Source organism: Helianthus annuus, chromosome 11 (genome assembly GCF_002127325.2).
Source record: "Helianthus annuus cultivar XRQ/B chromosome 11, HanXRQr2.0-SUNRISE, whole genome shotgun sequence".
Classification (NCBI taxonomy): Eukaryota; Viridiplantae; Streptophyta; class Magnoliopsida; order Asterales; family Asteraceae; genus Helianthus; species Helianthus annuus.
The window spans coordinates 87306310-87450488 of record NC_035443.2 but is presented as its reverse complement, the minus strand read 5'-3'; the positions used below and the strand labels follow the sequence as shown (position 1 = coordinate 87450488).

The following is a 144179-nucleotide window of genomic DNA, read 5'->3' as shown; positions in this document are numbered from 1 at the left end:
CTCCTGCAACTCCTGCTCAACCTGCAACTCCAAATCGAGAAAGAGCTCTGGTGACCACTACAAGTATAGCAGATACTGCCGCTTCTGGAAGTCCACAGCCGCAAGGATTAGCACAAGCACTGGTGGTGCAGCCCAACATCAACTTTGATTGGTCTTCAGAAATTGAGCGTCTGAACATATCAGCTCCAGAGAATCAAACTGCTACATCCAACATTGCTTTCATGACTTCAAGCGAACATAGCCCAAAGCCAGAGGAAGAGACTGCAGCTGATGATTTTGCATTCATGACTCAAATCCTGTCAGCACCTGTCAAAGGTCTCACGAAAGAAGAGGTAATTTCTGTTTTCTGCACTCCTGAATGTAGGGAACGAGTTGAGGCTTATAGAATTCACAACGCTGAGTTAATCGAAGACTATAATGAAATTAAACGGAAAAATTTCACTTTAACGAAAAACGAAAAACTTTTCAAAGAGAAAATCGAAGCTCAGCGTAAGGACATCGTTCAACTCAAGGACGATGTTAGTGTAGCTACGGCCCAACTCATCATAGTCAAAGAAAAACTGTGTGAGGTGACTAAAGAACTGGAGAATGTTAGGGATAAATACCAAATTAATCAGTTAAACATTAAAAAATTCGATTCCTTCAGTAAATTAGTCAAAAATCTGTGTGATCAACAATTAGCATATTCTAAAAGGAAAGGGTCGGGATTGGGTTATAATCAGACTCCTCCTCCGTACAATGATAATTACACTTATTTACCAATGACTGAGGAGGAGATGCTGAACGAAAGTAAAATGACTTATGGTTCAAATAACAACAAATCGTCTGTTCATAACAGACATGTTGAGCCACAAAAGTCTACACCATTGAATTTTGTTCCTAAAGGCACAATTGATCCTAACGTTTCATCGTCATGTGCAGATGATAGCTCTGAAGTAAAGTGTGGTGATGTTCATGGGAGTGAACCAGTCGTTATTTCAAATGTTTCTGAACCATATTTTGAACATTATTCTGAACCAACTGAGTCTGACATTGCTTTTACTAGTTCTTTGTTTGCGTCGTTTTCAGCTTATGTTTCATCTTGTGAGCCTGTTGTTTTGGGCAAAACTGATAATGTTTGTGTGGATGATTTGAACAATAAGTGTGGTGATTGTTTTTTCAGCTAATGCTTGTGATCCTAACATCTCTAATGTTTCAGCTTGTGAAAATGTTACAGGCGAGGTCCCTCAGGATGCATTCAGTGAAACCACTGAAACGACTTCTCAAGAAAATCAAGAGTATCCTGATTCTTCTTCTGAATCTGTCTCAGTGGGTGTCCCTAATGTTGAATCTAGTGGGACCCCATTGGAAACTGTGTTAACTAATGAACCTGAATCTGTGTCACAAGATCAATGCTCTGAGGAAATGGATGTTGATGAAACTTCTTCAGGCTCAGAAAAGGAACCTGAATCAGTTTCACATGACAAATGCATTGAGGAAGAGCATATTGTTGCGACTTCTTCTTGTTCGGGAAATGAACCTGAATCAGTTTCAGATGATAAATGCCTTGATAAAACGCATTTGGATGAAACTCGTACATGTTCAAATTCGGAATCAAGATTAAGTAACAATGAAAAGGATGCTGATCTAAAAGAGAAATCATTAGAAGAAAATTTGTCTAAAGAAAAACCACAAGTCAAACATGTTCAGAAAACTAAAACATCGAATCACACGAAATCAAGCAAACAAAGTCAAAATGTCAAGTATATTCAAAATGTGAAACGTCAAACATGTTTTAACTGTGGCATTGCTGGTCACATTGCCAGAAATTGTGGTAAACTCCCAAGGACACCGAATAAGAAAACATCAGGGCGAGATCAGAAGGTCACGTCTAACCGATATCACTGTTCGGAGTCCATGATGTCTGCAAGGACTAAGACGATGAAGAACAACTATCATCATAGGACTAGACCTTCTGATCAGGATTGGAATGCAGCCAAACGCTATAATCAATATCAGAATAGACAAACAAATTTTCAGCGTAATCGAAGTAGTTCTTTTGGTAACGCTTTTGAAAGTTTCAATTCTAACTGGTCAAGACAGTTTTGGAAACCTAAAGCTAACGGCATGCAATCCAATTCAATGAAATCATATCATCAAAATGTCGCCAAAAGGAATGTTTCAAAATTTCTGAATAAAGATAATTTGGTTTGGCAGAGGGTGACGTATATCGATGCACAAGGAAAACCCAGATCCACTATGGGCTGGGTTCCTAAATCTAACTAATCCCGCTAAACGTGCAGGAACAGCTGTGGAGGACTACCGTGCGCCTCTGGTACATGGATAGTGGCTGTTCCAGGCACATGACAGGAGACCTATCCCAACTGGTAAATGTCAAAGAGTTTAATGGTGGATATGTCTCATTTGCGGGAGGAGAGTCAGGCAGAATCACGTTAAAAGGAACTGTTCGAAACGGTGTCTTAAGCTTTGAAAATGTTAATTATGTTCCAGAACTGAAACACAATCTGTTAAGTATTTCGCAGATCTGTGATCGAGGGAATTCAGTTCATTTCACGAAGAAGGGATGTCATGTTCTTAAGCCTGGGATTGTAATTCCAGAAGACTGGTTCTTAATGACAGCTGAAAGAAAGGGAAATGCTTACGTCATTGATATGAACAAGAAACCGTGTGAAGAGATCACTTGTCTATTTTCAAAAATTTCAGAGCATGATGGTCTGCTGTGGCATCGTCGACTTGGGCATGTGAATATGAAAAATCTGAACCGTCTAGCTAAAGGTCAACTGGTACGTGATCTTCCAATCAAGGACTTCATGTTGGTGGAGAAATGTGTTGCTTGTGCGAAAGGGAAAGCTCATCGAAAACCTCATAAGACTAAACCAGTACCCTCGACAAAAGCTGTACTCGAACTACTTCACATGGATCTTTTTGGTCCAGTGAATGTGCTGAGTATTGGGAAGAAAGATTACTGTCTGGTAATCGTCGATGATTACTCTCGCTACACTTGGGTGTATTTTCTCAGTCACAAAAATGAAACTGCTGTCTTGGTAAAACAATTCATTACTTTGGCTGAAAATCAAGCGAGTACTAAGGTGAAGGTTATTCGATCAGACAATGGGACAGAATTCAAGAACGTTACTTTGGATACTTTCTGTATTGATAAGGGAATCGATCGTCAGTTCAGTGCGCCTCGAACTCCACAACAAAATGGAGTAGCTGAAAGAAGGAATCGTACTCTCATTGAGGCTGCACGTACTATGCTGGCTGATTCAAAGCTTCCTAGCTTCTTTTGGGCCGAGGCTGTTAGCACGACTTGTTATATCCAGAATCATGCTTTAGTAAACAAACGTCACATGAAAACACCTTATGAGATTCTGGAAGGACATAAACCTTCGGTTTCACACTTTCGTATCTTTGGTTGTCCATGTGTATTATTACTAATGGACTCCAACGGAAAGTTTGAAGTCAAAGGTGACGAATGTTACTTTGTTGGATATGCTAAAGGCTCTGCTTATAGGGTATACAACAAAGTAACTAAAAAGGTCGTCGAGTCGTGCAACATTGAATGGCTTGAAGAGAATGCTACGGACGCTAGAGTTGGTCCAGATTGGTTATACGATTATTCTGCTCTGTTTAAATCATTTAACATTTTGTCAAGTGATGTTTCAGTTGCAGGTGTGTCTATTCCCAAACAACCATTGTCGTTTGAAGATACGGAAGACGAAGAACAGATGCAAGACAACGTGAGGCATCATACCATTGATCCACCGGGAATGGTGTTTACGCAACATCCTACACCAACTCCGATGGTCAATCGATCCCCTGAGGGTGCATCAACTAGTGACTCTGCATTGTTTCCTGAACCAATTCCTGAGGACTGTGTTGTCACTTCTCCTGTAGTTCACACTACTACAGCACCTAATGAGGGGGAGTCTAGCAACACCACCACTGAAGAGGAGATTGTACCTGATTTGGCCATACCTACGAGCGTTCAACGCAATCACCCAATCGAGAATGTGATTGGTCCTGTAAATGCAGGAATTTTGACCAGGAGTCAATCAGGAACCATTAACACTTGCTTATATTCTTGTTATCTTTCTCAAATCGAACCTAAAACCATTGATATAGCTTTGCAGGAAAACGTAAGCTTGGAACTAGGTGGGTATTTCGAAACAAGCAGGATTCTGCAGGAGTCATCATTCGAAACAAAGCAAGGCTGGTGGTTCAGGGATTTAGACAAATTGAAGGACTGGATTATGATGAAGTATATGCTCCGGTTGCACGACTTGAAGCCATCCAGATCTTTTTGGCTTACGCGTCATACATGGGATTCACTGTTTATCAGATGGATGTCAAGACCGCGTTTCTCTATGGAGATGTGAAGGAAGAAATTTTTGTCGAGCAGCCGCCAGGGTTTGTGCATCCAGACCATCCTGAGTACGCTTACAAGCTAGACAAGGCGCTGTACGGGTTACACCAGGCTCCTCGAGCTTGGTATGCCACACTAACAGAGCATCTGTTGGCTCATGGGTATACACGTGGCACCATAGACCAGACTCTGTTCATCAAGAAAGTAGGACGTGATCAAATCTTGGTTCAAATCTATGTTGATGATATCATTTTCGGATCTACAAGTGAGGATCTTTGCAAGGAGTTCGAGAGAGTTATGAAGAAGAAGTTTGAAATGAGTGCTCTGGGGGAGATGACACTGTTTTTGGGTCTACAAGTCAAGCAGAGTTCGCAAGGAATTCTTATTCATCAAGGGAAGTATGTGGATGATGTGCTGGCAAAATTTAAATTCACGGACGCAAAGCCTGCTGAAACACCTATGGCAGAGAGACCACTATTGACTGAAGATGAAGAAGGAGAGTCTGTCAATCAACGTCAATATAGGTCCATGATCGGGTCATTGATGTATCTCACAGCTAGCCGTCCGGACATCATGTTTGCTGTTTGCAACTGTGCACGCTATCAGGCTAATCCTAAAACTTCTCACCTTACTGCTGTTAAAAGGATCTTTCGGTATCTTAAAGGCCGACCTCGGTTTGGCCTGTGGTATCCGAGGGATTCCAATTGACTTGTTTGCTTTCTCTGACAGCAATTTTGGAGGTACTGACAGTGACAGGAAATCTACATCTGCGGGATGCCAATTTTTGGGTGATCGGCTCATTTCTTGGCAATGTAAGAAACAACAAACAGTGGCGATATCTACAGCTGAAGCCGAGTATGTTGCTGCTTCTGCTTCTTGCTCTCAAGTGGTGTGGATGCAACATCAATTGCAGGATTATGGTTTGACTTATCTTAACACTACTATCTACTGCGATAATGATGCTGCAATACAAATTGTTCGAAATCCTGTTTTCCACTCCAAAACCAAGCACATTGATATTAAAGTTCATTTTATTCGAGACTGTTTTGATAGAGGTCTTATTACTCTTGAACAAATCGACACAGATGCAAATGCTGCCGATTTGTTCACTAAACCTGTCAGCAGCTCGAAATTCAGAGTGCTTGTGGATTTTCTAAAAATGATCCGTTTTACTGATTGAGCATGCTTTTGTTTTTCGTAGGTAAATTTGTTCATAAAGTTTTCTATTCTTAGGTAGTTTTTATTTATGCTCAAATTTAGGGGGAGAAAAATCGAAAAATACAAAAACATTAAAAAATTGAAAAATACAAAAAGAAGTACAAAAGGAAGTGTGCCTGGACTGGGAAATGAAATGAATTTTCACATTATGGTCGAGGGCTGACTCATGTAAGACCAGTATCGAAATAGTTTGACTCTAGTATGATGTGTTGGTAGGCTCTATCCTTAAGATTGGAAACATTAGCTGTTTCTGTTCAGAACTAAACCAGTACATGACATCAGAAAAGAAAATCACTTGGAATTAGCTCATGTCTATTTGAATGTCTGTATGTTTTTCCCGATACACACAATTTTGATCTGATTCTGAAATCTTATCGGAAAAAGTCGTGTACCTCCTCTGCTGCATCCAGATACATGCTGACCTGGAGGTGCTAGGCAACTACAGCTTCTGCTGCATCCAGATACATGCTGACCTAGCTGTACGTTGTCGATCTGTAGATCAATTAACACCCGAAAGAGGCCCTCAAGTGCCCAAAAGAAACCCATGAAACCTATATCAAATTGAGAAAACTCATTTGATTTGTATATTACACCATCTCTGCTTAAGATCTATTCTGTTCTCTTCTCAATCTAACCTCAGTTAAGATTTCAGAAATCTGGATTGGACTTGTGAAATATGTGGTAGGGAAGATACTTGCATGATAGAGTGTGCTGCTTATATTTCCGGGATTTGATTAGTATTTGTTTGGGTGTTCATGGTTAAAATATCAAAACATGATAAAAGGAGGTACAGGCAGTTATATGGAAAAGGTCTAGGGAGATGAGTTTAAGAGGACAAATATACTGGCAGTTGTCTAGATCATCCTGTAGTAGATCAGTGTTGATAAGTGAAGTCAAGCCCGAAACCTTGTGATTTGATTCCTAAGTATCTATGCAAATTTCCTGATTTATTTTTGTAAATAATATTTTATTATTTAATTTTGTTTTTTTTTAGGTTTTTTTTTATTTTGCAAACATTGCTCAAAAGGTTTAATGGATTGTTTTTATTAAATCAGATTTTGAAATGGGTTAAAAAATTAATTGATAAATCTGTTTTTGAGCCCATGTCCACAAGGCCCAAGTCCATAAGACATGGGCCCATGACAACAGTTGAGTATAAAAGGAGGTTACGAGTCATAACCTTGTGCACTCGCAATCAGATCATATTTTCTCTCTCAAGATTCCGGCATTCATCAACTGTTCCGACTGGTTTCCGATTGCGACTCGCAATCTTCTTCGTTAATCATCAAGGTATAATGACGTCATCATTCAAGTTTTGCAGGAGATTATGAATGTCTGATGAAGATTCCGATGAATTTTTGAAGATTCCGATGAGGATTTGAAGTTTCCGATGATGTTTCCGATGAAGTTTTGCTTCGCAATCAAAACACTTAGGACTCGAAACCAGTGGTTACGAGTCGCAACATCAAGATTGCGACTCATGGTTGCGACTCAATTTTGTTTGTTGCGACTCATGATTGCGACTCGTAATCTGCTGGTTGCGACTCATGGTTGCGACTCGAGACCTTTTGGTTGCGACTCGTGGTCTCGAGTGAACAGTAACAGTGTTTGTTTTGGTTTTTATTTTTATCACTGTTATATTCGAAAGTTGGAAACTTATTTGATTTGTGTTGTGTGCAGAAAATGGATTTAAAGTTTATATCTTCTCATAATCAAGTTGGATATTTAGCACCTCCACCAGTGAAGCACAAGCAGCTGTATACGTCGTTGATGAAAGGCCTAAATACATGCCGGATTGTTCATGCTCTTCGTGAGAATCCAGCTGTTTATGAAAGCCTTATTCGAGACTTTTGGAAGACTGCTAACATTGAAATCATTGAAGGAAAGGGAGCTATAGTTGCTGAGATTCAAGAGACGAAAGTTATAGTGACCGAGCAGATGATTAGAGATGTGTTAAGGTTTAATGATCAGGAAACAGATCCTATAGAACTTCCTGCTGGATCAGTGGAAGCAATTCTACCTCGTTTAAGTTATGAAGGAAAGTTTCCTCCCCTGGTAAAGAAGTTTGTGCATCCTTACTGGCGTCTATTACTGCACATGTTTCTTTTGTGCATGACAGAAAATAGAGGGGGAATTGATCAGTTGAATACCACACAGACTGCTGCATTGATATGTATGATTACAAACGAGCCGTTTAATTATTCTAGATATATCTTGGAAGCAATGAAGAGAAATGCAATTGGGCTTCGGAAGGATAAGTTTCTTATGTATCCAAGATTTGTGCAGATGATTTTGAATGAGCGTTATCCTGAATTGAAGAGATCTGGTAATACGATGGAGTTAAAGCCTATGGGTCCTTCATGTTTTGGTGCTCTCACTACGAAGAAAGGAACCGAGAAAAGGTTTGAAGGTTTGATTGAATTGGAGAAATTTGGTCAGTTCGCAGAGACAGAAGATATTGGTGAGAATCCAGTGATGGCACGATCTGCAACTGCACGTGCTATTGTTGCTGAAGAACATGATATTCCAAGGAGAGTTGAAGGTGAGCCTGAGCCAGAGCGTATTACAATTAACTCTGACGATGAAGGTGTTGAGATAATGTGTAACTCTGATGATGACATAGAACTTCCTCCTGAAGTTAATGCTGATGCTGTTTCTACGGTTAATCCAGTGATTACTGCTGAAAGCTTGGCTATGCTAATAAAGTCAGCAACTGACAAGATGGGAAATCCTCCTTCCGATCTGTCAGTATCAACTGAAGAGCCTGTTGAAAGCCCAAGGGATTCTGATTCTATTCCATTAAAAAGGAAAAGGAGGGATCCTAGACCTGGAATGTTTGTTGAACAAGGAAAAGATCAATCCGTAAACGTTGCTGATGATGACGAAGGTTTGTATGACTTCGACTTTGAAAAGAATGTTAGCGATACTACCACCACTGCAGAGAATTTCTTTGATTTTGACGCTGGTACTCAAGGAGATGATATAGCTACGATGGATGTTGAAGTTCAAAATGAAACTGGGCCCAATGTTGAAGTTCACAATGAAGCTGGGCCCTCTGGAATTGTTGATGCTAGACCTTCTGGAATTGTTCATGAAGAACCTGGCAGTTCTAGTGGTAAAAGGCCTGAAGAACCACTAAGAATGCCATTTGATAGTGATTCAAGTGATGAAGATGAATTTATCAGCATGAGAGACATGAAGAAACGAATGGTTGTGCTTGAGCAAGATTCGATTCATAAAGATGCAAAGATTATTCAACTTGAAGACACTATTGTAAAGAAAGATCAACAGATTGAACAACTTCAAGGAGACGTTAGCTTGTTATTCAACATTGTTTATGATTTACGAGGAAAGTTAGAAAAGAAGTTTGGGCAAGAATTTTCTGATCCAACTGATGTTGAAAACAGAAGAAAAGCTATTGCTAAGGATGATGCTGAAAGAAGTGCTGCAATGGAAAAATATTTCACAAGAGTTACAGATCCAGTTGCAGACAGAGAGAAGGCAGAAAGGTTGAAAAAGAAAAGAGAGTTAGTGATTTTGAAGAACAAGAATGCAAATCCAGATGATGAAGATGCTCATGCAACTCATCATTTAATGGATGTTGGTGAAACTCTCTATGATAAAGTTGGAAATCGTTCTGGTGTAGTTAGCTGGGGATATGATCATGATCGCAAGAGATGGTGGATCAAAAGAAAAGTTGGACCTGTCGAGTGGTACAAACGTTCAGGACAGTTTCAGTCTTTCACTAAGGTGGATTTGACAGACTTGTCTAATGCACCTTATGTGGATGATAAGCCTGGTGGTCCTGGATATGCATTCTTTGAGAGGTTGAAGAGGGAGGTAGCTAAAGGTTTTCCCTCGATGCGTACGGCAGATTCCATTGTTAGACCAGCTAAAGGGATTAGAGATCCTTACACAAACAAACGTATGAAGATTGTGCATTGGCCAGCTACAGATAAAGAGAATACAATCCCGTTAGTGAGAAAGATACCCAAAGGAGCACTGAAAACATTACACTTTTGGGCATACGATGAACGTCTTGGGCAAGCGGTGATTGTTTGTGATGGAGATGCAAGTTATTGTTTGGTAGATCAGATTGACTTGTTGAATCTTGCAGTTGAAGATCTGGAAGTGTTGGCAAGCAATCAAATCAGAGCTACAGAGAAATATGAAGAAATTGCTAAGGGTTGGACGTCTGCTGTAGCGTCTGTTCTGCATATTCAAAAGAAGGGATTCGGTGGATATAAAGATCGTATAAGTGGTGGTGATCAAGGCAATTGAAGTCAGAAGAACCTTCATGCATAAACCTAGGGGGAGATTGTTGGAACCCGAAGGTTTATTCATGTAGGTTAGCATAGTTTAAGGGTTGATTATGTACTTGTTTATTTCTTTTGTTTTGGGTTAATTATGTAAGGTTTGGGCTAGTATAGTGGGTGTCGCATGGGCTTAGATTTCGGCCCAGTTGGTTTTGTATTTAAACAACATTTACCTCATTGTTTGAGGTTGTTGTTTTGATTAACAGTTGGGGGCGACATCAAGTAGAGGAACCGAGTTCCTAGGCGATTTCTTGTATCAGTCTTAGCAAGTCTTTGAATGCAAGTTATCGGTTTGTGTTTTGATTATTGCTTTCATCTTGTTTATTAGCTTATATTCTTGAATCGACTTGTGATTGATTTCTGCGCTTTCACAAGTTAAAGTTTGATATCATTGAGAGATCCTCACGGGTTTTACATCTAGCGATGATTCTGATAGGTCAACATCAGAGGAGCTATCTTCGGGCGATGAAACTGATTCCACAAAGTCAGTTGAGCCACAAGTTGTTTCAAAAAGTGAAGCTATGTTAAAAGATGAAAAATCAGTTCCGACTGTGAATGATGAGGATTTTCCATCACTTCAGGCTGAAAATTATAAAAAGAAAATTGGTAAAACTGAAATTTCTAACCAATTTTATAATGATAAACAGGAATTTGATGCTGAGAAGGTCTTTAACCCCAAGGTAAAACATATCTTTGGCAAGATGATTGATCGAAAAGTCAAAGGGGTTAAAGAATTTTATGAAAAGAAAACAAAGAAAGATAAGGTTGAACCATCCCTGGTTTGTGACTGGGATGGTACATATTATGAACAGTAAGTCTCAGGACTTGCCAGAGCTCCCAGGTTGGTAAGCGTGGAGCATGAATCGGCATCTTTCTTAAGTTTTTATTCGATAACGTCAATCATAAAAACGGTAAAGAGGTTTGTGTAGGTTTTTTGGTTATATTTACAAGTGGTTAGATGATTTGATTGCATATGGTAAATCAGGGACATTAATTTGTACTTGTATTTTCCTACAAATGATTGAGAGACATGATGATGAACCACATCCCCGAACTTGGTTTTGATAAATCTACAAGTGATAAAATCAATCAAACTTATTTTCCGGAAAAACCATTTTGATTAAAACAAACTTAAGTGTTTTGAAATCTAAATGGGAAAATAGTTTGTTGATAGGGGGAGTTCTGATTGTTTATGCCAAGAGAATGGCGAATTGATGTGATTTGATATCAGTTGTCATGTTCTGTATAGTTTGTTTTCAATTTTTATTAGATGTATTTGAATTTTAGGGGGAGTAAGAATTTTTAGAAAATCCAAAAACATCAGAAAATTTGAAAAAGCAAAAAAAAAAAAAAAAAAAAACATGATAAAATCTAAAAATGAGTTCTTGTTGCATAAAAGAGGAAATGATAGTACATCAGTGGACTATCACGACACGCTAACGAAATGAAATGCTTAAATGGGATAAACAATCTTACTGCGGATGTGTCAGTAGGTTTTCGCACATTTAGTAAATTGAAACGAGATATAAACCTAATTCAAACTTGCTTGATTCGTGGGTAACTATTCTTGAATATATGGGTAACCCCCGAAATCTTGTTTGAAAGGTCCCGTATTCTGAGATACTAGGTCTTTATACTCAGTGATATCTGGGGTATTATCCCGGGACTTTTGCTGTATGGAAGTACTGACCTAGTCCCCGGATAATGCTTTTCGCAAAATGCTTGAAACATAGCATCGCCCTCAGCAAGCTGATGAGACAATAAAATTGATAGTCACTGCTGTTGTATTCAAAAGATCCTCTAAAGGGGACCCACCTAAAGTCGAAGCCGTCATCTCTCTGCGTATACGGAAGTATCGACCTGAGCTCTCACGGCCCTCGCATATAACCCCTTTACAGATATCATCTGTGGTATATTCACCTGTAAGACTGAATATTGGGATCTGGATACAGGAGTATATTCGAGTGGAGTGATACACAATTAAGTCTAAGTTTCTAAAACAATTAATATCATATCTCGAATCGATTGAAATTTGTGTGAAAATTTAAAGTGGACCAATATACTGACAATCTAGGTAAATTGTTTAAAGCTTAAAATGGTTAAAGCTTAACGGTGTTAGTGATTTGTCTCAAAACTGATATGATCCTCTAGCACAAACTCACAAAAATATTGTCTGTAAATACTTCATTTCTGCATTTACTTTCTTTCAGAAAATTCAAAAAGATTTTTGGTGTGTTTTAGCATAAATTTTGAAAAAAATGAAAAAGATTTTCGACAACTGATATTGAAAAGTTGATTTTCAAAATTCTAAGTGCTAAACATGATAAACAGTTGGTTTGGGAGATTGTGTTTGTTTTGATAAAAAATGTTACAATTCCAAGTGGTTCATCAGTATCTGATTGATTGATTTGTTTATGATAAGTTTCAAATAATGTCTAAATACTTAATTGTTTGTCAAAAAATTTATATTTGTGGTAGAGTTTTGTGCAGGAAAAGTCATTATTTGAGGGGAAGTGCATGTTGGAGCTGAGAAACTCAAAAGATGTCAATATCAAAGTGAGGGAGTTTGTTGGTGATAAGAGAGAAAGAGATGAAGATAGAAAGAGAGAAGCCCAGAGACTGTTCAAGACTGAAGATGTGAAGACATAGCATTGTCGTGACTCGATGGACGACTCCGTCAACATCTGAGGGGGAGTCTGTTGGTGCGCTACATCTGTTGACTTCGTCTTGGATCGAGTCTTAGTCTTAGAGTGTTAGATCAGGGCACGTTATACGAGAAAACATGAGATTGTATAAGTGATAGTAATAGGTTTCGCTTGTATGGTCTTAGGTGATAGTTTCGCTTGTATGTCATAGATAGGTTCCGCTTGAATGTCAAGCTGAAGGTTCCGCTTGAATGGCATGTATGTTCAAGCGAAACCTTGGCTTCTATATATAGCCTTGAAGCGAAACTTTATGTAACAGACTTGGAACTCGTACCGAAGTGTTGCCGGATCGAGATTTGAATGTACACTGTCAGAAATCAATGCATAGAGAAGTTTAAAGTGATTTGCTAGCTGTTTCTAAGTCAAATGCTTATTTTCCGCATCTGTATTTGATAGAATTTCCTCTGAACGACTCGTTTGGGTCGAGACACGATCCTACATATATAATACTATATAACACCATATAAACACCGTATAACAATATGTAACACCATATAATACCATATAACATTATGTAACACTATATATCATTATATAACAAATATAACAGTATATATCTATCATAGACATGCTATCAGACAAACTATAGTGTTATATTTGTTATATAATGTTACATAGTGTTACATAGTGTTATATGGTGTTACATATTGTTATACGGTGTTTATATGGTGTTGTATGTTGGTGCACGAATGTCTAAAGCCTGCGTCTTAGTCTTAATTGATCAATGTATAGGGTCTAGATGTGTTAATTATGAATGTATAGGTAGTTAATGTGTAAATGTGGGTTTGAGATGTCATGATTTCACTTATAGTGACATTGTGTCATATGAGCGAAATCCCAACAAGATGATTTCGCTCATAGTGACATGGTCATATAAGCGAAATCTCATCCCCTATAAATAGTGTAGTTGTTTTCTCATTTTGCACGTTCATGTCTCCAGTGTAGCCGAACTGCTGCTCGTGTATTTTGTGAAAGATTAATGAGAAAACTGTTTTAAAGTGATCTACTTCTGTTTCTACTCCATTTCTGCTTTGATTCATGCCGATTTTGTATTTCCGCTGCATTTTCGGTAGTATCTAGCTCTGATTGACTCACACGACTGTCAATAACGGTCCTACAATTGGTATCAGAGCCAGTTGTGAGCTAGTTTACCCGAATCAAAGCCTTTTTCTTGCACATTTTGAGTTTCTGGACTTTCCGACGGACAAAATGGACTGAAATTTGAACATATAGTGTAAAATTGTCTAATAACAAACCCTTGAGAAATTCAGACTTAAAAACAGCTTAAAAGTGACCTAAAATGGCTCGTGAACAGGTTTCGCTATAAAGTACTTGAAGTTATTTTGCTCGTACGTTCAAGCGAAATCAACTGTTTGTCACCTAAGGTTCTAATTTCGCTCATACGGTAAAAGCAAAATCAGAGGTTTCCCTCATATGGCTGAGGTTTCGCTCTTAGTGATCCACTGATTTCGCTCTCGTGGTTTCTAGTGCCTATTTCGCTCATTGTAACACTCTAGTTTCGCTCATAAGGTCATTACCTGATTTCGCTCTTCTGAGCAAAAGCTGATTTCGCTCATAACAACACTTAAAATCTGATTTCGCTTATAAGACCTGTTTTAGTGTAAAAGTCATGGTTTGAGCAGTTAGTCCGTTTCGTACGTGATCGAGTGTTGGAAACTCAGTCTGTGTTAAAAGTTTTTCGATAAAAAGAATCTGTTAATCAAAAAGTTAAACATTTTTTAGAATTTGCCACTAAAAATGGAACATCAAGATTTTTATAACTTGTTTGCGGGGAGCGGCATGTCGGTTACGCAAAGTCCGACGAGTATAGTTCAGAATGTTAACATGGAGAATGAATTAGGGACGATGCAAAAGCCTCCGAAGCTTATGAGTTTAGACGAATACGCAGGATGGTCAGGCCGTTTCAAAAACTGGGTGCAAGCCAATCACTTCGAATGTTGGATGAAAATAGAGGCGAAGTATGTACCACCAGTTAACGGTATGGGATTGGAAAAGGGCATCGGGAGTTTGACGGAAACTGAACAGATTGACTTCAAGGCTGAAAAGAAGATGGCGAGCATTCTGCAACAGGCCATCAAAGAAGATATTCTCGGTTTACTGCAACATGAAGACAATTCTCAGTCGATGTGGCAAGCTTTGAAGCTGAAATTTCAAGGCAGTGTTTCGATGATTAAAAGCAAGAAGGCTTTAATCAAGAAGGAATTTGATACTTTTACTGGGATTAAAGGAGAAACGACAAAGCAGTTAATCGAAAGATACTGTCATCTTGTGGTTGAAATGAAGCGGTTAGAGATCACCAAGACGATTGAAGAATGGACTGATAAATTGTGTGATGCACTTCCGTATGATGAGTGGGGCACTTATCTAATGATGCTGAAGAATAATTCTGATTTTGTGAATCTCAACCTCAGCTCATTCATTGAGAAGATCGAAGCCCATGAGCTGGAATTGCTGAAAATCAAGAAAATGAACTCAGCAAGTGTGCAACAAGATGTGTCTCTGTATTACAAAGGCAACCCTCCAGTTTCAACCAATCAAAGCCCAAAAATACAGACAGGGTTCATTGCTGATAACACCTCAAGTGTTTCCTCAAACACTCCTCAATCCGGCAATTCTTCACCATTCGTGAACTTTGAACCAAATGTCAAAGCTCAGGAACAGCCTTCACCTCAAAGTTCTACAGGATCAAATCATCAGGTGTACGTTTCTGGGGTACAGTGCAATATTGCGGTAAACATAAAGAATGGAAACGAGATCACGGAAACAGCCGCAAAACGGCACATAGCACTGCTTGCTTCCGTTCTTGAGGCTTATGAGGGCTTAGTAGCAGGGAGGATTGGTAATCCTGACATGACGAAGGAGGATTATGACCAAATCGATCCCGAAGAGCTTGAATTGATCGACATCAAATGGTGCATGGCGAGTTTGGTACGTAGGGCTCAATGTTTCATGGAAATTACAGGCCGGAACAGTCTATCAGGCCCCGATCAAAAATTAGGGTTTGATAAGTCGAAAGTTACATGCTTTAAATGTAAAGAACGCGGTCACTTCAAACGAGAATGTCCTAACCGTGAAGTAAACAATCATCGAAACCCGTTCAGCAACGACTACTACAAGCAAGCGATCTATCACCGACTAAACCAACAGCCAACTGTACAGAGGCCACAGATTGAGAATAAACCAGAAAAGGCGCTGATCGTGAATCAAGACGATGAGAAGGTAGCTGCAGGTTTCAGCTAGGATAAGTATATTCCCGGTTGCGATGGACAGGCCATGATGGCTGAAGTTGTTGAGATTTCTGAGATAGTGTCTGAACCAGAAACAGTTACTGAAGATGTTTCTGTGGTTGCTGAAGAGGTTTCTGCTGATAATGCGGTCAATATTGAAGAAATAGTTGCTGAAGTGTATTACTATCAGTCAGACCAGGAAGTATTGGGAAGTTTAATGAAATCTGTATTACCTCCTGAAATTTCTGAATCTTTTGCAGGTTACTTTGAAGAACCAAGGACCGGATCATGCCCAAGATTTGAAGAGAAGAAAGAAGTCGTTGAAGAATTGATCGATGTGTCGAAAGAGATGACTGGAGAAGCTTTGAAAGACATTGCTGACAAAGCTCTAATGGGAAAACTCAAAGAGGTAGACTCAGAATCCGAGGAGTGAAAGTCTGTCAGTAGTGTGTCTATCAAACGAGAGGAATCTGGAGTTCAGGAGATCAAATCAGTCAAACTATCTGAGTCTGAGTCAAACAATGTCGGTAAAACTGATTGTGTAAAGCAGGTTGTTGAAAAGGTTGTTTCAATCCCTGAAACACCGTGCAAACAGTGTTTAGAACCATGCACGGAGTGTCTTGAAAAAGACACTAAGTATCAGGAATTGAAACACCACGCTGATATGATTAAATTTGACCTTGGCCAAGTTAAAGAGGCGTACGATACTCTCGCCAGGTCAATCAAGATGATACAAAAGGAAAGTGTTGAAAACGATAAAGCTACAAAATTGGCTAAAGTAACACTATTTGATAAACAAAAGGAAGTCAATTTTCATTTAGGCACGATTGCATCGCTTAAAAAGGAACTCGAATTGGCTAAAATTGAAAACGATCGGATTGATAAAAAGTTAATGAATTATGTGGCTTCATCGTACGTTCTTGAGCAGATTGTCCCCCAACAGCCACATACGGCACCAGTCTTTAAGAGTGTTCCACCCCCAATGTGGAATCATTACACACAGAAATATCCAGGTGGGGTGGAAGCGGCTTTGAATCTCAAATTGAGATCGATAGAAGATGATTTGCCTGAGACCATAGATGTCACATTCTCCCCATCCGATACCGACAACGAATCTCAGGTTATCAAAACTGTTGTCGATCAGGTGTTGGATGAGGAGAGTGAGAAATCTGAAAAGGCTCAATTTGAGAAGGTTGTTAGTGATTCTGAAGATGAAGGGAATTTCTTAGATCAATACATACCGAAATCGGAGAAGAGTGTGAATGACGATCCGATCATGGTGGTATACACTATGGTTGGAACAGACAAACTTTATTCCGATTTCGAGTATCCACTTCAGAATGTGAAGATCGAAAATGTTGAAAAAGTGTATAAATTGGTTGAAATGAACATTAATGAGGTTTATAATAATGAATTCTTTTCTAAACCTAAAAAGTCGTTTGTTACATCACATTCCACAAGTTCGGGAAAGAAAGAAGAGGATGGTAAAGATCATAACAAGAAAAACAACTTTAAAAACAAAGGAATCGGGTTTGAAAAGAAAACGGCTAAGCAGGTGTTTAAGCCGAAAGAGAAGATGAATGATATTTTTGTCGCTGGTCCTAGTTTTGACGATGAGAAAGATTATATTTTCAGTCAAAAAGCTGTGGACGATTTCAATGCAGCAAAGAAGTTGAAAGAAGAGTCAGTCAAATCTACTTTTATTGAATATGACAAAAGGGTGTGTTACCGCTGCAGTTCGGACACATGGTGAAACAGTGTCAGAAAGTGATTGAGAAACCTGTTGTTGTAAAACCGGTTCAAAAACAAACTGTTCAAAAACCAAGTGTTCAAAAACAAACTGTTTCAAAACCAAGTGTTCAAAAGTCAAACATTCAAAAACCTCGACCTAAATCTCCGATTGATACAAAAGGTAAAAAGCCGATGGTTTCTCCGATCCGTATTTTGAAGAGAGGTGAATCTTTGAAGTCGGAGGATAAGCCAAAATCGACTTTCAAGATTGGCGAATCCTCTAAGACTCGAAAGACTTCAAAAATTTTTGAAAATCAATCTTGGGTCGCGAAATCGAAACCGTCTGTTGAGGTTAAAAAGATGGAGAATGCTTTGAAAATTGATTCAAACATTTTTAAAGATGAGGTTGTTGAGTTTGAAAATGAAATTGATAAATTTCTTGTTGAATTCCCACCGATAACTAACAAAGTTAAAACGATTGTGAAAGAAGAGGTTCCAAATGTCACGTTTAACTTTCCGAAAACTGATGAGAAATGTAATGTTGTGTTCGGAAGTGTGTCGGAAGTTAAGAAATCCTGGGCTTCATTGTTTGAATAAATTTGATTTGATGTTTGCAGGGGGCTGCCCAAGTCTATTCTATCAAAGTGGATTATGGATAGTGGCGCTTCAAGGCATATGACTGGGACGCTTGCTCTGCTCTATGATGTCAAATCCATAAACAGAAGCTATGTTGGATTTGCCGGGAATCAAGGTGGAAGGATCGTTGGTCAAGGAACGCTGTCAAATGGAGTGATTTCGTTCGACAAAGTGAACTACATAGTAGAGTTAACAAACAATTTACTTAGTATTTCACAAATCTGTGATAAAGCGTTTAGTGTAAACTTTACTAAAACTGAATGTGTTGTGTTGAAACCAGGGTTTAAAATCCCTGATGAGATGGTGTTGTTGCGCGCTCCGCAGGAGAATGATCTTTATATACTTGATATAAGCGTCGCAACACCAACAACTCATCAGAAACAGTGTTTTGTTTCAAAAACTAAAGCGACAGAAAAAGATTCGACAATGTGGCATCGAAAGATGGGCCACATTCATGTTCGCAAAATGAATTTTTTTGGTAAACAATGATTTAGTTGATGGTGTTAACTTGAAAAAATTTCACTTAAATGATGATTGTGTAGCGTGTAAGAAGGGAAAGCAGACTCGGAAGTCACACCCATTGAAGATCCTCAACACGATCAGGTTACCTCTTGAGAGATTGCACATGGATCTCTTCGGGCCTGTCAACGTAAAGAGCATCAGCGGAGACTTATATTGCCTGTGGTGACTGATGACTTTACGAGATTTTCTTGGGTAGTGTGCTTGGAACGAAAAGATCAAACTTTTGAGTCATTGATGGTGCTTTTCAAGAAGACGGAAACGGTGTATAAACTGCCAATCCGGAGGATTCGGAGCGACAACGGAACGGAATTTAAGAACAACAAGATGTACGAGTTCTGCAATGAGAAGGGAATTCTTCATGAATTCAGTGCGCCGTACACTCCACTGCAAAACGGCGTAGCTGACGAAAGATTCGGACCCTGATTGAGACAGCCTGTACTATGTTAGCCGATTCCAAGCTACCAATCTTTTTCTGGAGTGAAGCAGTATCAGCAACCTGTTACACATTGAATAGAGTTCTCACGGTCAAGAAGTATAAAAAGACTTGCTTTGAGCTGCTGCACCGTTATAAGCCAAATCTTGTGTTTTTGGAGCCGTTTGGGTCTCCTTGCACGTTTATTGATGAAAATGGTAAATTTGGCGCTAAATCTAATGAGGGTTTCTTTGTAGGTTACGCAAGCCCGTTGAAAAGGGTGTTCGTACCATGCCTGGGGAAGGTGATTCAAGTCCAGCACGTGGATTGTCAGAAGCACACTCCATCGCCACAAATTCCCGGACAAAGATTCCTTTTCGATTACGATAAGCTCTGGGAGTCGTTTCATCTGCCGGTCGAGCCGAGTGATGTGGAACTAGCACTTATGTATCAGTATGAGCAACACATGCCACAGGAGCAAGTGTCTAATCCGCCAGTAGTTCCTCAACCCACCGTGGGTACTCACGACAATGAAGCAGGACCGAGTGGAACAACTCACGAACCACCAGAGGAACCAGCTCCATCTTTTGACGAATCTGACGACTCAGAAGCGGAACCCGCTCCAACTTTTGACGAGGATCCAACGGAAGCTGAGGATCAAACCGTTGATCTTGACATATCGAGCTTGGAATCGGAAGTGAATGTGCCTGAAAATGCTATGCCTCGGACGTTGTCTTACCATCCGTCAGAGCAGATTATTGGTGACCTACAAAGTGGTGTCAAAACCCGACATCAAATAGACCGAGCTCTTACATGTTTTTATTCTTCTATTGCTGATATGCAAAAAGAAGTTTCATTAAAATGTTTTATTTCGCAGATCGAGCCCAGAACTTACAAAGAGGCATTGACCGAGGATAGCTGGGTGAATGCGATGCAGGAGGAGCTGCAACAATTCGTAAAGCTGGGTGTCTGGAGACTCGTCGATCTGACACAGAACCAGAAGTTAATCAAAAAAGTGGGTTTTTAAGTGCAAATGTGATGACAGAGGTGTCGTGGTGAGAAACAAAGCGCGACTAGTGGTACAAGGCTTTACTCAACAAGAAGGCATCGCTACGATGAAGTCTACATGCCGGTTGCCAGACTCGAGGCAATTCGGATATTTCTAGCCTTCTTGTCATGGAAAGATTTTAAAGTGTACCAGCTGGACGTCAAATCTGCCTTCCTTTATGGACAAACCAGAGAAGAACTGTATGTAGGGCAACCGCCGTGGTTTACAGATCCACTGCACAAAAACAAGGTGTATCTATTGGACAAAGCGCTTTACGGACTTCACCAGGCCCTGAGAGCCTGGTACGAGACGCTTTCCCAATACTTGTTGGACAACGGGTTCACAAGAGGGACAGTAGACAGCACTTTGTTCACCATGGAAGAGGCAGGCCACTTGTTGATCGTGCAGATATATGTTGACGATATCATCTTTGGTTCCACCAACGACGACCTGTGCAAAGAATTTGAGAAGGTGATGAAGAAAAAGTTTGAGATGAGCTCAATGGGGGAGATGAAGTTCTTCCTCGGGCTGCAGGTGGAACAGATGCCCGATGGAATCTTCATTCACCAAACGAAGTATGTGAAGGACGTGCTTGACAAGTTCGACATGACAGATTGCAGTCCTGCATCAACCCCCCTTGCACAGAATCATGGGATATGTCCAGATGAGAATGGAGTGAAAATGGACGAGACATTGTATCGATCAATCATTGGATCACTGATGTATCTCACGGCTTCCCGTCCAGACATCATGTACCCAACATGCCTCTACGCCAGATATCAGTCAAATCCAAAGCAGTCACACCTGACCATAGTGAAACGTATCTTACGGTATTTGAACGGCTGCCCAAGCATCGGCTTGTGGTATCCTCGATCGGGTGACTTTACTTTATCTGGTTTTGCTGATTCTGACTTTGGGAGCTGCAAGCAAAACGCAAAGTCCACCACTGCTGGGTGTCAGTTCTTCGGAACTCGACTCGTCACCTAGCAGTGCAAGAAACAAACCGCAGTAGCGCTCTCTACATGCGAGGCTGAATACGTTTCGGCCTCTAGCTGTTGCTCGCAGATCCTTTGGATCCAACAGTAGATGTGAGACTTCGGTTTGCAGTTCTTAGATACTCCAATCTATGTGGACAATTAAGCAGCTATTAATATCACTAAAAATCTGGTTCATCATTCGAAAACAAAACATATTGAGATCCGTCACCACTTTATCCGTGATTGTCATGAGAAAAAGTTAATTCGGATTGAACACTTGCACACCGATGATCAGAAAGCCGATTTTTACACAAAACCCTTTGATAAAAAGAGATTTTATTATCTTTTGAGGTTAAACGGGATGAAAAATCTGCAATCTGGGAGGGTTATAGAATGTGAAGCCGAGTTGGGCGGCGATCTGACGTGAACCTTTGTCGTGTTGTCAATTTTGTTTGTACAGTTCATTTTCTGCTTTTCGATAAAAACAAAAACACAAAAATATGTTTTTCTTTTTAGGGGGATAAATTCGCAGAAAAATACAAAAACATGATAAAATTCAAAAATCCAAAAACATTAGAAAAATTCAAAAAGAGTTTGGGATATAAACATAAAAAGATGTGACGGTAGGTTTTTGCAAAATTAGTAGATCAGTTTGGGATATAAACATAAAATTCATTTGCGTCTACGTGGGGAACACCTCCAGGATATATAGGTAAACCCTGAAATCCTATTTGAAGGGTCCCGTATTCTGAGATACTAAGTCTTTATTCTTAGTGATATCTGGGGTATTATCCCGGGACTTCTGCTGTATGGAAATACTGACCTAGTCCCCGGATAATGCTTTACGCATTGCTTTACTTGTAAAGCCTCCCCTCAGCATAAAAAATGATGACATATTGAAAAATGTTAATCATGTGCTGTTGTAATCAAAAGATCCTCTATAGGGGACCCACCTTTAAGTCGAAGCCGTCATCTCTCTGCGTATACAGAAGTATCGACCTGAGCTCTCATGGCCCTCGCAATTCACCCCATTACAGATATCATCTAGGTATACTCACCTGTAAGACTGAATACTGGGATCTGGATACGGGAGTATATACTGAGGTGGGACACATGTAGATGTTTAAGTTCTAAAACACTAATTCTGTATCCCGAACAGATTGAAAGTTTTGTAAGAGTTTAAGAGGATCAGTATATCGGCAATCTACGCGAATTGTTTAATGCTTAAAATGAAATAACAGCTTAATGGTGCTTGTGTCTAGTCGGCAGCTGATATGATCCCCTAACACGCTCACAAAAAGATTGTGTGTACAGTTTTCAGTTTATCCAGTTAAAAATCCAAAAAGATTTTAGTTTCTCATTTTATTTTCGACAACTGACGTTGGGAATCGGACGATCAAAGCTTAGTGCAGATCATGTCTGTGTTTGATGAGGGCTGGGTAAGCTGGAGATGTAAAGCAGTGATTGGTACAGTGTTTGACAGTTAAAAAAGTGTTTGAAAGTTAAAAACATTCAAAAGTTCATTAATTTGAACAATTTTCAGAATGAAAATACAGCGTACTTCATAATTCGGTCAACCAAGGTCATTAACTTGGACTTGGTAGGCCAAGCAGTTGACCAAGGTCATTGACTTGGACTTGGTTAACTGGGTATGTCGGTGATTAATTTGGAAAAAGTTAAAAAGTTAAATTTTTGAAAAATATATTATGATTTCGCTCATGTGTCACTTCAACAATGATTTCGCTCATAGATGCTTCACATGTGATTTCGCTTATGGCTCCCATGTGATTTCGCTCATATGTCATTGGTCATCAGGAGCGAAATCAGGCCGACTATATAAGTAGGCTGATTCCGCTCATGAGTCATTTTACTGATTTCGCTTCTAACAACTTCTCTCTCCGGCGACCATAAGCGAAACCCTAAAAACCTTTGTTTACAGGCGAATTGTGTGACACCTATGTCACCACCACCATCAAACAAATACCAAGCCAATGAAATATTGTATTTCATACTTGGGATCTGTATAAGTATGTGTATCTTTTGCATGTATCAATTCTTGTTCGATTTCGGGCTTTAAATCGCTTTCTGGAAGGTTATACGCGATCTGATGCGTAAATATAACCAGTTTAATGCAACAAACACTCCGGAACAGTGAAATAGGCTTAACATACCTTAAATAACCATTACATAACTTAGAAATAAGTTTTGGATTGTTTGGTATGCCGAAATCAAGTTTATTCGCTTACAGGGACTAAATTCGACAAACTGCAAAAGTATGTCAATTTGTACTGTAACAGACCTTCCGGAACTTGATCATAAGTTAAGTATGCCCTAAATATTCTTTACATAGCTTAGAAATAGGCTTTGAGGTGTTTGGTGCGCAAAAATAAACTTTATGCTCATTCAGGGACTAAAAGCGTCAAAAAGTGCATAAGTTTGCATTTTCGCGCATATTTTACGTTCTGAATACTTCCGGACTTCCAAAAATTTATGTAAGCATTAAAATATTTTATTTTAGTGTTTGGTATGATAAATTCCATTCGTCGCTTAATTTGGATCGTTTTTGCGTTCGTTACGACTCCCGTCGTAATTAAGCGAATAACGCAATCGTACGACCAAACGAACCGACATCCATGATGTCTTTGAGCATATTTTAAGTTCCCTATACTTTAATATCATTTTAGAGCCTTGAAATGAGGTTAAAGGGGTTTAAAAGTGCCAAAAAAATCAAGTTTTACAAGTGTAGGGACCATTTTTGAAATTTCTGGCAGATTCAATGAACTTAGTCCATTTTGAAGTGTTAATGGTTTTCACCCATGGTTTTGCAAAACCATGGGATGGTATTCAATGAACATAGTCCACATTAGGGGCTCCCATGGTTTTTGAAAACCATGTGCCCACATGTAAGGTCTAGATCAAATCACGTTTTTCGACGAACGATCTTAACGGTTCAAGGAAATCTATAAATACCCCTCACCCATTTCATTCTTCCTCACATTTGAATCTGATTCTACACTCTCTAAGTGGAAGTATATGCTTCCTACCTGAGAGTGAATCGGGTTCGAATCTTGCGGGGACCTTCTGTAAGTATTCTTTCGCGTTTTTCATTCGTTTTAGCGTTAAAGTCAAACTGCGTTTGACTTTCTGCATTAACCAGTTTATGGTCAATGCGAAGTTCATTTGAACTTCATAACGTGAGCGTAATCACGATGGTTATAGTCCCTAGTAACTATACCTACTGATTACCACGTTATCTAGGCTCAGTGACGAGTCGTAGTTTTGGCCAAAATGCGTTTTCTCGCGTATTTTGTAACCAAACTACTCTAGGGTATTAAAACCGTTTGTTTTAATACCAAACCTGTTTTCTAACTTTACTAAACATGTTCTAGCATGTTTAGCTCGTCGCTTTTAGATTTGTGCTTGTTTAGGGTCGTAAAGGTAAGCGATCTAATCAATCGCTTATGCTTACGAACCCGACCCATTGGTCGATCTTTAGGATCCGACCAAACACATTAGGTGACCATAGTTGTATAGGGAATAACCTTCCGAGGTTATACCTTATGGTCACGACGTTTATTTAGTTATATGATAGGTAGTTTATATGCCTTAGGTAAATTACCAAAATGCCCTTTTTACGCATAAATTCATTTTAAGTCTATGTAACGAAATTTTTGACATCTAAACTGATTTAACAACAATATTAAACATGTTAAGGCATATCTTGCTTGTCATAGGACTAGTTAGGCATTCCAAACGCGTTTTACGCAAACGACGCGTTAAAGTGGCGTAAGCTACCTAAACGGGTCGTAATGGGTCAAAAGCACTTAGGATAGGTTTCGTTTTAGTACGTAGGCTTTGTTAAACCATATTACATAAGTTCCCATACTTATTTGGTTTACGAACCCTTGTACTACCCGATCCTCCGATAGGTCTGTTTATTAATGTAGATACCTATATAGGTGTCGTTTGATTCCGTGATCTTCTAGCTTTGCTTGGTGGTTATCCTAAGACTTCTAAGCACCCTCAAGTGAGTACATAGACCCCTCTTTTACAGTTTTTCAAACATTTTGGGGTGAAACACATGTGCCTACTTGTTACTTTCATGATTTCATGCTTTTATATCATATACTTGCTATGTTCATTAGTACACTATTAGTACATGATTTCATTATGTTTTTGCTATGTATGCCCATTTTGTGCATACTTAGTACATCATTTTACATAACATTTCATGCTATGTATGTTCATCATACTTAGTACATTTTACATCACATGCTATGTATGCCTATTGTGTGCATACTTAGTACATCGTTTTACATAACATTTCATGCTATGTATGTTCATCATACTTAGTACATCGTTTTACAAGACATCTTATACTTGGTATCATGCTATGTATGTCCATCCGTCGCATACTTTTGTTTGTGCATTCTTACCTATGGTTTGGTTGTTACATATTTCACTTGCCATACATGACATTTTGTTTACACAATACTTGATTGACATTTGACAACGGTTTAGACATGGGCAATTTACATTGGTGGTTTATGTGGGTAAGTGATTTGAGTAACGAGACGTGTGTAATGTGATACAAGCATGGTGGATACGCCGCTGGTACTTACTATATATAAGTGCTTGTATTATATTACATGGCGTAGCGTTATTTAAATCATTCATTTGGATTTATACATTTTTACACAAATAACATATTTTTCACAAGACATTGTTTTACAAAACACTTTGTTTTATACAAACTCATTTTTACATGGTTATTCATTTAACCTTACATCATTCTTTTAACTATACATATCTATCATCGATTTTCAAACATTTTATAAAAGCAAACACTTAAACTGGATTCATGACAAGTTTTTGGTTAAACATTTTCTTAAACCTAAGTCATGGATCCTATTTTTCATAAAACCTATGTACTCGCCAGCATTTTTATGCTGACGTATTTTCACATGTGTTTCAGGTACAATAGTTGATGATATTTGATGTTGATATTGATGCATGCTCACATAGGATTGGACGAGACCTTAGTGACATTAAAAGATGCAAGACCAGTTAATTTTTGTTATGTTTCTTTATTGTTAAGACATTGTAACTCATTTAATTCAATAAAACGAAATTTGTTTAATCCATGGTTGTGAAACAATGATTCTGTTACAACACTCCCTGACGTTTCCGCCACGTTTTGTTGTTTTACGTGGTCTGGGTGTGACAGAAAAGTTGGTATCAGAGCCAATGGTTATAGAGAATTAGGTTATTAGTAATGCTTTGACCTAGACTATAACCTTCCTAGGACCCTAACGCGAGTTTACTTGCGTTTAGTCATAAAACAATACCGTCACTTATCCTTAGGTGACAACCACAACAAGAACATAAATTTGATCTGCTTTGAAAACTAATCATCTGTTCTAGGATGATTGATTACTAGGTTTTGAACCCTTTGTTATAAGGTTTCGAACCCTTTAAGTTTTCAAAATTTTGTTAAAGTTTGGGTCTAAATAATGTGAACACGTGCAAACTGGAAGAGTGGGTGCCTGTACCCTGAGTTTTCTGTCTAAGGCTAGAGTGTTCGTACAAATCCGCAGTATCGGACCAGTCACTCTTACCTGGGAACTCTTGGGGTGAGTGTCCACTTATAGGCGAGCATGTCTTCGCGATACATTATATTGACCCGCTTACTTTGATTAGTCACTATCTCATTTGTTTGCCTTTGGTAACAAACAAATGGTCACAATCTTCATGCGTTGTCATTCTCTTTTGACTATCTTTTGCTTGTTTCCTCCTATGCCTTCCATTGTCTTCAAGATGCCTCTTCATCGCAACAATACTCAAATGTCTAAACCTGGTGCTGCAATTACCCAGCGAATAGGCGTCGTACTCAAGAGGACCGTTGATTTAGCTACCACCATGACTCGCCTCAGGGATGAAGCTGTATAAGGGAACTGCTCCTTGGTGCAATCAATGCCACCGTCATTATCCGAATCAAATACCCTGTTTTAAGTGTACCCACAGTGGACGATGGGGACATTTGGTTAACATGTGCCGCTTTGCAATCCAAAGCAAAGCTGTTACAATCTTGCTGCTGCTTAACCTTCAACTTCTGCTTCATATGTCGCCTTGGCATATCTAGCGCCTCAACCTCATGAACTTTCTACCTTGTGTATCGACGTAAGCACGCCTAGTGCAGGGTGTCGGAACACCTCTCGTTACACAAACTCCAAAATCCATATAGGATCTTTCTATCCTCATAATTAGATCCTTGTGGGTGAGTAACATTCATCGGAGTCCTTAATTAAATTCTCTGTATGATTCAATACGTACATTACAATTCAATAAGGACAAAGCCGAATTCCTATTAAGATTTTTCTATCTTCATAGATAGATTCTTGAAAATGATTAAAGTGCCAAATGAAATCCACGGATTGGATTCCTGGTGTACTTTAAGTATCTGCGTCCAAAGATAACAAATTAATAACTGAGTTAAGCAACTATTTAATTATGTGCTTATGTGTTCCCTTTTATGCTTTTGGTGTAATCCAAGTTTTTGTTATCCAAATCCTCGTAGAATCGTCCATATCATTCGTATAAGGGATTCATAGTAGGATATCCAAAGGTACTATATTAAATCCTCAATGGGCTTCTACGTAATAGTAAAGACCCTTGGATTATATTGTACTATTCCATAATTAGACCCCTTGAGTGGTCTAGTTAAACAGATTGATCCAAAAATCTAGTTAGGAATATCATGTGATGATATAGCTGAAAGGACTCCTTGGTGGCCTAGTTAAAAAGATCATATGTCGATCTAATTAAAAGGACCCTATGGTAGTCTAGTCACCCTTATCACAAGTTTGATATTCTTCCCCAAAACATTACAAAACAAACTGTGCGGACTGTGCAAGGAATTACGTAATTATGGATGCATACATAATTATGGAATTTAGTGCACAGAAACCACAGCAAGTTTTGTCGTGTATCTAGAGTTAACCCTGTTCATTTTCGTATCTGAAGAAATTGTGGAAAATGACTCATTCCGTTCATTTTCGTATCTGAAGAAATTGTGGAAAATGACTCATTCCGTTCATTTTCGTATCTGAAGAAATTGTAGAAAATGACTCATTCCGTTCATTTTCGTTTCTGAAGAAATTATGGAAAATGACTCATTCCTTTCATTTTCGTTTCTGAAGAAAGCGTAGAAAATGACTCATTCCGTTCATTTTCGTTTCTGAAGAAATTATGGAAAATGACTCATTCCGTTCATTTTCATTTCTGAAGAATATCCATTAAGGAAAATGACTCATTCCGTGCAGTTTCATTTCTAAAGGATACCCATTAAGGAAAATGACTCATTCCGTGCATTTTCGTTTCTAAAGGATACCCATTAAGGAAAATGACTCATTCCGTGCATTTTCGTTTCTAAAGGATACCCATTAAGGAAAATGACTCATTCCGTGCATTTTCGTTTCTAAAGGATACCCATTAAGGAAAATGACTCATTCCGTGCATTTTCGTTTCTAAAGGATACCCATTAAGGAAAATGACTCATTCTGTGCATTTTTCGTTTCTGAAAATTTTCCCTCGAAGGGAAATGAATATCCCTGATCTTTCCTTCATTTCCGTTTCTGAAGAGTCTCCGTTAAGGAAATGACAGGATATTTCCTTGCATATCTTTGGTGGCTTTTTGACACAAAGTCATAGATAGACTCCTACGAATAAATTTCGGGACGAAATTTCCTAAAGTAGGGGAGACTGTGACACCTGTGTCACCACCACCATCAAACAAATACCAAGCCAATGAAATATTGTATTTCATACTTGGGATCTGTATAAATATGTGTATCTTTTGCACGTATCAATTCTTGTTCGATTTCGGGCTTTAAATCGCTTTCTGGAAGGTTATACGCGATCTGATGCGTAAATATAACCAGTTTAATGCAACAAACACTCCGGAACAGTGAAATAGGCTTAACATACCTTAAATAACCATTACATAACTTAGAAATAAGTTTTGGATGGTTTGGTATGCCGAAATCAAGTTTATTCGCTTACAGGGACTAAATTCGACAAACTGAGAAAGTATGTCAATTTGTACTGTAACAGACCTTCCGAAACTTGATCATAAGTTAAGTATGCCCTAAATATTCTTTACATAGCTTAGAAATAGGCTTTGAGGTGTTTGGTGCGCAAAAATAAACTTTATGCTCATTCAGGGACTAAAAGCGTCAAAAAGTGCATAAGTTTGCATTTTCGCGCATATTTTACGTTCTGAATACTTCCAGACTTCCAAAAATTTATGTAAGCATTAAAATATTTTATTTTAGTGTTTGGTATGATAAATTCCATTCGTCGCTTAATTTGGATCGTTTTTGCGTTCGTTACGACTCCCGTCGTAATTAAGCGAATAACGCAACCGTACGACCAAACGAACCGACATCCGTGATGTATTTGAGCATATTTTAAGTTCCCTATACTTTAATATCATTTTAGAGCCTTGAAATGAGGTTAAAGGGGTTTAAAAGTGCCAAAAAAATCAAGTTTTACAAGTGTAGGGACCATTTTTGAAATTTCTGGCAGATTCAATGAACCTAGTCCATTTTGAAGTGTTAATCGTTTTCACCCATGGTTTTGCAAAATCATGGGATGGTATTCAATGAACATAGTCCACATTAGGGGCTCCCATGGTTTTTGAAAACCATGTGCCCACATGTAAGGTCTAGATCAAATCACGTTTTTCGACGAACGATCTTAACGGTTCAAGGAAATCAATAAATACCCCTCACCCATTTCATTCTTCCTCACATTTGAATCTGATTCTACACTCTCTAAGTGGAAGTATATGCTTCCTACTTGAGAGTGAATTGGGTTCGAATCTTGCGGGGACCTTCTGTAAGTATTCTTTCGCGTTTTTCATTCGTTTTAGCGTTAAAGTCAAACTGCGTTTGACTTTCTGCATTAACCAGTTTATGGTCAATGCGAAGTACGTTTGAACTTCATAACGTGAGCGTAATCACGATGGTTATAGTCCCTAGTAACTATACCTACTGATTACCACGTTATCTAGGCTCAGTGACGAGTCGTAGTTTCGGCCAAAATGCGTTTTCTCGCGTATTTTGTAACCAAACTACTCTAGGGTATTAAAACCGTTTGTTTTAATACCAAACCTGTTTTCTAACTTTACTAAACATGTTCTAGCATGTTTAGCTCATCGCTTTTAGATTTGTGCTTGTTTAGGGTCGTAAAGGTAAGCGATCTAATCAATTGCTTATGCTTACGAACCCGACCCATTGGTCGATCTTTAGGATCCGACCAAACACATTAGGTGACCATAGTTGTATAGGGAATAACCTTCCGAGGTTATACCTTATGGTCACGACGTTTAGTTAGTTATATGATAGGTAGTTTATATGCCTTAGGTAAATTACCAAAATGCCATTTTTACGCATAAATTCATTTTAAGTCTATATAACGAAATTTTTGACATCTAAACTGATTTAACAACAATATTACATAAGTAATGGGTCAAAAGCACTTAGGATAGGTTTCGTTTTAGTACGTAGGCTTTGTTAAACCATATTACATAAGTTCCCATACTTATTTGGTTTACGAACCCTTGTACTACCCGATCCTCCGATAGGTCCGTTTATTAATGTAGATACCTATATAGGTGTCGTTTGATTCCGTGATCTTCTAGCTTTGCTTGGTGGTTATCCTAAGACTTCTAAGCACCCTCAAGTGAGTACATAGACCCCTCTTTTACTGTTTTTCAAACATTTTGGGGTGAAACACATGTGCATGGGTCGGTTTGGGTCGGTTTTGACCAAAAACCATAACCGTAACCGCAATGTCGGTTATTGGATAACCATAACCATAACCGATCGGTTATGGTGGTTATGGTTATTCGGTTTTGATGGTTATAGCGGGTCGGTTATGGGTGGTTAACCGTGTATTTAGCTTAGCTAAAAATAGCTTAATTTTTTTAACATGGAATAAATTGTTATTGCATAGTTGTATATATTAGTATATTACATGATATTAAAAAAATATATATAATCTATAATATTAATACCAATTATTATTATCGAATATTCAAATAAAGTGATATAATACATTCAATAATTTCAAATAAACATTCAACAAAACCACAAAATGATATGAAAACCCATAAGTACTAAAAATCTTCGGTCAAAAACATCAAATATCAAAAATATGGTGAAAGTCCTAAATCCTACAAAGATTTATTACATGTCGGTTCGGTTCGGTTATAGTGGGTATGGAAAAAACCATAACCGACCCGCTACTTTCGGTTTTCAAAAAAACCAATAACCGACCCACCGGTTTTTTATTTGGTTCGGTTTTTTCGGTTCGGTTTTGTCGGATAATTCGGTTATGGTTCAGTTAATTCGGTTTTTTGCACACCCCTAAATGTAGATACCTATATAGGTGCCGTTTGATTCCGTGATCTTCTAGCTTTGCTTGGTGGTTATCCTAAGACTTCTAAGCACCCTCAAGTGAGTACATAGACCCCTCTTTTACTGTTTTTCAAACATTTTGGGGTGAAACACATGTGCCTACTTGTTACTTTCATGATTTCATGCTTTTATATCATATACTTGCTATGTTCATTAGTACCCTATTAGTACATGATTTCATTATGTTTTTGCTATGTATACCCATTTTGTGCATACTTAGTACATCGTTTTACATAACATTTCATGCTATGTATGTTCATCATACTTAGTACATTTTACATCACATGCTATGTATGCCCATTGTGTGCATACTTAGTACATCGTTTTACATAACATTTCATGCTATGTATGTTCATCATACTTAGTACATCGTTTTACAAGACATCTTATACTTGGTATCATGCTATGTATGTCCATCCGTCGCATACTTTTGTTTGTGCATTCTTACCTATGGTTTGGTTGTTACATATTTCACTTGCCATACATGACATTTTGTTTACACAATACTTGATTTACATTTGAGAACGGTTTAGACATGGGCAATTTACATTGGTGGTTTATGTGGGTAAGTGATTTGAGTAACGAGACGTGTGTAATGTGATACAAGCATGGTGGATACGCCGCTGGTACTTCCTATATATAAGTGCTTGTATTATATTAAATGGCGTAGCGTTATTTAAATCATTCATTTGGATTTATACATTTTTACACAAATAACACATTTTTCACAAGACATTGTTTTACAAAACAGTTTGTTTTATACAAACTCATTTTTACTTGGTTATTTATTTAACCTTACATCATTCTTTTAACTATACATATCTATCATCGATTTTCAAACGTTTTATAAAAGCAAACACTTAAACTGGATTCATGACAAGTTTTTGGTTAAACATTTTCTTAAACCTAAGTCATGGATCCTATTTTTCATAAAACCTATGTACTCGCCGGCATTTTTATGCTGACGTATTTTCACATGTGTTTCAGGTACAATAGTTGATGATATTTGATGAGGATATTGATGCATGCTCACATAGGATTGGACGAGACCTTAGTGACATTAAAAGATGCAAGACTAGTTAATTTTTGTTATGTTTCTTTATTGTTAAGACATTGTAACTCATTTAATTCAATAAAACGAAATTTTTTTAATCCATGGTTGTGAAACAATGATTCTGTTACAACACTCCCCGACGTTTCCGCCACGTTTTGTTGTTTTACGTGGTCGGGGTGTGACAAATTGCTGCCCAAATTTCTACAGATCTTGTTATTCTCATAGTTTACAATCATGGGCAAGGTTGTTTGAGTTCCAATTTGACTGAAATCATGCTTTATTGAACTGTCAGCAAGTGTTAGTGAATAAAACATAGTTTTTAGGGTTTAAAATGTTAAATTTGATCATGAAATGATGTATGTGTTGTCGTCTTAGTGTGTAGATCTTGTTATGGTGTACTGATTGCTTCAAATCTGATGAAAATTGATGTTTGTCGTTGTATGGGTGTTCATACTTAGATCTAGGGTTCTTGTGAGGTCATCAATGAAATTAAAATATACCCTTGTGATCGGAATCATCAGGCGAACAAGATGATAGAATTAATTTCATTTTTCAGTGAGATTTGAGTGATAGTCGTGAGTTCGCCCCAAAATCAAAGTGTTAACTAATTCTGCTCTTATGCACATCAGTGGTTTCGCTCTTAAGTCCATAAGATATAAATCCGCTCTTGTGTCATATTCTAGTTTCGCTTGTAGGACATTATCAGTAATTCCTCTCATTAGTGTATTATGTAATTCCGCTCTTGTGTCATGTTTCTGATTTCGCCCCTAAGATGTTATGTGATTCCGCTTATAGTGCACTTGTGATTTCGTCCTTAGTGTTATCTTGTGATTTCGTTCTTAGTGTATTATTTTGTTTTCGCTCATAGTGCACAATGTCTGATTTCGTCTTTTGGTACACTTAGTGTTTTGCATTTAAACTGTTTTGAAGTTTGAAAAATTTCTAAGTGTATTGATGCATAGTGTATTGTTTTAATGTGCAGGGTTCCAGTGTTGTCTTTAATCCTCTTCACAACAGTTGTTGTGATTTGGATATACAGAAAAACACAGAGTTGGCTAAGTTTAGTAGTATATTGGAGTTTATGGGTCGTATTCCAATCCAGAAAGCGCTTACTGATCAACGACCACTGTACAGATCTCACATAGAACGTTTCTAGAAGAATGCAAGTTACGACGATAAGAACAAAGTAATTTCGTCAATTGTCGAAGTGCATGGCAAGGAGGAGAAAATACTAGTTACCGAAGCGCTTATTCGTGAAGTTGTTAACTTTCCAGATGAGGCAGAGTCGCCAACGAGATTTCCAGAAAGAATGGTGAAAGGCTGCATGCTAAGAATGGGTTATCAGGGAGCTTTGAATGCTGGAAACTATTTGAAGTCGAAGTTTCAGAAACCATACAAGTTCCTTATTCACTGTGTGTTGATGTCATTGAGCCATACAAAAGGAAGTTATGATACGATGCGTGATTATCAAATGAATATGGTTACTGCGTTAGTGCTGAACAAGAAGTACAATTTCTCACATATTGTATTCCACTATATGGCTGAGAATATTAAAACAGACAGCAAGAGTTGGATGTATCCGAGGTTCATGCAGATGTTGATTGATCACGCTTATCCTGAGATTGACAGAAACATAAAGAATGACTTGTTGATACAATCACACATGAGCAACGATTCACTTAAACAGCTTGTGAGATACCACCCGAATCACCCAGAACCGAAAGTTGGTGCTGAATTCTTTGGTTTTATAGAAGATGCAAACTACGTTGATCCAGATCCAGTTGATCATCAGAACTGGAGAAACGAAGCTGAAATGAAAGAGGCAGCGTATGTTGAAGAGCTGAAAATTCTTGAAGATTTTAAAAACACCAAGAATGAATGGTATGTTAAAGAAACAGGGAAAAGACACAGAAAGGCCACTCCTAATGTTCAAAAGGGTGAGGGATCTTCTTCACAACCAAAGAAGAAGCAAAAGAAAGCTGCAAAAACGTCTTTGATTGATGAACCTGAAGAAGATGAAACAGTGGTAGCTGCGGAAGAAGATCCGTTTAATGTTGAAGAACATTTGTTGTTCGACACTAAAGTCTTAGAGACAGGGCCAACTGTGGAAGTTGAAGCTGAGCATGTTGTTAATGTTGAAGCTCAGAAAGGGAAAGATAAAGTTATTGATGACATTGAGGGAGATGATGTTGATAAAGACACTACAAGCTCCTCGAGTTCTTCAGAAGAGGAAGTTGATGAAACTGAACGTTTACGAAGAATTCAGGAAGCTACAAAACAAGAAAAATTGTTGAGAAAGAGAAAGAGACAGGAAAAGGATGATGATCAAGCTTATGTTCCTTCTCCAGAACATGTCTCTGAATCACAATCTCCTGCAGGTGGTCGGAAGAAAGCTGGAGCTTGAAAGAAAGTCGTATCTCCAAAGATTCATAAAGTTACACCAAAGATTAAAATGCCAAAGATCATCTTGAAGAAAAAACCTTCCAAAGAAACCAAGAAACCACCAACACCACCACATGAACCAACACCACCTCAATCACCAATCCAATCACCTCCACGATAACCTACACCACCATAACAATCATCTCCACCAAAACAACCAACACCACCTAGAGAAACGTCACCTATACATCATTCACCATTACATCTTTCACCACCACCACAACAAACCCTTCTTACATTGCAAGAAATCTTTCAAAAACCTCCACTCACCCAAGGTCAACTAACACCTGGTTCTACGGGGTACCGAGGTTTTCCAAATGTCCCCCAAATTTGAATGTAAGCCTTGATGATGTAGGAGATTTTGATTTTGCAAACACCTCACAAGTCAAGAATGTTGAAAAGAAAGTTGATGAAGTGATTGCTGAGAACAAGAAGTTAGCTGCTGAGAATAAGAAAGTTTCTGATCGAGAAAGAATTCTTGAAATGCGTGTGAAGAGGTTGGAGGGTGATAACAAAGAGTTGTTGAAGAAGATTGACTCTGATCAATCTGAGATAGATATTTTGAAAGTAAGAGTTTCTGAGCTTGAAGAAGAAAAGGCTCGACGAGATGAGCAAAATGAATACTTCAAGTTGAAGAACAAAGAGCTTGAAGCAGCTAAAGCGTTCAGAGATCATGAGTTATATATGCTGAATAAAGTAGTTAAAAGTATGCTTGGAACGTCTGTAGAGCAAAAGTTTGAAGAGTTGCAAGTTGAGGAACTCAGGGCACAACGTCAAGCAGAGATTGATGAACAAATGAAAAATAAAGGTAAAGGCGTTGAAGGAAGTTCTGCAGTGACAGAAAGATCGATTGTTCCTTCTATGGTTGTTGAAAATCCCGAGCCTATCTCTGCAATTTCTGGTTTGTTTGAGGAAGATACTCCTCTTGATGAGTTAATCGGTGATAGTGATGAAGAAGATGATGATGAAGAGGAGGATGACGAGGAAGATGATGAAGATGAGAAAGTCTATTCTGCGAGCAGTCATGGTTCTGGTAAAGACAATGACGATGATGATGCTCAGGGTGGTACGGGTGTGAAAGTATCTGAAGCTTCCACTGAAAAGAATGTTGATGATTTGATGAACAATTCAGTTAATGAAGAATCAGGGAGAGCAGATGGAAAGGGGGAGTCGAGTGATGCACAAAATGTTCAACAAGCTGAAAAGTTAATCCTGAGATTGGATACTTACAGAGAAGAAGGCGAACATTTTCATACATATACGTTGGAAACGATCAGAGAAATGATGCGTATGGTGAATCCTGACTTTAAATTCGACTTTGAAGAAGAATTGAATGCCTTCGATATCAATCAGCAACGTGATTACGAGTATAAGTATGTTGAAGATGCTGATATGTATGATAGAGTCGAAGTTGAAGATTGGACGGATGATGAAAGTGTTAATGAAGATACTTCACAGTTGCCTACACTGATGGAGTTCTTTACAGAAGAAAATCGTGATGAGTTGAGAAGAAAAGTTTCTGAGATCCTGAAAGATAAAAACTTTGATGGCACTCCTAAAGATATGGCAAAGGAAGAACGAAAGAAATGGTTCAAAGACAGTCACGAGAGGAAGTTCAAACGACCGTTAAAGTACTATCAACGTGATCGAAGTGTGTCTCTCGGTGACATTATCAGCTGGGGTTTCTTACCTCAAGTGAATGCTTATGCAATAAGGAGAGAATGCGGGGTACATTATTTTGAGTACTTATATGACGTGATGTCATTACCCTGGTGGGACATGGAAGAGCTATCTAAAGTCAGATCTTTAGATTATCCTGTGCGGCAGAATGACATTCCAATGTGGGGGTATATCAAGTATGAATCGCTTAAAGAGTTTCGTCATTGGAAGCCGCATTACCCTAAAAGAGTGCAATGGGTAGATCCTGAAACAGGAGTTGTAGAAACGATCCTTAACGTCAAAAAGCCGAAGACAATGAAAACTATCCCAGTGCCGCCAATGGAGCAGGATTTCTACAAAGGATTCTTGGGCTGGGTGTATAGTTGCATTTCGACTGAGGCTGTCATTACTTACAGAGCAGGAGGAGAAATACGAGAGATACATGTGTATGATCCTATGTGGCTTGTGAATTGCTCTGCGAAGGATATCGAATGTCTTTTCATAAACAAAATTCACTATCAGCCAGAAGACAAAGAGCAGGCCATGCAATTTCAACGTGTAGCTACTCTTTGCTTTTAGAAAAGTATTAATTCTGAGAGTAAATGGAAGTCATCATGGTGGTCGCTCGATGAGAAGATGAAAAGGAAAGCTGCTCGTGAACGTCAAAAGCTTGAAGAAAAGAAAGGAACGTGGATAAATATTCAAGCTGAAGAAGATAAAGCAAGAAAGAAAGAGAATGACAGGATTAGGAACGCGCTTAGGAGGAAGCCTAAGCAGCATGAAGAAAAGTTCAAGTCCTTGTGAAGACCCGAAGACCAAGACTGAAGACTGCGGCTGTATCCAAAGGGGAGTTTGTTGGTGCACGAATGTCTAAAGCCTGCGTCTTAGTCTTAGTTGATCAATGTATAGGGTCTAGATGTGTTAATTATGAATGTATAGGGGGTTAATGCGTAAAATTGGGTTTGAGATGTCATGATTTCGCTTATAGTGACATTGTGTCATATGAGCGAAATCCCAACAAGATGATTTCTGTGACAACTCGTAATTCGAACCTACTTTGTGTAACGTTACGTGCTTACGTGAACTATGTTAATTAAATGAATGTTATGTTTTACTATATGTAAATGTGTATGTGAATCCGAATCGCACAACCATCACTCGAACGCATAAGGCCTTTGGGCCGCATCACTTGTATTCGGACTATAGGGCAGCCCAAGTGTGGGTTCCGCCCAACCCTTCTTGATTGATTAGCACCTAGAGTATTGGTAACCTCCTCATTAGTTACAAAACACCCTACACGCACAAACCCTAGCTCTTCTCTCTCTCGCTCAAACACGACGGCACAAGGCAACCGAAGATCATCCTTTTGTTCGGATCACCTTTCTCTACTCGTAATCGGTTAGTGTTTGATGCTTTGAATGTATATGTTTATGTGTTAGATTCCATGGGAAGAGTTGTTTGCATGATTAATCGGATGTCTTACAACATGTTGCGTGGATTTTTACTAAGATTGATTTTAAATTGAATGCTTGTTAATCGGCTTGTGTGAGTGTTTGAAACATGTTCATGTTAATCGGATGTTATGCCGTAGTTCGGGTATTAGAATTGATCGGCTAAAGGGGTAGTTATGTTTCAGGGTTTAATCCGATTGTATGCTAATAGGTTGTGTTCATGTATGGTTCGGTTAGGGTTCTTGAGAAGACATTTGAATTATGCTTGCTTGATCGATTAAGGGTTTGGATAGAACCTTTGATTTTGTTAATTTATGTATTATAAATAAGGAAACCGGGTAACTATTGATTGATTGTGCAAAAGTTGGAAACTGCTAAGTGTAACCGATTGCCATAAGTTTCGGATAATTTAATTGGATCGCACAAGATCAGGTCAAGTGAGACCTGATCTGATCGCACATGTTAAACGCACAAGTCATCTGGTCACACAAGGTGAGTCCAATCACACAAGGTGCCTCGATCGCACAAGGCTAAATGGACTGCACAACACCTTGGGCCGCACAACAGATGAATAACCACTTGTAGTTACTGGGCCGGACAGCCCAAGACCTCACTCGCACAAGGCCTATTCAGTCGCACAAGACCCTTTGAGTCGCACAAAATGAACTGTCCGCTCATATGTTGGGCACACACACACATATGTTAAACATGTGAGGCTATTGGGCCAAACAAGCCCAAGTCACATCGCACAACCTTACCCGGATCGCACAAGTCACATATGTTGTTATTTGGGCCGTATACGCTATTGGATCACTTATGTTTATTTGGGCTGGGTTTGTTGAATCGCACAACATGATTGGACTAAGTACTATTGGGCTTATGTTGATCGCACAAGTTGAATGCATCGTTTAACCATTAAGTGTTGCCATGATCCATTCGTGTTTGTAACGTGTTAACTCTGTGTAACCATACGTGCTTTACTTGAACCAAACCTGACTCGTATGGTAATCCTGTTAGGACGTGATTGACCACTTTTAATTCAAGTAACTTTGGTATAATCTGCCGAGCAAACCAAGGTGAGTTCAATGCATTTTCTCAAGCATGCGTCTCGGTGGTTTGGGACAACTGGTAAACATTTGGAAGGGAAACTTTGGGTAAACAACTTAATCGGTTTTGGGTATTGAACATGGAATCTATCATCGGATTGCCTGGAGGGCAATGGGGGTAATTAGTTGATAGCGCTATTAGGTGGGAAACCTCACACCGGGCCGTAAGGACGGGGTGAACTAATTATCTGGGTTTCACTATGGTTGTTAAGACGCACACTCCTCGGTTACGTAAGGGCGTTTTCCCTAGGGTGACTAGCGTGAACAACATAGTGGGTTGCTAAGAGGCACACTCCTCGGTTACGTAAGGGCGTAGTCCCTAGGGTAACTAGCATGAGCAACATCGTAACACAACATTGAATCACATTAACATACATCTGGTAACACAACACGTTAACAAGACCTTGAACTCACCAGCGTAGTCTGACACACTTGTTTGCATGCTTGTAGGTCGTTAACTTTGGAACATGGACTTGCTATCTGGGAGTGCTGGAGTGGTCATGGATTGAGGCTTTCGGATTATCTTACATTCGATACATTGGTTTTAAGTATTATTATGAAACATTTGCTAAACGATTATTTACATGCTTCCGCTACACAACATTTTGGGAATTGATATCATGTTGACGTTTATTTCAATAATTAATGACATGTTTTATTTAAGTATTTACCATTGGTTCAATGTGATTGATGGCTCGAACTCTGATGCGTAACACGCCTCGCGGGGTTTCCGCATGTGGAATTTTGGGGGTGTTACAGTTGGTATCAGAGCCATTGGTTATAGTGAACTAGGTTTTAAAACGTTTTGTAAAACCAGACTATAACCGAACACCTTCGAAAATCGATCTTGACACTCAGCTCCAGATTGCAAGGTTCGTCTCTCTCACTTTATACATTATTTGCTTAGCAGTCACACACTCACAACATATATGAAATGAAACATTTAACACCATAATGACTTGATAGTGTGACACTACTCTTCAACTCGTGTGAACCATAGACCTGTGATACCATCTGTTGTGTTGTTTGAACGGGGGAAACTTTGAGCGCAAGCTAAGAGGCACTGAGATAAGCATGCAAATTGCCTTATTATTATGGGTGCACACTTAATAATAACGTGGGGTGCATGCAAGTCCCAGTGAGGCTTATCAAGCGTGAGAAGGGTTCTGCCTTGTTGTGTGTGAACTTGGTAGTACGTAGATATGAACATGATACTTGACTCTCATCTCGTTTAGATTTCTAAATCGGTTTATTCCCAACTATAGAAATATGAGTGGACGAGGACACGGACGTGGCAACATCAACATGACTCAGGCTGAGTTGACTGACCTAATCAATACCCGTGTGGCTGAGGCTTTAGCAGCCTATCAAGCTGGTACGGAATGTATCAAGTACTCTTACTCTCATATCGCGTACACGTCTTTTCACTTCTATAACGTGTTTCCTTCCATCATTTAGGTCAGCAAGCGCAACCCCAACCTAATCAACCTGCGTGTACGTTCAAAATGTTTATGGACTGTAAGCCACAGACCTTCACCGGGACTGAAGGGGCTGTGGGACTTCTAAGATGGTTCGAGAAAGCAGAGTCTGTGCTTGCTATCTGTAATTGTCCCGCTGGGGACAGGGTAAAATATGCTGCGGGTACCTTGGCGGATGGTGCCCTAACGTGGTGGAATGCCCAAGTCCAACTGTTGGGCATCGAGGCAGCAAATGCTACAACTTGGGATGACTTTAAAGAGCTGATTCGGGAAGAGTATTGTCCTCGGGACGAGGTCCAGAAGTTGGAAAACGAGTACTATGACTTGAAGATGGTTGGATCTGAAGTCGAAGCGTATGTGAAGCGATCGTATGAACTGGCCGACATGTGCCCGAACTTGTCCCGGCCTATATCCCGGAGGATTGAGTTATTCATCAAAGGGTTGCCTCCGCGTGTGAAGAGTTTGGTCACTGCAGCCCATCTCAATGATTTAATACAGATTGTTCGTCTGACTCATAAGATTGTGGACCAAGAGGTCGAGAGCAATTCGTTACCCCCGCGCATTTCAGCCACTGTTGCTGCGGCACCCACTGCTACTACATCTGCTAATGATAACAAACGGAAGTGGAGCGACTACAACAAAGCACCCAGTGCTGGTCAGACTCAGAAAAGGCCAGACAACAACAACAACCGCGGCATCAGCCAGTCGTCTTCTGTCAATCAAGGCCAGGGAAGTGGCCACAGCCAGGGTTCGTATGCAGGGAGAAAGCCACGGTGTAACAGGTGTGGCTATCATCATTTTGGGCCGTGTGGTCGGACGTGTAACAAGTGTGGTAAGACGGGTCATGAGGCCAGGGATTGTAGGGCCTCACAACCCAAACACCAGCAGCAACAGAACCAGCACAACCAGAGACAACAGGGACAACCGCCCCAGCAGAACCAGGGTTTTAGGAAGGGGTGCTATCAGTGTGGGGATGAGGGTCACTTTAAGCGGGATTGCCCTCAGCTAAACCAGAACGCTAACGACAACAACCGCCCGAATAACAACAATGCTGGGAACAACAACAACAACAGCAACAATGGGGGAAATGGTGCTCGAGGCAGAGTGTTCCAGCTTGGAGCAGGGGATGCCAGGAATGACGGCAACGTTGTAACTGGTACGTTTCCTGTTAACAATCGTATTGCTTCTGTATTATTTGATTCAGGTGCCGATTGGAGTTATGTGTCCCTAGAGTTTAGTCAACGATTAGGGATAACCCCAACACCTTTAGAAGTTAAACAAGTAGTAGAACTAGCAGATGGTAAAACGATAGAAGCCTCGAATGTCCTTTTTGGATGCAAACTAGATCTCGTGGGTCAGGTGTTTGACATTGACCTCCTTCCCGTTACGCTCGGTAGTTTTGACATAGTGGTAGGCATGGATTGGTTGTCTAAGCACCAAGCAGAAATTCTGTGTAAGGAGAAGATTGTGCGTATTCCTCTCCCTGATGGAGAGTCATTATTAGTTCAAGGGCATCGTAGTGGGATGATGGTTGGTATTATCTCGGCCATGCGTGCACAACAGTACCTACAAAAGGGGTACCCTGCAATGTTAGCGTTAGTTACTAACGCTCAGTCTGAGGAGAGAAAGATCGAAGACTTGCCAGTGGTGTGAGACTTCGCCGATGTGTTTCCAGAGGAGCTACCAGGGTTACCTCCTCACCGTCAAGTAGAATTTCAGATTGATCTTGCGCCGGGAGCGGCTCCAATTGCTCGAGCTCCTTACCGGTTAGCACCTGGAGAATTGCAGGAGCTGTCCAATCAGCTACAAGAGTTGTTGGATAGGGGTTTCATTCGACCCAGTTCATCGCCTTGGGGAGCCCCAGTTCTGTTCGTAAAGAAGAAAGACGGGTCATTCCGTATGTGTATCGACTATCGAGAGCTCAACAAGGTGACCATTAAGAACCGCTATCCGTTACCACGCATCGACGACTTGTTTGACCAGCTGCAAGGGTCAAGTTTCTATTCCAAGATCGACTTAAGATCGGGGTATCACCAGGTAAGGGTTAGGGAAGAGGATGTTCCCAAGACGGCCTTTCGAACGCGCTATGGACACTACGAGTTTTTGGTTATGCCGTTTGGATTGACTAATGCACCAGCGGTTTTCATGGATCTCATGAACCGCGTATGTAAGCCATATCTTGACGAGTTTGTTATAGTGTTTACTGACGACATCTTAGTCTATTCCAAGAACAAAGAACATCACGAGCGTCACCTACGTCTCATCTTGGAACTTTTGAGAAGGGAACAGTTGTATGCGAAATTTTCTAAGTGCGACTTTTGGATTCGAGAAGTGCACTTCCTTGGGCACGTTGTTAACGAGAAAGGGATACATGTGGATCCTACGAAGGTGGATGCAGTTAAGAATTGGGCGGCACCAAAGACTCCGTCGGAGGTGCGACAATTTCTTGGCCTCGCAGGGTATTATCGAAGGTTCATTAAAGATTTCTCGAAAATCGCGCAACCCCTCACCTCGCTGACACAGAAGAACATGGCGTACTCTTGGGGAACGAAGCAGGAAGAGGCCTTCCAGTTGTTAAAGCAGAAACTTTGCAGTGCACCAATCTTGTTGTAGGATCATGTGTTGACCCAACCGAGTCGTTCAGAGATTTGCTCTTGCTCTTCAGATGCGGAATAATAAGAAAAACAAGTAGAAATAGCATGATCTTCCTTTTAACTCTCTTTTGTATTGAATATAAACGTTTTACAGTTCAAACGTCACACCGGCAGAGCTTCGGCGTGGAATTCAAGACTTCTACATCTGGAATCGCTCATGGACCTATTTATAGTGTTCTGGAGCCGCTCATGTGGTCAAGTGACACATGAGCGGTCCATACTTGTACACATAAGCGATCCAAAGTGACACATGAGCGACCTGACCATATCATGTCCCTAAAAGCGACCCGACACTCTAAAACCTATACCGACTCCTGTTTTCTCGTATTTCGAGCCTTATGCTATACAATATGGTATAAGACATGATTCTAGACACTTAGATGGAATCAACAGATGTAGTGCACCAACAGACTCCCCCTCAGATGTTGATGGAGTCGTTATCACACTCTGAATTTAACTCTGTATCTTCTCCTCGTCCGGCTAGATCAGTCTCTGGGCTTTCTCATTCTCTCTATCTTCAGACTCCCCCTCTCGATTTGCTGGTATTCTTTTGTCCTTCAGCAACATCTTTAGGATCGTTGTCTGGCAATCAAACACTCTAATTCTCTTGATCAGATCTCTTGATTCCTTAAGTTCATCAGCATCATCAGTTTGTTATGATCTTCAGAATCAGAATCTAATCTTTATAAACTTTTAGAATTGATTTCCAGGATCGAAACTTGTCTCTCTCCTATCAGTTTCGAAACCTGGTTACCTGCAAAATCTTAACCCAGAAATAAATTTCCTAGATTCATCATACATCAACAACCTGTGCACCAACATATGACTCAAACTATGATGAACCACTTGAAGAAGGTTAGATTTATCAAACACTTAGATTTATACAAACACTCTCCCTCAAATACTGCTCGTCATGTTTAGCACACGGAATTTTGAAAATCAGTTTTCCAATATCAGTTGTCGAAAATCTTTTTGACTTTTTTCAAAATTATGCTAAAACACACACAAAGTCTTTTTGGATTTTTTCAAGGTGAGAAAATAAAATGCAGAAATAAACTATTTACAAACAATATTTTTGTGAGTTCGTGCAAGAGGATCATATCAGTTTGTGAGACAAATCACCAACACCGTTAAGCTTGATTTCATTTTTAGCTTTAAACAATCTACCTAGATTGTCAGTATGTTTGTCCTCTTAAATTTTCAACACAAATTTCAATCGATTCGAGATACAATATTAATGTTTTAGAGACTTAAACTTAATTGTGTATCACTCCACTTGAATATACTCCCATATCCAGATCCCAAATATTCAGTCTTACAGGTGAGTATACCACAGATGATATCTGTAAAGGGGTTAAATGCGAAACCGTGAGAGCTCAGGTCAGAACTTCCGTTCAGCAGAGAGATGACGGCTCGACTTTTGGTGGGTCCCCTTTAGAGGATCTTTTTGCATTTCAACAGCAGCGACTATCAATTTTATTGTTTCATCAGCATGCTGAGGGCGAAGCTTATGTTTCAAAGCTTTAGCAGAAAGTATTATCCGGGGACTAGGTCAGTACTTCCATACAGCAGAAGTCCCGGGATAATACCCCAGATATCACTGAGTATAAAGACCTAGTATCTCAGAATACGGGACCTTTCAAACAAGATTTCGGGGGTTACCCATATATCCAAGAATAGTTACCCACGAATTAAGCAAGTTTGATTTAGGTTTATATCTCGTTTCAATTTACTAAATGTGCGAAAATCTACTGACACATCCGCAGTAAGATTGTTTAACACTTTTTAACTTTTCATTTCTTTAGCATGCCGTGATAGTCCACTGATGTACTATCATTTCCTCTTTTTCGCAACAAAACTCATTTTTGAATTTTATCATGTTTTTGGCTTTTTCAAATTTTCAAATGTTTTTGGATTTTCTGAAATTTCCCTACTCCCCCTAAAATGCAAACACATTTTAACGAAAAATTGAAAACTTCTAAAAATGACCTACTGAAAACATAAAAAGTAAAACAAACTATACAGAAACTTGACAACTGACACTGAATCACATCAAATCGCCATTCACTAGGCATAAACAATCTGAACTCCCCCTATCACAAATCATTTTCTCATTTAGATTTCAAAACACTTAAGTTTGTTTCAATCAAAATGATTTTTCCGGAAAATAAATTTGTGTTGATATCAACCACTTGTAGGTTTATCAATTTTAAAACGGGGATGTGGTTCATCATTTTGTCTATCTTTTGCCATGAATAGTAAATCAAGTACAAATTAATGTCCCTGATTTACCATTTTCCTCTAAGAACCTTCTGTACCACTTGTAAATGTACTAAAAAAATACACTCAAAAATTTATCCACAAATACCACTTGTGGAAACAAGATTACCACTTGTAGATACCATGGTTACCACTTGTAGGAATGTGACCTCTACATTACCATTTTCAACCAAAATGCCGATTCCTGCTTCACAATTACCCACCTGGAAGCTCCGGCATAGTCCTTCATCCTGCAAACAAAAACATTTAAACATTAAACACAAACATTCAAACTTCTCAAATACTAGAAGGATGCCGATTCATGATCCACGATATAAACTTGGGATCTCCGGCGTAGTCCTCTGACTATTCTGGGAAGCAAACTTCCCTCCAAGTCTTTTCAGACTTGATGGTCTGTAGCTCTTGAGCTGTTGGGTTGTAAGTAGCCTTTTTCGTTGCATAAAAATCTTTCACCCCTTTAGCTCTCCCACTCAACATTTTCTCAAATATCTTCTTAACATTCCCGTTGAATGTTTTCTCAACATCAAAATCTTTTTCATCATCATAAAATTGATTTGAGATTTCAATTTTTCCAATTTCCTTCAAAACTTCCTCAAACTTCAATGATGGAAAAACATCATCATTTTCTGCACTTTGTTTCATAACTTGTGGCTCGTCTGACTTTGTGGAACCAGATTCATTGCCGTCTTTTACTTCTCCTTTCTTCGCAACCCACACTTGGTTGTTCTTTCCTTTCTTCTCATACTTGTTCTTTTGTGAACATTCTCCAACTTCATTTTTCGAATTCTTAGACATTTTGGATTTTTCAGCATTTTCTTCAACTTTGTCTTTCATCCTCTGAGAAGCTCCCTGTTTTGCCTTGAAATCTTTTGAACAATCCGATGCAATGTGACCAGCTTCATTGCATTTCATACAGATTTGAGCAGTTCTCGGATGAAAAACTCCAGTACCATTCTTTCTCTTTTCAGCTAGAAACTCTTTGTTAGTTTGTCTCCAAAATGATTTCTGCTGTTCGTCTTCCGAGCTTCCACCTGTCACAAATTCAGATTTCTTTTTAGAATTTTTCATATTTTTATCATCTTCTAGTGGAATAAATCCTAAACCTTTCTTTTTGTAGCTACGATTTTGGTTAGATTTCTTTGTAAAACCAGGACCAGAATTGTAACCTTTTTTCTTGTTTAAACGCTGCTGAACTCTGGAAGTATATTTTTTAGGTTTTTCAAAATTTTGTGAAACTTTCAACTCAGAAATATTAACCTCTATAAGTTTAAAAGTTTTGTTGATTAGATCCGTTTTAACACTAAAAATTGGAAATTCTTTGTTGTAATATAATTTGTCAGAACCATTCAAAGTATAAACAACTTCGAATGTTTCATCATTCAAATCAGCTTTTGATAACAAAAACTCTTTACTATACGACTGTTTAACCGACGAATTTTGACTGTTGACAGACGACTTTGACTCTCCAGACTCAGATTTTGACTCTGTCTCCTCATCAGTATCCAACACCTGATCGACCACCTTTTTGATTAGAACAGACTCATGATCGGTATCGGACGAGGTAAATGTCACATCAATATTTTCTGGTAAGACGTCAGTTGTGTCTGTTTTAAGCTGTATATTGACTGCTTTTGCAAGCTTTTCCTCATTTGGTTTCCTAGGTGAATACCCATCCCAAATTGGAGGTGGACACTTGTTATAGCTAACGGTCAGTTTCTTACCACAGTCTTTCTTCTTTGTTAGCTTCTCGTCTTGAAAAGCTTCCATACCTGCAACAGTTGGGTAAACTCTATCAATAACATAATCAGAGGTAGAATAGCTCAACAATAACCTCCTAATCCTCTCATTTTCAATCTTTTCCTTCTCCAACTCTTGCTTCCATTTGGCACTTTCTTCAATGTAGAAATTTATAGCTTTTTGCTTCGACATTAAAGTTGCATTCATCATTGTCATCGCCTGTTCTCTTTCTGTGTTTGTCTTTTGAAGACCAGTAACTGTTTTGTTCAACACGTCATATGATTCCTTCACATAATTAAGATTGAACAATAACTGCTCTTTCTTTTTCTCGTACTCAGCTATGATTTCATCTTTTGCTGTACACTCTTTGCAGGCTTCCAAACACTTCTCACAGGGCTTGATGACTTCAATAATTTTTTCAACTTCGACTGTTTTTACAACTTCTACCACTTTCTCGACTTCGATCAACTTTTCCACTTCGATCACCTTTTCATTAATCTTTTCAATAACAATTTCAACATTCTGAAATTCACCTTCAAATTCAGATTGTTTATCTTTTTCATCTTGTTCCTCTTCCAGTTTCTCCATTTTTTCTGCAAAATAGAAATGAAAACTATTTGGAGACAATTGAGATTTTGCAACATTTATATGTTTCTCTTCTTCATCATCGCTGCTGCTTAGATCAGGTGATTGATCAAAATGTACAGACTTATCAGAATCACCATCTGATACATCAGAAACCGATGGTGTTTTGTCAAATACAATATCCTGTTCTTGCACAGTTTTATCTGAACCATCTGTAACATCTCCAGAGTGTTCTGAAAGTCCATCAGTACTATCTGAACTATTGTCTGATGACACAGATTTTTCATCACCACTAGATACAATCTCTCCAATAGATCTCATCCATGTAGCAAACAAATTTGGCTCTCGGACGATCTTTGCAATGAAAGCTTTAAATCCTCCCTTTTCATCTACAAACATATCCCAACTGAAACCATCTGGTAGTTTCTCATCATCTTGATCAATAACTCGTTTTGCTGTAGCATCAGATGATATGTAGTCACTCCAGCTGAAATCTACCACACATGCTCTTTTGGAATCTTCAAATTTTCTTCCGTGAGCTGTCTGAGGTTCCTGGGATTGACCAACTTGTTGATAGATAGCTTTGCGGTAGTAGTCATCTTTCCCGAATGGATTCTGTGCTCCACTAGCTTCTCTTCCTTTGCATTCCCGCTTGAAATGGCCTTTCTCCCTGCAACGAAAACACGTAACTTTAGATTTATCAAAACCTAAAGTAGACACATGTGCATCAAGAAAGTCATTTCTCCCAGTAATAGTTTTGAATTTCTCAGCTCGACGAAGAACACTCGCAAGACACCATTTGATATCCATAAGTTCCATTTCCTCGGCGTCTATTTGGTCGTAATCCTCTTTGGTGAGCATAGGATTTCCGATTCTACCAGCAACTAGACCTTCATAGGATAAAAGAACTGAACCCAGAAGTGCCATATGGTCTTTAGCAGTGTCTTCAGAGAAGCTTTGACCTTCTGGAAGGTTGAGAGCTATGTTGCACTGAATTATATATCCATTTCCGGTTTTTGTACTCTGAGACTGAAAACCTGTGTTGGTCTCTTTCGGATTCACACTCGGAAACGATGAAAACCCGCTGCTAATCTTGTTTGGACCCTGATCAGCTTTCTCAGATGAATCTCCAGCACTGAAAGCGGTTTGAATCTTTGGACTTCTTTCAGCTTCAGAAACTGGAACACTTCCTTTATAGTACATTTTAACATCTTGTTGACCACCTGGGCTATTCATCCTGGCTATCTTTTGTTGTTCTAGATCTTGCCCCTCTAACTTCTCAATAAACTGCCCGATAGTTAATCTATCATAAACACCTGTGTTCTTCAATATCATCAAATACGTTCCCCACTCTTTCTGAGGTAACGCATCAGCCAATTTTTCAACCCATTCCTCTCGACCTTTTTCAACTCCCAATATTGATAACGAACGCACTAAATGGCAATATCTCTCAATTAGCTTTTTAGTATCCTCTCCTGGCAAACTGCTGAATAAATCAAATTCCTTTTTAAGCAAAGCCTTCTTGCTTTTGAGCATGCTTTCACTACCCTCGAATTTTGCTTTAAGGGCATCCCAAATTGATTTAGCAGTTTTGTCATGCTGTAGCAAAATGAATATGTCTTCTTTAACCGCCTGCTGTAACAAGCTAATCATCATCTTTTCTGCCTTGTACATTGCCCGTTCTTGATCTGAAAATTCAGATATTTGTTTAGTAACTTGCAGCTCTGTTTTAGGCAATTTGTATTCTTCCAATATGCATTCCCACGATCTGAGATGATTTGCCTGAACCCAGTTTTCAAACCGATCTTTCCATCCGAAGTATTCTTCTATACTCATCAGTTTCGGAGGTTTTTGTGTAGTTCCCGTTTCGTTTTCAATACTCATGGCTTGTGCAATTGTGACTGAAGTTGTAGGTGTAGCAAAGGCGTTATAAAAACTAGAATCCATGTCGACTTAGCACGTATTTCAAAGTAACTGTCAGAAAAGCGATTCAACTATTATCACAAAAGCGAACCAAACACAATGTCAAATACGTGATCCACACTATGTTCGAAAAAACGATTCTCGATGATCCAAATAAGCGATCCAGAAAAACAATGTTTTGGAACGGTTCAACACTTTTCCTTGGAGCGGTCCTGAGGTGTGAACTTAAAAGCGGTTCACAATTTTGCTGTTCGAGCGGTTCACGAAATCCAAATCAGCGATCCAACAAACCGAATAAGCGAACTAAAACATCCCTATGAGCGGTTCAACTTGTCTGAATAAGCGATTTAATGACTCAAATAAGCGGTTCCAGGTAATGAAATGTACGAATGAGCGGTTCCACCTAATATCTAAAAGCAATCCATGCTGATGTCATCTCGAGCGATCCACATTTTGAACTTGTTTTGAACTGTTTTCAAGCTGATATTTGAACTGGTACTTCTAAGGGTTTATCTCGGTACAATAATGAACAGCCTATGAGAACTTGAACGATTTTTGACCGAGAAATCTTCTTGTAATTAGAAAAGAAGGTGTAGAAATGAGAAACAAACACTGAAAACCGGCTATATTCTGTAGAAAATCTCCTCCGTGGCTCTGATACCACTTGTAGGATCATGTGTTGACCCAACCGAGTCGTTCAGAGATTTGCTCTTGCTCTTCAGATGCGGAATAATAAGAAAAACAAGTAGAAATAGCACGATCTTCCTTTTAACTCTCTTTTGTATTGAATATAAACGTTTTACAGTTCAAACGTCACACCGGCAGAGCTTCGGCGTGGAATTCAAGACTTCTACATCTGGAATCGCTCATGGACCTATTTATAGTGTTCTGGAGCCGCTCATGTGGTCAAGTGACACATGAGCGGTCCATACTTGTACACATAAGCGATCCAAAGTGACACATGAGCGACCTGACCATATCATGTCCCTAAAAGCGACCCGACACTCTAAAACCTATACCGACTCCTGTTTTCTCGTATTTCGAGCCTTATGCTATACAATATGGTATAAGACATGATTCTAGACACTTAGATGGAATCAACAGATGTAGTGCACCAACACTTGTCTTTACCAGAGGGCACCGAAGATTTTGTGGTATATTGTGACGCGTCAATTCAGGGTCTCGGTTGCGTGTTGATGCAACGCGAGAAGGTAATAGCTTATGCCTCTCGTCAGCTGAAGGTGCACGAGAAGAACTACACGACACACGACTTGGAGTTAGGAGCGGTGGTATTTGCGTTGAAGATTTGGAGGCACTATCTGTACGGTACCAAATGCACCATCTACACCGACCATAGGAGTCTTCAGCACATCTTCAACCAGAAAGAATTGAATATGCGACAACGACGATGGGTGGAACTATTGAACGTTTATGAATGTGCCATCAAGTATCATCCGGGCAAGGCGAACGTTGGAACGAATTGGGAAGGTGGCCTACAGGTTGGAATTACCTGCCGAGTTGGGTAATGTCCATGATGTGTTTCACGTATCGCAGTTAAAGAAGTGTTTGGCTGATGAAACACTGATTGTACCATTTCAAGAGCTGAAGATAGATGACAAATTGCAGTTTGTCGAGGAACCAATTGAGATTATGGATCGGGAAGTTAAAGTTCGTAAACACAGCCGTATACCGATTGTGAGAGTTCGTTGGAACTCAAGACGTGGTCCAGAGTTCACGTGGGAACGCGAGGACCAGATGAAACTTAAGTACCCACATTTGTTCCCCAAAGACCAGGCAAAACCTAGCAAACTTAATGATGATGCAACTAGTGAATTTCGGGACGAAATTCCCATTCAAGTGGGGGATGATGTGACTCCCCAGTAAAACTAGCGAACGATGTAACTTACCCAACTCCCTCAGTGAGCGCGTACCAAATTTCGGGACGAAATTTCTTTTTAGTTGGGGATACTGTGACAACTCGTAATTCGAACCTACTTTGTGTAACGTTACGTGCTTACGTGAACTATGTTAATTAAATGAATGTTATGTTTTACTATATGTAAATGTGTATGTGAATCCGAATCGCACAACCATCACTCGAACGCATAAGGCCTTTGGGCCGCATCACTTGTATTCGGACTATAGGGCAGCCCAAGTGTGGGTTCGACCCAACCCTTCTTGATTGATTAGCACCTAGAGTATTGGCAACCTCCTCATTAGTTACAAAACACCCTACACGCACAAACCCTAGCTCTTCTCTCTCTCGCTCAAACACGACGGCACAAGGCAACCGAAGATCATCCTTTTGTTCGGATCACCTTTCTCTACTCGTAATCGGTTAGTGTTTGATGCTTTGAATGTATATGTTTATGTGTTAGATTCCATGGGAAGAGTTGTTTGCATGATTAATCGGATGTCTTACAACATGTTGCGTGGATTTTTACTAAGATTGATTTTAAATTGAATGCTTGTTAATCGGCTTGTGTGAGTGTTTGAAACATGTTCATGTTAATCGGATGTTATGCCGTAGTTCGGGTATTAGAATTGATCGGCTAAAGGGGTAGTTATGTTTCAGGGTTTAATCCGATTGTATGCTAATAGGTTGTGTTCATGTATGGTTCGGTTAGGGTTCTTGAGAAGACATTTGAATTATGCTTGCTTGATCGATTAAGGGTTTGGATAGAACCTTTGATTTTGTTAATTGATGTATCATAAATAAGGAAACCGGGTAACTATTGATTGGTTGTGCAAAAGTTGGAAACTGCTAAGTGTAACCGATTGCCATAAGTTTCGGATAATTTAATTGGATCGCACAAGATCAGGTCAAGTGAGACCTGATCTGATCGCACGTGTTAAACGCACAAGTCATCTTGTCACACAAGGTGAGTCTAATCACACAAGGTGCCTCGATCGCACAAGGCTAAATGGACTGCACAACACCTTGGGCCGCAAAACAGATGAATAACCACTTATAGTTGTCACACCCCCCAAAATCCCACACGCGGAGTACCACCGCTTGGAGGCGTGACATGACCAGGATCAAGCCATCAATCATATCAAACATAGCATTTAATAATAAAAGTAGATAAAGTAATTCATCACGACATGATTGATGTTTCAAAAAAAAACCAAACTTTGTTTAAGTAGCGGAAGCATAATAATGAAAAACCCAAATAGGTTATAAGTTCAAATATCGTTCACGATCCGTATCCCACAACGACCTGCTCCTCCCTGTGCAAGCTCCATAATGTACCTAAGGTCCTGCAAGGCATGCAGCAGATAATCAACAACTAGTTGAGCGAGTTCACAGTTAACAGTTCAGTAATAGTATAGTGTGAGTAGCGTTTTGTTCGTTCGTTAAGTCGTATATCGTTTAGTTCGTATCGCGGCCTCCCAGGCAGGTGTGCGAAGATATTAGGGGATGTTCCTCCCGAGTATTCTAGACTAGGTTTTGATTGTATCGCGGCCTTCCAGGCAGGTGTGCGAAGATTAGTAGATTACAGTTCGCGGCCTTCCAAAGGCGTGTGCGAAGTCAGTCATAATATCGCGGCCAACCCTTGGCAGGTGTGCGAAGATCGTTCAATAAGTGTTACTAGTCTAGCAGTAGGTTCTACCATCTATGTATGTACAGTAAATCATCAAATCCCCATTCCCACCCTGGGAACCCCATGCCTTGGCTTGTGTGAACTCACCTTGGGTTGCTCGGCAGATACACAGAAAGTACAGGTAAGCTAGTAAGTGGTCAACCACGTCCTATCATGGTTATTATACAAGTCAGGTTTGGTTCAAGTAATGCACTCATGAATCATAGCAAACACGTATAGCATGCAAACAATCAAAGTATAGCAATTCACCACATGTGCGATTCGGATGTCTAAGCCTAAACTATACCCGGCCCAGCTAACATGGACAGTCCAATTTGCAGTCAAGTACGTAAGTCCAATTACTTGGCCCAATCGGTTGGGCCCGTGACTGTGTAGGGTCCAAAACAGTGTGTGTGAGATAACGGGTCTCGAGTCGCAACCAGCGATCTCGAGTCGCAACAGGAGTGTCTCGAGTCGCAAGAGGGCTGGTCTCGACTCGTCATGGTCCGGTTTCGAGTCGCAACAGGATTCGCAACCTCGGTCTCGACTTGTGCGGTTGTGTGCCGGTGTGAGGTCTCGAGTCGCAACCGTGTGGCTATCAAATTGTAACATATTTCCATGTTTCATGCTCATGATTTCCGTGATATCAGCTAACAAGTTTGGCAGTTTCACAAATCAGATCAAATGGCAATTATTCACAATCATGCACATTCTTATCATCATCATCAATAACAATTAATCGCTATTACACAGAACATATGATCGGATCATGTGCTTAACAAATACATAACCTATCATGCAACCTATACCCTATAAACCCTAATCGAATCATCATACCAACCATGCGTTCGGTTCTAGATTCTTATCATACAATTCTGATTTATGTGAACAATAATCTAATGTACAGTTATGAGCCGGTTATAACATGTACAACAACATAATCAATCATGTATCATCTCAACATGTAATCACACACACGCATACAACTCACAGCCGATTTCATTCATGCATAATCAATCTCATAACATTCATAAGTCACCTCATAGATCATACATACATCACAACACCACATATAATACAAACCGGTACTAAGACACTAACCGGGTTAAAGGATGAACGGGAAAGGTTTCGGATGAACAGGGGATTGTCGCCGGCTTCAAGAGAGGGAATGAGAGCACTAGGGTTTGCAAACTTGTGTGTGTTAAGTGTTTTTGTAAAACAGTCAAAATCAAACCCCTACATTTGGTTTTGTGTTTGCGAGTGGGGAGTGGGGAGTGGGCCGAGCCCAACTCGGCTGCCTAATGGTGTCCGATTACAAGGAGTGGCCCGAATGGGCTTGTGTGACCGGTTGAGCCTTGTGCGATCGGTTATGGTGTGTGGTTTGGGCTCGTGTAACATTCACATAACATACATACACACATAATGCACGTAATAACATAACATTCATTAGATCGAAGTATCACATAGGCACGTAACGTTACACAAGATAAGTCTAAAGTACGAGTTGTCACATTATCCCCAACTAAAAAGAAATTCCGTCCCGAAATTTGGTATGCACTCACTGAGGAAGCTAGGTAAGTTGTATCGTTCACTGATTTTCCTAGGGTGTCATATCCTCCCCCCGTTGATCTGGAATTTCGTCCCGAAATTCCGCAGTAGGAGCTTCAGCCTCAGTAGTGGTTGCATTGGTTCCGAATAACTGGGGGTACTTTTCTGTCATCCTGTCTTCGCGTTCCCAGGTGTACTCTGGGCCACGTTTGGAGTTCCAACGTACTCGAACAAGAGGGATTCTCTTGCTTTTGAGGACCTTCACATCCCGGTCCGTGATTTCTACTGGTTCCTCGACGAACTGCAACCGCTCGTCAATAGTGAGTTCTTTGAAAGGAATGATAAGGGTCTCATCTGATAGGCACTTCTTCAGATTCGACACGTGAAATACATTGTGAACTGCCCCGAGTTCAGCTGGTAGGTTCAACTTGTAGGCTACTTTGCCGATTTTCTCAATGATTTCGAACGGTCCGACGTACCACGGATTTAGTTTGCCCCGTTTGCCAAAACGAACCACACCCTTCCAGGGTGAAACTTTTAATAAAACCCGGTCCCCGACCTGAAATTCCAATGGCTTTCTACGCTTATCCGCGTAGGCTTTCTGACGGTCGCGTGCTGCCGCCATGCGTTGTCGTATCTGTGCTATCTTTTCTGTGGCGTCCACTACAATCTCTGGACCCGTGATCTGACTATCCCCCTCCTCTGCCCAACAGAGAGGTGACCGGCATTTACGCCCGTACAATGCCTCGAATGGAGCGGCTTGGATGCTGGTGTGATAACTGTTATTGTATGAGAACTCCACCAAAGGGAGATGTTTTTCCCAGCCGTTGCCGAAATCAATAACACATGCTCGAAGCATGTCTTCTAGAGTTTGGATCGTTCGCTCAGACTGCCCATCCGTCTGAGGGTGATATGCTGTGCTCATGTCTAACCGTGAGCCGAAAGATTTGTGCATTGCTTGCCATAGTTCTGACGTGAATCGTGCATCGCGATCCGAAATGATGGAGGTGGGCACCCCGTGCCTCGAAACAACTTCTTTAAGATAGACGTCTGCGAGAGTGGAGAACTTATCCGTTTCCTTTATAGCTAGGAAGTGTGCAGACTTGGTGAGTCGATCCACGATCACCCATATGGTATCATTCCCACGCTGGGATCTAGGTAAGCCTGTAACGAAATCCATGGAAATTTCTTCCCATTTCCATTGAGGTATCTTAGGCTGCTGAAGTAGACCCGCTGGTTTCTGGTATTCGACCTTGACTCTCGCACAGGTCAAGCATTTGCCGACATAAGTGGCAATGTGGGCCTTCATGCTAGGCCACCAATAAGTAGTTCTGATGTCGTGGTACATTTTATCCAACCCTGGATGCACCGAATAGCGAGACTTGTGAGCTTCGTCCATTACCAGTTCGCGTAGACCGCCATAAAGTGGGACCCAAATACGCCCCGTTACATAGTAGGCGCCGTCTGCCTTCTGTTCCATTCGTTGTCGTGAGCCGCGTAAGGCTTCAGCCTTGACATTTTCGGGTTTCAATGCTTCTACCTGAGCATCTCGTATCTGTGCAGGAAGGCTAGACTGAATCGTAAGCTGTAGCGCTCGCACGCGCCGTGGTAGAGTGTCTTTCCGACTGAGGGCGTCAGCCACAACATTGGCTTTGCCTGGATGGTACTTGATAGCGCATTCGTAATCGTTCAGTAGTTCAACCCATCGTCGTTGACGCATGTTCAAATCCTTTTGCTTAAGGATATGCTCGAGACTCCTGTGATCGGTGTAAATCGTGCACCTGGTACCGTACAGGTAGTGTCGCCATATCTTAAGCGCGAAAACAACAGCTCCCAGCTCTAAATCGTGCGTCGTGTAGTTCCGTTCGTGAATCTTAAGTTGGCGCGAGGCGTAAGCAATGACCTTATCGCGCTGCATCAACACACATCCAAGACCCTGAATGGATGCATCACAGTAAACCACGAAGTCGTCTGTGCCCTCTGGCAAAGAGAGGATAGGTGCACTGCAAAGTCTATCCTTTAAGTGCTGAAAAGCAGTCTCCTGAAGGTCTCCCCAGCGATAGGTGACACCCTTCTGTGTCAGTAGCGTAAGTGGCTGAGCAATCTTTGAGAAATCCCTGATAAATCGTCTGTAGTAACCCGCCAAACCCAAGAATTGGCGTATTTCTGTTGGCGTACGTGGTGCAGGCCAGTTTCTGATCGAGTCTACCTTGGATGGATCGACATGGATCCCATCCTTGTTCACTACATGGCCTAGAAAGTGGACTTCACGAAGCCAAAAGTCGCATTTCGAAAACTTAGCGTACAGCTGTTCCTTCCGCAGGAGTTCCAGAATAAGGCGTAGGTGCTGCTCGTGCTCCTCCTGACTCTTGGAGTAGATCAGGATGTCGTCGATGAAAACAATGACGAACTTGTCAAGATAGGGTTTGCACACCCTGTTCATAAGGTCCATAAATACGGCAGGTGCGTTCCTTAACCCGAACGGCATGACAAGAAACTCGTAGTGACCGTAACGAGTTCTGAATGCAGTTTTGGAGACGTCCTCTGTTGGTGCAGTTGTCTGTCGACTACATCTTCGTTCGAGTCTTAGGATAGGGCAAATTGTATAGTGAACGGTAAACGAGAAATCTAAAATTGTATAGGATCGCTTATAGAGTAGATAAGTGGATCGCTTATGTGTCAGTTAGGTAGGATCGCTCATTTGTCACTTAGTAGGATCGCTCATATGGACAAGTCCATATGAGCGGCCCAAGACTTCTATATATAGGGGTCCAATGAGCGGTTCTAGGGGTCAGTGGAGGTGAATGTGTGTGTAAAGGCGAAGCCCTGTCCGTTTGTCTCCACGTGCTTGTAATTTGACAATTGATCAATAAAGGAGACGTTAAAGTGTGAAATCAAGCTTTACGAAGACTAATTCAATGAATTCCGCCTCTGGATTAGTCTAAGCACTCTTCTGAACGACTCGTTCGGGTCAGCAAACGATCCTACAAGTGATATCAGAGCTCAGGAGGAGGAGTTCTATTGAAATTTGCTGGATTTCGTCACATTTTCTTCTTCTACACCTTCTTTCTTACGTCAGACCAAGATTTCACGGTCCGTTTTGGCTGATTTTTGGATATGTGGTGCGCGTATACATGATCTAAAACCCTACCAAGTTTCAGCTCGAAACTCCAAGCCGTTTTGGAGATATCGCGATTTTTCGGTTCGGTTTTTCGTCAAAAAGTATGAACCGCTTATTTGAACAGTTGTGAACCGCTTTTTCGTCAAAGTTTTAGGACCGCTCGTGTGGAATTGTTCTGGTTCGCTCATAAATCAAATCTTGAACCGCTTGTACAACATTTGTGAACCGCTCGAAAGTTTAAACACTTGGATCGCTTATTTGAACAAATTTGAATCGCTTATTCGGCAAGTTTACAGATCGCTTTTATGGAATCTTGTGGAACCGCTTTTAAGAAATCATAGAGGATCGCTTTTACAGCTTTATTTGAATCGCTTTTATGACACACATGATGGATTGCTTATAGGAAACTTTGTCCACATCTATCACCGCCCAACCATTAAAAGAAAAGCCAACATATTCCACCGTCCATTAAATTTGGTTTGGGCCAATCATTTTCTTTTAACCGCTTTTGGAGCCAACCACGTTTCATTTGCCGCCCATTAAACATCAGAGGCCCAATCATCTGTATATAAAATTGTCGGTTCAAAGAGGTGATTCAAGGGATTTCTACAAGGGGCAAATTCCAAAAATTTGAAAATCTTTGTGAATTAGTGAACATTTGAAAGATGGATACGGAATTTTATAACGCTTTTACCACCCCGACTTCAATTACCCAAAGTGCTTTGATTGAAAATGAAACCGGAACGTCTCAAAAACCACCTAAGCTCATGGATATTGATGATTACAACGTGTGGTCGGAACGATTCGGAAATTGGGTTGAAGCATATCATCTTGACGCGTGGGAACACACTGAAGTACCATATACTAAACCCACAAAAGACAATGTTGAGAATGCTGCTCCGCTAACACTTAGAGAGATGGATACTGCACAAAAGAAGAAGTATCGAGATGAGAAATTGATGGTCAGTCTACTTCAGCAGGCAATAAAAGAAGATATTCTGATTTTGCTTCAACATGACGGAACTGCATATTCGATTTGGACAGAGTTGGAAGCAAAGTTTACAGGAAGTGATGAAATGTTAAGAAACAAAATGTCACTCATGAAAAAGGAATTTGATTTGTTTCGGGGATTGAAAAATGAAACCACCAAACAAATTATTGATCGATACTGTAATTTGGTGAGAAATATGACAAAGTTAGGTGTTAAGAAAAGCACTGATGAATTAGTTGAAAAACTTGCAGATGCTCTTCCACACGAAACATGGGGAACTTTTCTGATGATGCTAAAATCTAACAGAAAAGATTTCAGAGCTATGACCTTGGGAGATTTTATCAAGCATTTAGAAGCTCAAGAAATGGAGCAGAGAAAGATCGCTAGGATGAAGAATTACGATGGGGAGCAGGATATTAGTTTGTATTACAAGCATGGTGTTACTGATTCAACTAAGTTCTCTCCTAAGATCGAAACTGCTTACAGTGTTAAAGATTCTACTGAAAAGAAGACATCTCAGGGATCAAGCAGCAGCACAAGATTTTCAACTTTCGATCCTAACATTTCTGTAACAAAGAGTGGTAGAAAACTTCAGTGTAACATTGTGTTAAGCCTTGAAAATGATCAAGACTACACTGAAGATATTGCTAAAAATCAAATGTCTTTGTTAGGAATGATTTTAGAATCTTATAGTTGTTTTGCTGCAGGAAAGATCGGAAATCCAATGCTCACAAAAGAGGATTACGATCAAATTGATGCTGAAGAAATGGAGTTGATGGATATAAAATGGTGTATGGCGAGTGTGATGAGACGTGCTGAAAAGTTCAAACAAATTACCGGCCGTGATGATTTTCGTGATGCAAACGTTTCAACTTTAGGTTTTGATAAATCTAAAGTTACGTGTTTTCGTTGCAGGGAGAAGGGGCATTTCAAGAGGGAATGAAAAAACCGTGAAGCTACCGGTGCCCAGAATCCTTTCGGAAACAATGATTATCACAAGAAGGCCATCTATCATCAAATCACTCAACCAGCACAGCAGCATCAAGCACAAACAGCTCATGGAAGAGATGTGGTTGATAAAAAGGCTTGTGTTGTTAGTCAAGGAAAATATGATAATTTTACCTGGGAAAAATATCTTCCAAAAGAAAGCAAAGTGTGTGTAGCTGAACAAAATGATGAGAAGTTGGCTGAAGAATTTACTTGGGATGATTTTTGTCCAGATCAAGACTTTGTGGCTAAAAATTCTTCTCATGCTTTCTTTGCTAATGCTTATGATTTGAAATGTGCAGAAAGATGCAGAAAAGTCATGGAAGCTGCTGAAGAGAGACGAAGAAAGCTCGAGGAAGAAGCTGAAGAGGAAGAGAGATTGAAGGAAGAAGCAAAAGCTGAGAAATTGAGAAGAGCTCGATTTTTAAATTCAAGCAAGACGGTCAAAGAGGTTCCTGAATTTGAGGTTAAAGTGAATACTGAACCGATCATGGTCCAAGAAAAGTGTATGAACTGTGATTCGCTGATCAAGCAGAACAATGAGTTGCTGCACAACATTCACAAGTTGAAAGAATCATATGATACTATGAACAGAGAAATCAACAAATATACAGATTCTGATGGTGAACAAGCTGAAGCTATGAATACGTTGAAGATAGCTTACCTAAGACAGCTTGATACGGCAAACTATAACATTAAGAAATGTGCAGATCTCGAGCTTGAGTTGGCAACCCAAAAGATAGAAACTGAGAAAGTTAAGAAATTACTAGACAGTTACTCATGTTCTACTTTTGTTGTTGACAGGATTTATCCAGTTGTGAAAGATCTGAAGACTTTTGAAGAAGTGAAGATATTTGAAGAAGAAAAATCCGTGACAAAAGATGAAGAAAAATTGAAGACTTTTGGTAAGAAATCGAGTGTATCTTACAACAGATGTCCGCCCCCAGTCGAAAATGGATATTCACCTCGAAATCCAAATTCAGAAAGAGTCAATCAAGCGATCAATTTGAAATGGGAGTCTGGGTCGTCGGATAACTTACCAGAAAGTATTGATGTCACATATACGTCATCAGACACTGATCATGAGTCAAAGTTGATAAAAAGTATGGTCGATCAGGTGTTAGACACAGATGACAATGAGGAATCAAAATCGAAGTCAAAACCCGAGTCAAAGTCTGGGTCCAATGCGTCAAAGCAAACAGTCAAAAAGGACAAACGGGTTTATGATAAAGAGTTTTTACTTTCGAAATCTAATTTGAATGATGAATCAGTCAAAGTGGCATATACTTTGAAAGGTTCTGACAAATTATATTCAGATGAAAGTTTTCCAATAAGAAGTGTCAGAATTGAAATGATTCAAAAGGTTTTCAAAATCACTGAAATTAATATTTCTGAAATAAAAGATTTTAATCTTAATGGAAAACCTAAACAATACACTTCAAGAGATCAACAAAGAATCAACAAGAAAATGGGTTACAATTGTGGTTATAGTTTCCAAAAGAAACCAAACCATGATCGTAATTACAAAAAGAAAGGTCTTGGTTTTGCTCCACAGAAAAATTATAAAAATGAAAAAGTTTATAAACCAAAAACAATGTTTGTTGCAGGAAAAACAACTGAAGCTGAAAAAGAAAAATCATTCAGAAATCAGACAAATCAAGAATTCCTTGCTAAGAAGCAAGAGAGCATGAAGAAAGAAGACCCGAAAAAGGTTGAAAAGAGATCTTGTTATCAGTGTAAAGCTGTGGGTCATGTTGCGAAAGATTGTCCAAAGACATTTCGACCAAAACAAGAAGTCTCAAGAAAAATGAAAGAAAAAGTTGTTGAGAAGACTGAACTGTCAACCCGGAAGTTCACAGGCTTTGAGAATTCAACTTATGAAAAAGGAGAATGTTCAAAGAGTGCTTCCAAAAGAATAGACAATGCCACAAATCAGAAATGGGTTGTAAAAGGTTCAGGTAACAAGTCTGGTGATGAATCTAATTCCATAAAATCAGAGGAGCCACGTGTTGAGAAAAAGAAAGTTTCAAAAGTGGACGATGTGAATTTTCCGCCACTAAGTGCTAAAAATTACAAATCTAAAATCGGAAAAGTTGATATTTCAAATCAGTTTTATTCTGACAAGAAGAAAATTGATGTTGAAAAAACTTTCAACGGAAATGTAAAACGCATCTTTGAAAAAATGGTCAGTGGTAAGGCCCAAAGCATTCAGGATTTTTATGCTTCCAAAGGATGGGTTTACAGGTCAGTTGAAAGAAACAATGAAAACGATGAGGTTACACCCAAGGAAGGTCAGGCTTGGGTGGATATATTTTTTCAAGAATGAAAAACCTGACTTGCCGGAGATCCCAAGATGGTATCGTGGATCATGAATCGGCATCTTTCTAAATCTGTTTGTGAAGTTGCAGGACTTGCCGGAACTTCCAGGTTTGTAAGCGAGGAGTAGGAATCGGCATCTTGAGAATTCAACCTAAAGATGGTAATTGGTTGAAAAACATGTTTGAAGAGCTTGAATTGCTAAACTTACAAGTGGTTGTATGGTAGTGATTGGTGTAGATCTTACAAGTGGTTAAATCAAGGTCATTGAATTGGACTTGATTTAGTTATCATTCAAGAATTTGGTAAACAAAATGATGATTTGAACCCCATTTTACAAAAGATAAAAAACAACTAAACTTATTTTCCGGAAAAACCATTCTGATTAACAAACTTAAGTGTTTTGAAATCATTATGGGAAAATAGTTTGTTGTGAGGGGGAGTTCTGATTGTTTAAGCCAAACGGATGGAGAATTGAAGTGTTTTGATATCAGTTGTCATGTTCTGTATAGTTTGTTTTCAATTTTCTTTAGATGTATTTGAATTTTAGGGGGAGTAAGAATTTTTAGAAAATCCAAAAACATCAGAAAATTTGAAAAAGCCAAAAACATGATAAAATCAAAAATGAGTTTTTGTTGCATAAAAGAGGAAATGATAGTACATCAGTGGACTATCACAGCATGCTAAAGAATTGGAAAGTTTAAATGTGATAAACAATCTTACTGCGGATGTGTCAGTAGATTTTCGCACATTTAGTAAATTGAAACGAGATATAAACCTAAATCAAACTTGCTTGATTCGTGGGTAACTATTCTTGGATATATGGGTAACCCCCGAAATCTTGTTTGAAAGGTCCCGTATTCTGAGATACTAGGTCTTTATGCTCAGTGATATCTGGGATATTATTCCGGGACTTTTGCTGTATGGAAATACTGACCTAGTCCCCGAATAATACTTTCTGCAAAAAGCTTTGAAATATAAGCACCGCCCTCAGCAAACTGATTAAACAATAAAATTGGTAATCTTTGCTGTTGTAACAAAAGATCCTCTAAAGGGGACCCACCAAAAGTCGAAGCCGTCATCTCTCTGCGTATACGGAAGTATCGACCTGTGCTCTCACGGCCCTCGCACATTACCCCTTTACAGATATCATCTGTGGTATACTCACCTGTAAGACTGAATATTTGGGATCTGGATACGGGAGTATATTCAAGTGGAGTGATACACAATTGAGTTTAAGTCTTTAAAACATTAATATCGTATCTCGAATCGATTGAAATTTGTGTTGAAAATTTAAGTGGACAAACATACTGACAATCTAGGTAAATTGTTTAGAACTTAATATGTAATCAAGCTTAACGGTGTTTGTGATATGTTTTATAACTGATATGATCCTCTTGCACAAACTCACAAAAATATTGTTTGTAAATATTTTTTTTCGCATTTACTTTCATTCAGAAAATCCAAAAAGATTTTCAGTGTGTTTTAGCATAAATTTTGAAAAATCAAAAATATTTTCGACAACTGATGTTGATATGCTGATTTTCGAAATTCAAAGTGCTAAACTTGAAGAACTGGTTTGGGAAGTGTTTGAGAGTTAAATGATGAAGTTGTTTTTGATAAAAACCATTAATGTTCTTGAATGCAAAATCATTATTGTTGATTGGTTATATATAGTTTCTAAAATTGTTGAAAAGTTTATCTTTATAGAAACTTATGGTTGGGTAGAGATTGTGCAGGTGTTAAAGAGACAGGTTTCGATCTAGAACCTGATGAGAGCCTGTTAAAGATCTCAGAACTAGTGAAAGTTTGACTTCCAGACTACGATCCCAGCTGTGTGAGAGGGGGAGTCTGAAGACACCGAGTCAATATTCAAGAGAGAAGAGTTTGTTGATGATGAAGATAGAGAACGAGGATGCTTGAAATGACAAATATTTCAGAGGCAGATTGTCGACTGATGAAGATTGTAGATTGCAGACTGGAATGAAGACATTGATGAAGACTCCGTCAACATCCGAGGGGGAGTTTGTTAGTGCACCTACGTCTGCTGACTACGTCTTCCATCGAGTCTTAAAGCTGAACAGATCAGAAATGGCACGGAATCCTAGAAATAGTGATTTGTATAGGATTGTTTATGTTTACATGATCTAGGACCGCTTTTGTGTCATATCTAGTCTAGGACCGCTTTTATGTACACTTCTAGGACCACTCTTATGTCATGATCATGGACCCCTTTTGTGTCATGATCTTGGACCTCTTTTACGGCAAGTTGGTGAACCACTCATACGGACATGCCGTATAAGCGGTTCCAGAAGTGTATAAATAGGTCATAAGAGTGGTTCCAAAGATAAGAGTTAGAAACACATAGATAGAGGTGAATTGTTCCGGTAAGCCACGAAGTGCTGCCGAAGTGCTGTAAAACATTTTAATCGAGTTCAATAGCAATACAACAGCAAGATTAAAGTGAATTCAGCGTCAAGTGCACCGAATTATTAGTTTCCGCCTCTTAATTCGGATACGAACTTCTCTGAACGACTCAAACAGGTCGGTATTCGATCCTACATCCTCCTCCCGGACTCTCAACTGATGATAACCAGACCTCAAGTCTATCTTGGAGTAGTAACACGACCCTTGCAACTGGTCGAATAAATCATCTATGCGTGGAAGAGGATAACGGTTCTTCACCGTCACCTTGTTGAGTTCCCTGTAGTCTATGCACATCCTGAAGGTACCGTCCTTCTTTTTCACAAATAGTACTGGAGCTCCCCAAGGCGAAGAGCTTGGACGAATGAAGCCCTTTTCCAAGAGCTCTTGCAACTGCTTTGACAATTCCTCCAATTCTGATGGAGCTAGACGATATGGTGCGCGAGCTATGGGTGCTACTCCTGGAGCGAGCTCGATTTGAAATTCGACCTGACGATGAGGCGGTAAGCCAGGTAAGTCTTCAGGAAACACCTGAGGTTAGTCGCGTACAATTGGAATATCTTCTAATTTCTTTTCCTTCACTGATGCATCTGAAACGAGCGCCAAGATTGCGGTGTGACCCTTTCGCAGACATTTCTGAGCCTTCAAGAAAGAAATGATGCCAACCACAGCACCACTCTTGTCGCCTTGAACTTCGAGAGGTTCCTGACCAGAACGGGGAATGCGAATAATCTTTTCGCTGCATAAGATCTCTGCCTGATGTTGGGATAACCAATCCATCCCAATAACGATATCAAAACTTCCCAAGACTATGGGAATAAGGTCGATGGGGAAAGCCTGACCGGCTAAGACAATACTACAACCCTTGACTATCTGCGTGGCTTCTAAACTCTTACCGTTAGCTAGTTCTACGACATGTTTGGTGCTTAGGGGTGTTGATGTACGTTTTAGCAATTTACTGGCGTTCACAGAAATATAACTTGTATCCGCACCCGAATCGAATAAAACAGTAACATAAATATCATCAAGGAGAAACTTACCCATAACCACGTTGGGATCGTTCACTGCGTCACCTCGACCTAGCACAAAAGCGCGTCCCCTAGCTTCATTGCCATTATTGTTGTTTCCCCCGTTGTTATTGTTGTTTCCGTTGCCCTGATTGTTGTTGTTGCGATTCTGGTTCTGGTTCAATTGAGGGCAATCGCGTTTGTAGTGACCTTCAGCCCCACACTGGAAACATCCTCGGTTTCCACGCTGTGGCTGCTGCTGCTGATTCTGTGGAGCTGGTGGTGGGAGTTGCTGGTTCTGGTTTGCTGGCCGTGAGCTTTTACAATCCTTTGCCTCATGACCCGGCTTGAGGCATCTTTGGCATCTTTCCCTGCGACACCTTCCACTGTGGTGTTTGTTGCATCTACCACACCATGGGTGAGTTCCCCTATAACCACTCTGCCCCTGACTGCCCGATGATTGCTGATTCGGACTCTGATAATCGTTGGTGCGACACTGCTGTGTTTGGGACTGAACAGAAACTGATCCCTTGCTGGAATCCCCATCCCATTTCTGTTTGTTGTCACTGGGGGTAGCAGAAGTAGTGACAGCAGTAGTGGTAGCACTGATGCGTTTTGGCAGCTTGTTCTGTTCCACCGCCTGATCCGTGAGGCGATGGGCAAGACGCTGGATGTCTTGGATGTTGTCGAGGTTTGCCGATGTAACATGGCTCTGAATCTCTGAGGCTAGACCCTTGAGGTACAATTCGATACGCTTGATGGGAGGGTCCACCATAGTAGGACACAAAATAGCCAGTTCGTTCGATCGCTTCGTATAAGCTTCTATCTCTGACCCCGTCATCTTCAAGTGATAAAACTCATTCTCCAACTTGTGAATATCATCCCTTGTGCAGTACTCACGCTTGATAAGTTCCTTGAATTCGTTCCAGGGTGTGGCGTTAGCAGCTGCCAACCCTAAGATCTGAACTTGGGCGTTCCACCAAGTTAGTGCGGTTCCTTCTAGCGTGCCAGTGGCGTATTTCACCCTGCGAGCCTCAGGGCATTCACACATTTCGAAAACTGACTCGAGCTTCTCAAACCAGTGGAGGAGTCCCACTGCCCCCTCTGTGCCGCTGAAAGTACTTGGACGACAGTCCATGAAGTTCTTAAAAGTGCATACAGGCTGATGCGCTTGTTGACCTATTGTGTACGAATAGGGCAAAGTTTAAATACAAGGGCTAGTTTAGGAGTGTAGGATCTAAAGATCCTAGCGTAAGTTATGACGACAGGATATACTACCTGCTTGAGCAGCTGCAAGTGCCGCAGCAACTTGAGCTTGAACGAGAGCCTCTAGCTGGGCTTGTGTCATGTTAATTCGTCCAGACATGATCTTCATAGTAAAAGTAACGTAAGTGAGAGTGGTTCGCGAGTAGGGCGATGACAGAAAAGCGTAAGCACGTAGGTGTTCTCATGTAATAAGTCATGTGTATCTAAGCGTAATGCGAGCAAAGTTCTATATAGTTCTAGCAAACAGGCAATAAACATAAACCTTATTACCTAGGATGTCGAGTCTTGCACGTGGAGCGAAGCGTCGTTGTGGATCGTTGAGAGCACTGTTCTGGTTATAGTCTGGTTTTAATAAAAACGTTTTCCCCATATTAAAACCAAGTTCTCTATAACCAATGGCTCTGATACCAATCTGTCACACCCCCAAAATCCCACACGCAGAGTACCACCGCTTGGAGGCGTGACATGACCAGGATCAAGCCATCAATCATATCAAACATAGCATTTAATAATAAAAGTAGATAAAGTAATTCATCACGACATGATTGATGTTTCAAAAAAAACCAAACTTTGTTTAAGTAGCGGAAGCATAATAATGAAAAACCCAAATAGGTTATAAGTTCAAATATCGTTCACGATCCGTATCCAACAACGACCTGCTCCTCCCTGTGCAAGCTCCATAATGTACCTAAGGTCCTGCAAGGCATGCAGCAGATAATCAACAACTAGTTGAGCGAGTTCACAGTTAACAGTTCAGTAATAGTATAGTGTGAGTAGCGTTTTGTTCGTTCGTTAAGTCGTATATCGTTTAGTTCGTATCGCGGCCTCCCAGGCAGGTGTGCGAAGATATTAGGGGATGTTCCTCCCGAGTATTCTAGACTAGGTTTTGATTGTATCGCGGCCTTCCAGGCAGGTGTGCGAAGATTAGTAGATTACAGTTCGCGGCCTTCCAAAGGCAGGTGTGCGAAGTCAGTCATAATATCGCGGCCAACCCTTGGCAGGTGTGCGAAGATCGTTCAATAAGTGTTACTAGTCTAGCAGTAGGTTCTACCATCTATGTATGTACAGTAAATCATCAAATCCCATTCCCACCCTGGGAACCCCATGCCTTGGCTTGTGTGAACTCACCTTGGGTTGCTCGGCAGATACACAGAAAGTACAGGTAAGCTAGTAAGTGGTCAACCACGTCCTATCATGGTTATTATACAAGTCAGGTTTGGTTCAATTAATGCACTCATGAATCATAGCAAACACGTATAGCATGCAAACAATCAAAGTATAGCAATTCACCACATGTGCGATTCGGATGTCTAAGCCCAAACTATACTCGGCCCAGCTAACATGGACAGTCCAATTTGCAGTCAAGTACGTAAGTCCAATTACTTGGCCCAATCGGTTGGGCCCGTGACTGTGTAGGGTCCAAAACAGTGTGTGTGAGATAACGGGTCTCGAGTCGCAACCAGCGATCTCGAGTCGCAACAGGAGTGTCTCGAGTCGCAAGAGGGCTGGTCTCGACTCGTCATGGTCCGGTTTCGAGTCACAACAGGACTCGCAACCTCGGTCTCGACTTGTGCGGTTGTGTGCCGGTGTGAGGTCTCGAGTCGCAACCGTGTGGCTATCAAATTGTAACAGATTTCCATGTTTCATGCTCATGATTTCCGTGATATCAGCTAACAAGTTTGGCAGTTTCACAAATCAGATCAAATGGCAATTATTCACAATCATGCACATTCTTATCATCATCATCAAGAACAATTAATCGCTATTACACAGAACATATGATCGGATCATGTGCTTAACAAATACATAACCTATCATGCAACCTATACCCTATAAACCCTAATCGAATCATCATACCAACCATGCGTTCGGTTCTAGATTCTTATCATACAATTCTGATTTATGTGAACAATAATCTAATGTACAGTTATGAGCCGGTTATAACATGTACAACAACATAATCAATCATGTATCATCTCAACATGTAATCACACACACGCATACAACTCACAGCCGATTTCATTCATGCATAATCAATCTCATAACATTCATAAGTCACCTCATAGATCATACATACATCACAACACCACATATAATACAAACCGGTACTAAGACACTAACCGGGTTAAAGGATGAACGGGAAAGGTTTCGGATGAACAGGGGATTGTCGCCGGCTTCAAGAGAGGGAATGAGAGCACTAGGGTTTGCAAACTTGTGTGTGTTAAGTGTTTTTGTAAAACAGTCAAAATCAAACCCCTACATTTGGTTTTGTGTTTGCGAGTGGGGAGTGGGCCGAGCCCAACTCGGCTGCCTAATGGTGTCCGATTACAAGGAGTGGCCCGAATGGGCTTGTGTGACCGGTTGAGCCTTGTGTGATCGGTTATGGTGTGCGGTTTGGGCTCGTGTAACATTCACATAACATACATACACACATAATGCACGTAATAACATAACATTCATTAGATCGAAGTATCACATAGGCACGTAACGTTACACAAGATAAGTCTAAAGTACGAGTTGTCACAGTAGTTACTGGGCCGGACAGCCCAAGACCTCACTCGCACAAGGCCTATTCAGTCGCACAAAATGAACTGTCCGCTCATATGTTGGGCACACACACACATATGTTAAACATGTGAGGCTGTTGGGCCAAACAAGCCCAAGTCACATCGCACAACCTTACCCGGATCACACAAGTCACATATGTTGTTATTTGGGCCGTATACGCTATTGGATCACTTATGTTTATTTGGGCTGGGTTTGTTGAATCGCACAACATGATTGGACTAAGTACTATTGGGCTTATGTTGATCGCACAAGTTGAATGCATCGTTTAACCATTAAGTGTTGCCATGATCCATTCGTGTTTGTAACGTGTTAACTCTGTGTAACCATACGTGCTTTACTTGAACCGAACCTGACTCGTATGGTAATCCTGTTAGGACGTGATTGACCACTTTTAATTCAAGTAACTTTGGTATAATCTGCCGAGCAAACCAAGGTGAGTTCAATGCATTTTCTCAAGCATGCGTCCCGGTGGTTTGGGACAACTGGTAAACATTTGGAAGGGAAACTTTGGGTAAACAACTTAATCGGTTTTGGGTATTGAACATGGAATCTATCATCGGATTTCCTGGAGGGCAATGGGGGTAATTAGTTGATAGCGCTATTAGGTGGGAAACCTCACACCGGGCCGTAAGGACGGGGTGAACTAATTATCTGGGTTTCATTATGGTTGTTAAGAGGCACACTCCTCGGTTACGTAAGGGCGTTTTCCCTAGGGTAACTAGCGTGAACAACATAGTGGGTTGCTAAGAGGCACACTCCTCGGTTACGTAAGGGCGTAGTCCCTAGGGTAACTAGCATGAGCAACATCGTAACACAACATTGAATCACATTAACATACATCTGGTAACACAACACGTTAACAAGACCTTGAACTCACCAGCGTAGTCTGACACACTTGTTTGCATGCTTGTAGGTCGTTAACTTTGGAACATGGACTTGCTATCTGGGAGTGCTGGAGTGGTCATGGATTGAGGCTTTCGGATTATCTTACATTCGATACATTGGTTTTAAGTATTATTATGAAACATTTGCTAAACGATTATTTACATGCTTCCGCTACACAACATTTTGGGAATTGATATCATGTTGACGTTTATTTCAGTAATTAATGACATGTTTTATTTAAGTATTTACCATTGGTTCAATGTGATTGGTGGCTCGAACTCTGATGCGTAACACGCCTCGCGGGGTTTCCGCAGGTGGAATTTTGGGGGTGTTACAATTTCGCTCATAGTGACATGGTCATATAAGCGAAATCTCATCCCCTATAAATAGTGTAGTTGTTTTCTCATTTTGCACGTTCATGTCTCCAGTGTAGCCGAACTGCTGCTCGTGTATTTTGTGAAAGATTAATGAGAAAACTGTTTTAAAGTGATCTACTTCTGTTTCTACTCCATTTCTGCTTTGGTTCATGCCGATTTTGTATTTCCGCTGCATTTTCGGTACTATCTAGCTCTGATTGACTCACACGACTGTCAATAATGGTCCTACATTATATATAGTGTTATAATACACTTCTCACACTTTGAGCACTTTTTACAGGATCCTCTACCTATATATATATATATATATATATATATATATATATATATATAGGGTCAGGATTTAGAGAGAACAGTGAAAAGTGTGAGAACGGTGAGAACGATTTTAGTGGTGACATGTGGCATTGATGTTATATCACACTAAGGGGTAATATTGTCAAAAAACCCACTCATATGAACTGGATGTTCAAAATAAAATGCCATAAAAACACCCAATTCAGAAAAACGCCAAACACTCAAAAGCTATTTTTTTAAGCTATAATTTACAACAGCTCAAAAAACCATTTTTTTGAACGCCATAAAACACTCAAAAGCTATGTTTTTGAGCTATAATTTACAACAACTAAAAAAACCATTTTTTTGAATGCCATAAAAAAAGCTATTTTTTGAGCTATAAATTACAACAACTCTTAATGAAGCGCGTCCACGTAATAAAATTGATGTTATTTACGAAAACGCCACCTCGCCAATCTAGTCCATAGATTGTTTTGATCGGACGATCGTTAAGCGTTCTCACCGTTCTCACACTTTTCATCGTTCTCTCTAAATCCCGACCCTATATATATATATATATATATATATATGGTCGGGATTTAGAGAGAACGGTGAAAAGTGTGAGAACGATTTTGGTGGTGACATGTGGCATTGATGTTAAATTACACTAAGGGGTAATATTGTAAAAAAACCCACTCATATGAACTGGGTGTTCAAAATAAAACGCCATAAAAACACCCAATTTAGAAAAACGCCAAACACTCAAAAGCTATTTTTTAAGCTATAATTTACAACAGCTTAAAAAAGCCATTTTTTTGAACGCCATAAAACACTCAAAAGCTATTTTTTTTTTTTTGAGCTATCATTTACAACAGCTCAAAAAACCATTTTTTTAACCCATAAAAAAAGCTATTTTTTTGAGCTATAAATTACAACAACTCAAAAAAACCATTTTTTTGAGTCAGCTCCTAGTTAAAACGCCATAACAAAAAAAACTATATTTTCAGGGTCCAAAGTGTAACTTATAGTGTGAACAAGTGTGAACACAAGTATTTAATTAGTTTTTTTGAGCCAAAACGCCATAACAAAAAAAAACTATATTTTCAGGGTCCAAAGTGTAACTTATAGTGTGAACATGTGTAAGCAAGTGTGAACATAAGTATTTAATTAGTTTTTTTAGCCAGCTCCTAGTTAAAACGCTATAACAAAAAAAACTATATTTTCAGGGTTCAAAGTGTAACTTATAGTGTGAACAAGTGTGAACAAGTGTAACACAAGTATTTAATTTGTTTCAAGCTAACTTATAGTGTGAACAAGTGTAAACAAGTGTGAACACAAGTATTTAATTAGTTTCAAGCCATAAAAAGCTATATTTACAGGGTCCAAAGTGTAACTTATAGTGTGAACAAGTGTGAACAAGTGTAAACAAGTGTGAACACAAGTATTTAATTAGTTTCAAGCCAGCTCCTAGTTAAAACGCCATAATAAAAAAAGCTATATTTTCAGGGTCCAAAGTGTAACTTATAGTGTGAACAAGTGTAAACAAAATACCTAGTTAAAACGCCATAAAAACAGCTAGTTCAGAAAAACGCCATAAAAATACCTAGTCTAAAACGCCATAAAATACCCAGTTCAGAAAAAACGCCATAAAACCCAGTTAATTTTTTTTGAAAAGTATATCAATAGTATACTTATTGGAAAGATAAAAAAAACGCTGAGTTTTATGGTGTAATTTTTTTCGAAAAATAATCACGTATAAAAAAGTTATTGTCGTTTAAATATGATGGGGGAAAATGGCATGTTATTAGCATGTGTACCTTTGTTTGGATCTTCCTATTTTACCCCTCCTGGTAGTTCCAAGACCCCTACCCCTCCTTGTAGTTCCAAGACCCCTATTATTTACAAAAATGTCACCGCATCAATCTCAGCCACAAACCACTAAGATCTTGTGGCTGAGAATCGTTCTCACCGTTCTCACACTTTGAGGCGTTCTCTCCTGATCCTGTTTATATATATAGGATAAGGATCATTACAGAATACTAATTATTGCGAGAACAAAAAGAACAACTCTAAATCACTAAATTTTGGGATTTAAGGTTCATATTTCTTAAATTTTATGTTTCTTACATTTATATGTGTATTATATATACATAAAAAATCATATATTTTTTCCTACACATAGTCTACATACATGTAGGTAAATTAGCCTACACATAACCTACATGTGTGTAGGTTATTTAAAAACTGAAAATTTTTCATATTTTGTTTTAAATTCTAGTGTGAGAAACAATAAATCTTATATTTATAACATTTTCATTTACTTTTTAGGTTTATAGGATTGAAAAAATAAGTGATTCATTTTGTTCTGCGTGTTCTCGCAATATTTAGTGTTCTACATAGAACCTTCTCCTATATATATATATATATATATATATATATAAAGGATTAGGTTCAAGAGTGAACAACTTCTTAAAAGTGAACTAAGTGAACTAATCTTGGCCCTTGATCATTTTTTTGACTAAAATGGTAAGATTGACATTAGACAAGTATATTTAATTAAAATCTCTGAATTTTCTCATCTCTTAACTCTCTCTCTCTCTCATTTTTAATTATTTCTCCATTGTTTTAATTATAAGAAATTGAAGGGCTTTAAATTTTGTTAGATCATCATGGATTACGATATTATCATTCTACATATTCAGCTCATAGGTTGAAGTTGATTAATGAATAATTCAAGTATTCTTATCACTCAAGAAGATGATAAAGACAAAACTATTATTTTTTTCAAATGTTTTTTTAAAAATATTCTGTTTACAAATTATTTAATTTCCAAATATTTGTAGCACTCATTTCTTTATCCATAGATTTTGTTTTAATTTTAACTTAAATATTTTAAAATTTTCAATAAATATTAAAAAAATTCTCTGAGATTGAAATTGTAATTATTTTTGGGCATTAACTTTTCTTTAAATATGTGATGAAGTTATTTATTTTTGCATACATGTGACTTTTTTCATTTTCATTATTTCATAATTTTATATGAATCTACTAGTGTGCATGCATAATATACAATATGTTGTTAATATACACATATGTAACCATTTCTGAATATAGTACACATATGTATAAAAGGTTGTACAAATGTGTATAAACTAACAGTTGTATATCTTGTATAAAAATGATTATTAGCGAGACTGTACACATGTGTATAAATTAACAGCTGTGTATCTCGTATAAACTATAAACTGATAGTTTGCGAGACTGTACACATGTGTATAAACTAACATTTGTCTATCTTGTAAAAACTGATACTAGCGAGACTGTACACATATGTATACACTAATAGTTGTGTATCTTGTATATACGGAAACTAACGAGATTTTAGGGATTTTAATTATACTGTTAAATAAATGCAATTTACAAAAGACGCAAATACCCTTATGTCATTTATTTTAAAGGGAAGTTACAACATTATAATTACAATCTTGCCATTGTTTAAAAATCTCTAGATAATGTAATCCAATGGCCCAGATTAGTTCACACAGTTCACTCTCAACCTAGTGTTCACTCTAGAACCCTACCCTATATATATATATATATATATATATATAGAGAGAGAGAGAGAGAGAGAGAGAGAGAGAGGGTGGGGTTCTAGAGTGAACATTAGTGTATTTGCGAACTGAGTAAACAAATCCTGGCCATTGATCTACACACGTGTATGGCCAGGATTAGTTCACTCAGTTCGCAAGCTACACTAGTGTTCACTCTTGAATCTAATCCTATATATATATATATAGGGTATGGTTATTGTAAAAAAGGTAGTTTTTGTGAGAAAGATAGGAAAGAATATAAACCATTAGATCATTGATCTAATGGTTAAGATTAGAGTGGCAATATTGTAATTAAAATAGTGTTTTTTAAATACTGATTTGATTTCATAGGGGTAAAATAGGGCTTTCATATACTTTCAAATCAATAACTATATCTATTATACCTGATTTCTCTCTCCTTTACGATTTTTACGCTCGAAGAAACAGGGTGATTCTTCCCACCAAAGATTATAAGATTAGGCAGATACAATGAGCCCTAAAATCGAAATTGTATACAATCGAAAGAAGCGAAGGTCGTCGTATGATACAATGGAACGAAGGACGAAGAAGAAGATGGATCATTCAACTGTAGAAGACACTACAAATCGGCGGCTTATACTACCAAAAATTAAGAAATCAACCTCTGATTTTAAAAAAGGTTCGTCTGTATTCTTTGATACTTTTGAAGATTAATGGTGTTTTTATAATGTAAGGTAGTTTATGTTAACCAAGACCAAAATAGATACTGATTGATTGTCGAATGGTGTTAAAACTAGGGTTTCATTGAATAAGGGTGTATTTCCATGGTGTTATATAGTTCATCTTTATTTTGATTTTGGTGTTATATCAGTTAAGGTTTTTAGTTTGGGTTTGTTTTGGTATTCGTTCATGGTGTTTTTATCATGGTGCTAAAACTAGTGTTCATTTGAATAATGGTGTTATAATGGTGTTATAACACTGTAATGGTGCTATAACACTAAGGTGGGTTTTTTTTTTCAAATGGTGTTATATGTAGTTCATGTTTAGTTTTATTTGGTGTTATATAGGTTTAGGGTGTTTAGTTTGCTTAGTTTTGGTATTTGGTCAGGGTGTTTGTCTTAAATGGTGTTATAAATCTTAAATGGTGTTATAAACCTGTTGTGTAGTTATATTTGGTGTTTTATGGAGTTTTTATCAGGTGTTTTTTGAATGGTGTTATAAATAGGTATGGTGTTATTTATACTGCAATTTCATATGGGGTGTTACTTATCTTGTAGATTTATATGAAGGGTGTTATTTAATAGAGTGTCATTGCTACTATGGTGTTATGTAGGGTGCTATTTATCTAGGATGTGTTAATTTACATGTTGATTTAGCTTTAGTGTGTTATTTCTCTACGATTACATATGAAGGGTGTTATTTATCATGCTGATCTATAAGAAGAGTGTTATTATGGTCATTGCAACAATGGTATTATGTATATGAATTAGGTGATGCAGTATTTTAAATATAGTTTTTAATTATTTCTATAGTCAGGTCAAGCCATCGGCTTAGGGGCAAAATGTACAAATCACGTTTCAAAAACACAATTGACAGACCATTGGTATGTAGTGACTCAGAAACGTCAAATAAGGACGACAAAGGTAATCCAAATCTAGTTTAAATTATAAAGAAATCAAAAACAATAAAGTATGATTACCCAGTAGCCATATGTGTTTATGTTAGTTGTTGAGTGATGTTTTTGACGATGTTCGCTTTGAATTAAACAGATGGTGATGATGGGATGAATGATGCGGGTAATGCGAAAACAAGAGAAGATGTTCCGCCATCGATAAAAAACACACAATGTACGTTTTGAAAAAAATGATGTTTTAATTGTAAGTTGTTTGCTTATAAGAAAGGATTAAAAATTGATTTTTGTTTGCAGACCGGGATGTTAATGATAGTCAACTTGTCGTACACCCATCCGTCAATATAACATCAGAAAAAGGTATTATGTTGAAGTGTTAATATTTTGAAGTAGTTGTTTACTAAAACAAATATTAAAAATTGTTGTAGATCGGCTGCGAGACCCGGATGACGATTTTGTCGACACCCCACCACCGGGTAAACGACGGAAATCGACTGCCAAAAGAGGACCGTCTCGTGGAATGCATCAACAAGTGAGACAACCATATAAGCCATTCACAGGTGCACGGATCAGGCCAAAAGTAGGTATCGACAATCTGATAACACTAGCATCCGGCCTAAATGAGGACCAACGTCAGAAAGTGGATGAAATTGGGTTTGGGTCGATATTTGGTTATAAGGTGACAGGTGTGCCTACTGCTTTGGAAAACTGGTTGGTTACAAATTACGACCCAGACAAAGGTATTTTAAACGTGGACGGCGGGCGCACTGTAAACATATCGTCGGAGCTTGTTAGGAGTGTTTTCGGACTGCCTATGGGTCCAACGGATCTTGCTGAAAAAAAGAAAGCGAGCAAAAGGAAGGATGTTGTTGTCCATGCGTTCAGAGATCAGTTTAAGCATATGGATATCACCCGCTTGTCGCCAGTTCAGCTGATGAATTACATATTGGATTGGCAGTCTGATAACGGAAGACTGTTTGTACTGAACTTCTTGATTCTTTACTTCTCACTCCTAGGAGAAACCACGACGAACAACTCCGTCAATGTGCGATTCATTTCAAATATTCAGCCGGACGTGGATATCAAAAGCTTCAATTTGTGTGCGTACATGATCTCGTGTCTCAAAAGAACGAAAACAGCGTGGCGTAGTGGCGATGATGCTTTTCGAGGGCCTATGTTATTACTTGCGGTAAGTAATTAACTTTTAGTATTAAAAAATTATTGTGAAACATCGTTAGTTAATAACACTTTATATTTCTATAAAACACCACATTTTACTTAATAACACTTTATATTTCTAAATAACACCACATATGGTTTAATAACACTATAAAGCTGTATAACACCTTATTTTATTTAATAACACTTTATATTTCTAAATAACAACACATATGGTTTAAAAACACTATATACCTGCATAACACCCTATTTTACTTAATAATACTATATAACTGAATAACATCAATATTATTATCTGGTTTACAATTATTTTGAAACTTATTCTGGGAATAAAACTTATTGCAAAATATTGTCGCAGATTGCTTACGGAATTGTGTTAAAGAAGATACCTTCATCACACAGTTCAAATATTATTGAACTTGTAGATGATGATCTTCTGGACAATCTCGAATGTGATATAGAAAGGATGCATACTGAACAAAATAAGAAGACAAAGACAAGGGAAGATAAAAAAAACAAACGAGCAGAAGGGGTTGAGTGTGCTAGAAAAAAATTCAAGAAGCAAAAACAAGGCCAGAAAAAGGGAATGGAAAAGGAGAATCTGATTGATGAAGAAAATGAAGAGATCGAGATCGAAGATGATGATGCGCACTTGGGTATATAGAGACACTGTGCTGATTACCTCCTGTCACAAACTGACACCCAAACATGTGCATTATTTGTAGGTCCGGATGGCGAAGTCCGCATTCCGATGGTCTCTCAGTATGGTGACACTCCATCAGCATCAGGAACATCAGTTCAGGATGATTTTGAGCTGGTAAACATCTTATGATTTGTACTATACTTGAAAGTATATGTTATTTTTAATGATAACACTTTAAACCGGGGTTTTGTACAGGTTCGAGCGAATTTGTTGGATAACTTGTTTAGTGAATTTGAGATATGCGTTCACAAGATCAATAACACCATAACAGAATCGTGTCTGATGTTCCCGGATAGTGATCTGCTGAAACAGAAAGGATTGGAGTGGAAGGAGATAATGAAAATGCTGCTTGTCGTTGATGATGAGGAAAAAAAGGATGGAGATGAAGTGGAAAAGGGAGATCAAAACGTTGAGGCAGAAAAGGATGATGTGGCTGAGGCAGTTGAACCAGTTGATCCGCAAAAAGGTAGTGTATCATTAGACGGATATAACACTCCTACGAACGAGAAAAAAAAAGATCATATAACACCACACACTTCTCCCTTTTCACCAATGACGGCTTCGTTTGTCGCAGAACTGGACAAAGTTGTTGAAAGGGTTCAAAGTGAAAAGACACCAGAGACAAAGTTCAACGTTTCAGGAATTGAAACGGTGAACTTGTCAACAAGACTGGCCGATGCATCAACGGATGAAAAACGTAAAGAAGTAACGGAGCCTGTTCAGCGTCAGAGATCGCCTAGGCCGAAACGAACAATCAAGCTTCCGGCGGCACTGCGGTCACCGTACGTCGAGCGGCCTGTTATGTTGAGAACCGTTCGTGATAAGGCTGAAGAAACACTTGCTCAATGTATATTTTGTGCAGTAGGAAACGTATGGTAAGAATCCAAATTGAACCTTAAAAAACGTATTTATGTGGTGTATTTATGTTATAAGTTTTGAACATATATTGAATTATACATTCGTGTCGATGGTGTTTCGGTTTGTAGGGATATTTTGTTCAGCAACAACGGTAACGTGTCAGTTATGAGGGGGCCTTTTGAATCGATGATGCCTGGTGTAACTGTGCACGTGAATGTCATCAGTGCCTGGGCCGCATTGTTGAACCATGAAGAAAAAAATAGGAGGATGGGGACAGCCCCAAGATTATTCAGCAACGTAGGAATGCTGGTAAGTTTAATTTCTGCAGATTATTAAGTGAAAACAGACCGTATCATGTGATCATAGTTAATAACACCATGTATTAACTTAACACCATGTTTATGTAAATACCACAATTGTTTATTTGTGTATTACTTAAATAACACCATTATGTGATTGTGAATTCTTAACTTAACACCATAATTTCTTTTTTTGTTTACCTGAAAAACACCACAGCTGGAAAAAGATTTCGCGCTGTCTGAAGATGGACGATTAGCAGAATTTACGAACAACATGAATGCTGTGCTGGATTCAACAGAACCAAAAGTATTTAAAGGCAACTTTGAGATGGTGTTTATACCTATGTTGACCGGGCGACATTACTATCTGCTGTTTTTCAACTTGAGAACAAGAGATGTCTTTATTATTGACAACATAGAAGGTGCTGCAGGCTTAGAAAGATACCAAGGAAATGTGGAGAAGATGGTATGTTTGTGAATGTTTATATTTATACAGCTGCCGTAACAAAAAAAAATTATTTGTTAACATCAATAATTTGTAACTGTAGATAAGTACATTTTGTCGGTATCTAAGACCGATGCATCCAAAAATCGCTGCACAGCTAAGGAATACACAACCAGTTCGACTAGAGTTGCCATGGCAAACACTTTACATTGGCATCGACTGTGGTATTTTCCTTATGCGGCATATGGAAACTTACAATGGTAATCGTGTTTATATTTCTGTTTATTAAAAAAATAATTAAAATAAATGTACACGAAATATGAACAATTCTGATGGTTTGGTATTGAATAGGAACACACGTTGGACATTGGATGTGTGGTTTATCGAATGAGAGGGACGTTACTGGCTTGGTTTTGCCTGATCAAGCACGCGAAATCGAGGATCTGCGTAAGAAGTACCTCTCAAAAATGCTCCTAAGCGACGTGAACATGGAACGGGGACAAGTGGAACAAGAAGTACAAGAATATGCACTTTTGGACGAGGATGATAGGTTGAGAATGGAAGACAATGCAATCAATCGGATTGCTGAAAGGTTGGGAGCTGAAGTGTAGGTGGACAGCAGAACAAGTTAAACTTTTTGTTAAAAGACAAACATTTTGGGAAATATAGATTATATGATGTGTTAGCGTTTTGGCAAAGTTGTGATTATGGTGTAGTTTGACTATGTAAAGTATGATTACAATCGTAAGCTGTTTGTGTTTTACACACCTTTTTATTTTGGTGTATTAATGAATTAATATTGCGATTTCCGGCACAAAAAAGAACGCGTATTGGCCAGATAGTTTTTTACAAAGTAAATGATGATCATGTTAATTATGTAAAAAAAACATACCAACTCCTTTGCAACCTGCACAATTAAGACACTGTAGTCAAGTAAATAACACAATAACGCTACACATACATAAATAAGCAACCTGAACATATGAACACCAATAATAACACCCTGAACAACTAATAACACCACAGTGTAACAAATTAAAAAAAATAATTTCTATATAGACAAATAACACCATTAACAATAAATAACACCCTGAACTACAAATAACACTACTGGTTAGCAATGAAATATCTCAGATAGGACAAATAACACTACTCAACTTGAATTAACAAATAACACCATTAACAAAAAAATAACTCCATGAAAAACACATAAAACCACTGGTTTACAATAAATATCTGAGGGAGGACAAATAACACTATTCAAATTGCAACATACATAATAAAACACACTGAACAAAAAATAACAGCATTGGTTAACAAAAAACAAACATACTTAACAGAAACAATATATAAACCATTGTCACTGGTAATATTAAAATTCGAACAAAAGCAAACAAAATAAATCCATGAGTGTATGCGAATCCGAAAAACGATAAAAAACCTAGCAATGTACGAAACAAGAAGGAAGTACGTTAAAAATAACAAAATTTTTAGACATCTCTAAATAACTTACAACTCCTCTTCCCCATCCTCCTCGTCTAATGCATCCTCATCTTGTTCATCCATATCTTCTTCAACTTCCTCCCATTCATCTTCCTCCTCGTCAACTTCATCAGCTTCTTCACCGTCATCCTCGGCCATAGCTTGTTCTTTAGTCCGGGTAGGGTTTTTGCAAGTACGTCTGTTATGACCGTATCTAAAACAGTTTTGACATTGACGGCTCTTTTTACCCAACTGACTTAATGCAATTTCACGTTTGGACTTCATCCGTTTAGGCTTACCCATACCTTTGAATCTTGTTCCAATGGGAACACGAACGGTTGCTTCTGATGGTTTTGTGTTACAAGTAATTTCGGCAAACCTTTCACGACGGCTCTTAGGTGGAGCATTGACGACAGACTCATCCGCAGTTTTGAAATAATTAACAACATGGTCCCTGAACGAGCATAGCGCATCAAAGTTGGTGACAAGCTGATTAATAACCGACTCTGTAGAATATGTGATCTCACGTACAACACGGTTAACTTCATTATAACGATCCTCAGTCTCATTGATACCTAGAATAGCACCAGGGGCACTATTTGGAACAGCCTCCCGAGTCCAACGTCGTAATATATAGCGTTGTGGAAACTCCCTAATGTCAAGCATCCTTAGCACACAAAAGATGTGTGAGCACAACAACCCAAACTGTTCAAATCTTTTGCATGTACAATACACAGTTATGTCGTCCTCCCGCATCATAACCTATAAAACACAATTAGAAATTATAAAGTTTTCGTAAATAACACTACAAAACACCATATGCAACTGGAAATCACCAAGATCTGTACAATTTTCAAGAATAACACTACAAAACATCATGTGTATACCTCGAAGAAAGTAGTGCATGGTTGTTCCCAGTCCTTCACAAAAAAGTTAACGAAGTCACCCATATTTTCCCACTTTCCGATTGCACATCTGTGTATACCGTTTTGTATCTCCAACTGCTGGTCAAAAAATATAGTGCGTGTGTATATCCTGTACGCTTGATCCTCCAAAACAAAGTCTTCAGCCCATATTTCAGCGTTTGTATTTCTGGTGTCATGGTCATTCTTCCTGTGCTCATGTCTCTGAGCTTCAATAGCAGAATCAAAATGCCCGAGAAATTCGACAAGTGTGCAACCCGGGTTACAGAACTGTCCAAAGAAATGGTTCTCGCTATCTGAACGAGAAGAGGTACGCATAAGCCCGGACATGACCTCCTCACGATAATAAGCTGGTATCCAAGTATCCCTGATTTGGTAAAGTGACTGCAGCCACTCATGATCAACCAAGTTAAAATCGTTCATTATGGTAGCCCACTCACTTTCAAACTTAACTGGTAGAATTGAATCGGTCCACACAATGGCACACAGCCTCTTTTTGAAATCTATATTATTGCAGATTGTAGCACCAACCTAAAACACCATTGAATAACATATAACACCATAATCACCAAAAAGTATTTAAAAAGTAGTAAGAAAGGTTAAAAGGACGAACAACTAAACACCTTAGCAGAAAGCTTGTCCATGATGTGCCACATGCATAGCCTATGTCTACTCTCGGGCCATGTATCTTCGATAGCCTTCTTCATGGCTGGGTCTTGGTCGGTGACAATCACCGGAGGGGCACGGCCAAATGCTTGACGAAACACATTTAGCAACCAACTGTAAGTTTCAACAGTTTCGTTTCCTATTATAGCGGAACCAAGAGTAACGTTGCGATTGTGATTGTCGATGCCGGTAAATGGAACAAACATCATGTTGTACCTAAAAAACAAATACGGAATAAAAACACCATAAAAACGAATTACACATACTTAAGAAAAATAAGCTGTAAAACCCAAAATAAATATAATAATTACCAAACTTACTTGTTACGACGATATGTGGCATCAAATGAAACAACATCACCAAACACAGAAAAATTCCTTTTGGCATCTTCATCTGCCCAAAACAAACCCCTTAAAACTCCATTCTCGTCTGCTATATACTCCATTGAAAAGTTAGGCATGTACTCTTTCTTCCTCAAAAGCCGTTTAATCATCATATCAGCATCAAACTCCGATATATACATGTTCAGGTCTCGCTTGAAATTTTAAAAATCGTTTTTGGTTGCCCCAACCTTGTCAAACCCACCATACAATGTCCTCATGATATTAAACGCTTTCACAGGGCCAATGTTCAAGGCACTCAACGCGTTAACGGCTTGCTCTTGCATATAGTTCATACCTCGGTTAGAGGGGAGTAGATGCCTATCTTCCTCAGCAACAAAAAAAGATTATGTGCCTCATTGAAAGAAGATACCTCGTATAGATTCGAAGGCATTAACTTTATACACATACGTGCTTTGCACCCATTCCTTATAGAAGGAACACGTCGAACAGATTTCCTCTTTGACCCATTATTTGAGGTGTCAATCTTTTTAGATGTATCAATCGCCTTAAAAGGTTTAGTCCCCTCCTTTGAGCAAACAAACCATTTAGATTTTATAACACCATGATGTGTGTATTCAGAAGACTTCCTGGCAGTGAAGCCTGAAGCCATTGCATACTTCTGATAAAAGAGGAATGCGTTGTTCACTGTGTCAAAGGTCATCTTATCCCTCGGCTTAAGCGATTCATCTACCTCCGGTAAATAAGTCTTCTTACCGGAGTTTGGAGACAGTTGTAGTTTCCCAACCGGCTGATAGGTTTGAAATCCTGCGAAAATAATTCTACAGTAAAAAAACAATACAACATAATACGTATGAAATAACACCACAAAAACACTGTTATGAAAAAACACCCTCTACTTATACGAAAAAACACCATGTACGTATAAAAAAACACCCTCTACTTATACGAAAAAACACCATGTACGTATAAAAAAACACCCTCTGCTTATATAAAAACACCATGACTCGTCATCAACTGAATGATTCTACAGTAAAAAAAAACAATACAACATAATATCTATAAAATAACACTACAAACAACTGTTATAACAAACCAGCCTCTATTTATATGAAAAAACACCATGTACTTATAAAAACCCTGTAAGGAACATCTAATGGAAAAAAACACCATGACTAATCATCAACCTAAATAAAGAACACATACCAGCTTCAACTTCGATAACATACATAAAAACACCATGCACGTATAAAAACACACCATACAGAGTTATAACTGGTGTTCATGAGAATTCCAATAAAAAAAACAGATGATTGAAAAATTGGCAATTACAATTAAACAGATGATTGTAATTGAATATTGATTACAATTACATAAATAAGCTGCGAATAAAAGATACATAAATACCTTGATCGTCGTTCTCCATGAAGAAAGAAAGTATGAATCAGATTAACGATTGTATGCGTAATTCAGTCTGTATGCGTGATCAAAACTAAGAAATTGAAAGCGAATTTATAATGATTAAGAGATCGAGATGATTTAAAGATTTAGATGATCTGATAAAATATTCAAAAATCGAATTCCCTTAAAAAACTCAGAAAAATTGGTTACAAAGATTTGATCCTTAATTAGGTTTGTTTGTATAATTACTAATATAACCTTGATCTAATAAAATTAATATGGAATGATCTAATGGCTGAGATTCTTTCTCACATTTCTCACAATTTAGGCCTTTTTTACAGGATCCTTTATATATATATATATATATATATATATATATATATATATATAAGAATGATTTATTTTAAATAAAAACAAATAAAGACTCATTTATAAACTATGTGATAAAAAAAACCTTGTTATAATTTTATATAAGTTACATAAATAATTTGTGAGATTTACTCAATAATATAATAAATATATAAAGAAAATAATAAAATAATATGGTCATGTAATTCTTTAACAGAAAAGGTTAAAAACCTTGTCGAAACCCAATTGGAGGTTGAACAAACTGACAAGAAAAGTAGGTCCGGCTGAGAATCTATTGATAGCTCTTCTCTAACTAAAAACACTTTTAATTAGTCTAATCTGGCTTTTAATCACTTTCGGATCATGATTTTACCAAGGCTCATATTTTCATAATAAATCGGACTCACTCTTCGTATATAACACATAAAAATTAAGTATCGAATGTCAAATAACACTAAAAGATATTTCTGGCGACTTGACTCCAATGCCTAACACTTAAGTTAAACATGTTCTAATTGGGGTGATCTTTGGCTACAAACTCCAAATTTCCTGAAAAGTGTAAAAGTCACAAAACACTATAATTTTAGCCTTAAAAATGTATATTTTTTTTTGAAAAGAAAACTTCATTAAACCAACACGCCAAACCTCAAACCGAGGCGGCAACCGAAAACCTTAAAACATACGTGAAACCCACAAATAACAGAATGAAGACTATTAAAACACCATGTTCAAACCATTATAGTCCGTAAAAACTTCAAATACACAATCGTAGAACTATGAATATAAAACATAACATATTAATCAACATAAAACACAATAATGATTCTCATTCGATAATTAAAGCCTTTTTTTTTTCAAATAACCTCCCATATCATTCCACACGAAAAATGGCAATTACAAAGCAATGGTAGGTAGTCGGGCAACAAGTTGCGCCGCCACCCCCTTTTGAATAGAAAAACCAATTCTACTAAATATGATGTTTTAGTAAATATTTTTTATTTTTATTAAAGCCCTATCATCTAAAACACAAAACACAACACACATATATAATGTTTTAGTAATCTTCATTTTGTTATTTGTGGATTTTAGATGTGTTTTACCTTTTTACACTTTTTAGAAAATTTAAATTTTGTAGTAAATTTCTAACCTCATACTAGAATAATAACCAGGAAATACAATTCCTAACCTCATACTATAATAATAACGAGGAAATACAAACATATGTGTTCCCATCGTATATTTTTTTATTGCCATCCGTACATAATTATGTGTATTAAATTAAATATTCTAATGTGTTCATATGGTGTTTTATATGGGCCATATAAGTGGGCCCACAATACCAAAAGATGGGCTCCATTTGCTAGTGGCTTTAGTGAGAAGTGAAAAGCATCCCATGTGGATCCAACGAGGCGTGTCTCGAGTACCATTTCCTCAAAATAACACACATCTTTGTAAATTACATAACGTCATATTTAAAAAACTAATTTGTAAGAACATTGACATTGACAATAACAAAATAAATTTAATTATTTATGACAACACTAAATAAACGAAAGAAATTTATATCCGGAAGATGATTTTATATGATTGTTATAAAAAACCTAATTGAATTTTAATAACCCAACTAATACCTATTCGTCGATAATAATTTGTATTGACAACTTGACTCATGACATCAATAACTTTAACTTTATCATAAAAGGACAATCTCGCTATAAAGCTATGTGTTATGGAGGAGCAAGGGGCATGATAAGGGCGACCACCTAGGATGATAGAATGTTGAACACCATGCCACGATAGACCCTCTTTTGGTGATCTTGAATGCGTGCGAGGAAAATCTTTGTGCATGTGTAACATAAAGCCAATGAGAAGTTTCCAACTCACTTTTACCTTTTTCTTAATTTTTATTCCACTATTTTTAATGTAAAAATATTCCACTATTTTCAAATTTTAGTATTGTTTAATTATTCCCTATCTATTCACCACTTGTGGCCTAGTGGTAGAGAGACTTGGATTCACTACTTGAGACCCAAGTTTAATCCTCACTTATGTCACTTTGTTGGATTAGACAATGATAGATAGAGCCTAGCCTCCCTGCAGAGGTGTAAGACTCTATCCTGAGCCCACCTGAGTTTTCATCCCACCGTGTGTTACGCTAGAGAGTTCTACTCTTGTTGTGTCAAGTGGCAGCCAACTGTATGGTTTCTCGGGGGAATGCCCAAGCCAAACTCTAAAGTCAGTGTGGGCCCGGTTAAGACAACATAGTCTAGCCGAAGTAAGGTAACATGGCTCTCCAATTTGGGGAGTGTGATAGCTTGATATAAGAAAGTCGTCGTTCCAATAAAAAAAATTAATTATTCCCTAACAATTTTTTAATAAAACAATATGTAGTCTGGTTTTTTTTTTTCAAAACGTTGATATAAATTTAAATGAAAACGGAGTTGTTTAAAAAAAAGATAATGTAAGTGGGTTTTGACACATGTTTGAATCGATATTTAGGATGATAAATAATTGTTAAAAATAAGGGAAATTGGCTTGTAATAATCCCATCTAGACCTTATTGGCCACCAATAATTCCATCTCAGAATATTCTCCCCACCAGTCTCATCTTTCACCTATTTTTCCTACAATGGCCCTCGGTTAAAAAAACTTAACGGAGTTAAGTTTTTTTCCAAATTACAAACAGATTTTTTAGAGCTTTTGATTAGAACGACGATACGAGTCCATTGATGTAAAATTTGCCTCGAAATGTTGCTCAAAACAATGAAAACAACGCTTCAATTTGGGTGTTTAAATTTTCAATTAACCAAAATCAAGTCACTTGGAGCACCATTTTAAAGTAAGTTTTACATCAATGGACTCGTATCATCGTTCTGATCAAAATCCATAAAAAATATGTTTGTAATTTGGAAAAAAGCTTAACTCCGTTAAGTTTTTTTTTAACGGGGGACCATTGTAGAAAAAAATAGGTGAAAGGTGGGACTGGTGGGGGGGATATTCTGAGGTGGGATTATTAATAGCCAATAAGGTCTAGGTGGGATTATTAGAGGTCAATTTCTCTAAAAATAACTAATAAAAAAGTTTACTCACCCCACCAAATTTAAGATGATCATAACATATGTCTAGTGAGTATAAGTGTGGAAATATGCACTACCTACGTGATACGCTTTTATTCACATTTCATATGAGCATGCCACTTGGGCTTAATAAAGAAGTAACTTCGTCTTTGTCTCATGACCTGGCATGTGTAACGTACGTGATTTAGTTGTATCTCAATCTTCATAAGAAGCACCCTAATTAAACCTAATTAGATCACCCCAAACGGTGTTGTGTGGCAATGTCCAACGCAAGTGAACGAGCCATAGATCGGATACATGTGTGGATGAAGACTCGGAACCCCTCTCTCACGTACATGTATTATACACACACCTATATAGGGTAGGGTTAGTCTATAAATAACATTTTTCTTAAAAAGTGTGAGAAGTCTATGTATGCATTGTGATTAAATTTTGGGCATAATATTTTAGATTCTTTTTGCATGGTATTATATAGAAAAACATCAAACGTAACAATTTTTAACATAATCAAATGTATTATAGCCATCAAATTTAAAACACATTGATTAATTTTCTTCGCATTGTATTTTAATAGGTTTTATTATGTGTATAACAGACACATATGTATGGCAAAAGTAAAACAAAATAAAATAAAATATATATGATATTAAATAAAAAATTTAAAATTATATAGAAATGCAATTTTATTCATCTATCTTGAAATTAGAAAAAACAACAAATTTTGTTTATTTATACAACTTACACATATGTAAGTTATGTGTATATAATGTACATATATAGAACTTGCACATGTGTATGCAAAATGTAAAAATTAAAAAAAAATCATATGAATAAATCAATTTTATGGGTTTTGTTATGTATAACATATACATGTGTATGACAAAAATAAAAATAAAAATATATGAACTATTAACAAAAGAATTAACGATTAGATTGTTTTTCTTCATCTTCTCGCACTAAATTCCTCTTCAGAAACGTACCTTCTTATATACATATACGTGTATATATATGTGTGTGTGAGGTAAACACTTTATATTTGAAGATGTGGCATGCTTATGTGGTGAAAACTTTAATTATTTTGATGATATGGTATGGTTCTGTGGCAAAAAAAAAGACCTTTAGTTTTTTTTTTTTTTTTTTTTTTTTTTTTGATGATGTAGCATGCTTATGTGATAAACAACTTTAATTTTTGCTGATATATACACTCAAACTTGTGATTGTCTTTAAACATTTTTCTTAGTTGGGTTTAATCTCGATCATTAAATGAAAGTTGAGATTATTAAAATTTAATAACCGTTTTTGAAAATTATAAAACTCTTTTCATTCAGTTTTTGTTAAGAAATGACTAATTTATAATTCTTATTCTGTTTAGTTGCATATAATGTGTTTATGTGTCATATAGTTGAGCTTTATGTTATATGTCAAAACTCAAGGCTTTCTAGCTGTATCTTTTTCTCTTTTATAACCCTTTTCAAGAATGTCGTTACGTCATATCCAACGATTGTGATAAACAAAACAATCAGGCATTTGTATAATACATGTTTAGACTTCATGGACAAAGACAAATCTGAACATATAATTTGTTAGTTGTTTATATATATACACACACACATATATATATATATATATATATATGTATGAAATTTGGCATGTGCATAAGTATTAAGTATGTGTGACTTGGACAAATGAATTATGTAGGACAAATAAGACCAAAATGAACACTACCATATATATATATATATATATATATATAGGGGAAGGATGTATAGATAACCCACTTTAATTTAGAAACCCGGGAAACTCAAAGCTCCCGATGTTTGTTTTTTTTTTTTTTTGAAAAAATTTATACATATTATATACATGTTTTTAAGGGTTTTGGGCAAAAAAAATCAAAAAAGCGCCGAGTAGATATTTAAAAAAAAATAAACAAGTTTTGGTGTAACACATGTTACATTCATCTGACATATTTGTAACATGTGTTACACCAAAACTTGTTTATTTTTTTAAAAATATCTAATCGGCGCTTTTTTGATTTTTTTTGCCCAAAACCCTTAAAAACATGTATATAACATGTGTAAATTTTTTCAAAAAAAAAAAAAAAAACATCGGGAGCTTTGAGTTTTCCGGGTTTTCTAAATTAAAGTGGGTTTTCTATAGATACTTACATTATATATATATATATATAGGTAAAGAGTATGGTACAAATCTCCTTATCGTACATTATGTACGCGCTACCCACAGCCATACACGTGTCCTGATTCAATTTAATTAAATAAGGGTATATCAGACATTCTATTCCAACATCTCGACGGCTAATCATGGAATCCTGTCAATTATAAGCAGATACGGAGTTCGTTTCCTAACCGTCCAATTTAATTATTCTTCGTTTTAATTCGATTGTAGGGTTTTTGATTGATTCCTCACAGAACGGCCATTTCCGAAAATGCTTGATTCGTCATTTAGGATTCGTCAATAGGTATATTAGTTTTGAGTTCTGGGTTTTATTTGATTTGAAGCCTTTTATTTTATTTTATTAGATTTGTAATCAGGGTTGAAGATAAGTGTTTCTGGGTTTACTTGTTGTGTTTATATATCGTATGTGTTGTTTTGATATATCGCATATGATGTTTTAACATAATCCAACTAGTTAAGAATGGTTTTGTTGTATAATTTCGCATATTAAAAATAGTCATTTCGCACACAATAAAGTTTAATATATAATTTCTGTGACACCCCAGGAAAACCAGCAAACGACATAACTTACCTAGCTTTAACTTATCTAGCTGCTTTAACTTATCTAGCTTTCTCAGTGAGTGCGTACCAAATTTCGGGACGAAATTTCTTTTTAATTGGGGATACTGTGACAACTCGTAATTTGAACCTACTTTCTGTAACGCTACGTGCTTACGTGAGCTACTTTAATTGAATGAATGCATGTTTACGTGATATGTGTTGCTATTGTATGTTACGAATTAAATGCTTGTACGTATGTTACTCGAACTAAACCCGCACAACATGGATCAATCACACAAGGCCATTTGGGCCGTAAACCTTGTAATCGGAACCAAGGGGCAACCCAAGTGGGGTTCGGCCCATCCCTCTTTGATTGTTTAACAATTAGGGTGTTAGTAACCACCATCCATTGTTACCAAAACACTTAACACACACAAGTTGCAAAACCCTAGCTCTTCTCTCCCTCTCTTTCGCGAACCGAAGGCAGCCAAGCATCCCTCCTCACCGAAGCTTTCTTGTAATCGGATCACCTTCTATCAATCGGTTAGTGCTTGATTATTCGTAAATGATGATGTGATTGTATATGATTATGTGTTAGAATTCATGAGTAGGGATGTTTACATGATAATCGGATATCTTGCAATATGTTGTTCGGATTCTTGTTAAGATGATGTTGAACCGAATGCTTGTTAAATCGGACGTGTTTATGTTAAACGTATGTTGCCATGATTCGGGTTACATGTCATTGATTTAGAGCCGTATAGTTGTTAATCAAATGATCCGGTTGCATATTATGTTGATATTGAATTATTGTTCTTGTTGATGATTTGAATATGTAAAACTGTTAAACGTGGTGTTTGATCCGATTGTGAAACTGTTAGTTGTTGATTGATTGTGTGCAAGTTTGGAAACCACGAAACTGATTGCATGAAACATGGAAATCTGTTACAAATTGATAGACTTAACACGGTTGCGAGTCGAGACCATGATTGCGAGTCCAGTTGCGACTCGGGACCTCACACCGGCACACAACAGCACAACTCGAGACCGAGGTTGCGAGTCCCGTTGCGACTCGAAACCAGACCATGACAAGCCGAGACCACGGTTGCGAGTCCCGTTGTGACTCGAGACCGGACCATGACGAGTCGAAACCAGCTCTTGCGACTCGAAACCTCCTATTGCGACTCGAGATCTCTGGTCACGACTCGAGACCATACATACGCACACTCTGCTATTGGGCCTGCACACGGTTACGAGTCATCTGGTTGGGCCGCATATTGGACTTTGTTTTTGTGAAGCTACTGTTGAACTGTCATGCTTATACGTGAATACAATGGTCAATACTTTTACAATCTGTTACAATATGTATGGAACATACGTGCACTACTTGTATACGAATCTGACCCGTATAATAACTGTGGTAGGACGTGGTTAATCGCTCTATAACTTAATTGAACTGTGTAAATCATACCGAGCAACCCCAGGTGAGTTCATTGCATTTTCTCAAGCATGCGTCCCGGTGGTTTGGGACAACTGGTAAACATTTGGAAGGGAAACATTGGGTAAACAACTTAATCGGTTTTGGTTATTGCCTGGAGGGGCAATGGGGGTAATTAGTTGATAGCGCTATTAGGTGGGAAACCTCACACCGGGCCGTAAGGACGGGCGTGAACTAATTATCTGGTTAGGGCTATGGTTGTTAGAGGCACACTCCTCGGATACATATGGGCACACTCCCTAGGGTATCTAACGATGGCAACATAGCAAACGGTCGTTAAGGGGTACCCACTCCCCGGATACACATGGGCACACTCCCTAGGGTATCTAACATGAGCAACATCGTAACGCAGCATCGAATCGCATTAACATATATCTGGTAACACAACACGTTAACAAAACCTTGAACTCACCAGCGTAGTCTGACGCACTTGTCTGCATGCTTGTAGGTCATTAACACTTGGAACATGGACTTGCTATCTGGGAGTGCTGGAGTGGTCATGGATCGAGGCTCTTGGATTAATTTACATTGGATACATTGGTTTTAAGTATTATTATGAAACAATTGCTAAACGATTTATTAAATGCTTCCGCTACACAACACTTTGGGATTTGATATTATGTTTTATTTAAGTATTTACTATTGGTTCAATGTGATTGGTGGCTCGAACTCTGATGCATAACACGCCTCGTGGGATTTCCGCAAGTGGGATTTTGGGGGTGTTACAGTTGGTATCAGAGCCACTGGTTATAGTGAACTAGGTTTTAAAACGTTTTGTAAAACCAGACTATAACCGAACGCCTTCGAAAAATCGATCATGACACTCAGCTCCAGATTGCAAGGTTCGTCCCTCTCTCACTTTATACATCGTTTACTTAGCAGTCACACACTCACAACGTATATGAACTGAAACATTTAACACTATAATGACTTGATAGTGTGACACTACCCTTCGACTCATGTGAACCATAGACCTGTAATATCATTTGTTGTGTTGTTTGAACGGGGGAAACTTTGAGCGCAAGCTAAGAGGCACTGAGATAAGCATGCAAATTGTCTTATTATTATGGGTGCACACTTAATAATAACGCGGGGTGCATGCAAGTCCCAGTGAGGCTTATCGAGCGTGAAGAGGGTTCTTCCTTACTATGTGTGAACTTGGTAGTACGTAAATATCGGTATGATACTTAACTTCCATCTCGTTTCGATTTCTAAATCGGTTTATTCCCAACTATAGAAACATGAGTGGACGAGGACACGGACGTGGCAACATCAACATGACTCAGGCTGAGTTGACTGACTTAATCAATACCCGCGTGGCTGAGGCTTTAGCAGCCTATCAAGCTGGTACGGAATGTACCCAGTACTCTTTCCTCTTATACCACGTACTCGTCTTTTCACTCCTATAATGTGTTCCCTTTCGTCATTTAGGTCAGCAAGCGCAACCCCAACCCAACCAACCTGCTTGTACATTCAAAATGTTCATGGACTGTAAGCCACAGACCTTCACCGGAACTGAAGGGGCTGTGGGACTTCTGAGATGGTTCGAGAAAGCAGAGTCCGTGTTTGCTATCTGTAACTGTCCCGCTGGGGACAGGGTGAAATATGCTGCGGGTACCTTGGCAGATGGTGCCCTAACGTGGTGGAACGCCCAGGTACAGTTGTTGGGCATTGAGGCAGCGAATGCCACAACATGGGAGGACTTTAAAGAACTGATCAGGGAGGAGTACTGTCCTCGGGATGAAGTCCAGAAGTTGGAAAACGAATACTACGACTTGAAGATGGTTGGATCAGAAGTCGAAGCGTATGTGAAGCGATCGTATGAACTGGCCGACATGTGCCCGAACTTGTCTCGGCCTATGTCTCGGAGGATTGAGTTATTCATCAAAGGGTTGCCTCCGCGTGTGAAGAGTTTGGTCACTGCAGCCCATCTCAATGATTTAACACAGATTGTTCGTCTGACTCATAAGATTGTGGACCAAGAGGTCGAGAGCGACTCGTTACCTCCGCGCATTTCAGCCACTGCTGCTGCGACACCCACTGCTACTACATCTGCTAATGATAACAAACGAAAGTGGAGCGACTACGACAAAGCATCCAGTGCTGGTCAGACTCAGAAAAGGCCAGACAACAGCAACCGCAACATCAGCCAGTCGTCTTCTGTCAATCAAGGCCAGGGAAGTGGCCACAGCCAGGGTTCGTATGCAGGGAAGAAGCCACGATGTAACAAGTGTGGCTATCATCATTTCGGGTCGTGTACTCGGAAGTGTGACAGGTGTGGTAAGGCGGGCCATGAGGCCAGGGATTGTAGGGCCCCACAGCCTAAACACCAGCAGCAACAAAACCAGCAGAATCAGAGACAACAGGGACAACCACCCCAGCAGAACCAGGGTTTCAGGAAGGGGTGCTATCAGTGTGGTGACGAGGGCCACTTTAAGCGGGATTGCCCTCAGTTAAACCAGAACGCCAACGACAACAACCGCCCGAATAATAACAATGCTGGGAACAACAACAACAACAACAACGGCAATAATGGGGGAAATGGTGCTCGAGGCAGAGTGTTCCAGCTTGGAGCAGGGGATGCCAGGAATGACGGCAACGTTGTAACTGGTACGTTTCCTGTTAACAATCGTATTGCTTCTGTATTATTTGATTCGGGTGCCGATTGGAGTTATGTGTCCCTAGAGTTTAGTCAACGATTAGGGATAACCCCAACACCTCTAGAAGTTAAAAAAGTAGTAGAACTAGCAGATGGTAAAACGATAGAAGCCTCGAATGTCCTTTTCGGGTGCAAACTAGATCTCGTGGGTCAGGTGTTTGATATTGACCTCCTTCCCGTTACGCTCGGTAGTTTTGACATAGTGGTAGGCATGGATTGGTTGTCTAAGCACCAAGCAGAAATTTTGTGTAAAGAGAAGATCGTGCGTATCCCTCTCCCTGATGGGGAGACATTATTAGTTCAAGGGCATCGTAGTGGGACGATGGTTGGTATTATCTCGGCCATGCGCGCACAGCAGTATCTACAAAAGGGGTATCCAGCAATGTTGACGTTAGTTACCAACGCTCAGTCTGAAGAGAGTAAGATTGAGGATCTACCAGTGGTGCGAGAATTCGCTGATGTATTTCCAGAGGAACTACCAGGGTTACCTCCTCACCGTCAAGTAGAATTTCAGATTGATCTTGCGCCAGGAGCGGCTCCAATTGCTCGAGCTCCCTACCGGCTAGCACCTGGAGAATTGCAGGAACTGTCTAATCAGCTACAGGAGCTGTTGGATAGGGGTTTCATTCGACCCAGTTCTTCGCCTTGGGGAGCCCCAGTTCTGTTCGTAAAGAAGAAAGACGGGTCATTCCGTATGTGTATCGACTATCGAGAGCTCAACAAGGTGACCATTAAGAACCGCTATCCGTTACCACGCATCGACGACTTGTTTGACCAGCTGCAAGGGTCAAGCTTCTATTCCAAGATCGACTTAAGATCAGGTTATCACCAGGTAAGGGTTAGGGAAGAGGATGTTCCCAAGACAGCTTTTCGAACGCGCTACGGACACTATGAGTTTTTGGTCATGCCGTTTGGATTGACTAATGCACCAGCGGTTTTCATGGATCTCATGAACCGCGTATGTAAGCCTTATCTCGATGAATTCGTTATAGTATTCATCGATGACATCTTAGTCTATTCGAAGAACAAGGAAGACCACGAGCGCCACCTACGTCTCATCTTGGAACTCTTGAGAAGGGAGCAGCTATATGCGAAGTTTTCTAAGTGCGATTTTTGGATTCAAGAAGTACACTTCCTTGGGCACGTTGTTAACGAAAAAGAGATACATGTGGATCCTGCGAAGGTGGATGCAGTTAAGAATTGGGCGGCACCAAAGACTCCGTCTGAAGTGCGACAATTTCTTGGTCTCGCAGGGTATTATCGAAGGTTCATTAAAGATTTCTCGAAAATCGCGCAACCCCTCACCTCACTGACACAGAAGAACACGGCGTACTCTTGGGGAACGAAGCAGGAAGAGGCCTTCCAATTGTTAAAACAGAAACTTTGCAGTGCACCGATCCTGTCATTACCAGAGGGTACCGAAGATTTTGTGGTATATTGCGACGCGTCAATTCAGGGTCTCGGTTGCGTGTTGATGCAACGCGAGAAGGTGATAGCTTCTGCTTCTCGTCAGCTGAAGGTGCACGAGAAGAACTATACGACTCACGATTTGGAATTAGGAGCGGTGGTGTTTGTGTTGAAGATTTGGAGGCACTATCTGTACGGTACCAAATGCACCATCTACACCGACCATAGGAGTCTCCAGCACATCTTCGACCAGAAAGAGTTGAATATGCGACAACGACGATGGGTGGAATTATTGAACGATTATGAATGTGCCATCAGGTATCATCCGGGCAAGGCAAACGTTGTAGCTGACGCCCTCAGCAGAAAGGATAATGCACCTAGGCGTGTGCGAGCATTGCAACTCACAATCCAGTCCAACCTTCCTTCCCAGATACGAGACGCTCAGTTAGAAGCGTTAAAACCAGAGAATGTTCGAGCTGAAGCTTTACGTGGCTCGAGGCAACGACTAGAACGAAAGGGAGACGGTGCTTACTACGTAACTGGACGCATTTGGGTCCCATTCTTTGGCAACTTACGAGAACTTGTAATGGAAGAGGCACATAAATCACGCTACTCTGTACATCCTGGATTAGATAAGATGTACCACGACTTGAAAACTACCTACTGGTGGCCCAGCATGAAGGCTCATATAGCAACCTATGTCAGCAAATGTTTGACTTGTGCTAAAGTCAAAGCGGAACATCAAAAGCCCTCAGGTCTACTGCAACAACCAGAGATACCCACGTGGAAGTGGGAACAGATCGCCATGGATTTCGTGACAGGACTACCAAGAACTCAAGCTGGAAATGACACCATTTGGGTGATTGTTGATCGCCTCACGAAATCAGCACACTTCTTAGCAATCAAGGAAACAGACAAGTTTTCGCAATTGGCAGCAATCTACCTTAAGGAAGTGGTCTCTAGGCATGGGGTGCCAACTTCTATCATTTCAGACCGTGATCCGCGTTTCACTTCAGATTATGGCAGTCTATGCATAAATCGTTAGGTTCCCAACTCGACATGAGTACCGCTTATCACCCGCAGACGGATGGTCAAAGCGAGCGCACCATCCAAACACTCGAAGATATGCTTCGGGCATGCGTACTCGACTTTGGAAAAGGATGGGAGAAGCACCTACCGTTGATAGAATTCTCCTACAACAACAGCTACCATTCAAGTATTAAGGCAGCTCCGTTCGAAGCACTGTACGGACAGAAATGTCGTTCACCTCTCTGTTGGCATGAGGTGGGTGATAGTCAGATCACAGGCCCTGAGTTTGTGCTTGAGGCATCAGAAAGCATTGTGCAGATCCGAAACCGTATGGCCGCAGCTCGCGACCGCCAGAAAAGCTACGCTGACAAGCGTAGTAAACCGCTGGAATTTGAAGTTAATGACCGCGTTATGTTAAAGGTTTCACCCTGGAAGGGTGTGGTGCGTTTTGGGAAACGCGGCAAACTAAACCCTCGTTATGTAGGACCCTTCAAAATTGTGGAACGGATTGGAAAGGTGGCCTACAGGTTGGAATTACCGGCGGAGTTGGGTAATGTCCATGATGTATTTCACGTGTCACAGCTAAAGAAGTGTTTGGTTGATGAAACACTAGTAGTACCATTCCAAGAGCTAAAGATAGATGACAAATTGCAGTTTGTCGAAGAACCAATTGAGATTATGGATCGGGAAGTTAAAGTTCGTAAACACAGCCGTATACCGATTGTGAGAGTTCGTTGGAACTCAAGACGTGGTCCAGAGTTCACGTGGGAACGCGAGGACCAGATGAAACTTAAGTATCCACATTTATTCCCCGAAGACCAGTCAAAATCTAGCTAACCTAATGTTGATGCAACTAGTGAATTTCGGGACGAAATTCCCATTCAAGTTGGGGAGGATGTGACACCCCAGGAAAACCAGCAAACGACATAACTTACCTAGCTTTAACTTATCTAGCTGCTTTAACTTATCTAGCTTTCTCAGTGAGTGCGTACCAAATTTCGGGACGAAATTTCTTTTTAGTTGGGGATACTGTGACAACTCGTAATTTGAACCTACTTTCTGTAACGCTACGTGCTTACGTGAGCTACTTTAATTGAATGAATGCATGTTTACGTGATATGTGTTGCTATTGTATGTTACGAATTAAATGCTTGTACGTATGTTACTCGAACTAAACCCGCACAACATGGATCAATCACACAAGGCCATTTGGGCCGTAAACCTTGTAATCGGAACCAAGGGGCAACCCAAGTGGGGTTCGGCCCATCCCTCTTTGATTGTTTAACAATTAGGGTGTTAGTAACCACCATCCATTGTTACCAAAACACTTAACACACACAAGTTGCAAAACCCTAGCTCTTCTCTCCCTCTCTTTCGCGAACCGAAGGCAGCCAAGTATCCCTCCTCACCGAAGCTTTCTTGTAATCGGATCACCTTCTATCAATCGGTTAGTGCTTGATTATTCGTAAATGATGATGTGATTGTATATGATTATGTGTTAGAATTCATGAGTAGGGATGTTTACATGATAATCGGATATCTTGCAATATGTTGTTCGGATTCTTGTTAAGATGATGTTGAACCGAATGCTTGTTAAATCGGACGTGTTTATGTTAAACGTATGTTGCCATGATTCGGGTTACATGTCATTGATTTAGAGCCGTATAGTTGTTAATCAAATGATCCGGTTGCATATTATGTTGATATTGAATTACTGTTCTTGTTGATGATTTGAATATGTAAAACTGTTAAACGTGTTGTTTGATCCGATTGTGAAACTGTTAGTTGTTGATTGATTTTGTGCAAGTTTGGAAACCACGAAACTGATTGCATGAAACATGGAAATCTGTTACAAATTGATAGACTTAACACGGTTGCGAGTCGAGACCATGATTGCGAGTCCAGTTGCGACTCGGGACCTCACACCGGCACACAACAGCACAACTCGAGACCGAGGTTGCGAGTCCCGTTGCGACTCGAAACCAGACCATGACAAGCCGAGACCACGGTTGCGATTCCCGTTGCGACTCGAGACCGGACCATGACGAGTCGAAACCAGCTCTTGCGACTCGAAACCTCCTATTGCGACTCGAGATCTCTGGTCACGACTCGAGACCATACATACGCACACTCTGCTATTGGGCCTGCACACGGTTACGAGTCATCTGGTTGGGCCGCATATTGGACTTTGTTTTTGTGAAGCTACTATTGAACTGTCATGCTTATACGTGAATACAATGGTCAATACTTGTACAATCTGTTACAATATGTATGGAACATACGTGCACTACTTGTATACGAATCTGACCCGTATAATAACTGTGGTAGGACGTGGTTAATCGCTCTATAAGTTAATTGAACTGTGTAAATCATACCGAGCAACCCCAGGTGAGTTCATTGCATTTTCTCAAGCATGCGTCCCGGTGGTTTGGGACAACTGGTAAACATTTGGAAGGGAAACATTGGGTAAACAACTTAATCGGTTTTGGTTATTGCCTGGAGGGGCAATGGGGGTAATTAGTTGATAGCGCTATTAGGTGGGAAACCTCACACCGGGCCGTAAGGACGGGCGTGAACTAATTATCTGGTTAGGGCTATGGTTGTTAGAGGCACACTCCTCGGATACATATGGGCACACTCCCTAGGGTATCTAACGATGGCAACATAGCAAACGGTCGTTAAGGGGTACCCACTCCCCGGATACACATGGGCACACTCCCTAGGGTATCTAACATGAGCAACATCGTAACGCAGCATCGAATCGCATTAACATATATCTGGTAACACAACACGTTAACAAAACCTTGAACTCACCAGCGTAGTCTGACGCACTTGTCTGCATGCTTGTAGGTCATTAACACTTGGAACATGGACTTGCTATCTGGGAGTGCTGGAGTGGTCATGGATCGAGGCTCTTGGATTAATTTACATTGGATACATTGGTTTTAAGTATTATTATGAAACAATTGCTAAACGATTTATTAAATGCTTCCGCTACACAACACTTTGGGATTTGATATTATGTTTTATTTAAGTATTTACTATTGGTTCAATGTGATTGGTGGCTCGAACTCTAATGCATAACACGCCTCGCGGGATTTCCGCAAGTGGGATTTTGGGGGTGTTACAATTTCGCATGTTTAATTCTAGACTTCGCAAACCATAAACTATTTATCAATTCTAGCTATTTATTTCGCAATCTTTATTAGTAATTATTTTTATTTCGCACAGTGTGTTTCAATTATTGAAATCAAATAATTCATTTCAATAATTGATTTAAATAATTCATATCAATAATTTTTCTTTTATTATATAATTTATGTTTTCATCACTATTGCAAACATCCATGTAAAAAATGGCAGATCTACCAACATCCTCTTCTTCTGAACCAACTATCAAGCAGGTTTTGAGGAAAAGGATTCAGCAACAAATTCAAGAGGATCAATCATGTCAAGAGATGTTGAAGGCCAACATTTCTCGTGTAACAGAAAACATGAAGAGAAGACAAGAAATTCTTAACTTGCTATCGCAGATGCAAGTGAGTAGTCTTAAAGAAATTGTTGTTATGTTTATGGTGGATTTGGGTGAGAGGGATGAGAAACAGTTGAAAGAGTTGGTTGGTGCAATAACTGTTTTAAGATGCTCGATGAAGATGAAAATGGAGTTTCTTTCATCTTTTGAATGAACTTTTGTTTATTTTTGGGTGCATGTTCCAATAATTTTGCATGTTTTGTTATGTAATAGACTTGTATTTCATAAATTTAATAATTCAATGTCAAACATGCGAATTCAAACATAACACATGCGAAATAAAAACAAAAATGCTAATTTAGAAACACCAATATATTAGAAACTCCAATATATGCAAAATTAATAACACTAACAAGTTTAAATATGTAACAAGCATATCCATCATCAAATGAAGTTTACTTTCCCTTTCCAAAATATGTACTCATCCTATCTGGGATTATCTTATCCAGATCTTTCATATACCTCTCTTTGTCTGGCCTTTTGTCGAAAGCATTGGCCATTTTAATTATTTTTTGACGATGGTGTTGTGTTCTGATAGAATGATTTTGCTGAGATATCTTGTCCTTAGGAGATGAAGTTGTGCTTTCTGTCTGTTGTTTACTTCGTCTTCATTCACAAATCCTGTCACCTATGGTTTTTGGTCTCCTTTGTACGTTTCCATGTGACGCATCGTAAACACTCCACAGTCTACGCCGTTATTCTTTGTCCTCAAATCCATTTCTTTTCTTTCTATAACTGAGCTTCCAAGTTCTTGTATAGCCGGTGTTGGTTTTAAAGCCTTTTCTAGGTATAAAACCAATACCCTTCTCTGTAACATAGCAACATTGTGTTAATAGCTTTTTTTTACATAAAACATAACATGTTTATGAATAATTTTTTCTATTACCAGTGTGTCCGGAAGCCATTTGTATCTATCATTGAAGTCTTGTTTAGCTACTGAATTGTCAATCAGCTCAATTTTGCCGGATTTCAAGTTGAAGCACAAGACATAGAAGTGGTTACCTTGAAGTACCGGAATAAACACCAGCTCAACCGAATCAAGTTTTTTTTTACCTCATATCTCAGTAACATGTCTTCAAAATCTGAGGCAAATATTTTTAGTCGTTGGTTGTCTGTGTATTTCTCCTCGTCGTAAAAGATATATGGCAGTATGTTATGTAACCAGAGTCAAAGCCATGCAAACAATGGTTTTTTTTTCTCCACATGCGAAGAGTGTATATACCAAATGCGAAATTACAACAGTATGAGAAATGCAAACAATGGATTTTTTTTCACATGCGAATAATATATATATCACATGCGAAATTACAACAGTATGAAAATGTTTCAAAAGGAAAAATTCTGCCATAATACATGCGATTTAGATATAACTAGTGTGCGAAATCATTTAATATGCATTTACTTTTAGAATTTCGAATGACAAAATGTATATGAAAACATACCATCATTGTGGAATACAAGAAGAGTCTGTATGGTGATGATTTTCTATCCCTTTTCTTCTCTTCAAGGTTTAGAATATCTACAAATGCATCTATTCCGTTCGATGCTATGTATTGTTCCCTGTAGAAGCTTTCAAATACAGCTTTGAAAGTTGCAACCTCAGTTTTTGATCGGTAAAATTCTTCTCTGGCAGTCATAAAATAAATAATTAGTATTTGTTGTGTGTATATATTTTTTAGATGTTTCTTAGTTGATATATGTTTTTTTACTTACTACAAGCCTGCAAATGTAGCAAATGTATAGCGGATCACACTCAATTCTTGGTTCAAGAGTGCTTCGTGCATGTTTACCACTCTGTTGCAGTAAGGGGAACAAAATTTGTCTCCAAGCTCTGCACAACTTTTCTCAGCTCTTATTTTTGCTTGTTCTATTGTCTTATAAAGCAATTCATTTAACCCTTTTGGAATAACTTGTTTTGGAACTTGCTTTGGCTTTGAGGGTTTTCTCCCCTTAGTTTGTTTTTTTTCTTTATTTTCTTCCAAGCTTGGTCCTAGGCTCAAAACCAACTCAACTGAATGCAATTCTTCAGCTGTTACCTTAGGGCATTCATCTTCCTTTTCCTTCTCAACTTCAACTTCCGTATCGGGTTGTTGAAGGTCTTTTTCTGGCGCTTTTTCCTGAACTTTTTGTTGAATGTTTTGTGTAGATTCTGCCAAGTTCACTGTTTCTTCGATAACAGTTTCATTTTCACCAGTTTCTGCATGCCAGATTTAAGAAATACATTAATTTGTGATGTTTAATTTTTATCCTAAATTAAAGTGTTTTCTTACCCTTGGCAGTTGTTTGGTAAGCGTATACACCCGGTTCCACAGTTTGAATGTTTGCAATAAGGGTGTCTGTGACTCCTCCATCACCTGGTTGCAGTATACCTATAGATACAAATTATTTAACTTAATACAGTACAATCAAAATCGCAGGGTTATACATGACATCTTGTGCGAAATCAAATTTGAAGTGTTTTTAACAGAATCACATGTGTTTTTTGTAGGTTTCGCATGTGCATAAATGTAGTGATTTTTTACATGATTTCGCACGTGTTAATATTGAGTTCGCATGTTTTACCTTCTGATGCCATTTGTACCAAAACTGTTGATATTACTTTTTGAGCTTCTTCATCCTCTCTACCTTCTTCGTTTGTAGTAACTTTATGGTGAACTTCACAAGCTGGATTTTCAGGTTCTTGATGAACAGGAGAGGTTGCAGTTTCATGGTCTTGAACCGAATCATGCGGCACACAAATTGGATTATTCTGAAGTGTCTCATCCCACTCCTTACAAGCCTTCATAATCTCCGGATCCCAAAAACACTTAGTTTTAGCTTCTGAAACTAAGTTGTTCATCACTTGAACATCTTGAACCATTTTAAGGTACTTTGACATTTGCTTTCATTTTTTTCAACAGATTCTGTAAAATTTTTCGAGTTAAGATACTATCAATCTAGAAGTTAAATATAATTGATTAAGTTAAATTAATATTTTTTTGCAAATACCTTTTTGTTGGCTCTCGAAGCCTCTAGTTGTTTTTCGTGGGCTGTGTCGTAGAATACCGATGGTGAAACTTTAGCTGGAGTGTTGCAATAATCCATCATTTTCTGTGTCTGTGTTCCAACTCCAAACTCAAGGTTCAACTGAGACATTTCATGGATTTCAAAACTGAAATCCATGAAATCATCAATGTTCTCATTATCTTTTGGCTCTGCCCCGGTTTCTTTGTCTTGTACTGCACGCACAGTCCTTCTTTTATAGCTTATTATGGTGTCAACCGGTGGTCGTAGTGTATAATCATCCGTCGAAGGACCCTCTTCTTCTTCATGTTTTTCTTCATTTTCTTCTTCATTTTCTTCTTCTTCTTCTTCACTCTCACTTGATATCCATAGAGGCCCGTTATCCGAAATATGATCTTCAACTTTATCAATATCCGAAGATGTGATATAACGAATAACCGGTATCTCCATGCCTTCCTCAAACAGGTTAAGCTTTTTTTTTGTACTCATGCGTGTATAGAAGCTGTATAAATCGCAAGATCATTTAATTATATAAAAAAACAAACTAGTATTTCAAACATGTTATTAAATGTAGTAATGTATACCGTAAGAAAGGCAATAGGTCCCACGAACTGTATCTTATAGTTCTTCCAGCCCGCTCGTGTCCGACGCAAGGTTTCGAGTAGATATAATCACCAATCTAGATTTTTTATTTCCTCAACATCTTCTACACCAAGCAAACATCTATCATTTGCAAGTGTTGCCTTTGTAATTTCTGCAAAGAAGGTCATCCAGTATACAAGAAAATTTAATTTAAACAGACTCCCTCCGTCTCTTTGATTTTCCATTGTATTTGCAATTAAGCCATGGGTAATTCTCGCGTTTTGCCCCCACTGGCGGATGAATGTATCCTGGACAGCATTTCCCGGTTCTTGACTTTTTTCAATTTTCTCTTGCTTTTTGACTTTTCTCTTATCGGTTATTATTTCAACCTTCTTTGGACCCTTTGGTATTCCAAACACCTCGTAAACTGTGTCCGATGTTATTTTTATTTGGTGTTTTCCTACGTTTAGCTTATCGAACTTCTCATCAAAGTTTCTCGCTAGCCAATATGCCAATCGTGTCGAAATATGGTTGATATTGCTATCCAGAATAGTTCCAAACCCCATATCCCTCACATCATCAATCTGTTTTTTTTTGAAAATCTTCTAACAGTATCCATATATGAGTTAGGTTGGCATCTCAGCAGTATTGCTTCATTGCTGTATTTGAAGAACTCCCTATGTTCTGTTTTAGGTTGTTGCATCTTTTTTGAATGTTTTTTTGTCTGTATCTTTGATTTCCTCTTATCTTCTTTCTTCTCATCTTTTTTTCTTTTTTGGGGGTGGCTTAACAAAGTCATCATCTTCTGAACTTTCTTCAACCTCCAATCTCTTTCTATTCTTGTTAATTTTTATCAGAGTTGATATTGGTCCTTCAAAGTCATCATCAGATTCTATTTCTACAAAATCGCATGCTATAGTTAAAAACACTTACAAAATCGCATTTATCAGTTAATCATGTACAACAAGTCATCAATTCGCATGTGTTAGGTATCAATTCGCATGTGTTAGTTATCAATTCGCATATATGAGTTATGAATTCGCATTTGTTACGTAAGCATTACCTAAACTAGTCAATCATTATAAATCATAAACACTACAACTAACTTATGATATAAAATCGCATGTGCCTTTATATCAATTCGCAAGTTTAATCTAACCGAAAACAAAAAACCTTCGACATACTATTTTTTTTATCATATGAAATCGCAAATGTCATAAAAACCACCACAAAACCCTATATGATATCGCACATCTATCAGTTATCATTAAGAAAACTGCATAAAAAATGAAAAACCTAATAAATAACCATACCAGTAATAAACCCTAGCAAAATTGAAGTTGTTAACAATATGTAATGTTATAAAACTATATGTTTCAGTTAAAACGTTAATAAACAAACAAAATCGCATTTGACTTTAAAGCCCCTGTATATTCCACTATAAAATCGCAAATGTCAATAGACACCTGGATTCATCTTCTTCGCTTGTGGTCTGTCGTTGTTTGCTTTGCTTCTTTTCTCAATATTCATGAATCCTAGTTGAAATCGCAATGGAGAGTAGCAGGGAACGTTTGGAGAAGGAGAATGCAATGTTTTGATTTTGGGTTTACAGTATGATTGTGAGTTATTGTGTGCTGATTATCAGAGGTTTTGTTCTCGCTATGGACGATTTTAACCTTGGCGGTTTCTTTTATTAATTTTAATTTGATTAATTTAATTGTTAAACACGCGCTTTAAATGAGATGATCGGACGGTTGTTGTTGTAGCGTACATAATGTACGATTAGTGTATTTGTATGATAACCAGCCTCTATATATATATATATATAGGGGAAGGTTCATTTGAGAATAAAATTTAATTGAGAAGAAAAAGAACGAAGGGTATAAATGTAAAATATTAAATACTTTTTCACTTATTTCATTTATTATCATCTTTGACTAATTAATTAGTTATAAAAACTATCATCCTTCACACTAATGTTTTTTGACTAGACACATTAAAAGTTACCCTACACCTTTCGAAATTTACCCTACACATGTTGAAATTTATCCTACACAACCATAATTTATCATATACACATTATAATTTATCCTACACTCTAAATTATTTTATTTTATTTTTTTTGAAAAAATATATATTTTGAAGATAAGTTACAAATTTTAATGTAATTAGCTATTAAAGAGGAATACTGCTAACTAATGATCTTTGTAGTTTTACCATATTACTCTTATAGTAACATTAAATACTTATATCAAATGAAGTAAAATAAAACATTTTTATTGGTTAAAATTTATTCTTTTTTCTTGTTACAAAAAGTTTCTTCTCATTTGAACTCTCCACTATATATATAGGGGAAGCTAAAACTCAAAAACTAACTAAAAAAATCTAAAAAACATACCATTTTTTTGCATATCAATTTTCGCTATTTAATTATATAAATTTTTTTTTTCAAAAAAAAAAAAATTGTAGTGCACATGTGTAAACTACACATGTGAATTATTACACATGTGCACTAATTTATTTTTTGATAAAAAGTTTTTTTTTATATAAAAAAAACTAGCGATTTTTATAAAAAAATTGAAAAAAAAATTTGTGTGTTTTTTAGGCTTTTTTAGTTAGTTTTCGAGTTTTCGCAATAAAAGTGATTTTCATTTGAACCATCCTATATATATATATATATATATATATATATATATATATATATATATATATATATATATATATATATATATATATATATATATATATATATATATATATATATATATATATATATATATATATATATATATATATATATATATATATAAGTACGGGATCAGGAGAAAACGCTCAAAAGTGTGAGAACGGGGAGAAAGGATTCTAGCGTAACATGTGTCACGCGACATAGTGAACGACGGATGGGCTTTTTTGTCCTTTAATATTCTTTTTTTAAACGCGTCTCACATCACCTCTCCATTTTTTTGGCGTTTAACAAATACACGTCGTTTTTATTGTTTTTTTTAGATCAGGAGCATAGTAAATATTTTGGCGTTTTAACTAAGTATGGCTTTGATTGTTGTGCCAAGTAGGATGCAGGCCTATAATGTAAAAAACATCAGTAATTTTTTTGATGTTTATTTTTTTTCTATAAATTGTTGTGCCATGTAGGATGCAGTCCAATAATGTGACAGGTAATTATGGTGTTTTGAAAAGATAAACAAATTCAATTTTCCATGTAGTGGCTTTTAATATAATAAATGTTTGGCAATAATGTTACTGTCTGTTCATTTTACTGTTTTGCAATTACTTTTTCGTTCAGTTTCATCTGTCAATTAGTGTTGTTTTTTCCAGTAATACTTTCTTTGGCAAATTTTTGGCGTTTTATATAACAACAACGTGCTTTGCTAGCATCTGTTCTCACAGTTTTCATACTATCAGGCGTTTTGGTGTTTGTAGTTTTTGGCGTTTTATACTCAATTTTTTTGTTAGTAGATAATTAGATAATAACAACAGAGAATTAGATAACAAATAATAGACAATGAAGAAAACAAATTAAAAATTCTAATATACTTTCTCATCCAAATCTTCACTGTCATCAGCCTCTTCTACTTTAACCCTTTTGGCGTTTTGAACCTGTTTTGATTACCTTATCTAGATCCTTATTTTCCTACATAATGCCCGTCTTTAGAAGATGCTTATTTTTAGTGGCATCCTGTATTGTGGTTTGATATATACTTGTTTGATGACATGCTGAAGATCAACGCCTGCTCGAATGTATTGATCCCTTCATGCCATCCATATATCAAGAACAAACTGACATGATGACATATTAGTGTCATCGGTCTTTTTTTCATGAATATTTGTCCATGTCATTCAGCAAAAGCTTATAGAGATACCCACCTTAGAGAAGAATCCCTTCAGTGAAACTTCATCCAGAACAATACTCAATATAGAAGAAACGAGGTTTCCCATCTATGGCTTTTTTAACTAATTTTTTTGCCGTTTTAAAGTAAGTGGTTTCTAGGAGACATGACATTGTTTTTGGGTGTGATCAATTGATTGTGCAGTGACATCTCTCTTATAGGATGTTTATGGTGCGTAGTTTAGGCGGGATTTTATTTATAATAAATGATATTAATAAAGTAGCCGTCTTTTCAGTTACTGTGTGTATTTTTACTGTTTTTGTTCAGCTTTTTATGAGTTTTTAGGGTGATAGACGTGCCATCTTCCAAGTTTGACATTTTTAATGGCTTTAAGTAGTTTTTGGCCTTTTTTTCATTTTTAGCTTTTAATAATACTTGTCCAAATTACTTTTATTATAGTTTGGGAGTTTTTGGCGTTTTATGGCATGATGGCGTTTCACAATCATTATGTCTGTTTGGCGTTTTTATTAAATAATGTATTTTTTGTTCTTAGCTGAAAAATACATAACAAACAAACAGAAAAAGAAAATTAAAAAATAAAAATAGAAACAATTCATCTTCCAAATCTTCACTGTCATCAGTCTCTTTCTTGTTTGAAACATGTTCTCTGGCGGTTTGACTTTGGCATGCTTCATTTTGTGTTTTTGTTGTTGAAGTAGCTTTTTTGTGGCCGTTTGGAAGGACAAACTGACGTGAGTTTTTTTGTTTGATGTTCATCTTTATCTTCATGTTTTCTTCAAACCACTCATCAGTGTCATTCGTCTCTTCATGTCATTATAATATTCATCAAGAACAAAACACAAAAAATGACATAAGTCTGACACCAACATCTTTTTGTTGAAGATTTGTCCATCTCATGCATCAAAATGTTATTGAGTCACAACACCTCAGCCAATAAAGCATTCTGCAAAACTTCGCGTAGAACAATATTGAATATACAAGAAACAATGTTTGCCATTTTAGTGTTTTACTGAGGAAATAATGTATCTAAAAGAAACGTCGATTTTTGGAATCTTTGATGTTTGAGTTTTTTGGCGTTTTCTAAGATGATTGGTATATAGTAAAATATGGCGTTTTTGAGTTAGTGTGTTTGATGTTTTGGGTTTTTTAGCGTTTCAAAGATGAATGGTATATAGTAGTAAATATGGCGTTTCCGGTTCGGGGGTGTGTTTAATGAATGTCTGATATGTTTTTGTTTATATAGGATGTTTTTTTGGCTCGTAATGGCGTTTTATTAATTAGTTTGGCGTTTTTGGTAGAGAAGTCTAAAGATCCCTTTACCCTTAATGAAGCACGTCCACTTAATAGAATTGGTGTTATTTTCGAAAACGTCACTGCACCAATCTAGTCCATAGATTGTTTTGATCGGACGATCCATAAGCGTTCTCACCGTTCTGACAATTTCCACCATATATATATATATATATATATATATATATATATATATATATATATATATATATATATATTGTCACACCCTGACTTTTGCGGAAGCGTGGTTACGTGTGACATGCTTAATATCATTGCATTCAACTATAACAAACCACTATATGATAAAAACATCGATGGTCATCCATTAGATAGTTTCAAACATTACAACCAACACTGTTTAACCACAACTCAAGACTTCAAGTTTAAAGTACACAACAACCCAAGTTTTTAAGTTCCATGCTGGACTTAACAAAAGACACTATTAAAAGCTAGGCTTTGAACTATGTATCTTATCCAAGGTAAGGTACACGATCCAAACCCTTCGACTCTGGATGACATCTTTTATTCGAAGACACAACTTGATAACCTTCAACACCCGCCAGATCCATAATTAGTTTCCTGAAATACATGTAGTTTGAAAACATCAACAAAAGTTGAGCGAGTTCATGTATTTTGTATGTGTGCACGTATAACCTTGTAAAACTTCTATATGTATGTATGTACTTGTAAACCGGTATGAAAGCAACAAGGAAACATATCAATTAATGGTTTGCAAGGCCATTAATATGTGTGCAACGGTGTAGGAATGGCTCAATCCTTTATGCGTATTTCGTACCGGGCCATCCGGCGGGAACGGCATAGTCGCCTCATGGTCCAACCCGCGGGCTCATGGGTGGGGCTCGCAAGACCCAATAGATCTATCACTCATGCCCCTCGGTCCTTAAATAAGGATTAATGGTCTCTAGTTAATCGCCTACCCATTCACATGATCTAACAGTTCATTCCTTAGCTAACCATACCATTTGTAATTGTAATCATTTGTAACATGTATTTCACCCCCGAAGTTATGAAACTGAAAACAATTAAAAGAAAAGTGGGACATGAACTCACAGTCTTGCGTTCTTCGTTCAAGTAACTTAATGCTTTTACTTGGTCGCATGACTACCTACAAACGTGCTATGGTTTATTAGACAGATGGGTCGTGCCTTGACTTTAAACTTAATTAGTATCATTGAGTTACATTTCTTTGTGTCTTAGTATTATTCCAAGTATATAATTATTTGTTAAAATAAATAATATTTCAACTTTAAATTATATTTATTAAATTTTGGAATATTAGTTAAAATAATATATTTTAACTTGACACATTATGTAGTTGTACATGTAACTTCCCCAAGGGTGGGTGTATTCATACCCGTATTCTTAAACTTGCATATTTTTGCCAAGTATCGGTGGTGTATTCCGGTGTATTTATACGTACGAGAATACGTATTTTTATTGTGTTTATTAAGTATTCTTATACTTAATTTTTGTATTTATTTTTCCGGAATAATATTTCTAATAAAAGTTCACCAATATATATTCTTAAAATATATATTTTTAAGATATCATTTATAGAACTTTATCTCTACTTCTTCTTGGCAAAAATATTTATATTTTCATATAAACCTCAAAAATAATATATTTTCAAGTTTATCTTAGAAAATATTTATAAATCTATTTTCACCCAAAATAATATATTCTAAGTTTATTTAAGAAAAAATATATATTTTCTCCAAAAATAATATATTTTTTCGAGTAATTCAAGAAAACATATATATTTTTCTTTTCTCAAAAATAATATGATTTCTTCTTGTCAAAAATATGATATAATTTTGTAATAATTGTAAAAATTATATTTTTGTTCTCTTGGTGTCCAAAATACCGTTTACCAAAATATACTCATGAATTTAATTCCGAAATATTTCTATAGTTTATATTCCTTGTTCGGTTTCTCCAATATTTTGGGTATAAATTGTATATTTATTTCTTGGAATTTTGGTAATATCTTGTATTGTAATTTTTGGTATTTTGGTAAGTTATATTATTTCAAGTCCTAAAATAATATAACTAATACACATAATATACAAGTAATCACACACATGGTGACATCTAAATATATATTTTCCTAAATACATACTTAGTCACTTTTATTATCAAAAACCAACCTCCAATATTTATGATTTTTGTAACAAAAATTATGCAAACTTTATATGAAAATTCATGGTTAAAAGATACTTGTAAATATTTGTTTAAAAATATTTTTCTAAGTGTTTAATTTCTAGAAAAATTTTGCCATAGTTTCCCCTTAAAAATGGAGGTTTCCATGCTTTCAAAGCATATCCTTTTCTTTTAAAAATCATCACAAATCATCAACAAAGCAAACAATACTTACCAAGTGCCAAAATCAAGCTATTTACACTACTTCATGAACTTGAAAATTTATAAAAATTTATAGTAACTTGGTAGTGTGTTTAGTAAGCTTAGTTACCCTTTAAAGTGTGGTTGTTTATTTAAAAATATCATTCGTGAATTAAACAAAAGAACTTGATCTCCTACTCGAAATTCATTAGGTTTAATGTGTTTGTCATGCAAATTTTTCCTTCTTTCCTTATAAATTTCAGAGTTAGAGTATGCATAATTCCTTAATTCGTCTAATTCATTTAATTGACAAAATCGATTTTTACCTGCAACTTCTAAATCTAAGTTTACATTTTTAATTGCCTAGTAGGCCTTGTGAGCTATTTCTACCGGCAAATGATAGCTTTTTCCGTAGACGAGCTTATATGGGGTTGTACCTATTGTTGTTTTATAAGCAGTTCGAAAAGCCCATAAAGCATCATCTAATTTATCGGCCCATTCCTTTTTATTTAACCCTATGGTTTTTTCGAGTATTCGTTTTAAACCTCTATTAGTCACTTCGACTTGTTCGTTTGTTTGAGGGTGATATGCTGTTGAGACCCGGTGATAGACCCCATATCTTGTTAAAATTTTCTAAAGTTGATGATTACAAAAGTGGGTACCTCTATCACTTATTAATGCTTTAGGTGTGCCAAAACGAGAGAATAATTTTTTTAGAAATCTTACCACAACTCTTCCATCATTTGTTGGAAGTGCCTCGGCCTCGGCCCATTTAGACAAGTAGTCTACTGCCACAAGTATATATTTGTTTCCTTTTGACGGTGGGAAAGGTCCCATAAAGTCGAGTCCCCACACATCAAAAACTTCACAAACAATAATGCCATTTTGTGGCATTTCGTTTTTGGAAGAAATATTACCTGATCTTTGTCAAGTGTCACATGTCTTGACAAGACTTTGGGCGTCTTTGTAAATGGTAGGCCAATAAAATCCTGAATCAAATACCTTTCGTGCAGTACTAGCGGCACCATGATGTCCTCCGTATGGACCTTCATGACAATGGCGGAGAATTCTTCTTGCTTCACTACCATGTACGCACCGTCGGATGAGTTGGTCGGCACACATTTTGAAGAGATAAGGATCTTCCCAAAAATAATGCTTTACATCAGCAAATAATTTCTTTCTTTGGTGATGTGGCCATCCTCTAGCGACTATACCGCTGGCTAGGTAGTTAGCATAGTCGGCATACCATGGTTCTTCTCTGTATTCCACCATTTCCAGGGACTCCATTAGGAATTTTTCGTTGATTTGCTCGTCCCTGGTTGCCTCCAAAGCTGGGTCTTCTAGGCGTGAAAGATGATCTGCTGCGGTGTTTTCTGCTCCTCTTTTGTCTTTGATTTCAATATCAAATTCTTGGAGGAGTAGAATCCACCGAATCAAACGGGGTTTAGTGTCTTGTTTCTTGAAAAGGTATCGAATGGCTGCATGATCTGTATAGACTATTGTTTTAGAAAGAACAAGATAAGAACGAAATTTATCAAAAGCAAATACCACAGCTAGTAATTCTTTTTCAGTTGTTGTGTAATTTTCTTGTGCATTCTTAAGTGTTTTACTAGCATAATAAATTGGGCGGAAATGCTTTTCTTTTCTTTGTCCCAAGACTGCCCCAACTGCAAAGTCACTTGCATCACACATGATTTCGAAAGGTAATTTCCAATCAGGCGCTATCATGATAGGTGCATTGACTAGCATTTCCTTGAGTGTTAAAAATGCTTGATTGCAATCCTTGTCAAAGATGAAAGGGACATCTTTTTCAAGTAATTTTGTTAGCGGTCTTGAAATTTTTGAAAAGTCTTTGATAAACCGCCTATAAAATCTGGCATGCCCTAGGAAACTTCTGATTGCTCTAACGGAGGATGGTGGTGGTAATCAAGAAATAGTGTCTATTTTTGCTCGATCGACCTCCATTCCTTCGCTTGAGATTTTGTGACCGAGTACTATTCCCTCCGTTACCATGAAATAGCATCTTTCCCAATTAAGGGCGAGGTTAGTTTCCTCACATCGGGATAGCATTCGTTCAAGGTTATCGAGGCATTGGTCGTATGAATCCCCAAAGATAGAAAAGTCGTCCATGAAGACTTCCATTGTCTTTTCTATCATATCATGGAAGATGGCTACCGTGCAACGTTGGAATGTTGCGGGGGCATTGCATAGACCGAACGGCATGCATCGATAAGCAAAAGTTCCATAGGGACATGTGAATGTTGTCTTTTCTTGGTCTTCGGATGCTATTGGGATTTGAAAGTAACCTGAAAAACCATTCAAGAAACAATAAAATTTATGACCGGATAATCTTTCTAACATTTGGTCAATGAAAGGCAAAGGAAATTGATATTTCCTTGTTGCTTCATTTAACCGTCTATAATCTATACATACTCTCCATCATGTGACGGTTCTTGTTGGTATTAATTCATTCTTTTCGTTAGTTATTACCGTCATACCTCCTTTCTTTGGAACTACTTACACGGGACTTACCCAAGGACTATCGGAGATAGGATAAATAAGTCCGGCGTCAAGTAATTTGATGACTTCATTTTTAACCACTTCTTGGACATTTGGATTTACCCTACGTTGTGGTTGTATTATCGATTTGTAGTCATCATTCATTAAAATTTGTGCGTGCACATGGACGGACTTATTCCTTTAATATCTACAAGCTTCCAAGCGATCGCATTTATGTGTTTTTTCAAAAGTTTAATTAATTTTTCTTTTTCTACACTACTTAATTTAGACGAAATAATTACAGGTGATCTACCATCTTTGTCTAGAAAAGCATATTCCAAACCTTTCGGAAGTTCTTTGAGCTCAAGGGGTGGGTCTTTAGGAGACTCCTTATTTGGTTGCTCATTTTGATCAAGAACTTTAAAAGTTTGTTCCATGGCGACCTCTTCTTCAACAAAGTGGTCAATCTTTTCACTTGTATCGGGTGGTTCATCTTCATCTTCAATTAGGGGGTCATTATTGCCAAAAGGATATTTCATTGAACGCTCAAGATCTATGCTCCTTTTGAATGCCCCTAATTGAAGAGGTAGATTGTTTTACTTCCGGTTTTTCAAAGCTTCGTGAGTTTTTACAAAAGGCCGTCCCAACACTAGAGGAGCGTCATCAAGGATGACAAAGTCGGTTGGGATTACCATTTGATTGGTTTGAACCAAAACATCCTCAACTACGCCGATTGACTTTATTACTTTCCGATTGGATAGAAAAATGGGTATTTGAAGTGGAGAAATATCACTAATACTTAATTTTTCGATAATGTAATTAGGCATTATGTTAACACAAAGATCTTTATCAATCGTGACATTACTAATAAAGGAATTTTGAAAAAAACATGGAACCAGTGTAATGTTGATTTCAAATGGGTCTTCTCTTATTAGCGAAGTTTGATCGTTAGTTAACTTAATACTTATCGTTTCTTCAATTTTAGCTTTAGTGTTTAACTCTTTTAAAAACTTAGCATGAGTGGGTACTAAACAATGATTTTCAAAAGAAGGTAACAAGAGATTAATTTCTTCAAAATTAGACTCTTCTTGGATTTTAACGTTGACGGACTCACCTATTTTGTTGTTTAAATCATGTGTCGGCTTTTCACTTACTTGGTCTTCCATTTTTACCTCTTTAACTATCTCTTCTTTATTACAGTTAATTCTTCTCTTGCGCGGGATTCCTCTTCCCGTGCGCGAGATTCTTTTATGTATCGCTCGATTGTTTTAAGGTGTTTTAATATCCTATCGGTCACTTCGGTGATAGAGTAAGGATTGGAATTTTCAAAGCTTGAATCCGGTTGTTCGATCCTTGGTTCCTCATTGTAAGCATATGATGGATAAGGGTCGTAATTTTGTTCTTCATAATACTCATATGAGGTGGGTTGTTCTTGCCATGGTTCCTCATAATAAGAATATGAAGGTGGTGGCTCATATCTTGTTTCCTCAAAGTATGAGTATGAAGGCTCATACCTTGGTTCATCAAAATATGAGTATGAGGGAGAAGGTTCATATCTTTGGTCTTCATAGGATGTGTATGAAGTCGATGGCTCGTACCTGGGCTCCTCATAGTAGGTGTATGAAGTGGATGGTTGAAATAAGTTATAATATTGTACCGAGTGTGGGTTACCACAATTAGTGCAATAGTCTTCCCTATAATCATCCCCATCATAGGTGTAGTTATAGCCTCTTGAGTATTGATCCATGAGAATCACTTAACAGACCACAACAGAGTCTCGAGACCAGAAAACAAAAATAAAAACGGTAACAGAAGCTGGACACGGCCCCGTGTTCAGGGTCTGTATCTGGGCGTTTTAATTAAAAGTTACTGGTTTTGTGCAGCACGGGGGCGTGTTCAGTGAGCACGACCCCGTGTCCAGACTCTGTATCTGGGTGTTTTATGAAAATTATGCAGCACGACCCCGTGTTCAGTGAACACGGCCCTGTGTTCAGGCTACTGTAAATGCAAACTAAACTAAAATGCAGAAAAATGTGCGCGTGTTTTGAAAAGGTTTTGAAAAACTGATTAGGCCGTCGATTTTAAGCTTTCTTAAAATCCTTGTGTTCCTCGGCAACGGCGCCAAAAACTTGATGTGCGTAAGTGTGTATAGTTTTTAATGTATTTTTAAGCCCTTTTACACTTTTTGCCAAGTTTTAAATTTATAAAACACGATATTTACTAACACTAAACACACATATGGGCAAGTGCACCCATTGTGGACGTAGTATAGTGTTGGTAAGATACCGAGGTCGTCCAAGGACACAAGAGCTTTTAGTACGGGTTTATCCTCAACGTCTAATCAAATCAACAGTTAGAAAAAAGGTTTTTAAACTAGAAAAATAAAACTAACTAAAATGCTGAAAAATAAAATAAAAGTAAAAACAGATAGACAAGATGAATCACTTGGATCCGACTTGTGTGTAGTGTAACCTTTGATTATTTCCGCACTTTTGCACTTTTTAAGAGATTATCTTAGTTATTGTAGTAGGCCCCTCTTTTGAAGGTGACGTTACCCTCAACCCAGTAGTTTGAGTCAGCAAGGATACAATCCTAAAGGGTCGGATTATTGAAAGATAATTAATTAAGTTATAAATGCATATTGTGGTAGGCCCCTCTTTTGAAGGTGACGTTACCCTCGGCTAAATAGTCTGAGTCAGCAGGGATACAGTCCTAAGTAGCCGGGTTAAAGTTTTAATAGTAGTTTAACTTATGAGGGGATCAAAGAGTTTGGACCCCCGCCATCCAATACCGGTGGGTATTGAAGGAGATCCTACTAAATTTGACCCAGGTCCTTTGCAGGATCTATACACTGAACAATGGCAAGACTCTTACCAAACCATTCCCTTAACCCCCGACCAGGTAGCCAACATATCTCCATATAGACCGTGGAGATATGAATGGTGAAAATCTTTTATTTTATATAGACAGTAAAATAATGCCAAGACACCATGGAAAAACGATAAGGAAGAATCACCTTCAACATAAGAAACTAGTTATTAAAGTCATTAATACCTAACCAAATAAAAAGTGCGAAAAGATTAAAAATAAAAAGTATTACACTAAACACTTGTCTTCACCAAGTGATGTAAGAGACTTAGGCAAACATGGCCTTTGATTGTTAAGAACTCTTACGATCAATCTTGGATCCCGAGACGACTCACACACTCTATGATGGACAATGGATGATGGTGGTGGATGATGGTGTTGTGATGGTGGTGGGTGGTGGGTGAAGTGTGAGAGAGATGGTGTGCCAAGGGATGGTTTGCAAATGAGCCAAGCACCCCTATTTATAGCCTGAACAGCAGCTTGGGCACAGCCCCATGTCCATCCTCCTTCTCTTTCTTCATTAATTGTAGTTTTTCTGCATTAGTTGACCACGCCCCCGTGTCCGCTGAGCACGACCCCGTGTGCAGAAGCGTATCTGTACTATCAAGATTTCCCTAGATCCTGCGAATCTTAGAGTTGACCACGGCCCCGTGTCCGCTGAGCACGACCCCGTGGTGGGCGATAGAAGCTTCTACAACTTTGTCTTTTCTGCTGACACTTGGGCACGCCCCCGTGCTCATTGAGCACGGGGCGTGTTCAGCCTTCTGTTTTCTTATTTTCTTGTTTTGCTTGGGAAGATGCTGCCGGGGAGGCCGGACATGCCACGTTTGTCCCTTTTCTTGTATTTATGTTAGATTTAGATGCCTTTTTGCTTCTTTTGTTTATTTGAGCTCATTTAATCCTGAAAATACAAAAGGAAGACAAAAACACACTTTTTCTGTCACACCCTGGCTTTGCGGAAGCGTGGTTAATTTGGTGTGACTTCTTAATACCATAGCTTAATCATAACAAAGCTATATGAATTAAAAACATGCAAGATCATCCATTAAATTTTAAATACCAAATACAGTACCATTGTCTTAACGGGAAAATACCCTAACAACCATAACATTGTTCAACAACCAAACAAAACATAAACATGGTTTAAGGACTGTGACTTGTCCAGGAAAGAGTCACATTCCCTAAACCCCGGATGACCTCGGAAACTAGTGCAGCGGGAAAACGTGCCATACCGTGCCAGATCTTTAATTCCCTGAAATACATGTAAGTTGAAAAATCAACAATAATGTTGAGCGAGTTCATGCGAAAGTGAGTAAATAAACCTTTGTATTTATCAAAATCCTGGTATGTAGCAAATAAGGAAAAAGAGATAACCAATGGTTTGCAAGGCCATTGATACGTGTGAAGTGCAAGTAGGAAGACTCAACCCTTGCGATTTTGCGTCGGGGCACAATGTCACCCCGAGGTCCGTTATGCTGGACCTGGGGTTGGGCTCGCTACACCCAGATAGATCTATCGCTTACGTCCCTCGGTCCTACAATGAGGATTAATGGCCTCCAGTTCCCGCCTACCCACTCACATGATCTAAGTAGTAACCCTCCTTACGCTAACCATACCATGTAAAAAGTACTCATAATCATAGTAACATGTATTTCACCCCTGCAGTTTAGAAAACTGAAAACAGTTAAGAGAAAAGGGGGACATGAACTCACAGTCGGTGCGTCTCTACCAAGTACTCCAAATCGGGCAGCTGTGCAACGACCTACATGTGCTAAATCTATTAGACGTACGGCCGTGCCTTAGCTTTATAGTTTAAGTTTTTGGGAAATAGTTAGACAACTATTCCGTGTTTACTTTTCGTATATACTTGGTAGTTAATCTCCTTCCCAAGGATGGGGGATTTAATATATGTGCATTCGAATTATATCATTAAGTCTCACTTAATATATTTTTACTTCTAATTCCAAAATATAAATATTTTTCTCAAAACATTATATTTTCATTTCACATAATTTTCCCCAAAAATAATACGTTGATAAAATATGCGTTCGTAAATATTTCCGCATAAAGCGTAAGTTACATTTTATCGATCGAGTGGTAATAATAATTACCAGTGTAACTTATATAATTATCGTAGAGGCGTTCGTATTATTTTGGATCTGTTAACGTTCGTAAATATTATTTTTACTCTAAAAATAATATTTATGTATTTTCACAAAATAATCATAAACAAAGTTGTGAAAATATATTTACCAAATATATATATTTATCACGTTTAGTTTTTGTGAAAATCCCACCTCCGAATATTTAGTAAATAAAGTCATGGCGAAATTTATATTTCGAAAACATGTCAAAAATAATTCTAACACTTGTAGTGTAAATAATTCTAAGTGTTAGGTTTTTAGAAAAATTTCGCCAGAGTTTCCTCTGTAACTGGAGGTGGCCACGCTTTCAAGCGTATCATTTTCTTTTACTAAATCAATTTCAACAACTTCTTTATTCAACCAAACAATTTCCGACACATCAACTAGTCGACAAGTATGTAAATCGCATAAATCACATGAACTTGTAGTTTTTCCGAAACTATAGTGTAAATCCCGTTATATTTTGTGGATCTTTTTACAAAGTAATTTGATCTCGTAAAAACCTCGTTTTTAGAGTAAGTCCATCTTTACAACTTCTCGTCATCTTTTACAAAGTTTGTTATTTTGTCGAAACCTTTCATTTCACAAGTGTTTACACACTTGTGGTTTATAAAATCATGCTTGTTAATGTAAGATTCATTTTTAGAAAACATGATTTCTGTGATATGTGGTTCTTTGAAAATACCACCCGCAGATACGTAGATCTGCTAGTTTTGAATACTATTTTACAAGTAAAACATTTTTACACAAGTTCATGATTCGCGTGTGGTAGAGTTTCACCTTTTAACCCTTGTACCATTCAAAACAAGCTTATGTCAAGATCCATGACCTTAACCAAACCGGGTTAAATGATGATCCGAGCTACCACAACATAGATCGGGTCTAAATAATCACAACTTTCAATTACTACAACATTTACACAACTAGTGAGCTTTTAACCAACATTATTCATGTTTTTAGTAGACTTTTGTGCTTCAAATTGCGAGTTTCCGAATTTTAACCGTTATATAACATATTAACCACTTTAGAATAGTTCGAGAGAGTGTTTTAAGCATTATACCTCTAGCTCGAGGCTAGGGAAGAATCTATGCGAAAAATGCGTGGATAAAAGCTAGGTAGAGAGGTCCTTCGTCTTCCGTTTGCTCCGAGCTTCCTAATGCGTGACCCTTGACACTTGTATAACCTTGGAATGGAATGATCAAGAGCCGAAAATGGATGTAGAGGGGGAGGGGTGTTCGGCCGTAAGGTGTAGAGAGGGAAAGAGAGAGAGTTTGTGATGTTGGAAAATGAATGATCTTGCATGTAATCTCAAGTTACTTATAGGCAATGTTTAGGTTATAATCCAAGGGATCTTGTGTCTATTAGATATTAAACATATGGGATTAAAATAATGCATGGAAGGACAAGGTATGTCCCCTCTAGTTGGGGCCGGTTTCAATGGGGGGGGGGTCTTGGTTCGATATCAACTAGATTAGTTGGGTTATTTAGTTAGGTTAACCTTGTTAAGTCTAGGCATTAACTTGGTTAGTTATGCGATGTGTTTTAACGCGGGTGTTAGGGTGTTCAGGGACCCTAACTGGCTCAGAAAAAGATCAATATTGTTAATGTCAATATTTTTATGTTCCGGGTATAGTCCGGTTGTTCGGTTGGATAGTAATCCGTTAAGGCGCTTAACAAAGCTTTTAAGTGTCGTAAATACCATTTTTAGTGACACAACTTATTCCTGACACTTTGGAAAGTGTCTAGTAATATTTTTCTCATGTTTTGGCACTTTATTAGCTAGCCAGAAGCTGAAATGTTAATTAAAGTGCTGTGTTTTGTGCTCAGTGTATGTTTTAGGCACATCCAGTCATCGTAACTTATTCCTAGAGACGCAGTTCTACAACCCTTGTATCCCTACACTCACTATGGGTGTAGTAAAATAATTCTGGCTCATACAGGCCTTAGAGGCAGTATCTGCCTGATGCTGGCTTTATCAGCATGTTCAATAGGTTATCCGTTCATGGTGCTACTGTGCTTTTGCGCATCATGTTTGTCACTAGGGCTTAGTATGTAAATAATGTAGTGACGGAAATCATAGTATGATGCAAATATGTACAAGTATCAACAGTCAAGTGGCAGTTCATCAGTAATTGCAAGTAAGCACAGTAATTAAGCAGTAATTAATTGTTAATTAAATCGTACGGATACCTGGTTTAGTGAGGGTTGTCACATTATCCCCCCGTAGGCTTTCTGGTTTAGTAAGCACAGTAATTAAGCACAGTTTAAAGCGTGCCACACCCTTCCAGGGTGATACCTTTAACAAAACCATATCTCCAACCTCAAACTCTAGAGGTTTCCTGCTTCGATCCGCGTAGGCTTTCTGCCGGTCACGAGCCGCACTGATGCGATCTCGTATCTATGCAATCTTATCTGTGGTTTCCTGGACTACATCAGGACCAACCAACTGTCTATCACCTGCGTCAGACCAACAAAGCGGTGATCTGCATTTGCGCCCATATAAAGCTTCGAATGGCGCGGCACCAATACTGGTATGGTAGCTGTTGTTGTATGAAAACTCAACCAGAGGCAAATGCTTATCCCAGCTACCGCCCAAATCCATAACACATGCTCTCAGCATGTCCTCCAACGTCTGAATCGTCCGCTCGCTTTGACCGTCGGTCTGCGGGTGAAACGCGGTGCTCATATTCAACTTCGAGCCAAAAGCTTCTTGGAAGGATTGCCATATCCTTGATACGAACCTTCCGTCTCTATCGAAGATGATTGAGAGAGGTACTCCATGGCGTATAACAATCTCTCTCATGTAAATTTCCGCCAATTTGCTTGTATTATCCTTTTCTCGGATAGGCAAGAAGTGTGCTGACTTCGTCAATCGATCCACTATTACCCAAATAGTGTCATGGCCTTTTGGCGTTCTTGGCAACTTCGTAATAAAATCCATGGAGACTTGTTCCCACTTCCACTTGGGAATTTCCGGTTGTTGCATAAGTCCTGAAGGCTTCTGGTATTCTGCTTTAACCTTAGCGCAAGTTAAACATTTGCTCACATAAACAGCCACATCGCCTTTCATCCTAGGCCACCAATAATAATCTTTAAGATCCTGGTACATCTTATCCGCTCCAGGGTGGATAGAGTACCGCGACTTGTGAGCTTCATCGAAAATAACCTTCCTTAAACCTCCAAACAAAGGAACCCAAATGTGACAACTCGTATTTCCAAACCGATCTTTGTACTTGTGTAACGCTACGTGCCTATGTGAAATATATTATTTAATTGAATGTTATGACGTATGTGAACTTTATGGTTAATGAATTATGTGAATGTGTGTTATACATGTTTGAATGAAACCCGAACCGCACAACACTACCTACTCGATCGCACAAGCCCTTTGGGCCGTATCACTTGTATTCGGACTTTAGGACGGCCCATTGAGGGTTTCGGCTCACTATGCTTGGGCTCGGCCCACTCCTTCCAAACGTGTAAACACCCACCTATGGGGCTTGTGATTTCATTTGTTACAATTTACCTTACACACACAAAACCCTAGCTTCTCTTCCTTCTCTCTAGAACTCGACGGCAACCATCCCTCTCGAAGCTCTTGACTTGGCCGATTCCCCTTTCTCCTCTCAATCCGGTTAGTGATTAATGTTATTGATTGTATGTTGATAATATTAGCGATTTTGCTTGATAACCGAGGAGTCTTGTTAACATGGTTGCTTATGATACTAGTTAATAGTGTTCTTGTTAATCGGCCACATGTGTATGATTGATTTAATGTTCATATGAATAGGTTGGTAATCGTATGATGATGATGATGACTTAAACCGAATGCATGTCGGCTGTGATGTGATTATGTTTGCTATAGTTAATAATCGTAGTGTTGCTAGATGATCAGGATTGTATGTTGATATGATACATGTTCATATGAATTGTTAAGATTTTTGTTCATGAATTGACTAGGGTTCATATGGATTAGATGTTTGATTTCACTGTTTGATCTATTATGTGTTGTATGATTAGTTGGAAACTTGTTAATTGATAAGTGTGAATAAGGCAACTTGTTAAATGATTGTAACCGAATAAACTTAATATCCGGAATTTAAATACCGGTCGCACAAGACCTCCTGTCGCACAATAGGCCCAATCGCACACGATCAGATCATTCAAGATCTGATCCAAACGTACAAGTCACTCGCACAAGAGACTCACCGTCGCACAAGAATAAATCGCACAAGGTTATCGGATTAGTTTAACTGTTGGGCTGGGGGACATGTTGGGTTGGGCTGGTCAGATCGCACAACCCAAATGAATCGCACAAGTTGAGTCGTTATGCTGATTGGGCCGAACAAGCCCAAAGTCAGTCGTACAACCCAAACCGACCGCACAAGTCTGCCTGGATCGCACAAGACTTGTGTTGTCTAATCTGGGCCGGGCAGCCCAACCTCCAATCGCACAATCCAATTCGGATCGCATAAGGCTCTTGCATGGGCCGAGACCTTTATGTTGGACTCCTTATATGTTGGGCCGGGTATAGTTTGGGCTTAGACACTTAGATCACACAAGATGGTTGGGCTCGTACAAGCTCAATGGCCCAACCTTCCGACTCGCACAAGTTGAGAATGTTATGTTATGATTGCTATGTGGTTTGCCATGATCAATACGTGTTAGTAACGTGTTAACTTGTATGAAACAAACGTGTATTATTTGAAGTCAGAACCTGACTCATATGGTAACCCTGTTAGGACGTGGTTGACCAACCCTAGTTCAAGAACTCTTTCCTTTGTGTATCTTCCGAGCAACCCAAGGTGAGTTCACACAGCCAAGGCATGGGGTTCCCAGGGTGGGAATGGGATTGGATGATTATTTCGTGCATACTTAGTTAATGGAACCTAATGATATCGTCCTCAGGGTGAGGATGGTAAATGATAAGATACGGCTAGACTAGTATACCTACTTGAACTGATCTTCGCACACACGCCAGGGGTTGGCTGCGATATTATGACTAATCTTCGCACACATGCCTCAGGAAGGCTGCGAACTACACATACTAAACTTCGCACACATGCCAGGGTGGCCAGCGATACAAATATACATAGTCTAGAATACTTGAGAACTTTCTCTAATCTTCGCATACATGCCTAGAGGGCTGCGATACGAACTAATACGATACATGATTAAATGAACGAACACAATGCTTACTATACCATTACTATTGCTGAACTTACTTACTGTGAACTCGCTCAACTAGTTGTTGATTATCTGCTGCATGCCTTGCAGGACCTTAGGTACATTATGGAGCTTGCACAGGGAGGAGCAGGTCGTTGTGGACAAAGATTCGTGAATGCTTGCTAAACATTTATGACTTTACACACTTAATACTTATGTTTGGGTTTTTACATTAATGCTTCCGCTACATAATTAAAGTTTGGTTGAACGTCAATCGTATTGATTTGGGTTTTATGAACTACTTTAACTATTATACACTATGTTCGATATGATTGATGGCTTGATCCTGGTCATGTCACGCCTCCAAGCGGTGGTACTCCGCGGGTGGATTTTGGGGGTGTGACAGATTGGTATCAGAGCCATTGGTTATAGAGAACTTGGCTTTAATATGGGGAAAACGTTTTTATTAAAACCAGACTATAACCAGAACAGTGCTCTCAACGATCCACAACGACGCTTCGCTCCACGTGCAAGACTCGACATCCTAGGTAATAAGGTTTATGTTTATTACCTGCTTGCTAGAACTATATAGAACTTTGCTCGTATTACACTTAGATACACATGACTTTATTACATGAGAATACCTACTTGCTTACACTTTTCTGTCATCGCCTTACTCGCGAACCATTCTCACTTACGCTACTTTTACAATGAAGATCATGTCTGGACGAATTAACATGACTCAGGCCCAGCTAGAGGCTCTCGTTCAAGCTCAAGTTGCTGCGGCACTTGCAGCCGCACAAGCAGGTAGTATATCCTGTAGTCATAACTCACACTAGGATCTTTAGATCCTACACTCCTAAACTAGCCCTTGTATTTAAACTTTGCCCTATTCGTACACAATAGGTCAACATGCGCAGCAACCTGTCTGCACTTTCAAGAACTTCATGGACTGTCGTCCAAGTACTTTCAGCGGCACAGAGGGGGCAGTTGGACTCCTCCACTGGTTTGAAAAGCTCGAGTCTGTGTTCGAGATGTGTGAATGCCCTGAGGCTCGCAGGGTGAAATACGCCACGGGCACGCTAGAAGGAATAGCACTAACTTGGTGGAACGCCCAAGTTCAGATTTTAGGGTTGGCAGCTGCTAACGCCACACCCTGGAACGACTTCAAGGAACTCATTAAGAGGGAATACTGCACGCGTGATGACATCCACAAGTTGGAGAATGAGCTCTATCACTTGAAAATGACGGGGTCAGAGATTGAAGCCTATACAAAGCGGTCAAACGAACTGGCCATTCTGTGTCCAACTATGGTGGACCCTCCAGTGAAGCGCATTGAGTTGTATCTCAAGGGACTTGCGCCAGAGATCCAGAGCCATGTTACATCGGCAAACCTCGACAACATCCAAGACATCCAGCGTCTTGCTCATCGACTCACAGATCAGGCAGTAGAACAGAACAAGCTGCCCAAACGCGTCAGTGCAACTACTACTCCAGCTGCTATTTCTGCTACACCCAACGACAACAAACGGAAATGGGATGGGGATTCCAGCAGGGGATCAGTTTCCGTTCAGTCTCAAGCACAGCAGCGCAAGACTAATGACTACAAGAGTCCGAATCAGCAATCATCTGGCAGTCAGAGGCAGGGTGGATACCGGGGAGTTCACCCACTATGTAACAAGTGTAACAGGCACCACAGTGGAAGGTGTCGTAAAGAACGTTGTTAGAGATGTCTCAAGCTAGGGCACGAAGCCAAAGATTGCAGGAGCTCACGACCTACGAACCAGAATCAGCAACTTCCGCCACCGGTTCCTCAAAACCCACAGTAGCAGCAACCACAGCGTGGAAACCGGGGATGTTTCAAGTGTGGGGCAGAAGGTCATTACAAACGCGATTGTCCTCCGTTGAACCAGAATCAGAACCGCAACAACAACAATAACCAGGGCAACGGGCACAACAACGGTGGGAACAACAACAACAATGGCAACGAGGCAAGGGGTCGAGCTTTCATGCTAGGACGGGGAGATGCAATGAACGATCCTAATGTGGTCATGGGTAAGTTTCTCCTCGACGATATTTATGTTACTGTTTTATTTGATTCGGGTGCGGATACAAGTTATATTTCTGTGAAAGCTAGTAAATTGTTAAAAAGTGCACCAACACCCCTAACCACCAAACACGTCGTAGAACTAGCTAATGGTAAGAGTTTAGAAGCTACGCAAATAGTCAGGGGTTGTAGTATCGTCTTAGCCGGTCAAACATTCTCGATCGACCTTATTCCCATAGTCTTGGGAAGTTTTGATATCGTTATTGGGATGGATTGGTTGTCCCAACATCAGGCAGAGATCTTATGCAGTGAGAAGATCATTCGTATTCCACGTTCTGGTCAAGAACCTCTCGAAGTTCAAGGTGACAAGAGTGGTGCAGTGGTCGGCATCATCTCTTTCTTGAACGCTCAGAAATGTCTGCGGAAGGGTCACACCACAATCTTGGCACTCGTTTCAGATGCATCAGTGAAGGAAAAGAAACTGGAGGATATTCCCGTTGTACGCGACTACCCTCAGGTGTTTCGTGAAGATTTACCTGGATTACCGCCTCATCGTCAGGTCGAATTTCAAATCGAGCTCGCTCCAGGAGCAGCACCCATAGCTCGCGCACCATATCGTCTAGCTCCATCAGAATTGGAGGAACTGTCAAAGCAGCTGCAAGAGCTCCTGGAAAAGGGCTTCATTCGTCCAAGCTCTTCTCCTTGGGGAGCTCCAGTACTTTTCGTGAAAAAGAAAGACGGTACGTTCAGAATGTGCATCGACTACCGTGAATTGAACAAGGTAACGGTGAAGAACCGTTATCCTCTTCCACGCATAGATGACTTATTCGACCAGTTGCAAGGGTCGTGTTACTACTCCAAGATAGACTTGAGGTCAGGGTATCATCAGCTGAGAGTCCGGGATGAGGACGTCTCCAAAACCGCATTCAGAACTCGCTACGGTCACTACGAGTTTCTTGTCATGCCGTTTGGGTTAACGAACGTGCCTGCAGTTTTCATGGATCTTATGAACCGGGTGTGCAAACCTTATCTTGACAAGTTCGTCATTGTTTTCATCGACGACATCCTGATCTACTCCAAGAGTCAGGAGGAGCACGAGCAGCACCTACGCCTTATTTTGGAACTCCTACAGAGGGAACAGCTGTACGCTAAGTTTTCGAAATGCGACTTCTGGCTTCGTGAAGTCCACTTCTTAGGCCATGTAGTGAACAAGGATGGGATTCATGTTGATCCATCCAAGGTAGACTCGATCAGGAATTGGCCTGCACCACGTACTGTAACGGAAATACGCCAATTCTTGGGTTTGGCGGGTTACTACAGACGGTTTATTAAAGACTTTTCAAAGATTGCTCAGCCGCTTATGCTACTGACACAGAAGGGTGTCACCTATCGCTGGGGAGAGCCCCAGGAGACTGCTTTCCAGCACTTAAAGGATAGACTTTGCGGTGCACCTATCCTCTCATTGCCAGAGGGCACGGACGATTTCGTAGTATATTGTGATGCATCCATCCAGGGTCTTGGATGTGTGTTGATGCAGCGCGAGAAGGTCATTGCTTACGCCTCGCGCCAACTTAAGATTCACGAACGAAATTACACGACGCACGATTTAGAGCTGGGAGCTGTTGTTTTCGCGCTCAAGATATGGCGACACTACCTGTACGGTACCAAGTGCACGATTTACACCGATCACAGGAGTCTCGAGCATATCTTCAGGCAGAAGGAATTGAACATGCGTCAACGACGATGGGTTGAACTACTGAACGATTACGAATGCGCCATCAAGTACCATCCAGGCAAAGCCAATGTTGTGGCTGATGCCCTCAGTCGGAAAGACACCCTACCACGGCGCGTGCGAGCGCTACAGCTTACGATTCAGTCTAGCCTTCCTACACAGATACGAGATGCTCAGGCAGAAGCATTGAAACTAGAAAACGTCAGGGCTGAAGCCCTACGCGGCTCAAGGCAACGATTAGAACAGAAAGCAGACGGCGCCTACTATGTAACAGGGCGTATTTGGGTCCCACTTTATGGCGGTCTACGCGAGCTGGTAATGGATGAAGCTCACAAGTCTCGTTACTCGGTACATCCAGGGTCGGACAAAATGTACCACGACATCAGAACTACTTATTGGTGGCCTAGCATGAAGGCCCACATCGCTACGTACGTTGGAAAGTGCTTGACTTGTGCGAGAGTCAAGGTTGAATACTAGAAACCAGCGGGCCTACTTCAGCAACCCACGATACCGCAATGGAAATGGGAAGAAATTTTCATGGATTTCGTTACAGGCCTACCTAGATCCCAGCGTGGGAATGATACCATATGGGTGATCGTGGATCGACTCACCAAGTCTGCACACTTTCTGGCTATAAAGGAAACGGATAAGTTCTCCACTCTCGCAGACATCTACCTTAAAGAAGTTGTTTCGAGGCACGGGGTGCCCACTTCCATCATTTCGGATCGGGATGCACGATTCACGTTAGAACTATGGCAAGCGATGCACAAATCTTTTGGCTCACGGTTAGACATGAGCACAGCATATCATCCTCAGACGGATGGGCAGTCTGAGCGAACGATCCAAACTCTTGAAGACATGCTTCGGGCATGTGTTATTGACTTCGGCAACGGCTGGGAAAAGCACCTCCCTTTGGTGGAGTTCTCGTACAATAACAGTTATCACACCAGCGTACAAGCCGCTCCATTCGAGGCATTGTACGGACGAAAATGCCGGTCACCTCTCTGTTGGGCAGAGGTGGGGGATAGTCAGATCACGGGTCCAGAGATCGTAGTGGACGCCACAGAAAAGATTGCACAAATACGACAACGCATGGCGGCAGCACGCGACCGTCAGAAAGCATACGCGGATAAGCGTAGGAAACCGTTGGAATTTCAGGTCGGGGACCGGGTTTTACTCAAAGTCTCACCCTGGAAGGGTGTGGTTCGTTTTGGCAAACGGGGCAAACTCAATCCGCGGTATGTCGGACCATTCGAGATCATAGAGAAAATAGGCAAAGTAGCCTACAAGCTAAATCTACCAGCTGAACTCGGTGTAGTTCACAATGTATTCCACGTGTCGAATCTGAAGAAGTGCCTGTCAGATGAGACCCTCATAGTTCCTTTCAAGGAACTCACCATCGACGAGCGGTTGCAGTTCGTCGAAGAGCCAGTTGAAATCACGGACCGGGATGTTAAGGTCCTCAAAAACAAGAGAATCCCTCTTGTTCGAGTTCGTTGGAACTCCCGTCGTGGCCCAGAGTACACCTGGGAACGCGAAGACCAGATGACAGAAAAGTACCCCCAGTTATTCGGAACCAATGCAACCACTACTGAGGCTGAAGCTACTACTGCGGAATTTCGGGACGAAATTCCAGATCAACGGGGGGAGGATGTGACACCCCAGGAAAACCAGTGAACGATATAACTTACCTAGCTTCCTCAGTGAGTGCATACCTACCAAATTTCGGGACGAAATTTCTTTTTAGTTGGGGATAATGTGACAACTCGTATTTCCAAACCGATCTTTGTACTTGTGTAACGCTACGTGCCTATGTGAAATATATTATTTAATTGAATGTTATGACGTATGTGAACTTTATGGTTAATGAATTATGTGAATGTGTGTTATACATGTTTGAATGAAACCCGAACCGCACAACACTACCTACTCGATCGCACAAGCCCTTTGGGCCGTATCACTTGTATTCGGACTTTAGGACGGCCCATTGAGGGTTTCGGCTCACTATGCTTGGGCTCGGCCCACTCCTTCCAAACGTGTAAACACCCACCTATGGGGCTTGTGATTTCATTTGTTACAATTTACCTTACACACACAAAACCCTAGCTTCTCTTCCTTCTCTCTAGAACTCGACGGCAACCATCCCTCTCGAAGCTCTTGACTTGGCCGATTCCCCTTTCTCCTCTCAATCCGGTTAGTGATTAATGTTATTGATTGTATGTTGATAATATTAGCGATTTTGCTTGATAACCGAGGAGTCTTGTTAACATGGTTGCTTATGATACTAGTTAATAGTGTTCTTGTTAATCGGCCACATGTGTATGATTGATTTAATGTTCATATGAATAGGTTGGTAATCGTATGATGATGATGATGACTTAAACCGAATGCATGTCGGCTGTGATGTGATTATGTTTGCTATAGTTAATAATCGTAGTGTTGCTAGATGATCAGGATTGTATGTTGATATGATACATGTTCATATGAATTGTTAAGATTTTTGTTCATGAATTGACTAGGGTTCATATGGATTAGATGTTTGATTTCACTGTTTGATCTATTATGTGTTGTATGATTAGTTGGAAACTTGTTAATTGATAAGTGTGAATAAGGAAACTTGTTAAATGATTGTAACCGAATAAACTTAATATCCGGAATTTAAATACCGGTCGCACAAGACCTCCTGTCGCACAATAGGCCCGATCGCACACGATCAGATCATTCAAGATCTGATCCAAACGTACAAGTCACTCTCACAAGAGACTCACCGTCGCACAAGAATAAATCGCACAAGGTTATCAGATTAGTTTAACTGTTGGGCTGGGGGACATGTTGGGTTGGGCTGGTCAGATCGCACAACCCAAATGAATCGCACAAGTTGAGTCGTTATGCTGATTGGGCCGAACAAGCCCAAAGTCAGTCGCACAACCCAAACCGGCCGCACAAGTCTGCCTGGATCGCACAAGACTTGTGTTGTCTAATCTGGGCCGGGCAGCCCAACCTCCAATCGCACAATCCAATTCGGATCGCACAAGGCTCTTGCATGGGCCGAGACCTTTATGTTGGACTCCTTATATGTTGGGCCGGGTATAGTTTGGGCTTAGACACTTAGATCGCACAAGATGGTTGGGCTCGCACAAGCTCAATGGCCCAACCATCCGACTCGCACAAGTTGAGAATGTTATGTTATGATTGCTACGTGGTTTGCCATGATCAATACGTGTTAGTAACGTGTTAACTTGTATGAAACAAACGTGTATTATTTGAAGTCAGAACCTGACTCGTATGGTAACCCTGTTAGGACGTGGTTGACCAACCCTAGTTCAAGAACTCTTTCCTTTGTGTATCTGCCGAGCAACCCAAGGTGAGTTCACACAGCCAAGGCATGGGGTTCCCAGGGTGGGAATGGGATTGGATGATTATTTCGTGCATACTTAGTTAATGGAACCTAATGATATGGTCCTCAGGGTGAGGATGGTAAATGATAAGATACGGCTAGACTAGTATACCTACTTGAACTGATCTTCGCACACACGCCAGGGGTTGGCTGCGATATTATGACTAATCTTCGCACACATGCCTCAGGAAGGCTGCGAACTACACATACAAAACTTCGCACACATGCCAGGGTGGCCAACGATACAAATATACATAGTCTAGAATACTTGAGAACTTTCTCTAATCTTCGCATACATGCCTAGAGGGCTGCGATACGAACTAATACGATACATGATTAAATGAACGAACGCAAAGCTTACTATACCATTACTATTGCTGAACTTACTTACTGTGAACTCGCTCAACTAGTTGTTGATTATCTGCTGCATGCCTTGCAGGACCTTAGGTACATTATGGAGCTTGCACAGGGAGGAGCAGGTCGTTGTGGACAAAGATTCGTGAATGCTTGCTAAACATTTATGAATTTACACACTTAATACTTATGTTTGGGTTTTTACATTAATGCTTCCGCTACTTAATTAAAGTTTGGTTGAACGTCAATCGTATTGATTTGGGTTTTATGAACTACTTTAACTATTATACACTATTGTTGGTGCATGTTTGTGACAACAACTTAGATTTGGTCTTTGGATATCTTGTAATTAGTTAAACGATAAACAGTTAGCGGGTTTAGCTTTGTAATAGTTAGTTGTAATGTTTGGGCTAACTAAACCCAAAGGATTGGGTGATGGGGGGCGAATTGGGCCTGTCCAATTCGCAGCCCAAGAGTGTTTAACCTAGCCCAGTTGTGAACCTTGTGTTATATAAACAAGGTTAAACATTAGGGTTTAGGTTAATCAGCCAAAACAATATTTGAGAGAGTAATTTCGTGAGAGTGCTTAGGGCTTGGACGAAATTGTGTTGGTTAGGGTTTAGATTGATTGTAATACGAAAGTTTGATAATCAATAGAAACCCGGTTTGATTGGAATTGCTGTTTCTGTTTTCTACACGTTTTCTGCTTATTCTGATCAAGAGGATTCCGCACTCTTGATTGGAAAGACGATTCTGTGAAGATCCATAACATCAAGGGGACCTACAATTGGTATCAGAGCATTAGGCTCTTGATTGCTTGGTTCAGAATTGTTTGCTGCAGAAACAGGGAGATTTTTTCGAAATTTTTGAAATCTGAAAATTAGGGTTTTTAAAATTTTCGATTTTTGTGTGTTTTGGTTTGATAAAATTTTCGAATTTTTTGGCTGTTTGATCTTCTGGTTTGTTTGTTTGGTGGTTTGCAGGTTTTCTGGAAAGATTTGGCTGATTCTGGAGAAGTTTTGGGGTGATAGACTTGAAGATTCGAAGACTGTTCTTCGTGTTCTTGAGTTTATTCAATCTGTTCTTGAAAAATTTTCGAAATTTTTTGCTGATTTGCTGCTTTGATTTTGCAGGAAGTTGTTAGAAAATCTGAAAAATCTTCAAAATTTTCGAACAGATCAAGTTTCCAGATTTAACTGGCGATTTTGATTAATTTTGGTGACTGACCAGCGAAATTGACAGACACAGCGAAATTTAAAAGTTCCAGCATATTTGTCGGCGAAGTAAATCCAAAGGCGACTTTGGTGATCGTATAACTTTCCACAGCGAAGTTATTACGATTCTCGGCGAATTTACTGTTCGTCGTATTCGCGAAATAGAGCAGCGAAAATAACCAGCGAACCTTATCAGCGAAATTGACTGTTGAACCTTATCAGCGAAATTGACTGTTGAGTCTTACCAGCGAACCTTATCAGCGAATTTAACTGATTACCTAGCGAATTTAAGCATAACCAGCGAAATTAAGAAAGAAGTTAAGGGGTGGAATTTAAGTTGGCAAGCGTCGGAAAATTTTCAGTGTTTCGCAAATAGAATTTGATCCGTAGCTCGTTTGACAGAACCGTTTGCACCGTTGAACTCGTGTGATTTTTAGACTGGAAAATCCCGATTTCGGTCTTTGACATTATATATCATTGGATTCGTCTATTCGAGACGATTCTAACGGTGTAACTTGGTAACCACTGTTTTCGGACGACTTTTGTACGGTTTTCTCAGTCTGTTAACGTTAAAATGTCAAACATGTCTACTTTGAACGAGCTGTTGAAGATGGAGCATGAGGTTGGTACTACCAACAAACCACCTAAGATGATGAAGGTGGAAAACTATCTGACATGGAAGGATCGTTTTCAGTCCTTCATTGAATATCAGGATACGCGTATGTGGATATGCATCGAAGATGGTTATGTGAATCCAACACACGACTTTGAGGGCAGACCACGTCGAACAGAATATGTGAACATGCAAGATAATGATAAAAAGATGTATGAGGCTGAAAAGAGAGCCTTGGCTGCAATCAAAATGTCGTTGCCTGATAGCATCAAACATACCTTCAAAAAGTACACTAACTCAAAGGATATGTGGGATGCTTTGGAGAAAAGATACGCTGGTAATGCTGATGTCAAGAAGAACAAGATTGATCTACTGAAGAAGCAGTTTGCTGTTTTCAAGTACATGAAGCATGAGTCACTTGAAGACGTCATCACTCGTTACTACCATCTGATGTCAGAAATGGACAATTATGAGATCGATTGCTATTCTGATGTAGAGAAGAATGACAAGCTGCTAGATGCTTTGCCTACTAAGTGGGATATCTACACTTTAATGATCAAGGGTGAAGCAGATTATGAAACAAAAAAGCTTGAAGAGGTTGTAGGAAAGTTGAGAGCTTATGAGCTCAGCATGAAGAAGAAAGATACTGGATATGATCAGGTTCAAGATCCGGCAGTGTACAATGGGCTTACATCTTCTTCATCTCACAACGCTTCTAGCGACTCTGCTACTGCGTTTTTATCATGTGAGAATGAGCAGGTTATGGTGAATCAGGATGGTGATGTGTGTTTTGTTGCTGCTTCAGGAGGATCATCAGGAGTTAAGAAATCGTCAGCTTCTAAGCAGAGTACTACTGCCAAGTCAATGCCAATGAGTGTGAAGTCTGCTGAAGAGCATCTGGCTCTGCTTGCTTCGTTTGTTGCCTCCTATGAAAACTATATTCAGGGAAAGATTTCTGATCCTGCTACTTTAGATGAAGACTATGATCAGATTGACCCTGATGATCTTGAAGAGATGGATTTGCAATGGCAAATGGCAATGATTTCTAGGCGTGTGAAAAGGTTCATGAACAGAACAGGAAGAAAGTTTGTGGGAAGGAGCGTTGGTTTCGACAAGACCAAAGTGAGGTGCTTTAATTGTCAAAGTTATGGGCACTTTGCTAGGGAATGTCAGAAACAAAAGCAAGATAATTCGAGCCAGAGTTCAAACAACAGGAATGCATCAAACAACTCTAGCTCAAAGGCGTTGATCTCTACTGCAAGAGAGGGTTCATATGATTGGAGCATTCACTTAGAAAATGATGGGGATGTCTCTCAAGCATTCATGGCAGAGATTACTCCAATCGATGATGGTGAAGCTAAAGTAGATGATGCAGAAGTGAAAGTGGATGCTGAGGTGAAGATAGAGAATAGAGCTGAAGAAAAGAAGGTTGATCAGACAACAGGTGCTGAGAATGAAAAACAAAAGTCAGAATATGAAAGAGAAGCTGAGGAAAAGGATGCTAAGTATAAACAATTGGAAGCTCAGCTTGCAGCTCTAATGGCCAACCTTGACAAACAAACAGGAGAGGTAAAATCTAATTCTGTGTGTTTAAAATGTCGTGAACTGCAGGGTGAGGTTGACAGGTTGTCTGCACAAAACAAAAGTTTGGTAAGCGAAATGTCTAACATTAAAGAATCAAACTTTTTTGCTAAAAGAAACGAAACGTCATACTTGAAGAAAATAAAAGGTTATGAAAGTGAACTTGAAGCCGTAACCTGCAAATTAAATGAAAAACTTCAAGTCATTGACTTAGCTCATGACATGATGGCTGAAAAAACAAAAGAGATTTCTGATAAAAACAAAGAGTTGTCAGATGCTCAACTCAGAATTGTTGAACTTGAAAAGAAATTGGGTCAATTCAGGGATTCTGCTTTTGTTATGAAACACATGATGGGTGGGTTAAAGAAGAGTAATGACAAGACTAGTGTGGGATTCCAAGGCTATAATGAAGTCCCACCTCCTCTTAGTCATGATTATTCATTCCTACCTGATGAAGATGAGCTAACAAAGTTTATGTCAACAGCACCAAGTAGTTCCACAGCAAGTCGAGGTGATGAGTCTGAGAGAGATGATGCTAAGAAGGATAATAACAGCAAACCAGCTTTGAAAAAGAACACTTCACAACCTAAGAATAAAAATTTGACTTTTGCTAAAAAGATAAATTTTGTTCAAGGAAGTGACATGAAAAATGAGACAGCTGTTATTGAAAATGAATCGAACGTAGAGTTTGCTAAAAATAAAAACAACGAAAATTCTGAAATTAAGCAAACTGAACCAGATTCTTCTAAAGCATCATCATCAAAGCCTGAATCTAGTTCAAAGGCTTCAGATAAGAAGTCTTCGAAAAGGATGTCGTGCTTCAAATGTCACACCAAAGGACATGTAGCTAGCTGCTGTCCTAACAAAACGAATGAAGCACAGGTGAATGAGAGGAAGAGAGAGAAGTCACCAGAGAAAAATGGTGATAAGCAGGAGAGAGAGTCCAACTCTCCTAAGAAATCTGCTCCTAAGCAACCAGAGCCAGTTGCTGTTGGTGAGGATAAGGCTGAAAAAGGAACTCCACAAGTTCCTCGTTTTCAAAGAAATCAACCTAGATTTCAGCCTAGATCTCCACCAGGCAGATTTGAGAGACCTAGAAGCAGTTCACCAAGAATGAACAATCAAAATACAAATAATTTCAGAAGTCAAGGTCAATATCAAAATCGATACCAAAATAATGGTAGTCGAAATTTTTATAACAATGGCTTTAGAAATTACAACAAAAATGCTTCTTGGAATCAAAATCAAAATTTTCAAAGGTCAAATAGTCCAAACACACATAGGAACCCTCATGACCAAAGACCTAGTGGAAGTCAAAATCAATTTCCAACAGGTCTACGATCCAAGACTCCAGCTAGGAGTAATGGATATTGGATGGATGTTCCGGTGGTTGGTGAATTTGGACGACCCAAGACCATTAAGGCTTGGGTCCCCCAATCTAACTAATCTTTTGGTTGGTGTGTGCAGGAGCTGCTAAGGAGGATTATCAACTTGTGGTATGTTGATAGTGGCTGCTCCAGGCACATGACGGGGGATGCGAGATTGTTGACTGAATTTGAAGATTATGATGGAGGACATGTGAATTTTGCGGGTGCGAAAGGTGGTAGAATTACTGGACGAGGAAAGGTGACCAATGGGAAGATCACACTGGACAAAGTGAACTATGTTGAGCAGCTTAAACACAATCTTATGAGCGTGTCACAAGTCTGCGACAAGGGTCACTCGGTCCATTTTACCAAGAATGAAGCTTTAGTGTTGAAACCAGGTTTGAAGATACCGGACGATTGGATAGTCATGCGAGCGCCAAGGAGAAATGACACTTATGTCATGGACATGGGTGCTAAGGATCCAACTGCAGTGGTGGCGTGTTTACTATCAAAAGCATCTGAAGCTGAATCGATGTTGTGGCACAGACGCATGGCCCATATTCACTATCGCAAAATGAACTATCTTGTTAAAAATGAGCTAGTGAGAGGGGTTCCATTGCGGAGGTTTCAAGTGGAAGACAAATGTCTTCCATGTCAAAAGGGAAAACAACACAAGAAACCTCATAAATCTAAAACAGTAAATTCCATAGATGCCCCTTACGAACTACTTCACATGGATTTATTCGGTCCAGTGAACGTGAGGAGCATAGGTGGAAAGTACTATTGTTTAGTTGTCACTGATGATTACTCACGTTATTCATGGGTTTTCTCTTTAGGTACAAAAGATGAGACAGCAGAGATGTTGATAGATCTTTTTACAAAATTGGAAAACGTCCATGATGCAAAGATCAAGAGGATAAGGAGTGATAATGGCACGGAGTTCAAGAATCGTATTCTGGATCTCTACTGTCTTCGCAAGGGAATTGAACATCAATATTCTGCTCCTTATACGCCTCAACAGAATGGAGTTGCTGAGAGGAAAAACAGGACGTTGATTGAAGCCGCTAGGACGATGCTTTCAGATTCTAAGCTACCAGTTCTCTTCTGGGGAGAAGCTGTGAATACAGCTTGCTATGTCCTAAACAAAGTTTTGACTGTTAAACGTTTTAACAAAACTTGTCATGAATTAATGTTTAACAAGAAACCAAACTTAGAAGGCTTTGAACCATTTGGATTACCCTGCACCATTGTGCGAAATAAAGATAAACAAAAATTCGGTGAGGTGGCTGACGAGGGCTACTTTCTAGGTTACGTACCTGGCGCACCCAATAAAAGGGTTTTTAATCTAAAAACTGGTAAAATTGAGGTTGTGTTTAATGTAGAAATTACTTCTTACAAACCTCAACAGTCAACGAGTGGACCAGCTATATTATATGATTATGAAAGTGTTTTTAAATCATTTAATATTCCTGAGTTTTCCAATGCAGATGAGTCTCAGCTGATTCAAACAGTGATAAATGGAGATGATGAAGGCGAGTTCATGCCTAGATCAAATGTTGATATGACAGATGCTCCTGAAACTTCCCAAGATGCTGCTGATACTGATTCAAGTGACGATGAACCCGAACCCAATCAGGGGGAGGATTTCATTAATCCGTTTGCGGATCAGCATATTCAGGGGGAGGTTGGCTCAAACCTGGATGACAATTTGGAAGTTGATGCTGTTGCTACTACACGAGCAAATAGAGATCATCCAGTTGACATGATTCTTGGAGATCCTGCTGCAGGTGTTCAGACAAGAAGAAGCATAGCAGCGAATACTGGTTTATTTGTGTCGATTGAGAAGACTGGGATTGTGAACGAATGCTTGTATAGTTGCTTTATTTCCCAAGAGGAGCCGAAGAACATTCATATGGCTCTTAAAGACAATTCATGGGTTGAAGCTATGCAAGAGGAATTGGCCCAGTTTGCTAAGTTGAAGGTTTGGGAGTTGGTTGATCTTCCTAAAGGTGAAAGAGAGATTGGCACTAAATGGGTATTTAGGTGCAAGAAAGATGAAAGAGGTATAGTCACGCGCAACAAGGCTCGATTGGTGGTCAAAGGTTTCAATCAGCAAGAAGGGATAGATTACAATGAAGTGTTTGCACCAGTGGCGAGGTTGGAGGCAATTCGGTTGTTTCTGGCTTTTGCAACTTTCAAGGGCTTCAAAGTTTACCAACTAGACGTGAAGAGTGCGTTTCTTTACGGGAAAGTCCAAGAAGTGGTGTATGTCTCACAACCAGATGGGTTCGTTGATCCAGATTATCCAGATCGAGTGTACAAACTTGATAAGGCTTTGTATGGGTTACATCAAGCTCCCAGGGCGTGGTACGAGACACTGTCTACACATCTGATAAAGAATGGTTTTGAAAGAGGTCAGATTGACAGTACACTGTTCATCAAGAGGAAGAAGGAAGATTTTCTGCTGGTACAGGTGTATGTGGATGACATCATCTTTGGGTCATCTGATGAAAGCATGTGTAAAGAGTTCGAGCAGGTGATGAAGAGCAAGTTCGAAATGAGTGCTATGGGTGAGCTGTCCTACTTTCTGGGATTACAAGTTGAACAAAAGGCGGATGGGATGTTTATTCATCAAACAAAGTATGTGTATGACATTTTGAGTCGGTTCAAAATGAATGATTGCACTACTTCCAACACACCCATATGTGAAAATCACAATCTTGGCCCAGATCATGAAAGTACTGAAGATGTTGATCCTACTCAATACAGGGCAATGATTGGTTCTCTAATGTACTTGACTGCTTCAAGACCCGACATCATGTTTGCTGTATGCTTGTGTGCCAGATATCAGGCGAATCCTAAAGAGTCACACATGAAAGCAGTGAAGCGAATTATTCGTTACTTGAAGGGGAAACCTAAACTTGGGTTGTGGTATCCAGCTGATAGTGATTTGACGTTTGTTGCTTACACTGACTCAGACTTTGGAGGATGCAAATCGAACAGGAAGTCTACAACAGGTGGTTGTCAGTTCTTAGGAGGCAGGATCGTGTCTTGGCAATGCAAGAAGCAATCCTGTGTGTCTACCTCTACGTATGAAGCTGAATATATTGCTGCTGGAAGCTGCTGCTCTCAGGTTCTCTGGATTCAACAGCAGATGCGCGATTACGGTTTGGATTTCACTCGTACTCCTATTATGATAGACAATAATGCCACTATTTCAATAACTAATAATCCCGTGAACCACAGTCGCACAAAACATATTGACATACGTCATCATTTTATACGGGATTGTGCTGAAAAGAGACTAATTGAATTACATCGAGTCGACACAGAGGATAACCTGGCAGATCTTTATACTAAAGCATTTGACAGGGCTCGCTTTGAACACTTAGTCGAACTCAACGGGATGAGGAATCCTGAATAACTGGTTTTTCATAAGAATTTTTGTAAATAGTTTACTGCTTTTCTTAAAAAATCAAAAACACAAAAAAAAAAAATTGAAAAATCAAAAACATAAAAAAATAGAAAATCAAAAATGAGTTATCACTGTGTGAAAAGAAGAAATGATAGTACATCAGCAAGTTAGACTGTCACACTGAACCTGAAATTAAATTGCTTAAGTGTGATAGCAGCTTCATTATATGATGCACCAGTAGGCAAAAAGCATGAAATAATCAACTTACCACTGTGATATAAACTTAAATGAACTGAATATGAGTGGGGAACGCATTAGTGGTGTATGGTTTAATGACCTTAATTCTTGCGTTGATAGATTGCCAAAATCTGAAGTTTTGGGTTTTTATACTGTTATTTCATCTAGGGATATCTTGGCTGTATGTCTGTTAGAACTAAAATTGTACATGACCCCAGGAAAGATAGTCACTTGGAATTAGCTCATTTCTATTAGAATGTCTGTATGTGTCCCGATACACACAATTTTTATCTGATTCTGAAATCTTCTCTGAAAAAAGTCGTGTACCTCCTCTGATGCATCCAGATATATGCTGACCTGGAGGTGCTAGGCAACGACAGCTTCTGCTGCATCCAGATACATGCTGACCTAGCTGTTCGTTGTCGCGCTATAGATCTAATACACCCGAAAGAGGCCCTCAAGTGCCCAAAAGAAACCCAAGAAACCTATATCAAACTGAGAAAATCTCATTTGATCTGTATATTATACCATCTCTACTAAAGATCTATTCTGTTCTCTTCTCAACCTATTCCCAGTTAAGATTTCAGAAATCTGGATTGGACTTGTGAAATATTTGGTAGGGAAGATACTTGCATGATAGAGTGTGCTGTTTTTATTTCCAGGATTTGATTAATATTTATTTGGGTGTTCGTTGTTAAGCAATTAAAACATGATAAAACAGATTTTATGCAGATCTAGACACAGTCATGATATCTTAAAGGATGCCATCAGTATACTCACCTACTACGATGAATCTTTGTGCATACCTTGATCGTGGGGGAATATCCTGAAGTGGGACACACTAGTATTTCAGAAAATAAAATTACCTTAACGTATCATATGGTAATGGTACTTGAAATATTCATGCATTTTGTTTAAGTGGACAAACATACTGGTAATCGTCTTGAACTGCTTTTCACGAAAAATTGAATAAAGAATTATCAAATTGTGTGAAAAACAGTTTGATTGTGCTGATATGATCTTCTTACCAGTGATTCTCACAAAAATAGAGTGTTTATTGCTTTTGTATTTACTTGCTTTCAGAAAATATAAAAATCCAAAAATAGTGTCTTTTTCTGTTTAAAATTCTTAATGTACGGAAAACTGTTATTCTTGGAGGAATTGTTACCGATAGGGGGAGACAGTGTTAGAAAGTGAGTTCAAAATTTTAAATCTTGCAGGTTCTTATGTGTTGAACAAAAAGTTTTGCGTGTTGGTGATGAAATTGAAAAGGCTTAATCTGTGATACAGTTTAACTATCTCTTGAAAAATAATAATTTATTTCACTTATGTTGAAAAATTCTTATGGTTTCTCGAGATGTTTGTTTTATAGTATACAGATTGAAGAGGTTTGTTGCTGAGAAGTTGCTGAGATGTTGCTGTGAAGTGTGAAGATGAGAGTTTGATTGGATGCATGGTAGAACCTCCTTTCTATATTGCAGACAAAGATTGAAGAGTTTGAAGATTGCTGTGCAAATGCTAAACTGGAGTTTACTCAAGTGCTAACGTGTTGAAGATTTGGTGATTGGATGCATCAGCTTAGGGGGAGTCATCTGTTGCTGACAGAAGCTGTTGAAGCTGAAGCTATCCAAAGACCAAAGACAGTGCAAGACTACTTGAAGATTGCAAGAAGACCGAAGATAAAGTTTTGACTCAAGACAAAGTTTTTATGAAGCTATTGTCAAGGGGGAGTTTGTTGGTGCATGTTTGTGACAACAGCTTAGATTTGGTCTTTGGATATCTTGTAATTAGTTAAACGATAAACAGTTAGCGGGTTTAGCTTTGTAATAGTTAGTTGTAATGTTTGGGCTAACTAAACCCAAAGGATTGGGTGATGGGGGGCGAATTGGGCCTGTCCAATTCGCAGCCCAAGAGTGTTTAACCTAGCCCAGTTGTGAACCTTGTGTTATATAAACAAGGTTAAACATTAGGGTTTAGGTTAATCAGCCAAAACAATATTTGAGAGAGTAATTTCGTGAGAGTGCTTAGGGCTTGGACGAAATTGTGTTGGTTAAGGTTTAGATTGATTGTAATACGAAAGTTTGATAATCAATAGAAACCCGGTTTGATTGGAATTGTTGTTTCTGTTTTCTACACGTTTTCTGCTTATTCTGATCAAGAGGATTCCGCACTCTTGATTGGAAAGACGATTCTGTGAAGATCCATAACATCAAGGGGACCTACAACTATGTTCGATATGATTGATGGCTTGATCCTGGTCATGTCACGCCTCCAAGTGGTGGTACTCCGCGGGTGGATTTTGGGGGTGTGACACCAAATCCTTTTCTCGAAGCACAACGTTCCTTCCTTGTATGGTACCAATAACTTCTCCATCCCACGGAGATACTCTTCTTCAAGGTTTCTTTCCTTGAGAGCTTCTTGCTGCGCTGTACGAATGCGTAAGGAAAGATCGGTCTGAATAATCATCTCCAAAGCCCTAACCCTTATGGGCTTAATTATCTCTTTTCGACTTAGGGCATCGGCGACCACATTCGCCTTCCCTGGATGATACTTAATCTCGCAGTCGTAGTCGTTCAACAGTTCAACCCATCGTCTTTGCCTCATATTTAGCTCCTTCTGGTTGAATATATGCTGCAGGCTCTTGTGATCTGTGAAGATTGTGCACTTCGTACCATAAAGGTAGTGCCTCCACATCTTTAAAGCAAAAACCACTGCGCCTAGTTCCAAATCATGTGTGGTATAGTTCTTTTCATGTACCTTCAGCTGGCGTGACGCGTAGGCAATAACCTTTTGGCGTTGCATCAACACACAACCCAATCCTTGACGCGATGCGTCGCAGTATACCACAAAATCATCTGTACCCTCCGGTAGGGCTAAGATTGGCGCGTTGCAAAGCTTATCTTTCAATACCTGAAACGCTTCTTCCTGTTTGATTCCCCAATCAAACTTCTTGTCCTTCTGTGTGAGGAGCGTCAATGGTTGAGCGATCTTTGAAAAATTCTCAATGAATCTTCGGTAATAGCCAGCCAAACCCAAGAATTGCCGAATCTCGGTTGGCGTCTTTGGCGTTTCCCAATCCTTGATTGCCTCGATCTTGGTTGGATCCACGTGGATTCCATCTCCATTTACCACGTGCCCAAGGAATTGCACTTCTCGTAGCCAAAACTCACACTTAGAGAATTTGGCGTACAACTGTTCCTTCTTTAGCAGCTCCCGAATGGCTCTTAAATGCTGCTCGTGCTCCGCCTTCGTTTTTGAATAAATCAAAATATCATCGATGAATACAATC

General features: G+C 38.9%; 1 protein-coding gene across 1 annotated transcript; it reads right to left on the bottom strand.

The window, feature by feature from the left end:
- Positions 1–81568: 81568 nt before the first annotated feature.
- LOC110888370 (protein FAR1-RELATED SEQUENCE 5-like) lies at positions 81569–83171 on the bottom strand. The gene is made up of 3 exons (XM_022135899.1): positions 83088–83171; positions 82429–82995; positions 81569–82303 (listed from the first exon to the last, which is right to left on the bottom strand). The coding sequence occupies exons 1-3, from the start codon at positions 83169–83171 to the stop codon at positions 81569–81571; spliced, it is 1386 nt and encodes a 461-aa protein (XP_021991591.1).
- Between the last annotated feature and the right edge of the window lie 61008 nt (positions 83172–144179).

What these genes read in the sequence shown, in the direction of transcription:
- LOC110888370 (XM_022135899.1), bottom strand. Translation starts at nt 83,171, where the DNA reads ATGAAGAAGGCTATCGAAGATACATGGCCCGAGAGTAGACATAGGCTA. An exon ending in TGGACAAGCTTTCTGCTAAG is followed by an intron (nt 82,996 to 83,087) that starts GTGTTTAGTTGT and finishes ATGGTGTTTTAG; the next exon opens with GTTGGTGCTACAATCTGCAA. An exon ending in CATGCACTACTTTCTTCGAG is followed by an intron (nt 82,304 to 82,428) that starts GTATACACATGA and finishes TGTGTTTTATAG; the next exon opens with GTTATGATGCGGGAGGACGA.